Source organism: Amblyomma mixtum, chromosome 1, assembly GCF_055824585.1.
Source record: "Amblyomma mixtum isolate Tamu chromosome 1, ASM5582458v1, whole genome shotgun sequence".
Lineage (NCBI taxonomy): Eukaryota > Metazoa > Arthropoda > Arachnida > Ixodida > Ixodidae > Amblyomma > Amblyomma mixtum.
This window is the reverse complement of record NC_143012.1, coordinates 320,331,490-320,472,927: the sequence shown is the minus strand read 5'-3', so window position 1 is coordinate 320,472,927 and position 141,438 is coordinate 320,331,490. Positions and strand designations below refer to the sequence as shown.

General features: G+C 47.8%; 2 protein-coding genes across 2 annotated transcripts; both read left to right on the top strand.

Moving 5' to 3' along the window:
- Positions 1 to 39,720: 39,720 nt before the first annotated feature.
- On the top strand, positions 39,721 to 106,266 carry LOC149372666 (uncharacterized). Its single transcript, XM_089567222.1, has 4 exons — positions 39,721 to 39,976; positions 82,792 to 82,896; positions 98,780 to 98,932; positions 99,904 to 106,266. The coding sequence occupies exons 2-4, from the start codon at positions 82,830 to 82,832 to the stop codon at positions 100,116 to 100,118; spliced, it is 435 nt and encodes a 144-aa protein (XP_089423348.1). The 5' UTR covers positions 39,721 to 39,976; positions 82,792 to 82,829; the 3' UTR covers positions 100,119 to 106,266.
- Positions 106,267 to 112,802: 6,536 nt separating this feature from the next.
- Positions 112,803 to 135,714, top strand: LOC149372665 (23 kDa integral membrane protein-like). Its single transcript, XM_089567220.1, has 7 exons — positions 112,803 to 113,081; positions 125,558 to 125,752; positions 131,176 to 131,256; positions 133,210 to 133,323; positions 133,762 to 133,872; positions 134,330 to 134,413; positions 135,124 to 135,714. Exons 1-7 carry the CDS (start codon positions 112,899 to 112,901, stop codon positions 135,199 to 135,201), a joined length of 846 nt encoding a protein of 281 aa, XP_089423346.1. The 5' UTR covers positions 112,803 to 112,898; the 3' UTR covers positions 135,202 to 135,714.
- Positions 135,715 to 141,438: the final 5,724 nt, after the last annotated feature.

Here is a 141,438-nt window from a genome sequence, read left to right as displayed (position 1 = left end):
GCTTCTCTCGGCCACACTCACGGCCGAGTTAAATATCGTTCGGTTTCCCCAGATCCCTGGCTGGGGAATAATGGTCGACGAGCACTGTCCAATCGGATGGACCGAAGGGGACGTTCTTGTTACCACCCACGGCTGGGCAGGTGCGAGCTTTTCCCCTCTCCCGCAGCTGGGTCGATGAGAGGAGGAGATGCCGACTCATCCAGCCCTGCGGGAAAGGAATCTCCCGAAGTCTTCCAGCAGGTGAATGAACTTGCTTCCCCGCCGAATGCCCAGAACGCGAGTCGGGGCCACAGAATTCTTCAATTATCCGCCAGCGTGACCGGTGTAGTGCCGGAGCTCCCATTTCGCTGGCTGGCCCCCCTGGAAACAAGCGCTGCGCGCTCGCCGACGCTCAAAGCAGGCCCAGACTTTCTCGGACAAGTCGCGACATGCAGCGTGACTCATCCCGACGCCGCGGCGCCGACACGGACCCTTCCTCCTCTCCTCCTCTCCGTCGGTGCGAACTCCTCCGCCGCTCGCCGGCTCTCGACCATTGGTCTAAATTGAATGGTGGCCAGTGATTGGAGGATTTGAACGGCTGGCTGCCGTAACCGTTTCCAGCGGCTTTAAAAGCGGAGCCGCGCTGAACCCGAGCAGCAGACGGGCAGCAGAAGAGCCATCACGCCGGAGCTACGCTCGCCGCCGGGGCCGCCCTTCTTCTTTGTGCTCGCCCGTGGTGCTCTTGGCCCTTGTATCATGTAAAAGCCCTTGTACATACTGTACATAAAGTTCATTTGACTCACCGTCGCCTCGACCGTTTCCTGGCTCGGACTCCCAGTCCTAATAGTGGTGGCAGCGGTGGGATCGACCGGCGTCAGCTACCTCGGCGCGGTGAGTGCCTGATGTTTTCCCCTCAATTCGCCAGACTGCTCTAGCACACGTGATTGTAGTCTAGAGTAGGGCTGTGTGTGTAGCACTGTAGGAGAGCTTTGCAGTTTCGAGCCAAGTCGGAGCGCTTTGAAACGAAAGCTGGTGCAGAGGGAGTAAACGAGGCGTTTTGGAAAGAATTGCTTGCGCGTGTCATACTAGTAGCGCTATAGTAGTGAACGGCAAGGGAATTCTAAGAAAAGGGCAAACTACAAGAGGCTATTGTGTGCGATGGAGAACTTCAAAGTGAAGGAACTCATCGAAATTTGTGAAGAGTTGGGCATTGATTTGGGCCCCGCAAAACGAAAGCATGCGATTCTTGAGATCATGCGGAAGGAGAATGTAACGGCTGAGGAAGCCAATGAGGCCTGGGAAGAGATCACTGAACGCCGTGATCGCGAAGAAGAGATAAAACGGCGTGCTAGGAAACTGAGGGGCCTTGAGCTTGAAGCGCATGAGATCGAATATGATAGATATAGAACATTGTCCGCTCTGCATGAGACGAACAGTCGGCAGCCGAGAGACAGGCCACGGCCCTTCGTGATCGCCGAGGATATGGCGAAATATCTGGCAGATTTCGAGCGCGTCTGCGAGAGAAAGCGCGTTGAGCGGAATGGTTGGGCACAGAAGCTGGTAGCCCTGCTTTCCAGCGAAGCGTATGACGTTGTCAAGCGCCTGTTGGATGGCGGCTTGGCGGACTACGATGAGCTGAAAAGCTTTTTACTGACAAGATATAACGTGTCACCGCTGGACCTTCGCCAAAGTTACCTGCGAGAGTATAGCACCCCATCATTTTACGATTTTCCCTACCAGTTTAAAGCCGACATTTTAGAGTGGCTCGAAAGTGCTGAAGGTTCGGAAGATCGGGACACAGAGGCAGAGTGCGTCGCTGTGGAGCAGCACTGCCAATGCGGCACAGAGGAACGTAGTCCGTACTTGGCAGATGTAACTGCTGTAACAGTGGAAGTTGCCTCGCATTCGTCACCTGAGGAAACCTCTCTACCATCGGATAAGGTAGTCACAGCATCGGACGATTCACTTACAGAGGTCTCGCCCATTGAAATCGTGGCGGAGTTACCGGAAAGCGAATCTCCTAGCGAGTCACAAGCAGGAGAAGTTGCAGAGCAGGGCAGAGAGGATGTCCGTCTGGACCTTAATGAAAGCGCCAGTGCCAACGCTAGCGAAGTAAACGAGGATGACACACCGCGTTGTGCATCGCATTCAACAGAAATGTAGCCAACAGAGTTTTGTGACATTGAAGTCTGGTGTTTTGACGGGTGACGGAGGGCACTTGCTCGTGTTGGGTGTTGCCTGTTGTCGGTCGGTTCTTCGCAACATGCAGAACGATGAACGATCGATGCTGAGAAGCAAGCTCTTCCGAAGGACCGAGCGAAGCTGATCCAGTCACCTGGGCGACTAAGCTGCGGAGCCGTGATCCTGTCCTGACGAGAGGGACCCGTTCTCGGGAAGGAGCCTGGAGCTACCTGCGGCTGAACACCGGACGAGAACTTGGAGGAGCCTAGCGTACGAGCGCGCCCCGCATCCGAGCCACGCGGAAGTAGCTCGTCTTCGTGGCGCATTGTCTGGCGGCGGTGGTGCTGTAGTGCCGGAGCTCCCATTTCGCTGGCTGGCCCCCCTGGAAACAAGCGCTGCGCGCTCGCCGACGCTCAAAGCAGGCCCAGACTTTCTCGGACAAGTCGCAACATGCAGCGTGACTCATCCCGACGCCGCGGCGCCGACACGGACCCTTCCTCCTCTCCTCCTCTCCGTCGGTGCGAACTCCTCCGCCGCTCGCCGGCTCTCGACCATTGGTCTAAATTGAATGGTGGCCAGTGATTGGAGGATTTGAACGGCTGGCTGCCGTAACCGTTTCCAGCGGCTTTAAAAGCGGAGCCGCGCTGAACCCGAGCAGCAGACGGGCAGCAGAAGAGCCATCACGCCGGAGCTACGCTCGCCGCCGGGGCCGCCCTTCTTCTTTGTGCTCGCCCGTGGTGCTCTTGGCCCTTGTATCATGTAAAAGCCCTTGTACATACTGTACATAAAGTTCATTTGACTCACCGTCGCCTCGACCGTTTCCTGGCTCGGACTCCCAGTCCTAATACCGGCGCCGGCCCGTCGCCTCCTCTGTGGTCGCTCGAACAATACCTCCTGCATTCCTGCTACACTAATCCGCTCAAGGAATTTCGCTTGGGTTACTGCTGACAATGGCCCTTGAAATTCCTGCTACACTAATCCGCTGAGGCTCGGAGGGGCATTCCAAGCATCCCACTTCCCACCGCCGTCGCGGGGTTGTCGGCCTCGATGAATGTTCACGGTAGCTGCATGATCGGGCCCACGTGGTCCGAAGTACAGTCACAACAGTATGAGCAGAGGCCATAGCGCGAGTCACACTGTAAGAAGACATCTTGCAAAATTTTTAGCGCGAAAAACTCGGACAGAAAGAGTAGACGACACGAGCGCTTTAAGAATAGAGCTGGGTATGAGCAGAGGCCATAGCACGGGTCACACTGTAAGAAGACATCTTGCAAAATTTTTAGCGCAAAAAACTCGGACAGAAAGAGTAGACGACACGAGCGCTGTCGAAGCGGTGGCCTTGTGGTAGAGCATCCGCCTCGCATTCGGGAGGTGCTGGGTTCAATCCCCAGTGCCGGTTTCTTTAATGGGTAAAAGATTTCCCCTGGCCTGGTGCTGGGCTCTTCTAGGGTGAGATGCTTGGGAAAAGGGTCGTAGACCGAACAGTTGCCTTGGCGGATGAGAGATAGGTTCCCCCGTCAAGCAACCCTAAATCCGCCTCGTGCGGTAGAAGCCCAACTTGTGGCCCTTTTCTGTAAGGCGCAGCTTTTGCTCAAGTTGGCGCAGTGCCACTGAACTCACGTTAGAGCGAACTCCGTTTAAATTTCATCGAACTCTCGAAACTCCGTTGAACCTGTCAACTCTCAACTGAATCACGAATCACCTTTGCAGGCTGGTGGTGTTCGAAACTGGTTTTGCCTCCGAAAGGGCGCAGCGGGGTTTTCGGAGCCTCCTCCAAGCGCACACCCTTGAGGAAGCCGGGCGCCGGGCCGGGGGTGGCTTGTACCCATTTTTATCTGTGGGTGTCCGGCGGTGGGTTTCGAACCAACCACCTCCCGCAGCCGAGGCGGACGACCAAGCCTCTAGGCCACGACTGCGGTCGTGTCGTCTGCTCTTTCTGTCCGTGTTTTTCGCGCTAAAAATTTTGCAAGATGTATTTCAACCAACTCGCCCAGTATGCAGTACTGTAAGAAGACTAACCTATTTTTCTCCGGAGTGAGGAAGTGGCGACGGTGGCTGTTCACACCGGACAAACTTCATCATCCAGCTGTTGCTGTAAAAGAACAATAAAAAGAATAAGAAAAATCGTTTTCGGAGTGTGCGCAAAAATCCTGTTTTGATCGAAAGATGGACTTCACCACATGTACAACAAATTTGACCAAGCGGGCTTCATGAACACTCGTCTCGTAAAGCGATCGAGGTCGTAAATTCCACACAGCCATTTTACGGCGACAGCTCGTAGTAGAGCGCGCGAGGTTCTGTAGGGTGTCGGACAGTATATGACGGTTGCATCGTCCATTCTGTCGTCGCCCCCACAAGCACCCAGTCACGCTGTAATGGGCACGAGAAATAGTAAAGAGCGTAAGCACCTTTCCGTAGCGTTGTAAGAAGTTTTATCAGCCACAAAGCAGTGATTTCTGCCACGCAGATGACATGTAAGTTAAACCTAATGAGTAGGCGCACACATTACCGTCTTTTAATTCATTTGCTTCCATAGCGGCCGAGGCTCTCAGATATCCAAAACTGCGTCTTGATCGTCATCCTCGTTGGCGAGCAACGTTGGCTGCAGAGCGCTCGCGTCATGACGCGGCCGTTCTCGCTTCCCCGTCCTTTATTTTGCTCCCAGGATTGTTTCGCGATAGTCTCTGCATGCTGCGGCTGTCACACACGTTACACCGTAGTGTAACTTGCTCTTTATTTCTATTTTTTTCTGCAGTTGTTACGGGCCCAGTGTTCTGACAATTCACAGTCAGTGATTGGCTTATCGGCATTTGTTGCGATCGTGGCATCCAAGCGCGTGGAGAGTTGCTGTTGAGTGATATGTCCCTGTGCGGCATACTATAATTCTCCAATACAACCGCCCAAGTATTTTTCGGGAGCACCATCTTCGGCAAACATGAGCGATTCGCTATTGCCCGCAAACTTCAAAACTTTTTAATTTCGGAGATTACGAGATTTTATGCGTTTAAGATTACACACTCACCAGTGCATTGGTTCGAGAATGGAGTTGTTCCATGCATTGGCAAAGGTAATCAGTGTAATTTTAACAGTGAGCTAATTATGTAGGACCTCGTTCACAAGCTGGAGGAAAGAAGGGACGCAATGTTGCCTTTCTCTCCGCAACCGTCTTGCACAATGTCATACCAGAACAGAGGGAGCTGAAGAATCGAAGCCTTTCATCCGCTCCCATTGACAGGCATTTTGTACTCAGTTCCGACCTCGGGAAAGCTGCAGCAGGCAGCGGATGGTCAGATGCCGAATTAACGAGGCTATTTTTTAATTTACAAGTGTCAGTATTGCCGCGAGGCATAGAAGGGAAGTAAAAACTTTTTGTGAACTGCTGAAGTCTGTGCATGCTGACTACGCTAGCCACCCGGTAGTGAATGATAGACTACTCAAAGTAACAGTCAAACAGTATGATAGCTGAAACACCAGCCAATATCCATCTAACCTTCTCCTCATCTTTTTGTAAGAATAAATGGGACCCGATCAGCAGGCGCCAGCTTTAAATCGACAACGAACTACGTTTTCCATCGGATGGGTATACTACGCCTGCCATTTTGTCTGACATATTTCCGAAGTGGTGACGGATACCCCTCTATCACGCCTTCTTTTTCTGTTTTCGTGCGTGTGTGTGTTCGCGCGATTATTGTCCTCCACTGCAGCAAAATGAGCGTGGCTCTTTTTTAAAGCACGTTCTAATTCACTGTTCCCGCGGACATGCTTGCCCGGCGCGGATGTTTGCGGTCACTTGACGACTTCTTTCTCTTACCATTATTATGTACACTCTTCCTCCGGCGCACAAGCAAACACTTTAGGCCATCACGAGCAGTTGCCATGTAACAAGGTTAGAAAAGATGGCGTGCAGGATTACGAAAGCAGCTTCAGACAAACTCAGTGCTCAACGAACAAAACGCACCCTCAGACTTAAGGCTCATTCACACTTGCGAGTCGCAAAGGGCGTGCGACTCGCAGTCGCTTGCGACCAAGTAGCAGCTCGACAACACCGTTGTTCACACTTGCAAGCGCGACCAGCGGGTCGCCTTCTCGTTAGATTCTCGTTTGAAGCGAAAACTCTCGGTGTTCGCGCGCTTTCAAGAGTTTCGCCTGTTTTGGCCGCGCCTCCTGTACTCGCGCTCGATAGTCTACACTGCTATTCGCAATGTAATACAACTACCCGAGCGAAGATTAGGTTGTCGTGACGGTTTTGATGTGCACCGAGGTCGTACAAGCGTCACGAAGACAGAGGCGCGCTTCTCTGTAGGGCCGGCCTACCAGCTTGGAGTATGTCGGCCGCCGCGGCGTCACAAAAATGCGCAAAGATTGCTTGTTCGCGTTTATACCAAGCCCTTGGGTACAGGAATGTAAAAAATGAATCATTTTTGAAGATCGCTGGCCAGTACCGAGTTGCTGGTAGAAGGGATAACAGCGACAAAAGCAAATTTCTTTCCAGAGCCGCTTTGCTGCTGCTGCTCCATGCGGCTCGACTGTTGTCTGCTAGCTCCGCTGCTGAAGGCGTCGCAGAAGTCAAGCATGTCTTGATATTATTATGATACAAGGTCCGCAATAAAGTGGTGACGAAAGCAGCATCTTAATTACTAGCGCTGGCCAGGATCCGAAGCGCCCTCAGTTGCGACATCGATATGAAACCGGCTAGGCTTAGCGACGACTACGGCAGCCCGCTGGGAGCAGCGCAGGTCGTCGCCCGGCGCGCCCGCGAGCGGTGTCGTTGCCGGAAGCTTGGCTCGCTCGCTGATTGGTTCAGAGGTTTGCGACTCGCAGTCGCGAGGCTGAAAAATCGAGCACCGAGCGACTGGCCCGCGACTGTCGCTTTTCGACCAGGGCGACCGTTTGCGACTGTCGCTTTTCGACCAAAACAGTCGCGCGACCTCTGCGACTCGCAAGTGTGAACGGGCCTTTACTCTTGCGCATCCAGGTATGACGCACCAAAAAACATCTCTGTTACAGCCGCATGTTTGCCCAGTTTTGCGCCATAATAAAATTTAGTCGAGCCCAGCAGACATTTCTCTTCTGGCTTCCGGTAGCTATCCATTAAGGTTGCACTAAGGACAACTACGTCCTGTTTCTGTTCTTAGTAAACATCGATTCTTTATCTTTTCCTGGCTATGCTGCAGTTTGTCCGGCAGCAAAATACACATTTATTACTGGGAAGACTACATTCAGAATTTTTCACGCCACTGGATTTAGACCAGTGACGTCTGCTCCGAAATTAACTGAGTGGTCACAGTTTTTAAATTGAATGGCGGTGTACGTATAGTCTGCCCTCCGTGATTCGCGTCCAGAAAACTGTGTCGATGCATGCAGTTTACTTGTGAATGGCGCGCACTTATGTTTTATTTTTTCGCTCTTGTCTATTCTACAAAAGCTCCGTTTTCACACACCGCTGTGGCTCAGTCTCTCTTCATTCGGCTACTGATCCAAAAGTCGTGAGTTCGATCCCAGCTGTAGGCGGGCGTATATCGATGGAGACGAAATACAAAACAGTCCGTAGACTCTGTGATGAACCCCGAATGGTCTCAATTAATCTGGAGCGCTCTACTGCGGCGTCCTTCGTGGCCTATGGGTCGGTTCGGAAACTTAATCCCCGCAATTTAGAAAAGCTCCATTTTCAGAGAAAACAGCGCGTTCGCCGTTAAATTCCATTTGAAGGGAAAATAGGACGGGGTCACTGCCACGCGTGTGCCGAGCAAGTTCTGTCTCGGAGCAGGAAGACGCGAGGCTGGAGCAGAGACAGCCTCAAAATGCCCATCACACTTGCTATGTGAATACAAAGAGACAGTGGCTATAAGACGTCATCCACTTTACGGTCCGCTGCTTCGCTGCAATGTCCGTCGCAGGGCACGCAGAGCGTGCAAAGCGGTCGCACTTCATTGGCGGTCTGCGCGACGAAGGAACGCCTGCGCGTGCATGCACGGCGCGTGTTTTGACGGGCCGAAGACTGCGAGCGTGGCGGGCGGCAGCGACGCAGCGTGTTTGAACGGCACGGCTCGATCCGAGGCGTGACGCGGAGCGGACGGCCCCGGAGGCACGGCGATCGTGACGGCGCTTCAAGGAGCCGCCCTCTGCACCGGAGTTCCTTAACCCGAGCAGTCGTGGAGCTCGGAATCAAAATCCAGTTGGAAGCTTCGACTCGTTAGTGGAGGTTAGCAGATTGTAGCGCTACCTACAAACTGCGTATCAAACTATTTCTGGCCTTGTGGAATATTTCTTATTTCACTGCTGCAATGTTTTCCAGTTCAGCTGAATGCCGCAAGTGGGGCGAAAAACCGTTAACCTCGAAGCTGTGGCCCAGTCAATGCGCCTTATTCTGATACATGGCCCCTATGGGGAACTCGCAAATGGTGCGATCAGATAGCGCTTCTGATCACACTTTGAACGCTTTCCGGCGAGAGTCCCGAGCGGCGTCCAGGTCATCGCCACAACGAAGCCTTTCACTCTTCTTCTGGACATCTTGCGAACTTAATCAAACGAAACTTTTGATTATACGAAAGAAGCTGAGCTGCTCGGAACACAATAAAATTACCATAAATGCCGAGTCTGACCACCAAAGAGGTTATGCATCCTTTTTTTATCACGATGAGGTTAGTGTATCGATTGAAAAAAGTAGTGCCAATGCGACTGAAAAGCATAGGCAGCTCGTGAAACTACCTTGGCGAGGCTATAAGAACTCCAAGGGCTCGAGATGGAGGAAATGCTTCTGTTGTGTTTTCACTCGACACAGTTTCTTGAACGACTGCAACGTTTCAGGCTGCTCTGTGCTTACAGAATCAATATTACTTTGCAACAGACAAGAATGACACACAAGGGCATAAGGCGGGCAGGCGTTAACTGTGTGCCTTACTGGTATTATTCGCTCGTGCCTTTCGAAATATCGGTCGTCTTAGCACATCGTTCAGAAAAAAATGGCCTCGGACTGTTTCGAAGTAAAGAGAAGCAAACAAACCCACTAGTATGGGTGAGCATCTTTTTAATCGTTAGCTTAAGCATGCTGCTTCAGTTTGCTTGAGCATCATACGGCCTCATACATCCTTGGCCGAAAATTGCGATGGATAACGCACGCTCTTTCGCTAAGAAGAGTCGGGGAGCAAGCCTTCCAACAGAAAAGCCGTTCGTTAAAACGAAAGCAGTTGTGTGTGACCTTCGCGTCTTCTTGCACACGACTTTGACTCGGACGACCGTAAATTTTAAAGAGCCGTTCGCTGATATGGCAGAACAAACATTCTATTCCAGAAAGGAGCAGGGCTCTGAAGCGATAAGAAAATAAAGAGGGTAAAAAGAAAAAACCGGCCATATACTGTCTCGCTTCTTGCGACTCCTTTATTCGGACTCAATTCAGGTCTGTTGATTCGCCGCCCACGGCCCAAGCGACACAGCGGCAGCCCCGCTTTTTTTGTTTGTTTTTCAAATTGCTGGAACTGTGCACGCTCGTCCCACGCAACACACACACACACACACACACAAAAAATCCTTCCTTTCTTCATTCCTCTCTCTTTATCTGTCTTTTCCTCGCTTTAACGGCTTTAAAAGGAGACTATTGGTGCCCAAGTGTTGACAGAAACTCAGGTGGTATTGCACCGTTTACCTCTTCTCCGGTCCTTTCATCCTGCTGGTAGTCCTCTGCACAGTCACTCGGATGTTGTTTTTATACAGTTTTTTTTTGCTGATTTGTATTGTATTCCTTCGTAGCGAGAGACAGGCCGAGCTCTTCCGACGTAGACGCTGATTTCACCGGATGCGGACCGCTATATTTAGGAGTCGAAAGCGTCGCGACGCTGTGGATGCAGCCACATCCGTTTAAAGGTCGCCGCCGCAGCCGAGACAGAAGAGTTGCGCGTCGGCGCGGCATTCGCTTGCGTCAAGCACCGTCGGAGAATGTCTCAAGGACCATTCATAACCGCACCGTCCGGCAAACAGGTGCAAAAAGATGCACCGTCGGTATTCTCATTGCTGTCATGCGGAGGGTCAGGTGACTGTTCTGAAAAACGGTAGCGCAAGATAAGACGCCACGTATTTAGAATTCAGCTTGACATAATGACAGACGTAAAATACGATGGCGCTGAGCTTTGAAGCTCATTTCGATGAAAAAAAAAAAAAAGAATGAAAAAGCAACACATCTGTACTTTATCTGAAATCGGTGGGAGCAATTTTTTTCACTTCTGCGAGTGATCGCGGTACAACGCTCATAATAGCTGACCCTCCTTCATGGCGCTCAGAACTTAGGTTTAATAGAAATTCGCGATTACGAAATATGGATTTCGCGATCACCAACACAGCAGACAGCCGAGTTTATATTTCGCAAAACACATTATTCTTCTGAAATGGTCAGAAAAAGCAAATTAAGATCTTAAAATTGCTTTTATATCCGTACTAGAGGAATTAATATTGTTTTTTTTTTTGTGCATTCCTTCAACGCATTCCTTCAAATATCCCAAAGTAACCTCGGACTCGTATGCGTTCGCCAAGCTGGCTTCTGCGTATTGCATTCTCTTTCAGGGCGTGGAATGTTTGTTTCAGATGTACTCCGCATAATTTGTTCCGCATTATTTATCTATCATTTATCATATTGCGTTCAATATTGGTGATCGATATATAACAACGACCTTGATGCAATCCCGCGCATAAAAAAGCAGGCATGAAAAATAATGTCTTCGAAACTGGATATACACAGTAGACCATTGGACAAAGGACCCTCTAGAAATTTTGACCGTCTGTGTCAACTTAAAACAGCTCTCTATGTATACAATGGTGTAAAACATAATCATCTCTTCCGTGTGTCAATATTGCTGTCCTAATTACTTTCAACCTAAAGTTTTGCCGCCGGAAATTTGAACCTGCACCCTTTTCATATAATGTGCGGGAAAAGGCTGTTACAATTTCTAGTGAAGCGCTACGGCACAGGGCCAAAGGGGAGAAAGGGACGAACACAGCGCTGTGTTCGTCCCTTTCTCCCCTTTGGCCCTGTGCCGTAGCGCTGCTTCACTAGATATGTCAGACCAACTCGCCCACCAGTTCATGCTGTTACAATTTGTTCAAGTTAAGACGGAATGAAATACGATTTCAAATAAAAGGAACAGTCCCATCTCCGTTTTCAAATCACCTCAGCTAGACCTAAACCGCAGAGTTGGCGTGTGTGAGTTTGCCTACTTTAATTGTACATTACTGTCTAACGACTTTTGTCATTGATATATTATGCTTGATGTAACAAGTAATTTTTGCAGCCACAATGTACAGTCATTTGTCGTCTTAACCTCATCTTGTACTTACTAGGACCGAATGTTCAATATATATTTTGCGCCTCAACCCAAAGGCTAGCTACTGGCTATTGGGCCCAACAGTGCTATGCGTATGTTTCATAAAGCATATGATGCAATTTCTTCTTCTATGCAAGAGCACTGCCTGGTTGGCTGAAAAAACAATCATCGGCCGGTTGCGGAATCCAATGCGCCCATACCGTCCAGCTAAGAAAGTGGAAAAAAAGAAACGTGCCAACGTATCACAAAAGGCACTTGCGTCAAGAAAGAGTTGTTGACTTCGCCCCAGATTCTTATTAGGAGTTGTTACGTTCAGCCGACATTCTTGCGCCATGGAGAGAGTGATGAACAACAGACGCGCCAAGACTCAGTACAAGGCTTAAAGAAGGAAATGAGAGAATGATGTCAACGCGCTCGATGAATGTCTGTCTGCCACCCTGGCTGTTGCGAGTGTTGGGGGTATAGTAACCCGGCTGACAACGTCTTTTGATGGCAAGGCATTCCTCATCCTCTCCTGGTTCCGTACGCCCCTTCTTCGCTTCTTGGTCCTTCCTTGCTGAAATAAACATCCTCACGCTTCTCTACTTCACAGAAAACAAATAAACATTTGCGCAACGCCCAGACAACCCATCCTTTGTCAGCTGCGTCTTTCTGAAACAAGGGCTAGGCTAGCATTCATCGGAGGTTACCCCAGGGCGTTGGTAGCGAACGGGCACTAAGAACTGAAGGTGTCTTTTTAAATCTTTAGAAGCAGTATGCCCCTTTCGAAGTAAGCGTTCTCAGGGGGAATAAATTTAGGCTCACTTTCTCTATCCGCAAAACACGGCATACGCACAGTATATAAGCACCCCACCCCTTCATTTGAGTCATTGGTGGAAGTGTAGCCATTTTAGTGCACAAGCGCAAGATGCCTCGCTAATGAAAAAGACTTCTGGTCTGCGGGTGAAGCCTGCGGCATCCACCTGCAGCTTTCCCAGGTAGCAAAGTGGAGAGAAGGAAATCTCCTCTCCACTTTCTCAGGCTAGGGAATTGCAAGTAAGAGAGGGTGACATGCGACGGGTAGCGGGCGGCCAAGTGCGGAGATGAATATTTCCCTTTCCTTTTCGTGTGCCAGCCCTAGGTGAATCACGAGCGAAAAAGCTGTTATGTGTCCTGGTGAAGCATGGTGCTGGGCTGGTGAAAAAGGAAAACCGGTTTCGCGGCAGCTGCAGCAACGTGGAAAGGATGAAACTCGTGCACGCCAGCTGCATCATCATCATCATCGTCAGCCTGACTGCACCCACTGTAGGGCAAAGGCCTCTCTTCCATGTCTCTCCAATTAACCCTGTCCTTCGCCAGCTGCGGCCACCGTATCCCTGCGAACTTCTTAATCTCATCCGCCCACCTAACCTTCTGCCGCCTCCTGCTACGCTTGCCTTCTCTTGGAATCCACTCCGTTACTCTTAAGGACCACCGGTTATATTGCCTTCGCATTACATGCTTCGCCCAAGCCCATTTCTTCCTCTTGATTTCGACTAGGATGCCATTAACCCACGTTTGTTCCCTCACCCACCCCGTCCGCTTCCGATCTCTTAACGTTACACCTATTATTTTTCTTTCCATAGCTCGCTGCGTTCTCCTTAGCTTAAGCCGAACCCTCTAGGTTAGCCTCCCGTTTCTGCCCTGTTGGTGAGTACCGGTAAGATACAACTGTTGTATACTTTTCTGTTGAGGGACATTGGTAAACTGCCATTCATGATCTGAGAGAACCTGCCATATGCGCTCCACCCCATTCGTATTCCTCTAAAGTATAATTAAATTCCGCTTAATTAGTTCATTAGCTAAGATTAATTATGCAAATTTGCTATTATTCGCTTTAGTGTCACATGCGTTCTCTTAAGTTGTAGAGAGTGTTAAGAAAGAACCGATCCAGATTTTTTGAGGCAACGTATCGCCTACGTGGTCCTTTTTTTTTCGACGTTTAAAGAAAGCCCGCGAATTATGAAAAAAAGCCACGTGACTGCGCTCACGCGCTACCATATTCCAGCGCTCCCAACCGTGTTTCGAACGAACGAAACGTGCGCGCTGACCGTGCCCAAGTGAGCGGCCACCGCTCAGTTCGACGGGCTGAAAAACGATAAAAAAAAAAAAAAACGGAGGCTACCTTCAATCCCTTATTTTTTTTTTTTTTTGCCTATGCGATGGTTCAATAGATCTAGCTCCGTCTGAATTGGCTGTCGAAGGCCTGCTTATCACTTATCGCGGACCTCGGCGCGCGCTTTCCACGTTCGCGAAGAATCTGCTGACGCACTTTCAAGACAACGCGGAGAGCGGCGTCGGCCGCTGCACTTCGAGACGCACGGTTCGTTCACTCAGGACACGCTTGGCAGCGCTACAATACGGTAGCGCAAGAGCGCAATCACGTGGTTTTTTTTTTTTTTGTATATCGCGGGCTTTCTTTAAATGCTGGAAAAAAGGACCATGTAAAAGATATGTGGCTACAAAAAACTGGAGCGGTTGTTTCGTAACCCCCTCTTGTGCTTAATGAAACGCGCGTGACCTTAAAGCGAACATTAAAAAATTTTCATAACTCTTCTTAGTTAATTCACTAACTAAGCGGAAGTTAAAGAAATACTCTGAGGAGCGCCACATGACGGAAAACAATATGCATTTGGTTTCAACCAGCTCTGGGGCGTCACTATCTTTTTTTTAATCTTTGGTTGAATTTACTTGAAATACTCTGTATATTTTGCTGGTACACCTACGTCGCATTTGGTTTGGCAATGTAGATCGGGAGTTCATTTCTTTCCACTCCGCTTTTCTTTTACTCCTAAAACCATGCAAAATGATGCTTCGAGTCTTAGCCTCATTCGATCAGAAAATTCCTCTGCACTTGGGTATAGGAAATATGCTTAACACATTAGTTGCTTCAAAAAAAAAAAAAAAAAACGCAACTATCATGCATATTCAAAAAAAAAAAAGAAAAACGGCCACGCCTTGCGCGTCAACATGCACGCAGAATAAACTCCCTCCATTGCCTCAGCGAAAAGATAACGCTGTGAAGAAGGGTTTGTACTAAAGAGAGCTTGGCCGTAGAATGCGCGCATTTGTGCGACGTGCTAAATGGGGGGGGGCAATTTTTGAACGATGCCGTAGGAAGTAGGCTTTGCATCTGAGTTGAGGTGAGTTGAGTTGAGTTGTTGTATGCTACAGGTGGGATTAGCCTTGCTTATTCTGCCGGCAATTGCTCCACCATAGCGTCACTTATATGTTAATAATGTCCTAAAATCGGTCATATCTGCCTCGCTATGCACACAGTCGCTTATAATAGAACATAGGCCACTCCCGCAGTCACCATCTATGCACACATTCACTCACAGCAGAACATAATCCACTCCAGAAGTCGCCATCTATTCACACATTCAGTCACAGTAGAACATAGTCCATTGCAGTGCCACCATCCATGCACACATTCACTCACAGAATAACATACACCACTCCAGAAGGCACCATCTACGCACACATTAAATCACAGTACACCATAGACCGTCCCTGCTGCCACCATTTAGAGTCAAGATCAGTGTCCTGCAGGAATGTTAAAAGAAAGCGTGAAGCCTCCCTTCTGCATGTCTGGTTTGCCTCTAACCGTTACTTGTGTACAGCAGCTTCTGCAAAGAAGATGCTGCGCAGTCGGACACCGTAGCGATGCTCCCATGCTTCCTCTCTTTGTTTCCGCCGAGACGGGTAACATATATGCAAACCAGTCTTGGCAGGAGGGCGCCTGCAACCTCAGCGCTTCTTGTTGTGACGGTTAGGAGAGAAGGCCGCGGTTTATTTATAACGGTTAAAAACAAGGCGTACGCGCTTCGCTTGCCACCGACCGTTTTTCTCCGCCAAGGACAGCGTTTGTCATGAACGTATGCGCGGAACTTTTTTTTTTTTTTTGCGCTCATTTACCCGCAGCCGAGTGCAGTTATGCACAGGTTCGTTCGTAATTGAAACCATTTGAAGCAAGCCGCTTTCTAAAAGTGAAGCCAAAAATACGCTGCCTTCAAAAAAAGTCAATAATTTTCCTGTGAACTCGAAGCTTTTCGGCTTACGGCTCCGACTACTACGAAAATATATGCAGTTCGTGGATTTCAACACAGTGTTTAAGTGGGCCTTACAGTTGTTTCGCACGCCCCTTTAGGTATGTCCCGCACAAAGCAGATCACACGCGTCGTGTAAACATGCTACATCAACCTTTTATATTTATTAACTTATTTATTAACTTATTTTTGTGAACCCTGTCCTCCAGTGATACCTCGTTTAGTTGCTCACAGTCTCTCTTGATTAACTTGCAGGAAAGCTGCAGAGTACCACTTTATATATTTCTTGGCCGACTGCAGTGAACTGTGACATTGATGGACATAAATTTAAGTGTGTATGGTCGAGCTCGGGTACATCGCACAGAATATTTCGAATTATTGACTATATCGAAGAAACAGATTACCCCCTTGAAGACCATGTGTATCCTGTATAAAATTATGGGAAAGTTGCGCTGTATATCGAACCCCAATTTCACCGGCTGTCTGGTATATCAAAACGACGCTCCTCGATCGCTGCCTTTGGAACCTGTTGGCAACACAAGCACTGTGAAACTGCGTGATGAGGAGAACGTGGAGTGTGCTTGAGAGTGGCCTTGGGTGTCTACTCATTTTCCAAGCCACATCACTATCATGTAGTGAAGCCAACTTTATGAACTGTAGCCTAACGGTGATTTTCGCATGGCGCGTTTCGCTGCCGCCAGAGGTATTGCGAAAACCGAATGTAGCTATGTTAATGACATTATTCTTTTTAACGTGTACTGCTAACAGAATTAGAAATGTTACTATAGGCAGGGCCCTGTTTCAAAGCACTATCCGCTGCGGCTTCGTAGCGAAGCAGGTTAGGTCCAGCAACGCCTAGCGAACGGTGCGCTGCACTGTGCCAGCGAGCAAGCACGTCGCTGCAAGAAGCGCGTACCTATCACAGGTGCAGTGTATTCTCTTTTATAGGTTACATATGAGCTTATCTATTGCAGCTTTGCATACGAAACTATATGGATACTGCAAAGAACTCTTTGGCGGCCCCTTTAGAGTTCAGTATATCCGGGTTATTTTGTGCATTTCTCTTTGTGTCGTAGTGAATTTGCCAATGCTATAAAACATAACGTTTAATATCAATTTTCGTGCGCTATTTCTTAAGCAGCTAATCAGTCGGCTGTCTTACAGTTTTGGGGCCTATAGTGCTGTACTGCATCGGCATTGTGACTTCGGCAGGTCACATGTTCTCAAGGATGCAACGAGCCAGAGTGAATTTTAAAGGCCTTCCACTGAAGAACCGTTGTAAATTGATTTCTACTATAAGGCTGAATGTACCCTAGACTGATTGGCAATTCTACGTACAGCGCACTGCACCCTGTCAGTGCGAGCATAGTGCAAGCACGAACTTCGCACGAAGTGGACATTACCTTTGAAACGTCATGGCCAGTGCAACGTGTACTTCTTTAGCGCTAAAGTGGGCCAAGAAGTTGAAGATGAGGACACGCGTGAGCAGCTCCTACCCTTCCGATACGCCAGCCGGTGTTCTTGAGTTGAAGTGAGCACTTGAGAATTCAGGTCAACCCTTACAGCTGCAGGTGGGGGCACTTGTACGCGTAGCGTTTGTTGTCGTTTACTGAGACGCTCCCGCGCATCTATCTATCATGTACTCTGCCACAAGATAAACCTCGTTTTACGCTTCAAGCCTTCCGTTGTGACGTTTGGTGGAGGAGCCTTTCTTCTGACCGACCATCGGACATTATTTTTTAATAAAAATTAAGATTGTTTCCGCTCTGCAATGATTAACCTTACATTTTAACTGCGCTCCTTCTTTGCGACGATGCGCAGTTAACACAACAGAAAGAGGTAAATTTACATAACGGCGATCAAATCAAAACCTATACAGATGTTCTTACGCTCAGGGTACGAAAAATACAGTTGTGGGGCTTAATATGCTCGTTTTTTTTATTTTTCTAAAGCTTTGAAGCCATGCTGAAGGAACAATGCATTTTTTCTTAGTGTCACCATGATAAAAAAGAATCTATTAATTCGACAATGCATCCAAACTTTCAAACTGTGACAGCGTGTGCTGCATCTCTGAGAGTTTATGAGGAGGTTTACTGACTGTCTGTTGTTATTTCCATATAGTGGTTATGGTGACTGTGTTGTTTGCTGTCGTATGACTCAGAGTTTTTAAGTAACTTTAGCGTACTCTGCAACCCACGGCTCCAGCCAGTCGGTACCATGTCACATGTACCATGTCACAAGCTATCCTTACAAGATGACACTCAAGCCCCGCCGCGGTGGCTCAGTGGTTACGGCGTTCGGCTGCTGACCCTAAAGACGCGGGTTCAATCCCGGTCGCGCCGGTCGAATTTCGATGGAGGCGAAATTCTAGAGGCCCGTGTACTGTGCGATGTCAGGGCACGTTAAAGAACCCCAGGTGGTCGAAATTTCCGGAGCCCTTCACCACGGCGTCCCTCATAGCCTGAGTCGCTTTGGGACGTTAAACCTCAATAACCCCACATGCTCTCAAACAACATTGTGCCAGATCAAAGACAGATTAGGTTTGATAATACCGCACATGTTATCAATTGTATCCATGCTAGCGCCTTCCGCTAGTCGTTCTAGTATCATGATGCTATGATGCCTACAGTGGGTGCAGTCGGGCAGATGATGATGATGAATGTGTGCATAGGGAGGAGAGCTAGAGGAAGAAGAACGCATGTCTTGAAACGAGTATTCGAGCAAACAAGGTTGAAGCGCCTAATTTATGATGTCGACATAGGAGCTTGTACACAAACGACCCTCTATTCTGCGTAAATGTCCAGGGCTCTCTTTGATTATTAGCTTCCAAACGTTACTCTCGGGGCCACTGGCTCTTACAAAAGGAGTCGGGACAACAAAACCCGCATTTTTTGCAACATATATGCGGACAAAAATTAATACACCAAGATGTAACGGGCTTTACTGGCAAAAGGCGCTTGTCCCGGACGATCAGGCGGAGCAGCAAAATCGCACGTCCAGGCTCGAACAGTCAGCGCTCTCGTCTCGTGCTGGGCGTTGGCGCTCCCACTGCGGGCGCGAATCGTCTTCTTCTTTACACTAGCAACAAGCATTACATGAAGACAAGAATGTGCTAGAATGGATCCGAAATTGTTATGTAAGTTGATTATACGAAATAACAAATCTCCTGTGGTCTTTGGTGAGCATACTTTGCACTCCTTACTTCACTTAGAGCACTACGTTGAATCGTCATTGAAGGCTACGTTGCATCAACTATCACTTGTCCAATCAAGATTGACCTGCGCAAATTCGATGTTTCTTCGACTTGACTTCATCAGTGAACAGCAGTTTCTACACCGAGCTTAAATGTTTAAGACCTTCTCCAGGAAACTGTTGCCTGACTCTGATTGACGTCGAGGGTGACCGATTGCTTAATCCGGTAAGCCATCATAAAATATTCCCTCAGTAACCGACGCCAACTAAGCGTCCCCACAGTAGCGTCTCTGTGGTGCGCAACTCAAAGTTGAGGTGATCGTACTTGTTCTCCTATCTCCTGGCACTCGATAAGCATTCTACAAGCATCACGAAAGCCACTGCTCAAGAATATTGTTCAGGGCTCTGATAATGCTCTAAAATGTGTGGGGACGCTTTCGTCCCCTGCGTTCGCTTTCCCTCAACGCGCTAGTTCCCCGTGGTTAGCTCCTCCGCAAAGCACTCCTCTCGGTTCGGTGACTTTCCACTAACAGGGGAGGGCGCTCGCGTCGCAGCGACACCAGCGCCACGGATGGCGTTTTGCTGCGCGCTCGCGGGGAGCTACGGGGCCTCTTCGCCCTCGGCAACGGGAAGCGAACGGACGTTTCGCTCGCAGCTTCGCTCTTCGTCGACGGGCGCCTCTCGGTCGGAACTTACTCCCGCCGAGCCCGTCCCGCTCGACCTCGGAGTTCCCTTTGCCCTACCGTGGGCGGACGTTCGCTCGTAGCCGTGCTGGTGAGTCGGACATCCTAGATTCCTCAGTGTATTTTGTTGCTAGCTGGCGTTATTGTTGTTATAGCAATAAATGCCTTGTTTGTGTCAGCCAGTGTGTCGTTCCTTTGTTCCCGTAGAGCACGGCCCGCCGTGGTCGGCGTGCGCTCAGTAGCGTACGCGACCACGGGGTTGGGTCCGCGCGGTTTTGAACTGAGTCAGCCGCGCTTAAGCGGGGAGAACGTGTTTATCTCCCCCTTTTTAACCCCACATCTGGCGCCCAACGTGGGGCCTGCTCTTGGAACATTGGACGACTGTCGGTTCGGTTCGAGGAACGCTCTTTGTCCGGACTTGACAAGTGGTAGGCCTAGTGTGAAATTTGATCGCTAGGACCTGCGGCATGCTTTCTTGAGTGCGAGGTGTATTGCGCTGCAGCATGTTTGAACTTTTCGACATGCGCAGCATGTTTTTTTGCGAAGTTTTCTTCCTGGAGTTTCTTCAAGAACCACTTGGTCCGCATCGAGGGAGCGCGAGGCCTAGCGCCCGCGGAGTTGCCGAGCCCGAAGCGAGTGAGTACGGAAGCCGCGTGGGTGGTCCGAGTTTTCTGTATATATTTTCTCGCTGTCTCTTTTTCGACTCTGGGAGTCGCGGCTCCGGGAGCCGGGTGGCCTGAGGCCACGGGTGCCGTTACGAGCTCGCTGGTATTGCAGCTCGGCACCGGGCGTTCCGACACCGTCCGATACGGTGGGGGCCGATCACTCAGCAGCTGCTTCGTGCAGTGAGCGGGGAGGACCACCCCACAACGCTGATGTCTCCTCGCGGCTGCGCGCACGAAACCCGTTTCGGGTCTTTCTTTTGTTGGGGGTCGTCGACCTTCACAGTGGTAGTGAGGCCTAAGGCTATTCATAGCTGCCTGCACCTTGTCAAAAGTGACACGACCACCGGACCGTGGTATTGAGAGGGGGCGCACTTTGCTGGCCCACCCGTTTTTTTTTAACCTCGCATGAACCGAGCATTCTCGTTCAACTCAAGAAAGGGCTTTGTTCACTCGAACTTTGTGTTGCACAGCCGCCCGACACGTTTTGCTAGCGAGTTGAGCATTGAGCCACGTGGCCCTTGTGTACGCCGTTTCCCCTCCCGTGACCTACGTTAAAGGCGTGCGGAGTGTGTTTCGGAAATTTTGCAGATCCAGTGGAGCCACTCCGGCTTGCTGTCCTGTGCACATCGTCTCGCTGCCGCCTGCTGCGACGGAGCGGCCTGTATCCTGTTCGCCGCATCCATCCGGGGCAGCCGTGGCGAGACCAGACAGCAGCCACCTCCGGCTGCTGTTACCCTGGCGACTACTGCGGAATCTTGGCCTGCAGTGGTCAACCGGCCCTCTTCGCGGGCCTGCGGACACATAGTCCGCGGGCCATGCGAGCCGTCCCAGCGGAGACCTTCACGCCGCCTTCGGAATACCGCGGAAGACTGCGTGCACGCTGTCGGCGTGACCTCCGCTGCAAGACCTGCCTCAAGTGCATGAAGACCAGGAGACTCCTCCATAGCATGTAACTTGCAGGCGCGGGGGTCTATATTTAAGGTTGGGGGGATGTGGGGACGCTTTCGTCCCCTGCGTTCGCTTTCCCTCAACGCGCTAGTTCCCTGTGGTTAGCTCCTCCGCAAAGCACTCCTCTCGGTTCGGTGACTTTCCACTAACAGGGGAGGGCGCTCGCGTCGCAGCGACACCAGCGCCACGGATGGCGTTTTGCTGCGCGCTCGCGGGGAGCTACGGGGCCTCTTCTCCCTCGGCAACGGGAAGCGAACGGACGTTTCGCTCGCAGCTTCGCTCTTCGTCGACGGGCGCCTCTCGGTCGGAACTTACTCCCGCCGAGCCCGTCCCGCTCGACCTCGGAGTTCCCTTTGCCCTACCGTGGGCGGACGTTCGCTCGTAGCCGTGCTGGTGAGTCGGACATCCTAGATTCCTCAGTGTATTTTGTTGCTAGCTGGCGTTATTGTTGTTATAGCAATAAATGCCTTGTTTGTGTCAGCCAGTGTGTCGTTCCTTTGTTCCCGTAGAGCACGGCCCGCCGTGGTCGGCGTGCGCTCAGTAGCGTACGCGACCACGGGGTGGGGTCCGCGCGGTTTTGAACTGAGTCAGCCGCGCTTAAGCGGGGAGAACGTGTTTATCTCCCCCTTTTTAACCCCACAAATGAGACCGCACCAAACTCATTTGGTTTTATTTGGCCTTTATATCCTTTTCACTTACTTCGCTTTTTGCTGCAAAAATATTTCATTTATGGGCTCACACGATATCACGTAAGCGCTGCCATACTGCAGATATTATGTTCGCGAGGAGACAGGCTAATTGCAGATTGTCGCTGTGCTTCTAGATGGAACATCATTCGCTGTTCCGAAGAAATAGCGCGACATTACTAAATAATCAGTCTTTTCTTGTTTCCAGCGTACTTCGTATGCACCCTATGATGACGGCAAGCTAGGCCGCGTGAATCTTGCAGCGATACTTGAAAGCTAGGAAGAGCAATCGCAAATTGCAGCCCCTACTTGCCATCCGCGGTGCCTCACTTCCTTCTTGTTCTTTTTTTTTGTCTTTTTCAAACGCAATGTCGACGCCGACTCCAGCAATGCGGAATAGGAGAAGGAACGCGCGTATCAGTTATCGGTGGGCTTTTGTGCCGTTTCGCTGCCCCAGAACAACTCGCGGTGTCTGCTAACCGCTTACTGGCAACGTGTGGAAGAGTAACAAAACAAAAGTCGATACATGACGCGAAAAACCGACAGGCGTGGAGCCCGCCTTGTGCAACATCCTGACCCCTGACACTTGCAATGGTTAACGATGTTCCACAGCGCTACGCCCATTGCGCCACAACGCTACGCCATTGCGCCACAGCGCTACGCCATGCGACGCCGACCGGCTCTTGCCGTCGACGTTGCGGTGGTATTATTAAACATTGGAATCGCATGAACGGAACCTTCCTCGCTGGCTGTTTAGCTCGCGATGCATGCGTTGCAACCACTGTAGTACTCCCCAACTAACCCGGTGCGACAGTGGCGAGGGTTCGGACGCAAGCCACCGTGCGCACGTGTTCGGTGCCGGATTACCGCAGGCTTGCGTGAATTTCCTGCCAGCGAACAAATGGCTGCCGTGCGAGCATCGGGGCAAGTTCCGCAGCAGCGGTCGTCGGCCACAGCGCAAATCGCTGCGTGCAGCAGGAAACGGCGGAGCTCGCAAACCATTTCGACAGGGCATTGTGTTGGCCTAGCAAAGAGACCTTGGGCGGGGACCCCGGCGTCGGGGCGCCAGCAGAGAGCGTGATGTTGTTCTGTAGATCGGAACATGCCCGAACACAAATAATGCATGAAAATTTTGATCGGTCTGTTCATACAAACCATGTGCGGACTAAAATATCGCGTTCTATTGGCTTAATTTGCAAGTTAAGGCTACTAATTCCAATCTGGCTTTTAAAAACAACTTTACTACTCATTAGTTCAATCACATGTTCATTACTGCCTGCTCGTATGGGGAACTACAACCAAAACCAACTTGGACAGCATGCATGTGCTGGAGAAAAGGGCTTTAAGGCTCATAGAGCGAACATCCGGGCTCTGTCATTCAGCACCGCTATTCAGGAAACATGAGCTCCTAACCGTTCGAAATATACTGTATCAAAAACTAGCACTCACAATCTATAGTCAAATGAAGACCAACCCTGCCGCCTTCTCAAAGCAATACCTGGAGAAAAATCACTCTCACAACTTACGAAATAGTACATGCAGAACAACAAAGCTGCGAACAAATTACGGCACCCAAATACTATCTTATCGTATATCAGAGTTCTTAAACAAACATCATTTTATCAGACAAATGCTCGAAGAGAATACTGCAACCACTGCTTTTAGAACACTCTCCTTGATTATTTACTGTCATTGCAAACTTAGACTGATAGCGTTTTTTGAATGATTTAAATTCTGTTGTGCATATTTGCTTGTCTTTTAAGTTCTTAGACTTGTGCTTTATGCCGTTTTAAGAAATATGTTAAAGAAGTTTGCCTCTTTTTTTTTTCAGAATGCCTTTTCACTTGTATAATGTGCTCTTTTAAGTAAGATGTTAAAGTTGTCTTTAAAGCTTTCTCTGTGTGCTGTGCCGGTGCTCGTACTGCATTGTCTGAACAAGTGCCAACTTCTGGGAGTTGGGGGGATGGAGGGATGGCGCTTTGTCAGGCATCTAACTGCCTTTTCGCCATTCTCACAGACACTTGTACCTGTCTAAATAAACTTCTAATCTTCTTATCTAAAATGCTTGCAGTGTAACATTCACGCTATGTGTGCATAACAACGATATTGTGGGTATTGACAAATACTCGTAACACCACCTGGAAACAATACATGCCACGACAGAAAGGCACTGCGAGACGCAAAACAATTCAAGACGCCAAACGGGCTGTCGCGCATACAGCGCTGCGGATAGCCACTCTGTATCGCGGACTAGAAATAAGATGGCGGTTTGACTGGTTCCAGTAAGCGCGCGCATGCGCGGTGGACTTTGGCAGATCGGTCTGTTTTGTTGAAACTTTCTCTTCGAGCAACCGCAGCCATCATCAGTAACGTATTAGTATATTAATATGTTAGTACTAGTAGTAGCGGACTTTTGTTTGTAAAAAAAAAAAGAATGACCACGCACACCGCAGTTGCCTCACGGAATTGTGGGCACCTGACCTATTTCGCGAACAAAAAAAGTATAAGATAGACCGGACACAAGGTGGACGATATAGACCAACTAATCTCGAGTCGGGCTGAATGATCTACGGGTAGGACGGAATCAATGTTGCCAATGTTCCTTAACCGCCCAGCAACAGCTAAGATCTGGAACGAAAGCGAACTCTCCTATAAATTGCCCTCACCGATCCCTTTTCATCCTTTTGGCTTTATCTTGCCAGTATAGGCGTCTAGAGATGTTCCACGTAATGTTGAATTCAGCAGACATTACAGCTGAATTTACAGAAACTACATATAGTATGTATACTCGTCGCAATTCCGTCACCAGAAATGCGAAAGGAAAATGACTGCGTGGAGACAAAAGGGAGGTTCCACATTCAAACGAAAGGACTTGCAACTTGCGAAAGCGCAGAGCAAGTTTCTGAGAGAAAAATGCCTCTTTTGTTAACTGAAACGTTATGCAGCTCTACCGGAAATCGCAAAGTCACGCATTTATTGACAGAGGATTTAAGGGAGGGAGTGACTGAAGAGGAGACGGACGCAGTCGCGAAGGGACCTGTAAAGAAATTCTTTATGAATGCCGTTCAAACAGCTGGGCATGAAGAGCTCAGAGATGGCAGCATAAAATCAGAACCAACCCCCTCAACTTAACGGTTTCTATAAAACAGCTCCGTGTCCCGTTAAGAATGAAGGAACCATTGTCAGAAGGGTTTACATCACATCCGTGCCACCAGCCCACTATAAGGGTCTTTTTAGGCGTTGCTGCAACCGATACCTGCCGTCTACAGCATGGTGACAAAGCTCCACTTCAGCATGGAGACGGCCAATCGCAATGCGCCAAGACATGAACATCCGCGCAAAGCTTGCTCGCTGCCAAGGGGAAAGACGCTGCGCTTGCAGCTGCAGGTTTGGCGATATTCCAGGACACATCGCGGCGCACAAGTTACTCCCAGACAGAAAAAGAACCGGATATAGAAAAGGAAACGTCACCAGATGGTCTACAAAGTGGAACAACAGCGGCTAGCCCCTTTTCCTGTGCGCAGCGGACTTGCCACGACAAAGGGAAGGACACTGATAGTTATTCGAAGGTTACAATTCAAAAAGTCGGGGGGATCCAAACAAGTTCTCGCGCACAAACGGTGGCGACTATTTTAATTGAGTGACGATGCAAGAAGTTGCGTCACTTAGGTGAGCTTGCTGCCCTTTCCCAAAACCAAGAGGTGAAATGGGGCGTGTCCCCTCGGTCTAATTCGGACAAGGTTGCTTAAAATCGGGGACCGGACCGTTACGGTTCCAAAAACTCGTTACAATCCTGTGTGCGCTACAAGATTGCGCACACAGGAACTCCTGCTCATTTCAGCCCCTCTGGGGCGGTTGCATACCTCTCACTGCAAGATGCTTCGTTTCGCAACCGCTTTGAGAAAAAAAAATTGCCTTTGAACATGCCCAGTCAATATGCACATATGTGGCTTTTAATGCTGTACCATCGCCGCCACAGAACAGACAGCCCGTTAATGTCCTCTCCGATTGCGCGCTTAGTGAGTTGCCAGCCAAGTTTGGGCAAAAAATTAAAAATAAAAGGCCGCGCGTGGGAGAGTTCTATACCTGGCCGACGCTGACTAAGCGATCCCGCTGCCGCGCGCTGCGTCAGCTCCAAAACGCCTGCGCTGGCTGGACAGGCGCTACCTCCAAACACACTCCTCCGCCTCGCGTTACGTCAGCAAATGGACAGCCGCTTCGTATGCTCGGGCGAATGAGACACACTTTGCCGACGTCGTCCGCTCGCTGCAGGGCTACAGCTTTCTCTATGGCTACAGAGGGACAGTTTTCGTGGGCGTGAGGACAGCGCACCGGATTTAGCTGAGTCGTTGGAGATGTCTCGTTGTATCTGCACGAGGGTGCACACTCCGTCAGCATTCTCATTAGCCAGCAGGTTTATGCGGGAGGTTTACGGAGGTTTACGCTGCCTGGTGTAACGTAACGTCGTATTGTGTTCTACGATAGACTACGACGTCGACAGCGACCCCTTAAAACGCTGAGTACAAGTACCCTTTTACACACTTTGCTGACAACTTGACAAAGCTGGATGACCTCTTTCAAGGTGTCAACTGTGTGCATGAAAGCCTCGATATACTTCAGGTACCGACGCATGAGGTCGGTCTAAAAAAAAAAAAGAAATAAAGCGGAGGCAGTTATCTAACACAACACCATCGAGAACACCGTAAGCGTTAAAGAGCATCAACCTCCGTTAGACCGCACCCAAGGTGAGTATTCGGCTGTTCTAAAAGACTTGTCGGACCCATTCAACAGTCCAAGAAAGGGAATGCGGCAAAGTTGATCGTGACGCTGCTCAGACTCCTGGAACCGGCTGTACGTTCGTGGAGCAGGCCGTCTGGCCGTTTTTGCAGAGAAAGTGCGAAATGAATGTGACGCGAGCTTATAAACTATGGAAAACGATCTCAAATGGCTCATTTAGCGTCAAGCGCTAGCCCATTCAGACACTTTTTATACCTAATTAGCTAAACTACAGACTCGCAACGTTTTTCTAGAGTGTACTACAGCTGACGCTAATTTCCTTGTTTCGGACGAGCTTAGCTCTCTTCACATTACAACTGAGGTACTCTTTTAATGCTGGCGAACGAAGTAAATAATACTTCTCAAAACAGTGGTGACCTCGGTAAAACGTTAATCGACGTAATAGTGCGGGTAGATTTTGTCAAGTTCCCGTGCTATTATCACCTTTGCTGAATTTGTAACTCCATGTGCGTATTCGAAAGAAAAGTACAGAAAGGGTGTCCAGGCTAACTTTAGCCAAGGGTTAAAAGATACAATATTTAAGGTAGGTCAGGGAAACCACTTACATACACCTACCAACCGGTTTGCGCATCATACGCATTTTTTTGTTTTGCAAATAATTAATTATCAATTAAGGTAATTTTTCTAAACGCGTAAATATTGACTTTAGACAGCAAATGTGAATAGCAAACTTGGACAGCACCTTCAGAAACCCCCATTTTATTTATTTGCGATAAAGAAAGCCTCACGCTTATCGTTTTTCCGAGCTCCAAAGAAAGTCCGCGCATGACGGCACAAGTTGCGCCGCAACCACCGTCGACATATCGGCCTGCCGGAGCAATGAGGTCGTCGCGCCTTGCCAGCAGCTGATTTCGTTCACTCAAGCCAGGATTGAGAGCAGCACAATCGTGGCGCGCGAATGCGCTAGTCGCGTGATTTTTTTGTATTTCGCGGACTTTCTTTGGAGCTCGGAAAAAAGATACACGTTAGGCTTTCTTTAACGCAAATAAATAGAATGGGGGTTTCTCAAGCTGCTCTCCAACTTTGTTATTCACATTTGCTGTCTAAAGTCAGTATTTACGTGTTTAGAAAAAACTCTCTTAATTGCGAATTAATTAACTGCAAAACAAAAAATTGCCTATGATGCGCAAACCGGTTGGTAGGTTGTAAGTGGTTTGCCCGGCCTACCTCAAATGTTTTATCTTCTAACCCTTGGCTAAAGTTAGCCTGGACGCCCTGTATGTGATCCCCTGATCCCCTGACTTCTAATTTTACAAAATTAGTGTTTCTAGGTTAATTTTTCAACCATTTTGACACTTTGTACGCAATTTCGTATATCCAGTAAAAAAAAGATAAACGTTGATTATAGCGTTGTGAACTTGGTTAATTGCTTTTCCTGAGGTCTGCATAGGCTACCTATAGGGAAAAAAAGTTATCTGCAGAGTAATCTGCAGCGGCGCCTGGAGATATAATGCGCTGAATGCAATTTTTATTCGTGGGTCTGTAACGGTTAAATATGACAGTCGACAAAACGAGGGCAGGAGAAGATGAAGAATACACAAGTAAAAAAAAGCCTGGAATGCATGCTGAAAACCACAAGAGTAGGAAACATGCAGATCAAAATCTATCATGCCAGGAATTGAAGCTCTTCTCTGCTGACAGATACCGATGGGGCGCTGATGCACTTGTCCCCCTGAGCTGTCTTCAAAGCCTCGAAGATTTCTCTCTATCTTTTGCCTCTCATGTGCACCATCACTCGCGTTTCGCTATACAGAGGTGCACACGTTGAAGTATTGCATTTTGAAAAAAGCGTAGCAAGATGACCTGTATGACTTGCTTGCCGATCAGATATGCTGGCCAGCAAACAACTATAGGTAGCGCAGGTATAGACCAACTAGGTCTCATACCTACGCTGGTGACTACAGCTTATCAGGTGCTCGTCGAAATTTCGGAACCCTTCACTACACCGTTCTTCATAGCCTTAGTCGCTTTGGGGCGTTAAATCCCAATAAACCAATAAACCAAATCAACTAAAACCCAGTAACGCAAGTAGTGGTTTATTCAATGACAACAAGCATACCAAACTTCGAGGAGGAGAAAGTCGGTCACCACTCCGCGATCTGTGGATCTCTAGACATGAGGGGCCAGGTTCGTTGTTTTAGATCAGCCATATAACGTTTCCCTAAAGTAAGCTATAAAGAACAAAGAAAGATATATTCTTAAAATTAACAGCTCTGTGGATCAGTCTAAGTTTCTCTTTCCACGTTCGGGCCACATTGTAGGTTAACACTGAGTCAAGAATACCAGTTGTAGACTGTGCATACCAGTGAGGAAACACATCACCGCGCCACTGAAAAGCCACTTAAAAACTCTGCACTGTTCGAGCCTTTTTTGACAACCTCAGCACAATCTGCGTGCCGCACTCAGCCCGCAACTCACGCCATTTTTTGATATTATTACTCTTCTCTCGTACTTTGTTCACATTTCCTGTAGTTTCGAAGTCGCGTTTAATTGAATTTCGGCGGCAGCAGTGGCAGGAGACAGCACGTGGTATGCAAACGTTCTGCAGAGCATTTTACCTGCAGATCTAACGCAATTTCTGTGAGCCTTCATCGCAGTTATCCGGACCGTCGAATTTACCGCGCTGCTGTGCTAGCCAACAAGAAAGTTCTCGGACGCCTGTTCAGTGCCGCTCCGAACTTTGAGAATTACCACCTGCAGCCTCCGCTCGGGGGGCGTATCGCTCGACGCGTTTAGCGGCAGCAGCAGCATAATATAAACCGTCACTGGAAACGAACGCTGTACTGTACATTTCAGGTTACTCGTTTTGCTAAGCTTTTACTGCTTGCTGTGTTTATTTGCGGCTGCCGCTGCTGACACATTGTTTGGCGCCTGTGCCAGTTTTTCCAGCTTCCACACTGCAAAGTTCACCATGGCACGTTATTGCGCATATCGGTCTGAGCTCCGTGATGACGAAAATCTCATCGTTTGCAGTGACTGTGAATTTTCTTTGCAATGCACCGAATGTCCTGGTATGACTGAGCCCACGTTTATTTATTTATTTTATTTATTTATTCAAATACCCTAAAGGCCCTTCGGGGAGGGTATTAAAGGAGGGGACACACGAAGAAATTTGATGACAATTTGTTCAAAATCAAAGGTGCAAAAAGAGAGAAAATTGAAATACAGACACCATTTTTGAAGTACAGAAAAAACAAATAAAAAACAAAAAACAACGACAGCACTAGAGCGCAACAAAAGCTAAAAAATGCAAACAGCTGAGATTAAGAATACAAAAACAACGCAGAAAAAAAACAGTTACAGCGCAGATTAAGAGTACAAAAAAAATCTGAAAGAAAGTAGTGGTATACAAGGGAGCAAAAAAGAAGGATTATTAACTCTGTAAAGATACAGTGGTGCACAGGGACGTCACATTCTTATGTGAGTAAGCAGCATTTTGTGACATTTGTCTGGGTGAACCTCGGTAGCAATCTCTGATGGTAGGTTATTCCAGTCACTTATGGTTCTAGGTAAGAATGGTTGCGCATAAAGAGATGACTGACACACTGGGCGATTGACTTTGTACGGATGACCACGGCGAGGAAAAATGAAGCAAGGTGGCTGAAAGAAGTCGTCATGTAAAACGTCGTGGAGATAAAGCTCGTGAAACAGAGATAGGCGAACGTGTTTTCGTCGTAGTGATAGGGTATCTAATTCGGCACGATTATTTAAAGACTTAACACTGGTGTACGGGGAATAGTCTGAAAAAATGAAGCGAACAGCATGGCTTTGCAGGGACTCAATGTTACGTATGATGCAATCCTGGCTCAGGTACCAGATTGCACATGCATATTCAATTTTAGGCCTGATTAAGGTGGTGTATGCGAGGTTTTTTAAGTGTGAGGGTGCTTGCCTTAGTTTGTGTTTCATGATTCCGAGTGAGCGGTTAGCAGTTGCAAGAGTAACGTTGATGTGATGAGGCCATGTTAGATCCGTTTGAAAATTAACCCTTAGGTATTTGTACGTGGTAGTAAGCTTGACAGTATTGTTATCTATAAGGTATGTGGTTAGAATGCGGGAAGTGGACCACATAAATGACATGCACTTAGTTTTGGTATGATTTAGGATCATTTACCAGTCAGAACACCACATATTAATCGCGTTTAGGTCTGATTGCAACGCTTGTTGGTCGGTTTCGGTAGTAATTTTACGGTAAATAACACAGTCATCGGCAAATAGTCTTACTCGGGACGAGATGCAGTTAGGCAAATCATTGATATATATTAAAAAAAGCAATGGACCAAGCACGCTCTATTATGGAACTCCGGTAGCAAGCGGAACTAAAAAAATAGCAGAAGAAATCGTGGAGTCAGAAAATCGTGGAAGTGTGAAGTTTGTAGGTCGGGTGGCTCAAAATCTAACGCTTCGGCAGCGGCACAGAAAGGTGTTGCTGAACTGGAAGCTATAAATGTTGAAATGAACTAGAAGCTGTCTTAACTCCTGCCCCTTAACGATAAAACAGACAGCAAGGCAAAATCGGTGCAGCTGCTTTTCGACCAGTTTGACACTTTCACGTCGAGACTGAAAACCCAGAAAAATGACAGCATAAGAGTCCGAGTAAATAAGCTCGAGGCGGAAAGTACTGCAATCAATATTGAAGAACATAAAGGTGCACTGAGGAGGAATCTGAACCAGTCTTTTTGCCGCGGGAACTCGATCTACACGTTCCGAGCATTCTTGGACCCTTCGACTTATTACCCTGTGCGGCCGATTTCCCCAATTTAAATTAGATTAACGTCCGGCTCCCGCCTTTTTTTTTTTAATTCCCCGCAGACGGTGGGAGGAGTCGACCAACGCATGGAGTGTTTTTCAGGCAGTCGCATGGCGGCTTTGCTTTCGCTTTTATTTCGTTCTTAGGTTTCTGGGAATAAATAGATCTAGTCAGAGACTACATATAGCTGCATATTAGGGCCATGGAAATAAAATACGTGCGGACTCTTTGCTTTTGCCGATCCCTACGTATCACTCCGCCGTTGGCTGAGCGGCAAGCCGCCACGGGACTGGTTGAAAGGTTGGCTGACTCCTCCCACCGTCTGCGGGGAATTAAAAAAAATGGCGGGAGTCGGGACGTTTAATCGGACTTAAATTAGGAAAATCGGCCTCACAGGACAAAAATACGAACTTTCCAAGAACGCTCAGAACGTGTAGATCGAGTTACAGCGGTAAAAATACGAGTTCAGATTCCTCTTCAGTGCACCTTTAAGCTCGACGTGGATAGCCTAGTATGGCGAATTAGGCGCCTGGATATTGAAAGTCATGGCCTGCCTGAGACAAGTGGAGAGGACCCTTTTGGGAAGGTAAATAAGGTGGAAGCAAAACTGGGAGTGAAGAAGCTCGAAAAGTGAGATAAAAAGGCTCCGCATAGGCTGTCTGCAAAAACCAGGAAAAGTACGAGGTGCGATTGTTTGTTTTGCACGCCAAGAGGTACGGGATCCTCGGCTTGTACGCAAAAAGGTCGTGATTGAAAATGGTGACGACTAATGGGTTTGTGAAAACATGACTAAACGTGCAAGGGCTCTGCTGGCCACAGCAAAATCCTGGGCTTAGAAGTCAGGGTATAACTTCGTATGGCATGCGATTGGGAAGGTCCTGATCCGAAGAAAGACAGGCGAATCAGCTATAGTAAACAAAGATAAAGGGGACCTATATAGCTTCTTTGAACGCCTAAATTTGTATTGAGCAGGTAAATGATTTGCTGTTTGAATCATGCCTAACATGTACCTACTCAAGCCCTGATGAATTCACTTCAGTTATACGTGACAAAAAAGCGTTTGATTTAGCTTTCTTTTATTTCACTGTCCGTTCAATGCAGTCGAAAATTTATAATGTTGAAACACTTTAGCATAGCATAAAGTTTTCGTTTAAAGTGGTAAAGCGGTTTTACTGAGACATGCTGCACTCATGATTTAGATTCCTTTGTTTTGCCGTGTTAGCAGCATCTTCCTGTTCACCGAGACGTAAAAAGAGGATGAGGTGTTTCCATGCTGGCCGACGAATGTCTTGACTGTTCTGTAATTTCAGAAATAACTTAACGAAATGAGTTCTTTGAAACGCTTTGTATGCACTATGAATCCTATATATTTGCTGTCCTATATCACCTCCCATCTAGAAATATTGCTATATTCATTTCGGCACTGAAGAAAGTTTTCAGCTATGTCAATAATAATAAGTGTGCGCTTTTTCTGGGAGGTGACATTAACATAGATTAATTAGATGCCTCAAATGTATGTAAACAACTCCTTTCTGTGATTAAACGAATGGTTTTGAATACATTGCAAATGGTCCCACCAGGATACGAGACACGCGTTCCACATTAATTGACTACTTCTTATCTAACTGTTTACCCGACCAGATAGTTCTATCAGTAGCTATCATATGTGACATCACTAACCACTTAGCCGTATTTCTTCTCCCCAGAAAAGGCTTCACATCTTACATACGTAAGCCCAAAACATTTCGCAGGGGTGCTATTAGGTTGCAACAGCTTCAGTCATTTAAACAGTCTATCGGGTATTCTGATTTGCTGGAAGTCTACGAGAGCGGTTCACCTGATGGCGCCTACAGGGTCTTTCTTGAGACCTTCTGCCGCATTTATAACGACCACTTCTCGTATGAATTCAATAGGATAAGAAGAAAGGCAAGAAAAACATGGATTTCCAATGAATTACTGAAAAGGAGGAAGATTAATCGCCATTTGCACAAAAACTTCACCAAATGCAAGGACACGAGCGAATTTAAGCCTTTCAAGACTTAAAGAAATAAACTGAATGTTTCCCTCAAGAAAGCGAAGCATTAGCACTACAATAACCTCGACAGGAGCGCTTTGAGGAGTCATCCGGATACGCTCTGGAAAAAAATACACAAAGTTTTGCGTCCTTCTGAAGAGGAAGATAAACTAAAAAGAGATTACGCTCCGAGATAAATGTTCCATGGTATACGTCACTAGCCAATGCAGTCAATGATTACCTAATTAATGTTGCAAACATGATTTCTATAGTCAGTACGCAAGATCCTATTACCTATAGGTCAAAAGCATGATCCCTCGTTTTCCTTAGCACCAACAAATGAAACCAAAATAATATCAACATTTTCGAAGATGAAAAGCAGTAATGGTGCAAACGTTGATGGTGCGAACATTAAACCAATAAAGTTTGTTATTGAATGCTTAGCCGCGCCACCTGCATTAATTTTAAACTTGCCATTAGCCTCTGGCGTCTTTCCTAGCCTTATGCAGATCGCTAAAGTTGTTTTTATTTAAAGGCGGAGATAAGCACGCGTTGCTAACTACAGAACTATGTTGATATTATCTAACTTTTCAAAGGCCTTGGATAAAATTCTTCACTCCAAGTTATCTTCCTATCTAGAACGTTCTAATCTGCTGACAGACTGCCAACACGGGTTTCGAAAGAAAAGGTCCACAGAGACAGCACTGCTCTCCCAAAAGAAAAATTTTTCACACTAGCTATATACGTTGATTTTTTTAAGGCCTTCGACTTAGTCGATGATGCCATTATTCTGCACAAGTTAGAGTGGTATAGATTACGTGGTTTTCCCCATAATTTAATAAGGACATACCTAGCGAGCCACAAACAAATTTTGAAAATTAATGATTCATCTTCTTGTTTAACATGCACTTAATACCGGGGGGTGTCGAGGTAGTGTATTAGGCCCCTCGTTGTTTTTTTTTTTATTTGTGAACGATTCTCAGCACTGCGTACCTGAACGTCAAGTAGTTGCATATGCTGACGGTACAACTGCTCGCTAAGGCTAGAACACCTAATGAAATTGAGATAGTCTTATGTTACCACAGCGTCACAGGTGGACTATTATTAGCAGACTTGAACAAAACCAAAACTAAGCGTATGTTTTTCTGTGCAAAAAATTTACTCCTTTCAAAAGCTTTAAACATATCTGATGAAGTAATTGAGGTAGTTAATAGCTTTAAAATACTGCGAATAATCTGTGGAGAGAGTCGATCTTGGAATGTGCATGTCGACTATATTCAACGTAAATGCAGGAAGCAGTGGGAACACTTTGTAAACATTGCTCAATCTTCGCTTAACAAGTGCAGCTTACGATACATAATGGCTTAGTTCAATCACACATTCTGTATTGTCATCTTGGGGCACCACCACAGCGCAAAGCCTTTACATGCTTCTTACCTTACAAAAAAGGCCATGAGAGTAATTGCTTGTGTTCCCTATTTTAGCCATACAGACCTCATATTTACACGACTTCACACTCTTTGAGTAACCAACCTTCATACATTTCGCCTTTTGATTTCGTTCCAACCCACCCGAAAAAGTTTTAACAACTGTTTTCTTTTTTTTTCAGGTCGCCGGTTTAGTCAAAAAAACATTTTTTTTAAAAAAAACAGGCTTACCCGAAACATGGCACGCACCTACCCCACGTACCAACTACAGCCTCACATCGATCAAGTGCACATTACCATCATTACATTACCAAATGAGAGCGGAAAGAAAGGCCTCATGTATGACGGATTATCACTTGATGCTGTATTCAACACACTGTCCGTTTTGTGAGCATTCCCTATGCCAATTTTCCCAGAAACCTCCTGCTTTATTGTTTTATTCTTTATTTTTCATAGCTTGCTAATTTGTTCCTGTTGTGCACGTTCTTCAATGTTAAGTTCAAACCAACATTACAAAGACATGTAGCTTTTGTCTTTATGCATGTAACAGTACCCTGTTACGTGACGTGTGTTCACGACAATTCTAATTTTGACTGTTTTATGATAAAGCTTTTATTATTTGTTTGTTTTCTTTCTTGCGCCGTATGTAACACATACTAGTGTACTTGACGCCCCACTGACGACTACCACTTCTGAAGCTAGGGCCTCGTCAAGCCGCTACTCGCGCAGCTTTTTGCGCTAGTCGCCTTATTTCTGGTTAAGAAATTTCGTAAACTGCAAACTTCAACAGCACTCTCGCAGCAGGAAAGAGTTCACTAAAGACCTCTGGCAGACGGCTCAGATCATTCTTTTTTGTGTGTGTGCCATTTATTTGGCAGATTCACTGAGCAACAACGCAGAAAGAAAAAAAAAGCACACGAGAGAGAGAGAGAAAGTCGCCAAGCAGTCTCGTCTCACGTGCAGCGTCTGTTTGCCAAACAGCGGCGAAACAGCTCACTCGGCAGGAAGCATGTCCGTCCCACTGGAGCCGCATATGTATGCATACGTCATCCCCGGGTGACAGAACTGGGGCGAAGGCAGAAGCAAGCAAATGGGATGTCCTAAGGGACCGCGGTCAATTAGCCTTAATAGCGGCCTGCACTTCGTTCGGCCTCCCAACGAGATGCGGGGAAGCTGTCACGAACAAAGCGACACGCACGTTGAACCCCGGAAGAAAGCACTGCTCACTGAAAGGATTGCCAGGCCATATTGTCAAAATAAAACGTGTGCCTGAGTTTTTGTTGGGCCATCTCACAGCGCCAAAATTAGGACACCGTACACGTACGTGAGGCTCATTTAGCGGGAATTAGGTAGAAACGATTGACCTACTTTTCTTAAATGTCCAGCCCAGATTCTGCATCGTGAAGCTTAACGTACTAGCTGGCCGTGCTTTTTTGTGCTTTGTGGGGCTTCTTACTTGCAACACTCCACTTTCTACGTCTACCCATCTGTAACTCTTCTATCGCTCAAAATCGGTAAAAGCACGTGACCAATAGGCTTACATCACCGTCGCGAAGGATGTTTGGAAGCATTGTGAAGACACGCCCCAGACACGTCGCGCTGGTTCAGTGGCTCTGGCATTCGGCTGCTGGGCCCAAGTACGTTTAGAACGTCGCTGAACGCTTATCAGTTCTTTTGTGAGCTGCAGTGGTTAAGTGCAATGGTTCGCCGTGCTGTTCGCCTGCATCATCATTTAGGTTGTAGACTTCATCGTCCTCGTTCGCGGTCTACAGGCGCATTGTTCCCCCTGCTGCATGAAGGTCAATCTCACTTCATTTGTGCAGCTTATTTGCAGCGCCAGGTTGATCCATTCATAAACTCTGAGCGTTCCGCTGTAAGCTATAGCGTCGACAGACGCACTAGTTGAAATCCGCATGCTGAATGCATTTTTCGTTTAGTGTCCCTCATAATGTTATCCATTCACCGCAAGGGTGCTTTCTTCTAGGTTCTTGGTATTCAGTAGACGATATTATAGACTTTACTTTAGCCGTAATACATTAAAATGCATGGCGATAGAATCCTGAGTGCCAAATGAATTCGTTATGGCTGGTCCTGTATGCCTGCCGACAGGCTCTTGCTATATAACCTCTCGCACGCAAGAATTGCCGGCATGCTTAATGCAGCTGGGTCTATTGAAATTCATCATGACAATTCCTGAATCACAAGACTGTATCTGCATATTTGAATTTGCTTTTCATTTCTATGGATCGCTCATGCGAAGCAAGTGCTTGAATAACTAGATCTCCTTTGTGAGTTGGAAAAGTTTTGCCTGCAAGTGAGGAATTTATGTCATTTCGTTCGGTTTCAAACTTCACCTTACTTTTCTCGTTCTTTTCATCCACCCGTTATTCTTTCGTGCTTGAAACTTTTATCCGTCACGTTCTTCCTTTTTTTTCTCTTATTTCCACACGCATTCGCATTAATTTTGCAGCATTTTGTAGTTGGTGTGCCAAAAGAAGAGATTTACCATAACTTTGACGGGGATAAATAAAGCAACGCAAAGATTATGCTGCAAAATGCGTGGAATTCACGGAATGAGGCCCACGTCAAAGAGCAATGACAAGTGGAAACGACAGGAAAGAAGGAACAAAGGCTTAATGCAGTAGTCAGAAAGAGGAAAGAAATGCGCATATTCGATTCTCTTTGTCGGTCTTTTGTTTCCTTATTTTCCTTCCGCCCATTTTTGTTTGTTTCTTCCCACGATTTATTCCCCTCGCTCATGCAGTATTCCCACGAAACGCCCTTGAGACTTGCTTCAAATTTCCCCGTTTTCCGCTTCCCATCGCAGCAGGTTGATTTTTCTCTGAATCGTAAATCAGCCTGACAGCCAGTCGCTCGTTCTCTGCGCCGCAGGAAGATAAAGAACCAAGCATAAAACTACTTTTATCAATACAGCTCCACTAAGCTGCGCTTAGCGCATTTTTAAGCAGCTTTCGCAAGCGAGCGTTTTTTTTTTTTTTTGTCGCTTATCGCTTGCACTGCAGCTGTGGGCCGAGGCGCGTGCTTAGGAAAACGGCTGAGAACAGCCAGGCTGCACAGCGGGTGCGTTGTAGGCAAATTAGGAAACAAGGATGAACTGTAAGTGAAGCTTGCACAAAGTGCTCCAACGAGCGTAGTAACTTTCCCGGTCCTCTCTTCCTTCGTCTACAGCCAAGCTAGACAGAGCGACAGTTAGACAAGCAACTAAAAGGCGTGTAATCTCGGAGCCTGTCAGGTCATATTAGTGCTTTCCTATTAGGAGCGCTAAAGAGTGGAGAAAGAAAAAAAAAATGAAAGAACAGTTGACGTCAGTATGTGGAGCTGTAGGGAAAGCAGAAAACTTTAGAGGTGCCTGCCGTGTGAGATTTGGCGCACGTGTCGTCACCTAGAGGAAAGCGTAAAGCGTAACTGTGAAGGGCGCCGCCGTCTAAACAGAGCCGAGCTGCGTAAAAAGTAAACTAAACGTGGTCCCATGGTGTAAAGGCACTGGAGTAAGGGATATTTGGAATTTGGAAGCGCAGTATGATCAGGCATAAATGTTGCTCTAGAACACTCATACGAAAGGCACACTGAGCCTGCGTAATTCCTCAGGGTCACGTGTAACTGAATTCATGGATTCGTGGAACCTTGTCCGTTCACACCTGGTGGCCCTATACATTGAACTATTCTTTAAGTACCGAGTACATACCTGCAAAGGAAATACTTAGTAACAAGACGCTCAGAGTGGAGCTTAATATAGGAAGTATGCCGACACAACTGACCAGACCTTGTAGGGAAGAATGTATTGCCATATTTTACAACACTCGAACGCGAAAGTTTCGATTCCATGGAAGCCGCAAGAAAACAATATCCTCTCAGGTAACCATGCACCATATATAGGCTGTGTAAAAAAAAAAAAAAAATCTGGCTTGTCTGTGCTATACCAACATGTTCTGATTTTGCTCAAATCAGATTGGTGAGGCGACAGTTTGTACAGTACAGCTGAAGGAGTTAAATGGTTGCCTTCTAGTACAATAGGAGTGGCAGTCCCATCACCAACTCAGAGTTCCGGAGCATAGGTCGTCAAATAACAGACTTATTTTAAATCCTTATGAATTCACCTAATGAAAGGGGCTTGCGCCATCACTTCTTCCTCATCAACCTCATCAGCCCTCTTCTGCCCGGAACGTTACCAGGCTTCCCGCCTCCTGACACCACAGCCTCTCAATACACGAATGTTACAGATCCATGCATCCAAGCACCAACCGCCGCGATGTATAAATAGGGAGGCCACAGATCAGAAGAAACCTAGAATGTCAGCTTTTAGACACAGTCACGTGTTAAATACATCCGGTGATTCTGCAAGACGGTGTTCAATCAATAGCATTTAGCTCATCACGACTAACCAAGTCCATGCGCTACGCAGTAATTAAGCGTACAACGTAAGTACAACGACATGTAAAAAAAAACAACTGCCAAGAGCTGGCGCTGCGGCTTTTAAACACGCTATCGAATTCAACACGCTGCGTGAAGAAACTTCCCTCGATACAACACGCGCCTCGGCGTCTAAGGACGTAAGGAAAATTATCGCTTGGGCTCCATCTCAGTGCTTCGCAGACATGTAGTTCAATTAGACCCAGCCCAACACCATTCCTCCTCGGCAGTGAAGAGGCATCGCAGGCTACGTGCACGGCATGTATGTAGTACAGCACGAGAAACGCTTCTCCGGCGCCAACTGCTCTCCTTAAGTGGAAAGAAAGAGCTCCGAGTCCCGTCCCGAAAACTCGGTCAGCCCCAGGGGCTCCACATCGATGCGTTCTCGGGAGGAGCAGCGTAGAGGGAGAGAGAGACCTACTAACGGAGGAAAGCGGGGTGAAGAGCGAAACGCGAGGGAGAAAGCACGACGCCAGAGAGAAGGGTGGTAGTAGAAAGAGAGAGAGCGAAAAGACAGAGCCTGTTCTCCCATGCTGTGCGGAGGAGGAGGAAAGTGGGGAAGGGGAGGAGAAGACCGCTGGCCGTTGTCGCAGCGGCTGCCGCGGCGGCAGGCAGGCAGTCTTCTCGACAACAGCGCGGGCGCCGTCGGTGGAGGAATCTCTCTCCGTTCCGGAGCTGTCGTGCGCGCGACGCTCGTAGTAGCGTGTGTGACTCGTTCTCCTCCCCTCTGCGTGCTCCTGGCGGGAAAACGCGCTGCTCGTCAGGTACCTTCACTGGTGTGGATTACGACGCAGCAAGGTGGAGACAGCGGCGGCGGGAGTAGCCCAGGAGTAGCCTACGCTCGGGTAAGGAGCACCTGCTCGAGTGCAGTGTTGTTATAATTACCAGTAGTAATTATAACAACAAGGCTGTGCCGTTGAGATTCGGACCACTTCCTTCGCGCGCGCGCGTGACCAGTGTTCATGCGGTATTTTTTCTCGACACTACTGCTTGCCTGGTGAACGTTGCCTGCGAAAGTGATGTGGTGCCATTGGCATGCTGGGGTTAATGTTCGCCCTTCTTGAATGTAAAAAGCCTATGACAGAGCTGTCATGTTAACAGAGAGTTAACGCAATCCGCGATTTTCTGCACTACGAGCATAAAGTGTTAAATTTTACCTCTACTGGGAGTTCGGAGGCTTTCCTTTGCAGCCGCGTATGTACTATCAGCAAGAAATGAAACGCGAACAAGATAATTGAGTTATGGACAGCAAAATAAGACGCTCTTAGCCAGTGCAAGCACAATACTAGTGGAAGGTAATTAGCTTCGAAGGTGCCAGGACTCTTCTTTAGAAGTGGTTTGGTTTGGTTTGGTTTATGGGGTTTAACGTCCCAAAGCGACTCAGGCTATGAGAGACTCGTAGTGAAGGGCTCCGGAAATTTCGACCACCTGAGGTTCTTTAACGTGCACTGACATCGCACAGTACACGGGCCTCTAAAATTTCTCCTCCACAGAAATTCAACCGCCGCGGCCGGGATCGAACCCGCGTCTTTCGGGTCAGCAGCCGAGCACCATAACCACTGAGCCACCGCGGCGGCTCTCTTCTTCAGAAGTGTTAATCAACCTCTCTTGCATATCCTCTGCAGGAGCTAATATGTTCGGACTTTCTTGTTGCCACATCAGTTTTCTTGTTCGCATTTCAATCGTTGCTGATAGTACGACTTCTGAGAATAGCCGGTCGCATGCGAAAATTATTTTGTCGTTAAGAACCCCGTACATCTTGGGGAATTTTTGAACGCACTGACCTGCTGTGCCCTATCGCACAGCAACTTGGTCTGGGAGAACTTGAAAGAGATCTTCCTGCGAATCCCGTTCAACTTTATTTGATCAGATGAATGCTTCTTTAAACTATTCGGCATTCTTGCACGGAACCTTAAAGTGGAGGTCAGCCTAGTAGCTATTCTGCATTCTAATCGGTGAGGCCAACGAAGTGTTTTTCCTTCTACGCTTGAATCACGATACGTTTCTTTCTGAATGATGATACCGTCTAGCTTGCCTAAAAAAGAGACTATGGCACTTCACTGTTGACTCAGTAGCGGTGTGGGCCGTTCGTGTGCGTCACGCAAAACGTTATGAAACCGGCCTCAGTGGGGCGGCTTCCTTCATAACGCTGCCAGGCAGCTGGGCGAAGCGTTCCCTGTGGGAACCTAAATATACACGCGCTGTTACCAGCCGTTGCCAGCAGCGCGTCAACAAAATCCACAGCCTCCCCGGGGATAGCAAGAGGAGCGTCGGATGGGTTTGTTTTCTTGGGCCAGGGCGTCGTAACGGGTCCTCAGTCTGACCTCAGAATAATAAGCACATATCCAGCGTCTTGTTTCAAGATGGACTAGGGGCGGATTTGCGGGTCAGTTGTGAAGGGGGTGGTCCAATTTGAACCATGAATTTCTTAATACAAATGGATTTCAGCTTGATTACTCTGAAAAATTTCCCGCCCGGTTCTCCTCTCCCATCCTCCGTCCACCCCCTTGATCTGCCTAGATTTGTACCCATTGAACCGGACAGGTTTGTTTAACGGACTAGTGGCGATGCAGATGTTACGTGCGTCAGCGGTGTAAATTGTGGAGTGTAAGACATTTCGGAATGGTTTCGAAAAGAAAACGGGAAAAACAACAGTATTTACAGCTGCGCTAAACAAGACATACACAAATGCTCTTCAAACAAGCGGTCATGCGATGTGTATGTGCTCTGTCTTGAGCGATCAATCTTTCTTGTGATTGCTTGACTGGCGCTTTGGCCGTTTATTTCCGACCGTCATTTGGTGCCTAAAACTTAAACGTCGTCGTGAGTGGAAGCACAAAGCGCCAAAGTAACGGTCCTTTTACTGCTACCTCCAGTTGGGGCAGAAAGCCTTTAATGATGTGTGAAGGTCGGACTAGTGTCAAGTGCAGCTGTGACTCGGAGGTACGATACCAGATGCATACAGCAAACAAAAAATCCAGGATGTAGAAGCTATTGCAATCATGCGTTCAACCTCCGGCGCTCGTTATACACTCATTTATTTCTTCTGCGTGTTCCCACTATCTTCTTTGGCGTATCCCAGATTACCTCATTTTGCGCCCTGTCTTCTCTGCACGGGAATTCAAATCCGAGCGGCAATCTCTCCCGCGCGCGTCCCATGTGCGCCCGCCGGACGAGATCACCGGTTTCCCGAACCAATCACCGTTAAACCCTTCATTGCGCCGCTATACTCGCGGATCATGCATATTACAGCAGTCTAATCATGAGGGACCCGAGGTAGCCGGTGATCTCAGGCACAATGCAAGATCCGCCTCAGGTATCAGTTAGGAAGGCCCAATCAACCGGCCCGAGAGCGTAGGGAACGAGAAAATAACACGCACAACAAACCGCGCGCGTACACACATACGCACGCACAGATTTTCGTGCTCCTTTCTCTTTTCTTGTGTGCTTCCGTGCGCGTGGCGTGCGTGCCTCGTTTTGCGCCGCCGGCAGCCCGCTCACGACGTCGCCCCCCCCCCCCCCCCTTTTTTCTTCCCTCCCGCTTGCGGTGGTCTTCGTGGAACAGCCGCTACGCAGAAGTGGTTTTTCAGCTCGGAACGGCAACGGGCACACTTTCTTCGCTTCTGAGGCCACCAGGCCAAGCGGAGGGGCCGGACCCGGCAGCTTTTGCGGGCCACGCAGGTGATGGTCATCCGCCGGGATCGGTTTTGTGAAGCAGAGCCTCTCTATTCTCCGTGCTGCCTGCAGAGAGGGAGAACGCGAAGTGAGGGAAGAGAGCGCGCCTTTTCTTTTCCTTTCTATCTTTCTTCCCCTTCCTCTTTCCTTCTTTCTTTCGGCTTTGACGGCAGTCGCGGCAGGATCTTGGTATGAACCGGTAGATGGCGATTTATGGGAAGGTAGAAGAAGTGAGTGCAAAGAACGAGGCAGGCCATAACATAAAACATGAGGTTCGGTTTTACGACCGTTTTTTTTTTTTGCTTCTTGAGATGTACCTACGTTCAAACAATAGTGGTTCAGACCTAACGCGTTCACGCGTGCCTTCTCTAATTTTTCATTCTATTTACTGTTATTCGCCATGAAAGCACTCGTGCTAGCAGGATTCGGAGTTGGGAAAAAGGTGAATTTGTTAAATTCGTTTAAGTTACTCCGATAACAACGTCCTCCTGCGTTACTATAAATTGCAGCTTTAGTTATATGCGGCCCATTGATGGGCTGCTCGAGGCATCGGGAGAGAGAGAGAAAACTTTTATTTAGAATAGAGTAATTCGCAGGAGCCCATTTTTTTGGGGTAAAAAAAAAGAGCTTGTGGCTGTTTTCGGCTATGCTGATAGCAATAGAGGCACACCACTGAGAAAACTGGATTTCAAAATCGAATATTTCTTCCCGCCACTCAATTCAAACTCCAGAAGTTGGGACCACAAATGACTCTGTGATCGCTTCTTGGAAGTGAATTACTGTATTTTCTAACCTCATTGATGAGCACACGTAAAAGAAAAAAAACTGCCGTGACGTCATTACAGTCTTCTTGCGAGAATGGCCGGCGGTGGCGACACCTGTATTTTATTTTGTTCACCATTTCTACCTTATAAAAGCTACGTGTTCAGCGAGAGCAGCCATTTCGTCAACAGAAAGCTGTAGCCTATAGATACAGCACATCTTCCATTTACCCTCGGTGTTCGCTTGTTAAATGCTACTCCCTCGGCTACAAGACCTGAACTCGCGGGCCAGCCTCCCATGAGAGTTACGTACTTTCCACCTTTGTATGCATGTATCGACTGGTATTGACACACGCAGCTGGCGGCATATAAACGAGTGCGAGCGACAAACGCAGGCACACGTCGGGCGATTCGCTCGAAACGCTGTCGTCGGCAGGTGGTGCCGCACGTGAGGAGACGGCACAATGCATTTTGGGATCGAATTTTCCCGACAGCTTTAGCGTGTTCCTTCGCTCGGCAAATCCGAGTGACTGCTGAGCTCTCGAAGAAAGTTTGTGTGGACAGTATTGACAGAACTGTGCAGTTCACATCTGCGCGCTGAGTACCTTACTTCTACCCGAATCTGCAGTGATGGAAAATGCGGGGGATGTAATGAAACTCGTTTACATCATCACCGAAGCGCGGTCAGAGTGCGGGGAACTTTGTATTCATGAATTCGCAGGTGTCTATGCGTACACATTCGTTCTTTTTTGACATTCACTAAGGTGGCCTTCTGGGCTAGTTGGTGTAATTATCGAGGAGATAGAGAGCTTTCTTTTGAAAGCCAGTTTCCTGTAGTTTCACACTTCTGACCTTCTTTTTTTGTTTGCTTCCATGCTTGCGTTTGTTTGTTTGATTTCTTCAGTCTACCCCTGGCTAAAGATTTTCAACTTTTTCTTCTCCTCTTAAAAAGAATTTACTGTTTGCTCCGCGAATGTATACATTGCTGTCTTCCGGTACACCTTCTCGTCTACCCAATAACTCGCGTCCAAAGCGCTGAAGAGATCGCACAAATACTTCCTGTCTCCGGGGCCGGTTTCTTTCCTCTTTTTTCCTGGCTGATGTTGAGGCACACTGATCGCTGTTTCGACAGACCAAAATGAACAAGTGGCCAGACTGGAAGCCACTCCTCGAGTTGTAAGCTGAAAGGAAAAAGTATGTAGAGTAAAAAGAAATCAATTCGGATGACAGATGACAGGAAACTTCACTTTGTCTTATCTTTTCCTCCTCTTTCCGCCCAAAATGCCGCTAAGTGAAAATCGAACACAACCAGGGCCTTGCAGCGACACCTGCTGCGCTCAGACCTGACGGCACTCGTCGTGTTGCAATCGCCCGTCAGCAGCTTGCCCTGACCAACACCTGCGCGAAAGTGCCTGGTTTTTCGTTTGTTCTCTTGCGATATTTCCCAATCCTTCTTGTGAGTCATTCTTCGTCTGGCTCTAAAAGCCATCTCGCAATGGAGCCCGTCGAGAAGGCCATTGCCCCGTGCCATTGCAAGACGGTCTTTTCCATGTATGTTTTTTTTTATAATTTGTATTCAACATAGTTTCGAAATCTACTTTCACTGATGTTGCATTAGGTGGATGCATCACCATCGAAGCTTGGGCTGGGGTCAGTCGATTCAAAACCTACTTGCTGTGTCATGTATAAATCGTTATGGCGTTCACCTACTGCGAAGAACGAGGTCGCAGGCGCAAGCCCAGCTACATTTTGAGGAAGGCGAAATGTCAAAGACACGTGTATGGACATTTCAAATGTTGTAAAGAATTTCAGGCATGTGGCTGAAAGTCATCTGGAGCCATCCACTACGGCGGTGCTTAACACAGTTGTAGCTTTACTGGGGCGCAAAAACTTACTCCCCCTTTTGTTTTTTTCTGTGTTTTTTTTTCAGTTCCAAGGCCCCTTCGCACGTATTACAATGGTTTATGGTAACGGTAACCTTTCCAGGCCAGTGACCGGTTATCAGCGACGTCAGACAAAATGCTGACCAATCACGAACCGTTTTACGTGCGAACACCTTTCTGCTCTTCATCTGCGAATGCCTGTTCCTGCAACGAGAGGTCTTTCATATGAGGCGAGTAAACGTTACCAGAGCCGGTTTATAAATGACGTGACGGGAAAGCATGGGGATGTACAGGCTGTTTCACGTAACAATTTACACAAATTTTAAAAACACGCTTTTTGAGTTAGAAGAGCGCTTTTCGCCGTAGCATTGTCAGCGGTGTAGTACAGCAGAATGCAGCTAAGACGTGCTAACTAGCAGGATGGACTACTACTGTTAGTCTCCTTAATTATTGACAGGCGTGTCACAACCGATGCCACCAGTTGTCTTTAATTCTACCAACCCTCGTTCGACATCGAGCACCATTAAAACGCAGAAATCGTGTGCGGCAACTTTTACTCGAGTTGATTGTGGTTGTCGTTTTGTTGTTGTTGATTGTTGTCGTTGTTGGCGCCGCTTATGCATCAAGGGCGATCAATTCACCACCGCTTTGCTGAGGCCGCCACGACTACACGACTCCCGTCGGCGCTTCGCGCACCGTCCATCAGCAGACAGGAGCCAAGTACGCGTCCCTATACTTCTGCAATGTCAGGGTCCCCCGCTCTCTCCCCATAGGCCGCCTTCATTCGTATTCCTCTCGAGCCCATCGATCACGCGCCGGTGCGCGACTCGGTCGAAGGCGAAGAGCGCTCGATCGGAGCGGCTGCTGAGTCCCATTTCGAGCGCACTTGCGGCCGGATGGTCTGTACTTCCCGTCGCGTATAGGATATGGCCTTCGCGCTAAGTGCGTATCGATGAATTTCTAATGTGACATGATTCAAAAGTATCCTGGAACTTGAAGAATCTTAAAATTCAGCCATTTTTTTAAGTATTGTTACGAAATGTGTGGTGTAAGTTGCTGTTTGTGGGCTACCGTCACCTGTTCTGGCGTTGTCCAACTTGCAGCCTTTTGCACCGGCTTTCACTTCGTCTGGACAGAACTTAAAAATGAAGTCCCAGAGCAACTGATCGAACCCGCTTTTATAGCTGTAACTGAACCTGAACAGGTGGCTACAATCTGTCTCACTGTACATAGCTGTATAGTGCCGCGGTCGCGCTATAACGGCCGTCGGTTAATCAGGAACCGAATTTGCAGAAATGTTCGCCCTTAGGATCAAGAGCCAGTCTTACGAGGAAAGGGCTTCGAATAAGAATTCATAATGATCAATGATTTCCAAGCGAAAGCGATCCGGAACTGGTGGAACTGACGGCGTATTGCACGTGGACATCCAGGGTAGGCGAAGTACTATAGAAAATAAGAAAATGAAACAATATTGCCCGAGCAAAGGTCTATAGAAGCGCTTCAGGCCTGTCCTTCTGACGGGCCAACAAGTTATAATAATCCGCTAGTGGCTGTAGCTGGCAACTGCGTGATCAATCGGAAAAGCCAACGACGAAGCATCCGTCAGGCAGACCACAACCACGTACTATTGTCATGCACGAACTAATTTCGCGATTCCCTCCAGCTTCAGCTTCTTGAACACAAAAAGTTGAATATGGCAGGCTGTAGCTTTAAGTGAAATCTACGTACAAGCAGTAGGTGCGTTAGGAGGCAAGTGGAATCTAGGAGCACCTACGTACGACGGCTTTCACTGGAGCTTTTTTTTTTCTTTTTTGCCACAGTGTTTCTGCGGAATCAGGTCCCTTGCACGCATATCTGCATACTTGTGGGTTCAAGAGGCGTCTAACCTTTATAAATAAGAGTACAATTTCGGGCCAGTAGGTTACTCGTATTGAAACCACCGACACAACGTAAGAAAAAGGTGCAGACACGACCAGGTCTACAAAGAACTGCAAAGTTTATTTACAAATACACGCCACATAACGCGCTCATAACAATCCCATCTTATAAATAGGCCGTACGCACGCTTCCTCGTTCACCAACAGAAACCGTGTCCCTCCATCCTCTTCGTCAATCTCGCCACTTGCCGGCCGCGTCGGTGGTCTCCGTACGTGGGCGGTCTGGGGCCGTGATATATACTGCGGGCAGCCTCGTCGGCGGACCTTCTCCGATTACGGATGCAGTTCGTAGTCGCCCGCATCCAAATTGCCCTCGCATACTACGCACGGGTACGCGCACGTTAATACGCTCTCCGGGCAGGGCAGTTTTCCCTCGATGAGTGCCGGGCAAAGGAAGAACAGCAGATGCCCTGAGAATGTGGCACGTGCATGGCTCAAGGAGATTCCACGTGCGTGCTTCTTTATCCCGCATTGCCCATTAGCGTCACCAGATGGAGCTAGCGAATGTATATACAGAGTGGCACAAGGCAGACTGGGCTTAGGCGCAAGCAACGTGAGCGCGAGTGGGCGATAATGAAGAGCTCAATTGCCGCTATTAGGGAGCGCATTCGCATGTCGGTTCGTTTTGTTTTTATTTATAGCTGGACGCCTGTCTGTGTTTTAGTGTTCTCCTCCCCGGCGCCCCCCTTAACTCTGCAAGTGAACATTTCATCCGGTGGAACAGCGCGTAGAAGACAACTGGAGTCCCGGCAATTAGGGATACTGCTATAGATAGCTGTCAGAAAGCTCCTGAGGCTGGGACGTCTGGGACAAATTGTGGGCTATAAGTGCTGCTGTTCGCCGTCGACGGCAGCGAGTCTAACCGCCACCTCCAGGTCTTTACAAGAGCGGGGACAGCATCGTTGTCTCCGAACTTTTTTTTTATTACCCGCGTCGGAAATAAGCAAATCACTTGTTTGCTTCTACTCTGTCACAAAACAAGTTCAGGAGCTCTGAAAGTGGTAAGAAAAAAGTGAGGAGACAACCGTTGCAGTGGACAAAAATTGATTGAGTTAATTTGCTTGAAGACAAAGACAGACATATCGCAGCAAAAAAAAACAACAACAATAAGCCATGCCTTTCACGCACAGGTGAATACCAGGTGGATAGTGATGATAAGTCGATGCATTTTCAAATTACAAAAGTTGTAAGCTTGTTCGATAAGCTGGCCAGTAGAGGCCAGAAATTTTTTCTGTGCGTGACAGGTCCTTGCATGAGAAAGGTTCAACCTCTGCTGGCAACCTGCCAAACAACCAATAGAGATCTACAGTCTAACGTTCCTTAGGAGAAGCATACCTAAAAGTGTATTTTGCATATACTTTAATTGCTTTAAATGGTCGCTCTTGTGCAGAAGAGCATTCCGAACGTACTTCCTTTAAAACGGTACTGTCGTCGTGATCGTTATCTGCCATTTTTTCTCTATTCCGCTTCACCCTCCGGCTGCAGTGTGTTGTAAATAAATGCATAAATAAATACGAAATGGCTTATTATGTGGCCTGTATTTGTCACGTTATACGTTCAACATTTCTAGAACTGCTAAATACGCTCGTTAAATTCTCACAACTTTGCCTATTACAACTCACAACGAGCAATAAAGCAATCCAAGAAAGCCATCAACTAAAACCCGTTGTTTACCTTATTATCTTCTTCAGCTGCGGGTCATTTAAAGGAGCAACAGTGACAGATCAATACTAAAATGGAAGAAAATTTCTCTCAAGAGCGGATGAAACAGGAAGTTGCTGCGCATTCCGACTCAAAACTTAGTAAGAGTCAAGTTTCCCCGGCACACGTCTCCGGGGATTGCTTCTCAAAACCGGTGAGCCTCACCGGAAGTGAAGCTAGCGTCCGCGGCGTTTGTCCCGAAACGTCGAGGCAGGGGGCGCAGCATTCGCTTTCAGGCTCGCATTAAAGAGAGAGGGGCGCCAGAGTTGTGCGAAACGGAATCGGCGCACGCAGCGCGCAGACACAAAGACCTTCCGCGCGCGCTCGTTAATTAGGCCAAGGTGTGAGACTGCGCAGATAATTAGAAATGGGTGAAAAAAACAGCGGAAAAACGCATCCGGTATGGCCTCCTGCTGCTTTCGTTGTCAGCTGGCAACGCGTGGACTGCTTAAAAATGCATTGTGCGCGTACTGCGCATGGGGCGGTCGCTTGCGCGGATTAAAAGATGCTGCATTAAAGATGAGAACCCCAGGGGCTCCTATTAGTCCGGTAAAACTTGGTTCAACTTTCCCTCGAGGAGGGTACGTGCGTTGACTAGCAGACAACGCAGGTTGTTAATGACACTACTTTTTTTTTTATTATTTCCTGCATGCGGGGGCTGCACGATAGAAATTGCGCGAACGCCGGCCGGCTGTAAATGAAACCGTTGGAGAGGCAAAAGAAGCCACGGTGGCGCCTCTACGTCTCCTTGTCTAGGGTGCCTGGTTGTCCATCGAGGCACCCTACCCTTGGCGCTAAAAATGAACAGGTATGTTTGAAGCTTTTTGGTATCGAACTGGTTGCAGTACACAACTTCCAGCAGCTTCCGTTAGCCGTGAGATTAATTCCGCTCAGTGAAGGGAATTACGTGTTCGAGTAAAGGTGACTGTGGGCTTGACTGTCCTTCGGTGAAATTTTGGAGGCTGTTTTTTTTTTTTCATCTTTTTGAACATGGTAATAGGGCGGTGTTGCGGCTGACAGCTGCACATTTATCGCATCACGCATAATTGGTTGTGAATTCCGCGTAACTGCACTGCCAGTTACTCAGATCACTAGCTTTAAGTGTTCATTACGTTACTTTCTTATGCGCAAACAGGCGTTGTGAAATGATGGTTTGGTTTATGAGGGTTTAACGTCCCAAAGGGACTGTCGGTGTTAATCGAAAATACATGCGGGGTTGGGCGCCTCACTGTACACCTTAATTTGTGATAAGTGACATCCGAACTTCACCCCACCGCACCAAACAACAGGAACCCTACCTATATACATTGCGTCGCCTTAGAGCGAGCTGCGTTTCGTCCGTGCCAAAAGCGCTTCGCTTGAAGCCAATGAATGCATACCCTGCCTCGGTAAAGAGTGTGTCAACAAGCAGCTCGCTCAGGAGAAATACGGCTCCATCTGTACTGTTTCTGACACTTCTCTTGCTCTCTGACTGTTCCTGCTCACAAATATATTATGCGCTCACGTTCACTGTGTTCTGCAGGGAAGAAGAAGCAAGGAGAACGACGCGTGCTACCTGTGATTTCGGCTGGCGAAAGCCAATACCGAAAAAGTATCGCTTTTCGAGACAAAAAATACCACGCGTTTATTGCGGTGGTCCGGCTTCCCCAGAGAACGGTCATCTCATTTGCCTTGCAGATGCAAAGACGTGATCGCTTCGCGAACGGTGAATGGGCGTGCGGCGCAACGGTCTGTAGCTTCCTCTGCTCGCAAACAACACACGCTTTTTCGCTGGCGCCAGCCCTGAGAGCTGGCTCGCCGTCGAGATTCAGTCGAATTTGACTTTCCGGGGCCATGTTCGTTGTCGCCGACAAGCTCCTGCCTGTGTCAACGCGAGGGGCCTTAATCAGCGCCGAACCTGGAACTAGGGTGACGGTAAAAATGGAAGAAACATCTGGCGCTGTGGCAAAGACGACGAAAGGGACAGATCGTCCATCCGGGTCAGCACGGCTGAGAGAGAGGGAAAGGCGGCAAGCGCGGGTGTAGAAAAGAAGGATGCGCCTGGCAGCGGAGAGTTGAGGTTTGCGCTGTTTCTGGAACAGCGCTGCGCCCTTGAGTCGAGAGGCTGCGATCCCGTGTTTACCTCCCGAGCTGGTGGGCGGAGCCGGGAACTTTGTTGCGGCGCCCTGTTCTCTCCTCCTCTACACCTCGCGCTTCTCCGCCGCCCCTTCCCTGCCCGTGCGTGTATATATGTGTATATATATTGCTGCCTTTGGTGGCGGCGGCTGGACCGCTGCGTCAACAGGCTGTGTGCCCGGTGCAGCCCCGGAGTGTGCTTTGCTGGCGTATGCACTCGAAGTCGTTCGCACACTTAGCGCCGGACAGGGAAGTCACGCTTCTAACGGAATCAGGCCACGAAGAGAAGGTGTAAAAAGATAACAGAGGTTTGGGAAAGAAGATCGACCTAGCTATAGTGTATGCACGGCGACTTCACGCGAAAGCCGGTGCTCCATGTGTAGGGGAAACGAGGGCACTCACTATATCAGCGCGTGCGTGTTCGCTTAAAGGGAAACTGCATAGGTTATAGAAATCAACTAGCTTAATAGGGTCGAATGTGTGAAATCTGCAGATAAAGCATGCGAAGGCTTTTTGGGCTAGCACTTGAAATAGTGAAGTAATTGCCGATTACAATCTGGACGCCCATCAAGCTTCTCTGCAGCGCACAGCGCCAAATGGGGGAGGGGGGGCATGATGACGCCATCGAAGGTATGGGTACATTTGAAGAAAAAAACCAACGCCACCGAAGGCAAACGCTTCCGAGAGTTGTTTGGCAGCGTCTAACGAGCCAGGGCAGGGTGTGGCTGACGACAGCGGTAATTTGAAATCATACCTTCCGTGACGTCACGCTGAATTTCTCTGTACTCCTCTGGTGCATTGAGGAAAAGCGCAACATTCAGTTGTCAATTACGTCACTATTTTGAATGCTAGTGCAAAAACACATGGCATGCTTTACCTACAGTCTATATATATTTGAATACTTTAATATCGCGAAATTCTCAAAAAAGTGCTGCATTTCCTCTTTAAACTTGAGCGTGCTAGCTGCTTTTGCTTTGACGCAGTGTGTGACGAGCGCACAATAGCCTGTCATTTCACTGGTTTGATATAAGGATGGAACTTTTTTCCTCTTACGGATAATGTGGTCACACACACACAAAAAAAAAAAACTGTCCTTCGCATGAGCTGGTACCACGCCATAATTCAAATGAGAGAAGAGAACGAACAGCACTACCTAAAATTACACTAATAAAAACCCTGTTAGTCAGAACACGCGCAGTGAGAGCCAATCCAAAGCAGCATGCTTGTTTCCGAACAACGCAGCTCCACTAACGACGCCACTCCGCACTGACAAAACAAGCGGGAAGACAAGCGACAAATGAGGTGGGGTGAACTGGGGAAAGGAGTGGGGTAATCAGGGTTAGTGATTGCAAGCAAGTGTTGCCGACGTATATCAAAGGCATCGTGAACCCATCGCCATCTACTCTGTGCGGAGAACCACTCAAATAACCAAACTGCCGGCTCTCACGTCGAGCATGGGAAAAATTCCAGGTGGGAGTGAGTGGCACAGCCCGCGCTTGCGCAACCTTCGTTCGAAACATCCGAGCATGTGTGCGAACGAAGAGAGTAACCATGAGCCGAGGCAGCGAAAGTAACGGAAATGTGAAATGCAAGAGAGGCAGCGTTTCGCTGCAGTTGCCGTCCATAATTAACCGCGGCTATAGCGGGAACTGAACAATGTCCGCTGACAACTGGGAAAGAACAAAGAGCCCTGATAACGGATCTGAAGTGGCGTTCCTTGATGCAAAAGTGAATCTGCACTTCGACCGTCTGGTCCCCGCTCTGATTTCCTCTTTTGCTTGTTCCTACTTTTCCCGAACTCTTAACAGGAGTCTCTAATCGACAGCTTCAAGAGGTGCTTAATTACTTGTGTCCTAGTTCTGGAGCTGTGCTCGGTTTTTCTGCTCTTTTATGTAGTTTATACATTGTTTGATACATCCAGTTTTCCCAGAAAAGAGCTAAATTTAGCTGCAAAAATTGTCAGCTGTTTAGGTTGGTTTGGTTGGTTTATGGGGTTTAACGTCCCAAAGCGACTAAGGCTATGAAAGACGCCGTAGTGGAGGGTTCCGGAAATTTCGACCACCTGGGGTTCTTTAACGTGCACTGACATCGCACAGTACACGGGCCTCGAATTTCTCCTCCAAAGAAATTCTGCCGCCGCGGCCGGGATCGAACCCGCGTCTTTCGGGCCAGCAGCCGAGCACCATAGCCACTGAGCCACCGCGGCGGCTAGCTGTTTACGTCTAGTCACACTGAGGAGACACGAATGCAAAGTTTGCAACCAATTAGCGCTTTTACTTTTTTTTTCTTTTTCGCTAGGATGTTTGACAATCAGGTAGCTGTCGCGGTGCTGCCTATTCCATCTTTCCTTTCGGCTCTGGCACTCGAACGCAAAAGTAGTTCTTCGATCCTTGGCTGCATGCGTAGACAGCCTATTACGACGCATTCAAACAGCTTTCGTCCTCCAGATCCAAAGTACTTGTAAACAAGGAGTCTAACAAAAAGCAAATTCTGCACTTCGACGAGATAGCGCCGGAAACCTCGTCGCTAAGCTATCACTCGTTGCTATTTCAAGCTCAACTGCTTTTCATCGAATATGTTTTTTTTTTACGACATTTACAGCTGTATTCCTAGTCTCCTATAACGAATCCCACTCGTCTTTCTTTTCAGTCCGATCTACGACTCCCCTGAGCAGAGCTCCAGCTCGCTTCTCGATGCTAAATTGCAAAGGCTGAGCCCGATGCCGTCGCCGCCGCCTTCCACGCTTCGGCGGCTCGCTGAATGACGGCGCGAAACAGACACTTATTCCTCTCGCCTTCGCCAACGCTCTTTCTTTCGTCGCTCGGCGCGCAATTGCGAAGGTCAGATTTGGGGACGAAATGACAAAGAGCCGGATGCGCTGTTGTTCGCTGTTTTCGCACTACAAGAATGGTACCAGCTTCAATTTAAAAGAGGCACCAAGGACTCCGAGCCAAAGCAAATACTTTTAGTATTCCGTTTTAATCCGGTTCTTTTTTGGGCATAGCGCGGAGTAGGTCGCATATTTTCGCCTCGGCAACTGCGCAAGCTTCAATTCCAAGCGGGCACCGCCACCCCGCTTTCGTTTACGATGCATAGCGGGCGGAGAGACGTAATGAAATGTTCTTCAGCGGAACAGCGAATCTAAGCGGAGCACAAGCAGAGAGACGGCGATTTGGCCGAGACCAAGGCCGTAAAATATCCCCCGCACGCCTGGCCTACAGAACTCCGTAGCCCGCTCTGTGTTCGTAGCACCGGTGTTCCAAGGTCGACTAAGCCTTTAGAATTCTGCACACCATTGCCAGATCGTTTGCTGTCTAGCACGTCTGACACCTCAAAACACCTTAAACCCTGACTTACAATTTCCCGCCTGTGGATACTAGTTAATTGCCTTATTTTTCTTTTCGCTCCCAGAGAAGCACGGCTTTAGAGAGAGATGACCTCCTACAGGAAACTCTCTCAATCTGATCTGTCTAAAGCCCTAATCTATGCGAAAAAACAACGTGATTCTCTTGCGCCGCGCTAACAGTTAGCTTGTTGAAGGAAAGCACCGACTTTTACCACTAGAAAGCAACTTGAAACTCATTTGTTTCTGAGCCTTTAATCCTTCTAACCTCGGGTGCATAATCCTTAGTGTAAGTGCCTGCGCCTTGGCAGACAGGGGATTTAGGCGTGAAGTTCTAAGATCCTCGGTGCTTTCGAGGGGTTGGTACTTAATCTTTCAGACTATCAACACCCACTTGACGTCATCCCGTTATTCCCCCACTCTCATTCTCTGAATGGCGATAGTGGGACATACTAAGCGAGGCATTGATGGCTACACTGCTATAAATTAAGTCCAGGCGTAAATGATGCTAATGAGCTAAGTCTCACGTAAAATGTCTGGTAGAAAAAAAAAACTGTTATTTACGCGATAATCTTACGCGGAGTACAGCAGTACGGTTTTATATTCCTAAGATTAAAAACAATACCTGACTTGAATGACCAGTTAAGCCGTGAAGACTATGGCGTCGTAGCTGAATTTTCACTGAAATCTAAGTGGATCGACATTAAATTTGGGCATTTTTGAGTGTTGCACATATGGGTGTTGAAGTTTTGAGTAATCAGAAAATCGTGTCATCACCACTTACAGCAAACGGAAGTAATCGGCTCTAGATTTGGATGTCAGCATCTCCTTAATAAAAATAGATAGGTAGAAATCTGTTACAGCTAACTAATTAAAAAAACAAATCTAACTAATTAAAAAAACAAATCCAGTTATTTTTGAGAAAGATGTATAAAAATACTACCAAGAGTAATTCTCAACAGAAATAACGCAGCCTTACCCGTATGTGTCCACCCTTTTCCGGGGACGGAAAAAAAATAAAGTGTCCAATGTAACCTATACTTGTTTTCTCTACAACGTGTGTTCTATTTTATTCTTTTTTTTTGTGCTCGCACGTACACTATTGGCCCACTAATGATAGCAGCTAGTGTCTTGCTTACCTCATTTTATTTTGTGCTACTGAAAAGTTATTTAGACATCGATCCCTATGTGTCGTCGACGTTTTACCCACAGACCCGCAAAATATGACATCACTTATTATCGACTATGCTTGCTTATGCAGGATTCTTTTTGTTTTTAAATCACTCTCATTCATTTCGGTTTATGATATGCTGCGAACGCTTCGTTCCAAGCTTTACTTTTTTAATCTAAGCTTACTTCCATCTCTTCATCTCGATATTCTGGCTGTTTCTTTTTATCTCCTCATAAAGAAACGTATGCTATTCTTTACCTTGAAGATATGCGCAAAATTCTCGCACATACCGTTGCAAAAATCGGCGTTTTCACTTCAGTGATTATCTCGTTCCTGCAGTGAATCTCTCTCTAAGTCCGTCTCTCTATTACTTCGGCCATCACTTCCACTCAGCAAACGCATTTATTAATCCATATTATTCATCCCATCACCACAGCTAAAAACTTTATCCGTCAAGTTGTGTCAAGACTCAAGGAGAAAGCTTTCTTGGATAGTAAATAAATTGGGCTTTATTTTATGTTAAGGTAATTGACTTGATGTAGTTTCAATGTTTATTTCGTATGTCGTACAACGCATTGCGTCAGTAGCTCAAGCAACGCTGTTGTAGCTTTAACTAGCCGAAAGCCAGTCCAATATACAGCACAAATCGCAATCCATGTCTGCCCCTAATTAACGGCGCTTCCTCATTGGCTCGTTTTTCTCGTATCCCTCTCTTTGTATTGTTGGCTAACGTCATTGTCGAGCGCATGATTTCCTCTCAGGCATGAACCTTCGTTACGTGGGAATTAGCTTTGCGGATCCTCTCTCTGATTAGCCGGTAACTTTCGCAGCATTGCGCCGTTTCAGCACTACGCAGCGTAGACTACGCTTCGAAAGTTGCGTCATGCGACGCATGCAGTGAAAAGCTCTTTAGTGCGCATTACACGTGGGCCCGCGCACTTTCCGCCACTGCGCACACCGCGCACGCACACACACGTGCTCGCACACCCGCCGCTGCACTCGTATCGATTTCGGGAAAGGACACTTCACCGCAGCGCTTGGTCGCATTGCACGGGAGCCCACGCGCATCGGCACAGGAGCAGCAACAGCAGCTCATGCAGAGCGGGTTGGGGTAAGAGGGAGGGGTGCGGAGGGTAAGGGGTGACAGTGGCTAACGGACCGTATCTTTCTGCCGCACTTGTTACGCGGACGCAGCGCTACGTGACCGCAGTGGCTTCCGTGGCAGTGGGTGCGCTGTCACAGATCGGTTGCGATGAGGCACCGACACGACGGCGATGCCACGCCTGCTGCTGTCGGTGCAAAGGCGTCGTCGCTTGTAGGCTGGCTGAGGCTGCTGCGAGGTGGTGCCGATTTTCTTCTACTGGGTGACTGCCTATTAAGATATAGACAAAAAAAAAATATGCGCCTGCGTTGAAACGGTGCTTTTCTTAAGGAACGTGAGGTGTTTTATGCAATGAAGTGTGGGTTTTTTTCGTTTCTCCCCTGCTGTGGCTGAACGCGTTTCAACTCAAGAAAGGAGTGTGACATATAAATATCGTTGTAATATACGTTACAATATTTCAAGAGTTTCGTAATGGTTGCTAAGGTGAGCATGAAGTGCTGCTATTCATTTTCGGTGGGATGAGTTAATGGATTTAAGAAAGGGATACGAGTAAAGCCGAAAGTATGGCAAGTTGGATAACGTTCATGATGTAACAAAAGCGCAAAAGGAACACGAGGTACGGAAAGGAAACGACGCAGACAAGACGAGTGTAACGAAGAAATACTGTTAATATGGCGTTGGAACGCATTGCTTGCAACGCTTTAATGACAAATGTCGAAACAATATATTTTTCCTGAGCGCTCTTCCCCGAGTTGCGTCTATTAATTGCTTATATTTGAAAAACAAATAATAATACAGCAGTCGCCGAGTTGTAAAGCACCTTACTTATGGAATGAAGGTGCTAGGTTCGAACCCTCCGGTTCAATGGGAACTCACTGGATTTTCTCGTGCGTACAAAAGCTTCTCAGCATTTTATTCCGCTTTCCCGCAAAGCGTACGGGTTGTCGAGTTTTAAGGATTTTTACCTTCCAGGCGAACTCTTTTTCCAACACTGATTCGGAACCTGTTCAGAGTGGTTCTGCGTAGTATTCGACAAAAAAATACTAAAACCGTACCGCACACAGCGACCTGTTGCACCGTTTTCTTTCTCTCTTTTAAAGAAAAAAAAAACATTACATCTACAGGTTCCTTCAAAAATATCTGGGATATAGTTTTGCATTATTTCTGAGGTAACTAAATATGAGATGGTGGTAAAAAGAAAACTCACAGGAGTAGAAACACAGCTTGTTTCTGTGCAGTTGAGCGTGCATGGGACGAGTTATGCCCGGTTGGCATGCTATGGACTCTGATGTATGCATCCCCTGCACGCCACAGAATGTAGCTCGCAACTTGATCCACTGGACAGTATGCCGTGACAAGACGTACGCTGGCAAGAACCTGCGTTTATGGGCTCTAAACACGCGCACATAAATTATCGTTGTGAAATAAAGGATAGAAAGAAATTCAAGAAAAAGTTGTACGGGAACAGAAGGTATTACGCATGTTTGTGCTCTGTGCCGCCATTGTCGAGAAGTCGGCCACAACCCGCTTCTCAAGTTCCCACTCTCTGGAGCAGTGTCATTAATCCGCCCCAGATGTGCAATGTCTCCACAGTACAAATACCCGAATTGATCATGTAAGTTGGGCCGGTTGGTATAATTGCGTAATTAATGGACTATCGCAAAAGACGGGGACGACACATAGTGCGCGTTTTGTGTTCTTGAATGTCATCCGCTTATGTTGCGTGGCTCCATTAATTGCGAATCCCCGCCATGTTGTGGAAGTGAAAACTGTCGGCAGCCAATGGGAGACGGAATTCACAAAGGTGATGGCACGTAAGAACGGTACACAGTTGACCGCTGCCTCAGTTGCGACTGGTCAGAAAGAAGTTCCTTCGAACCTGTTGCTCATTGGTTAAAATTAACCACCGCTTCCAAGAAAGACAGTGTGCACAGTCTGGAGCTGCGGCTCGTGCGATGTAAACGGAAGATGTGTTAAATCGGCAGACGAGTGATTTGGATACTCTACATCGAGCCCACCTTTGTCACTGGAGTCTCTCTGTTGTCAAAGGCGCCCAGATGATGTTGAAAAAAAAAAAAAAAAAGAAGTGGACAACGTGAGCTCGCGTTGTAAGCTATTTCATCATGAAGTGAACAACGCAGTCTGAGATACACACACAGTGGGGCGAAGAATGAGAACGCGCTGTTTTGGTTTTCATTCTTCGTCCCACTGTGTATGTGCCTCGGATTGCGCTGTTCACTTCATGATGCTTCATAACTAACCAGCCCGCCAAAATATATCTAGGGCCGCCGCGGTGGCTCAGCGGTTGTGGTGCTCGGCTGCTGACCCAAAAGACGCGGGTTCGATCCCGGTCGCGGCGGCTAAAATTTCTTTGGAGGAGAAATTCTAGAGGCCCGTGTACTGTGCGATGTCAGTGCACGTTAAAGAACCCCAGGTGGTCGAAATTTCCGGAGCCCTTCACTACGGCGTCTCTCATAGCCTCAGTCGCTTTGGGACGTTAAACCCCATAAAACAAACCAAACCAAAATATATCTAGGGATTTTTAGGCTATTATTTTCGACGGGTGGCATACTGGTTGTTTTCCGCGAATTACTAAGTTATGCCTCTGTGACCAAAAGTCATGCACAGTTTATCTTGGCTTTTCTTTAGCATGAGTCATCGATTTTCGCCTAATTAATGTAGAAATAGTCTTATTTACTGCTGTGTTGCTAGAACAAAAACATTGTCGTCTTGAGAAAAGGTAAAATTGTGGAAATTAAATCATCGAACCATCACGCAATAAAACGAATGTAAGTTTAGTGTTTAAAGGTTGGTTGTCATGCTCTCGTTATGCTCCGGATTGAGAAAAGTATAGAAAGAGGGCAGCGGATCACGTGGTCGGCGTGCTGACGACAGCAATGGAACTATGACTGAGCCGTCATGGTGGCCAGAACATAACACATTTGCGTCACGCTTATACATGATTTCGCTTGAATGTCTTTACAGTCCTTACGCCAGTCCTTGCTTCAATGTCCTACAGTGTCCCCCTATACGCCTGCTTAAAGGAGCATAGACATCAAACTTCGGTTGCGCGTATTTTTTTTTTTTTTCAGAAATGTTGTGTCAGACATCATTATATGCATCGATCATCACGTCGTATTCGCCTGCGACCTGCAAATAATTTGTTTTATTGAATTTTTGTCTATCATGCCGTTTCGGTTTCAGTTTCAAAAGTCCAGTAATGGCTTTATTGTCAAAGTTTCAAGTAGGTCTCGGGAGGTATGAGAAAACTGCAGCATAAACGCAGCTTCTTCCGTCATGGCTTTTCTGACTCTTGAGACAGGCTACCTTTAAGCGTTGCAGTAGATGTGAAAGACGAATCAGTGATTGTATCGTCATTTTTTATGCCTCGCGTGACCTATACTAAACTCTGACGTCACAGTTTTCGCTGGAATGTTGAAGGCGAAACCGAGTCTGCGTAAAAGATTCAGTAGGCGAATACAATGTGTTGGTCCATGTATACTAATGTCTTACGCATCATTACAAAGAAGAAAACACTCAACAAAAAATTTGCTGTCCATAACTCTTTAACCTAGTAGCGACCCTATGCGGAAGATGAAATTGACCAAAAGTGCTACGCAGAAGAACACGCACTTGGCAAGGATGTGGAGTTCCCCGGTTTACAGAAGCGTGTGTCTGAGGCAATAGAGCAATGCCTGAAGATGCACAACTGCGGTACTAATTAAAGTACAACTTAATCCAGCGATCCAATTGTCTCTTCCTTCTTTAAGCTCTTGATGAATTGTTCGTTAGCACTCAGTATGACTGATACTCCATCTCTAGAACCTATAAACATATTTTTTAAATTCAATTCAGCGTGTTTTTTGTGTCTTTGTCGGCTTTTTTCCAGCTAAAATCGAAAAATATGACCCCTACCCGTATCGCGCTTTGAATCGCAAGTGCCCCATAGGGATCCCCTTATGGCAGCACTACTGCACGGAACGAGTCCGACAGGACCCTGGGGCGCCCCCCCCCCCCCACCCCCTCCCTTTCCCTTTTGCATTCTCCCATACGCACGCACACACAGCCGCGTCCTGCCCAGGTGCGCGCGAGCCAATTTGCCTCTCGTCGCCCGCCAGTCTCGTGCGGCGCAGCATGCGAGAAAGCCCTCGTAACACGGCAAAGCCTTTACGTAAGCGCCCAGGAATCCCGCCGGTCGGCGGTATTTTCGTGGCAAGTAAAGAGAGAAAGGCCGGAAAGGGGAAAAAAATGAAAAGAAGAAAGACTCAGCGGGTGCTAATATACCGCCGGCGCTGAGCTGCTTTTGCCCGTGGACCGGCACAACTTAGCTCGCCGGCAGGCAGCTGCAGGCGCACGCATGTTTCTGTCCGCGCGTTCTGCTGGTCGTTCATAAAACTAGCTGCGATAGAGGGAGAAAGAAAAACGTCTCGAGGGGATGAGGTGGAGGAAGCGTGTATGAGCTATGGAGCTACGACAGCCAGAAGCAAAACGGCTGCCGCTCGCGTGCCACCATTTCTGGAGTTACGAGGAGACGGAGCCTCTGCCCCTCGCGCAGCACCAACGGTGGCAGCAGCAAAGGCAAGGGCGAAGCGTCCCTCCCTTCTCCTCGCTGAGCTGCTGGGGGACCTAAAATTAGCACCCTTTCCCCGTCATGGCAGCCCGACGACCATCGACTACGGCGACGGGGAAGTCGAGCGCTTGCAAACAGCGCTGCTGGCGTCATCCCTTTCCTTTTGCCCTCCTCTCAATACTCCTTACCCCTCTTTCTTTTATCGTTTATTGCTTTTCGTTCTCGGTATATTTGTGGCTTATTTCTGCATTCATCTCTCTCTCCTCGGCGCACACACACAGTCGGTCGTTTTTAAATCGACGCGTCGATTCATCTTTTTCTCCTTTAGTTTTCTTTTCGTCTTATGTTCGACTATTCTCGTTTTTTCTTCTATCTTTCATTCGTTTCTATATTTCCCTGCTGTCCCTGACGCCTTCGATGTCCCAGTCGCTCACTCTTGACGTCCCCTATGTGTTGGCTGCAATTGCACCGCGGCAGGCGTCAGTCGTCACCGAAGTCGCTTCGCTCGGCCGCAGTACCTCCTCAGGTTACCCCCGTGGGTGCCGTCGGGGTCGCGTGCGACTCCTCAGTTCGCGGGAGCGGGAGCGAGGTCATCGGAAAACGTGCCGCCGCTCACCCACATCTCTGGTGGCGCGCTGTTTCCCGAAAAAGCTCCCCAGGGCCCGCTTTCTCTCTCACGACAAACGCGTTCGCTTTCGGATACGTGGAGAAGTCAACTTTCTGACTACCGCTAGCGGTCTCGCGACAGTCAGTTGCAATTTATTTATTTATTCACTGTCACCGGATGAGGCGAGATTTGTGCCTGCAATTGACGCAGTAAGATCTCTGTCTTTCTGATAACACGAAGACGTTATCCAATTGCGATAAGAGAAGCTTATGACCAGGCACAAGGCTACTACACTTTTTCTCATCTTGCCCTCCTTAGTGTTTCAGAAATTTTCGTGAACAAGGCATGATTTCCCCGGCACAGGCATCCGCGTTGCGATGACAAACAAAAAAGAATAGACAGTGTAAGCCGGAAGACTCGATCTCTAATCGCACGCGCCGATCAGATCATGACGTTCCGTGCCCTTGCTCAGTCTCCGCTCACGCGCCATTGCCATTTTCCGTTTGCGTAAGGCATGAAGGTCAAAGAAGGTGCAGTATACGCTTAGATCGAATTGTGATTGCCCGAAGGCTCGAGCTTGCGGGTGAACCACTCTGCAGCTATGCATTTCTTCCGCCCAGCAGCGGTGCACTCACGGTCAAGTGCGGCAATTAGCTGATAGCATCGGTCGCTGGGAGTAATTAGTGTACGCCACACTGTGACCGATGTAACAACGATTGCTCCTTCGTCCTGCGCTTATCGTTTCATCGTTCGTTATTCAGATTTGTGACGTCCTACTTGCGTCGTAGCCTTCATTCAGCACTTCCTTTTCTCCGAATGGTTGTTTGTTATATTATTAATTTGTTTGTTTTTCCCCAAAGAAACACGCGGGTAGTGGGTCCGTCAAGGTGGATTGTCTTCTCTCAAGTTGCAAAGAACAGCGTGTTAATGGTTTGTAAGACATAGGCAGCATTTATTTATTACACAGCAGAAAGGATTGAAAGTTAAACTGAGGACAGCCCAGCTAGTTGTGGGAAGAAAAATGATAGAGGTAACTTTATGGGACAGAAAGACATCAGAGTTGTTTAGGGAACAAACGCGAGTTAATAACATCCTAGCTGAGATCGCGAATAGGAAATGTTCATGAACAGGATAACGTAATGCGAAGGAAAGATAACCGTTGGTCGCTTACTGAATGCGTCAGAGGGCCAGGTGACCTAATGAGTGATTAGGAAGCTTACCGAGATAAGGTATCCTCAGCTGGCACAGGGCAGAGTTGATTGGAGGTACGTAGGAGAAGCCTTCGTCCTTCAGTAGACGCAATTAGCCTGATGATAAGGTGTTTACATACCAAAGCTTCTTTGTGAGCTAAGAGGGACACTGTACTTTGTTCAGGTTGGTTCCAGACTCCTGGTGTCCTTGAACGTTATCTGCAACCTTCGTAGGCAGATATTTCTTTGTTGTTCTTCCGCAGATCGCAGGCGATGCACACACTGCGTCAGAACATGCTATTACATTCACTGGGATGTTTGCTTATTTTTCTCCCAGTCTTCGCCTTAATCCCGTGTGCTGGTGAAACGGGCCACGCCTCCAAATGCACAAAACGCGCCATCAGCGGGTTTCAGCAGAGGAACAGCTAACATAGTGGATTTCTTTTTCCTTTACTATAGGCCGACGCATGAGCAGTGGTCACACAAAGCAGCTAAGCGTGAGCGGCTGCAATGAAAGAAAGAATACCCGCCCATAGTCGAGCAGACTATTGAGTTACAATTGGTGCGGCTGTCGCGTCACCTTTTCATTTTTTTCGACTCACTGCACCAATTAAGCGCGTAGTACTTACCATAAACATTCTACTGAAGCATCGCATTCAACATACTAGTACAAATATTTATCTTTACACAGACCAACGGAGTTAGTATCGCTCTTTGCTCGTCTTTGCCGTCTTCGCAAACTCTTTAAGCTTTGACATCTTTACTATTCAGTGCCTTTCTGTGACTGTAATCGTACATGCGAAGTAACGCACACCTGAAGTGTATACATGAGCATACATAGAAGCTTCTGTGTTAGCAAAGTTGCTGGTATATTTGGTCGGATTAGAGGCCGGTAAAGGCAATGCTATATTTTGTTGCGTGTGCATAACCGCCTTTCTTTTTGCTCAGTTCAACCACCTGTGAGCCGGGACGACAAGGCTCGCAGGGAAAACTTAGAAGCCGCTTAATTAGTGGAAAGGGGCAATGTGTGCAAAGTCCGTCAAAAGCACGTAGGCTATTTTGTCAGTAACCGTGACGGTCACTAGGGTCAATCTAGCACGATCCTGCGTCGCTGCTTCCGCCTCTAGCCAGGAGGGCGGTTCCCCTCACTATCGGACGCTTTCAAGCGCAAGCGGAGTTTTCCCCGCCATGAAGGAAAGCTCCATAGCGCCGCGCACTTGAGAATGAAAAGAGGTAAAAAGAGTAAAAATAAATCCCTTCGGGGCTCCGTTAATGTCTTCAGCGCTTTTCGACGTTTGCTTTGGGCCATTAGGGCATAATCTAATTGCAAATTATTTCGTGAACCAGGGTCTCTTAATTGGTTCCTCAGCGGAAGCAATTGAGTGGTTCCGGTCGTCGAGGCGCTTCAAGATTCTCAGTGCCTTCTACCTCCTCCCTTGCTGTTCCCCTTCTCACTAAGAAGAGAAGAAAAAAGTATAAGCAAGCAAGAGTATAGATGTACGCGCGTCTTTTCTTGCAGAAGTAATGTTCAGACTCAAAAGAAAGACACAGCGAGATGAGAAAAATGAAAGGTGTAAAAACGAAACACGCTCTAATGACGCCTTTCACTGGTACATGCCTCTCGGAAAGCGAGGTCCCTTCTTGGAGCTCGGGGGCTCTTTAAAACGCACGGGAAGGACCGCTCAGTCGGGCGCCCCAAGGCGCCTCTGCGACGCCATGTTTTCTTGTCTTTGAAGGAGCAAGCGAAGAGAGTGAGACCGAGGAAGGAGGAGCTATTCCGAACGCTGTCGTCACGAGCAGCGTTTGACAAAGTACTGGGGCTCCCCGTGACCATGCCCCATTAGGCAAGATGTACGCGCTTGAAGTATATAAATTGATTCTGTTTCTTTTTTTGGTAATTAAAACACCGTGCTCATAAAACGTCGCCTAGACTAATTCGCGAAATTACACGTTGATAATTGCAAAACGTCGTTCCTTTGCCATCTTTTTATTTCTGTTTTGTTTTTAATGGCTTTCTGTGCATTTCCTGCAAACAGCAACGCACGCTTCGACGATGAGGTGGTACTTTGATTTTATGAAGCGATTATAATTCGTCGCCCTGCAGTCTTTCTGTCGGGCTCTGTTTTGCGGGGGTCGAATTTCGACGGAGGCGAAATTCTAGAGGCCCATGTGCTGCGCGATTTCAGTGCACGTTAAAGAACCCCAGGTGGTCGAAATTACCGGAGCGCTTCACTACGGCGTCTCTCATAGTCTCAGTCGCTTTGGGACGTTACATAGCCGTAAACCGTAAACCAAACCTCTTTCTTTTGGAAACATGCTTGGTGAGCTTGCAGGCAGTTTCTTCGAAATGCTGTGTCTGAGCCACGGTGTAATTTTGTGCAGTCATTTTCTACGTGCGTTCACTTTTGTTTCTAAATCGAACTAACGATGAAGAAAGCATGCAGTTACTCTCTACAGCTGTCGGTCGCATTCCTGTGCGATGGAGTGCGGTGTTTCACATTCATTTGTGGTTTGCATTATTTGAAAACTTATCGTCTTGCCGTTACCACTGCTGGCACGCAGGGCTGTATACGTCGGGGTGCAAACAGCCCACGCGAGTACTGCTACTAAAGTTCGCTAAGCTGCTACAAACTTTGGGTGGTAGGGCCACAGCGCGAACGTTTTCCTAAAGCTCGCTATTCCTTCGTATTTTTTTTTTTAATTGGTGAGCAATGCATACCTTCAATGCGCACGTGCCGCTTTGTCAGAACAACCTATGATTACGGCCTATTGTTGAAAAACATAACGCTTTCCTGCTTTATATATAGCATTGCTTGGTCTGTCGAAGTCTGTAGCCTGTGAAATAGGTAACGCACATCGTGGCTGATTCTTGTCGTGGTGTCCCGTGTACTTACAGGACCATTCAAAGTCCTCAAGTGTACAAACGCAGTAGAAAAAAGTTCGTCCCTGCTTGCTAATCCAAGCTTAGCGGAAGTTAGTGAAACGACAAGGGATGATCACCTCGAAAAATTGAGAAGCGCGGCCGCAAAGCTCCAGGGTCTGATTAGCGGAAATCTCCGCCCTTAACCCTCACAACAACGGGGTGCTCAGAACTGCCTATTCGGTTTCCACAGGGCGGTCCCTGTAAAGAAAAAAGACGAAAGAAATGAGGAAAAACCGCTAAAGAAAGGTATATAACGTTTCGTTGAAGGAATTCCACAGCTTTTCAGGATATTGCATTCATGCGTATCTCACCACTGCCAGCAAAATGTCGTCGGTGATAACTTTAAAAGTGGTTGTGCGGTTAATTTTCTTTGCGTGCTCGAACGAGGTGGTGTAGAGCGCACGCCACATCTATGAGAACCGACGTGTAGTTTTATCGAACTGGACCAGAAGTATAGTGCTGGTAACACGTTTAAACACCACTATAGGCACACTGTCGAACGTACCGAGAGGGAATTCCCGGGCTAGTTTTAACGAGAGGCACATCAACATTCCGCTCATTTGCGCCTTTGCTTCCCACTCGCCATGGCTATAAACAAATGGGCTTTAATGACCTACTTCCTTGCGTACGACTGCGCTCTGGGCGCTTATTTAAGACGAGTGGTATCTTCCTTTGGGCCTAACCAACCTCTAGCTTCCTTTTGACCTCTGCCACGCCCACTGACAGTTCGACCCCCTGCGGTGTGGAGTGTGCATACGCGCTCGCCATCCGCTCTTTCGAAGGCGCACACACTCCAGTTGTCGTCGGGTCCAGGCTCAATTAGGTGGAGGAAGAGGAGGCTGTCTACGAAGAGACCGCTCCTTCCACCAGATGAGAAGCCACTTCTTGTTATCCGCCCACGGCTCCAACTTCGGCGGCCGAGTGCCAAAACAATAATTTCGGCGTCTGTCGTGGGACGTTCGACACTCGGGATGTCGACGAAGAACACGTTACGCCTTAAGTGGGGCGGAATGATGAAGCGATGCGAGCGTGACCAAAGATGGAGCCGTCGCTACCGCGCGTGTTGTGCAAACGGCTTTAATGAGTGTTTTTAACTCTCTCATTGGTCCCGCAAGTTGCTGTTTATAAGCCGCCTCTCGCGCCGTATCTTGCGATAGCGTCGAACGTGTCTCCGATTATGTTTGCTTTTGTCGGGATGTACTAGAACAGGGAAATGAAAGTCGACACATAACAAACATTATAACACAGAAAAAGGAAAGGGTTGAATCAAAAGAAAGTAAAAAGCAGGGGGATTGCTAGTCGCTTTTTGTGCGCAATTGCTGACTATTATGATTGTCGGCACTGTTATAAGCTAACCTTTTTCATTTCAAAGCGTTCTCATTTATATTGCTCTGTTTGCATTTTGTGTGCCCTGAATAATATATTCTTCTGTGAAGGGGTAGCGCAAGCCACGCTATTTACTTCGTGAGGAATTTTGCTTGAGAAACGACCGTCCATTCTCTGCTCCACAGCAGATTTCCAAGAAAACCGGTTAAAAAATCATTGAGAAGCGTCTTAGAAAACTCTTGGTTTTCAGCTTCTTTTGTAACGCGGCAGGTCTGTTTCATAAGTTTCTCATAAGTAACCGTTTGCGCCGCAGTCCTGAGCACTGATGGAGTTACGCATACCCCTAGAAAAGACTGCGCGCTTGCCTAAACGCAGAAGCTTTAAAAGACGCTGTGGAGCTTCACGAAGAGCAGCCGCCCGTGTTCAGGAATAGATTTACCGGGCCATGCGGGTACAGTCGGTAGGCAGTCATTTACCACCAGACTTGAAACGAGCCCCAGATAGTCCGAGTCGAAATTCAACGTCCTTTTGCGTTCATTTGTTATACCAGAACTCTGTGAACTGAGCTGCGGTAACTGGCTGTCTATTCTCAACTTACGCCGAATGAAGATGCTGGAGCAAAAACAAACAGCTTTAACGACTACGGAAAACCTCTCTGGCTAATGTTTCTTGAAAAGAACTCGGCTTGCTAGGGGCGCTGTCAAGGTCACGCCTACCAAATCGTGCTGCGTAGTCCTGTTATAGTATACAGGATGTCTGAGCCCAGCATGCAGTTCTTTGCCCATCAGTGCTTAGCCGCCACGATTAATTTATCCGGCTTGATGTTGGCAGCATGCTCAAACGGTATGCTATCATCTGTAGCGTGAATAATCAGCAAGCAGAAACTCAAGGCATATTCAACGCACCAAACTCATTAGGCATGCCAAAATGCTGGTCACTTGGAAAATGGCGCTGAAAACGCAAAAGGTGAGAGGGCGTGGGGAAGAACTAAATGTAAGAAGAAAACACTGAGGCTCTTGGCTCTCAGCCACGCTGAAGAAGTACCAACAATACATGCCCCCGCTCCCCAGCCCCCCTCACTATTTACTATGCCGATGCAGTTCCTAACAGATCTATCACTATATCGTGATCATCATCACTGTAGTCAACCAGACGACAACCTCTGCAGGACTAAGGCCTCTTCTAATGCGCTAGCTATCGCTTTGTCGGTAACCGTGTTTGCATGAATGCGACAAAAGTCGACTCCGGTGAACTTTTTGAGAGAAAGAGCAGGTTTTGAGAAGGAAAAGCGTGAGTCGTCCTCTGCTGTCTTCCTCGAAGTTTCTGCACATTCCTTCAAAAAGTGGACTGGAGTCGACTTCCGTCACATTCATGTAAACGCGGCAATGGCTACGAATGTAAATGTGCACGAAATCTCCACGAAAAGAAAGCCGTCCGAGATCGAGACACCTTTGGGGTGCGAAGTTGCGCAACTTATCCCCAATTCAGTGCTCCAAGCATTACCGAGCGCCCGGTCCGGTAACCCCGAAAACGAGGAGCGGGAAAAAAGGAACGGAAACGAGAAGGCGTCGACGGGAGCGATGCATGCCCTTTCGCACCCCTGCATCCTCCGCCCAGTAGGGACGAATGTCCGGGCCAAGGCTGTCCTGGTAGAGGGTGACCCCTTCCCCACCTACACTGTAGCGCATTCCTCCTCTCCGACGGCGCCACATCGATCGGATGCCAGCATCGATCGCATGACGGCTTCCCTGCACCGGTGTCAAGGACGAATTCTTGCGTCTGTGCACCGCACCGCCACCTGCTCGGAATCGCTCTCGCGTCGGGCTCAGCTGCTTCTGCTGCAAGGGAACGGCTCCCCAGAGTGTACTGGGATTTATCGACTGTTCGCGAGGCCTGCGAGAACGCCCAGAACAGCGTTAAGGCTCGACTCGGTGAAATATAGTAGTATTCGTCGGTACCGACATGCCGCTGTGTTCAGGGAACCGTAAGGCGATCGAAGTGTTTTTCCCCTAGCACAACTGTTGGTGTATTTCCAGCAACCCCGAGTCCTGAGCAGGGCGTTACAGGGTGAAGTGCATAACAAAGCAAACAAAACAGGAACATATTCATCACAAAAATATGAAAGGACCTTGTAATCCACAGTTGCAAAAAATAATGTCATGCACTTGGATTGGAGATCTGTATGATATCAAGATGAATAGCTAACTATGCATTTACCTGTACATGAGGACTAAAAGGATAATAAGATCGCTATGAATGTTACGAAGGCAAAAAAAGTTTAACAGGTTGCCAAGTTTCAGCAATGCAGCTGAAAGCCTACTCAGTTAAGCTGAAAAGTTATTAATCAAGGTACTTACAAATAAATATCTGTGCCTTAGAGACAATGCACACGGGAAGATGGTTCTAATCAGAATTGTGTGGCTGAAAATAGCTTAAAAATTTATTTTTACGCGAGAAGCTACGAAGTTACCCTGTTTCTTTTTGTCGCTGAGCTGAGACTGAGTACAGAGAGATATAACTAGAAGAACGGAAAGACAGGGACGCTATCTAGCTAGTGTCCCGCTGGCTACCCTCTATACTGGTGTCTCAAAACTGTTCTCAGAAGGCCGAACATTAGTTCCATCTCCCAACACACCCATTCATTTACCGGGATATTGGCGCTGTATGTTAACACAATGGCAGCGAGGCAAGAGAGGGCCAAGACGAGGCCGAAGGCAAATCCCACTCTCACCACACCATGTGTGTCCCGTTGGTCTTTTTCGGCCGCACTCTTGAGCATTGAATACAAATGGGTCTAAGAATCCGCAGCATCCCATCCTGCACTGATCTGTCGACGGAAATGTCGTTAGAAGGTGCCGTGCGGAGAGACACCGTCCCACTCACTTGGCCAGAGCATTTGGTGCTGTTGACAACGTGTGCGCAGCGCCACATGCGTTTGCACTGCTGTAAATAAAAAAGATTCCATTCGGAAGCAGGCATTATTTGTTCACGAAGTTACGACGTTTCTTTTCTTTCGATCGATTCTGTTAGATGAACATTACTCGCAGTACAGGGTGGCCAACACAGGCACTAAATGGGACGTGGTGGCGTATTCAGCCACTCTAGGAGTCAAAGCAACCGCTCTCGAATAATATTGGAACAGAATCGCGTAATTGGAACAGACATGGTTCAGAATGCTGAATCGTATCTCTAGCTAGTGCTGGCAGTCTATCAAGTGCATCCTCGAACACTCTACTTCTGGCAGTCACTCAGTGTAACCTCTGGGTTTCGCACGGTCATCCGAAGACACATGGGAGCTCACTTGCGGGTGAGTGATGACTTCTTGGCACGGACTGTAAACCTTCAACGTCCAGAGTTTAAATTTTTCACGTAAATGAAAACAATGCTGCCTCCCTCCCCCCATATACAGGGGACCTTATGCATGTGACGACAACTGTCCGTGTGCCTATGCAGGCAACCATCCTGTTGCTGTGCGGTAAATACGATAAGAACCCCCGTCCCAATGCGTTGCAGAGAAGACTTGTCAGCGCTTAGAGAAGCGTTGTGAACCACCCCTTCTCCGCCTCCCTTCGTGCAGCGTCTTTTGGGCGGCGATTAGCCCTTCGAGCTTTTAGTTTCAACCTGTCAACAGCATGGCGGCTGGCGGGGTACTGGGCTGCTACGCAGGAGCCTCCTACCACCCGCCAGATGTTAGAGTGAATAAGGTATACAAGCAGAACAATGTCACGGTAACTTTTCTGATTAAGCGTTCTCGAAGCGTCTTGAAGTAAAAAAATGATCCGCAAATATCCGACCATGGATGAGCCGGTCTCGGAATACAAACTTTAGTTTTGCGAGTTCCGAAAGACAAACATGCGAGAGGATATAAAAAAGAGAAGAATACTGTTTGGCACCCAACGGTGCTCAATTAGCGAAGGCAAACAAAGGACCCTCGCTTTCTGCTTACTTTTACCCTTCGTGCAAGAGAGGTGCGGCGAGCAACGTCCTCCACGTGCCCTGAAATAACAGGGGTGGCAGTTGCTACCGCGGAGGAACGGAACAAGGACGCAATAAGAACAGGAGAGAGACAAAGTGCAAATGAGAACAAAAAAAAAACTATAGTACGTGCAGCCACATAAGCAAGTGTTCCGGTTGCGTGCAGCTCAATGAACCGATGGCTCCGTTTGATTTACAACGTGCTGCGACCTCACTTCGTTAATTAGCTTTCGTCGCGGCAGTACCAAAGCGGCGGTTTTCTTGGACCTTAGTGTTAGCATTCGAAACATCGCGTATGTTCTCGTTGTTATCAATGAGTGTTTAGTTTATCCACGATTGAACTTCAAAAACCTTCCAGTACTTTTCTAGCTTTCATGAGATAGCATAGAACCCTCACCGGAGGAAAACCCGGTGCCGTCCCGCGTCGCCCGGAAAAATCGTGATTGGCCAGTGAGCAGTGACGCATCAGCGACGTCAACAGAGCGCAAAAATCTCATTGGCTGGCGGAACGTGACGTCACTAGAACGGCAGTGATGTCACCAGACGGGAGAATGCCCATAGGCTGATAGGAGGTGACATCACCAGATCAGGTTCGTCTACGTGAAGCCTCCACCTGACAACCATGGCAGTTGGCAGGTGGTGAACGGGAAGAGCAACGTGGGTCTCACAAGCCCCACCAGTCACTTCCGGCAAAGGCATCAACAGCTTCGAATGCTTATCGTTTTGCCAACATATTGCGCAATTAGGTGTCACTGTGCTTTTTTAACATTCGACGTCTCCCTAGTTCTCTTCCGTTGTCACGTGCCTCATCGCTGACCGGTGTACTGCTCTGCAGCATAGACGAGGGAGGAACGTATTTCACCTTCATGGCCTTTCCGCCTTTCCCGTGTTCAATTTCCTAGGCCCAGCTTACGACACGCCCCGAACCGCGGCGTGGGCTTGGTGCCCAGATTGATACAGATGGCGGTCGCCTCATTCCGCTGCGCGGATGACCCGCGACCTGGATTAGCCCCGCGAAATCTCCGCGAGCCCACGGCGGTGGGCGTACCGCTATCCTAGGATCACGGATCCATTTCGGCTAGCGCGTCCATGAAGGTATGCGCTACGGGATGCCGAAGAACGTCGCTGCCTTGGTCGCTGATTTCGTCGTACTTCCGCACCTGTGTGATTATTATCCTGCATGAGCGAAAACCTAATACGACAACAAGCATGCGAACACCTGTCGGACCATAAATGTCAGGAAGAATGCTTTGAAGCGCGTTCTTTTTGTAGCCTATATTTCATTTCCATTAAACCCACACCAGCTGTGCACACTGCAGGCTCTGAGAGTAACGAATAAACGTCGTTAAAGTGATCCAGAATTCCTGTCTGAAGCTCAAAAACCGTTTTCCTTGTTATTTTAGGAGAATAAGTGCAGCACAATAAGTGGAGCTAGCAGAATCTGTGATTGATCGTAAAATGCGCTACTGCGGTCCTGTACAGTACTGTAGTTTTTTTTAGTCGTCTTTAGTCACGCAATGAGAAAAAGTACTAAAAGTGACAAACTTGAAGGATTGGCCAAGCTGGCTGCAACTGCCAAAATGTGTCAGGCAGAAGACGCGGGCTACTTCGCTCTCACATTAAAGCAGTAATTAATGAGAGGAGAGGCAATGAATACAAAGGAAACTGAAACAGCTTTTACAATTATGCTTTCTCATTGATGCGTTTGATAAGCGCCGCTATTCATACTTTTGCGATACGTGATTAACTGAAAAAGCTACACCAACACCTGTGAGAAGCGCGCTTGGACGAATCAGACGTGACGTCATTTGCTGCGGGACGGTGATGTCAATGCACGCAATAAGTTACTCCAGCGCTCGAAGCAGACGACGACGCCGACGCCACTCATACCACCACCAGAAGCCGGTAACAGCTTCGCCATAAAAAAAAAAAGAAAACAGAATGTGCCAGAGAAAGAAGTTAGACGACGACCATGGATATCTATTCTCTCAAGGGTATCAGTTGAACATATCTTTTGATTTTATATTGGCAGCGTGAAGTTGAACATCTGAAAAGCAACTGGTGAGAGAAGTGAACTGGGATGAAGGGTAGAAGACCTATAGGCGCTCAAATGTCGCGTCCCGTCAGCGTCGCTCCCCTTGACTGAGAAACGAAAATCAAAATCACAGAGCGCTGCTGTGCAGCGGGAATGAGGGTGCTGCGGAGTGATATCGGCGCCAAAATACCGATCAGGCGAGATCCGATTCGCAAGCGACGCGTTCGATTCCTCGGCGAGGTTTTTCACACGGGAGAGAGAAGCGGCACCCGACGCGTCCTACGCTCTGAGGTGTCGACTTCTCCCGGCCCATGCATGATGGCAGCCGGGGGTGTCGATGTCGTCGCGAGGCGTGCCTTGGGAATGCGTCGCCCGAAGCATTCTCGCGCTCATGTCAGCCGCTTCTGTCGGGCGATGACCGATGCGGCGAACTAGAGCCACGCACACAGAATGCGAGGAGACAAACAAAAAAAAAAAAGAAATCGCGCAGGAGAATTTCAGCAGAGAGAAATAGGAGGGCATTGTGACGTGATGGGCTATCAATGTAGAGGTATGGTGAACGAACTTTTGCGAATGCATAGCTGTGGAAGAGCATACAGGCTGTCACTGTGAGTCAGTAGAATGGCAAGCAAAAAAGTCAGCCTTCTGTTAGTTCATTATCGCTGTGCAATAATAGGAGCATCGAGGGCAATTCGGAAAGATCACTTGTGGACTGCTTTGATTTACATGAACACGTTAAGCTCGAGCAGTCGTGTGCGGGTTTTCCATAAGAGCCTCGCTGCTTAATTCTTTTTTTTTCCCCCGTGCAGCCCAGTGACACTAGGGTGGTTATGCCATTCAGTCAATATTAGAAAGGTGAATAGGCTGCAGAAACGTTGCTGAAGTTCTCGGTCTGTACACTAAAAAAGACAACGGTGCCACTATTTCCAGTAAAAGTACCTCATACAAGTACCACTGTGAAATCCCACTCCGTTGAAATGCGGTGATGTCGTCTTATTCGGGCGCGCTTTCTTGGGGGAAGCGATATACATCATCGATCTGCGAACAAAAACAGCTGGTGTGCCTCACGTATCTTCCTTTCTTGTATCCTCCCCCCTAACTGCGCCGTACGTTCTCAACATCCAAGTGTTACGAATTTCATACATAAACAATAATCACAAACCATGTGAGATTATACACCTTACGTGTGGCGCGCATTCAAAGACCACGCTCTGGATTTACTACCTGAAGGAAAGACAAGAACAAATACACAGGAATAACAGAAGACCTGCGTAAGACATCGATCCGGACAACGCATGCGTTTAAAGCGCGAAAGATACGAAATACATGCAGTGGTAGAGGTAAGTTTTGCATTTCACGCATGCCCTCCACTCTGCATCGCCGTTTCCCTCTTTCTATCCCTTCTCTTTCGCCACACTGGCAGACACAGAGCAACATCCGGACAAATCCCGCGACGCAAAGCATCAAATCTTGGTTGAATTTTCATTAGGCTCAACCATTTCTTCTTTCCGTGCTCCTGTGCTTTTCTTGGATGATGTTCTACAAAATGTACAGAAAGCAATATCCGTGCGCGCAAAAGTAAAACAAATAGAAAGCTAAGTTCCCGAGCACTCTTTCTTTATGAGAACACGATTGATGTACCGGCTCAGAAATTCTTCCAATTTCTCCCTCTCGTTGTCTCTTTTTTCCGTGATCTGAAAACGCCAAAACACTTAAACTCCCATCCATCTTTCTCCAGGACAGGAGACGTGACGGGAGCAAGACAGACATTAGAACGTTCAAAAAGCGATCACCCTTGAGTGCCTTTTTTTGTTTGTTCTCGTGGGAAGCAGTGCAGAACAAGACGGCTGCGTCCGTTTTCGTGCCAGACACCGAAAAACTACGTTTCGTACACGCCCAAACTCTCGGCACGATGCCAGAGGCACTCTTGGTAACGACCAATAACGATCGGCAGTGAGAAAAAGTGCGGCGACGGGAGGAGGAGCAGGAAGCCCAATCCGTAATGGACCGCCCGCAAAGAAGCGATCGTAGGCGACCCTTTATACAAACGGCAAAGAACACCCGTGAGACCGTTTGTTTTCGAAGGTCTGACCTCAGTCTTAGCTTGATCGTAAACCTGCAGAATGCTCTTTATATGTTTCTTAATTTTGGTCGTAAAACAGAATTGGCTGCCATTGATATGATTGCTGCACCAATTTCGCCAAACTGCCCAAAAGTTGAGGCCTGCCGCATGCTGCTTCATTTTGACAAAATACGAATAATCTGCACCAAGCCTGCGCCAAAAGTCCACATTTCCTAACAAAATTCTCGGGCGCCGCGTGTAATCTTATACATCAGCGTTAGGCGGCCCTAAAAGAAAACATATATTTCCGAGAATCATTGCATCAGTCCTTCCTTCATTCCATCAGTCAGCCCGCGTCATGAAAGCAGAGGTGCAAAATAGGAGGGCACGACAGGAATGCGCATGACACAACCACTCGCAAACGGCGCCGTTGTTGGCTTTAGCGGTGTAAGCGGTGTAAGCGGTGTAAGCGGTGTAAGCGGTGTTAGCGGTGTTAGCCCACTTCTAAGTGGGCGTCGGTTTTAACAACTTCCCGTTGAATAAAATGCACTTGTCCAGAATTTCTGGGTGTGCGATAAACTCGAAAGGCAAAAGTAAAAGCCCATGTTCCGTGCGATGTTCGTGCTTATTAACCTGGATGAGGACGTGATCATGTAGTCACGTGAACCAGGGAGTGAGTGGCCTCCACATGGTGACCACGTCGGTCACGTGAATAACATGACCGTCCGTAACATGCTCTCGCGAGCGTCCAACTGACCGGCCGAAAGTGGCCCAAATTCACATGCATATCGATTAGGATTGCGAACTCGACTGGTTGTAAAGGTTTCACGCTCTAATAAACAAGCGCGAAAAACATGGACTAAGAGAGAAGAGGACAAACCCGGCGCTGTCTCGCAGCTGAACAGTTTATTAAAAGAGAGTAGCACATTTATAATCTAGAGGTATACACATGTGGGAAGGGGGCGTAAACCAAAAAAACCACAATCAGACGAGCGTTCACCGATAATGTCATGCCAAAAATGCAGATTCCCTTTCATACAGCTGAACGGAGGGACAGCTGACGTATTCTATCCAATCTCTTCATATATGAAAGGTTTCAGGACTATATGAAAATCTGAATTTATGGCTTGGTATTATCGATGCACGCACGTCTGGCTGGGGTTTTTCTGGTTTACGCCCCCTTTACCGCATACGCATACGTCGAGATTATAAACTTGTTACTGTTGTTTAATAATTTTTTGAGTTGCGAGGCAGCACCGTGTCTGTCCTCTTCTCTATTAGTCCGTGTTTTTCGCGTTGGCTTATTTGAGTGTGAATTCACCTGCATAGCAGTCTTTATTGCACAGTAGATTGCGCGAGAGTTTCAGTTACGACATTGGACTCCGACGTTTTCAGCACCGGAAAAAGCAGTCCGTGCAGCTATTGATGTCATACCGGACAACTACCAGGCATGAAACAAGATAGATGAGGTCCGCGTCAGCGGCCTCCATACGCAGCGCTCCCGTTTAACTGTCAATGCAGTGACAGGAAACGAGTGTTTAGAGTTCACTATTTCAAAAACACGAAACGAAAACAGCGGCGGGCTCTGCGGAAACCACGTCGTTACAAGCTGACATCCATAACTCACTCATGATCAACTACTGTGACGGCGCTCGCGGGCGCTTGAAAGGTCAGCTGCTGTGTGCTTGGAAAAGCGTGTATTTGTCAGGGCATCTGCCATTCAACTGCTAGTAAAAAACGGGTTCGTCTTTGAGAGGAGGCTGTCTGTAACAACGCGTGTGTTCGACATTTTCTGGTGGGTTATTTTCGCTGTTCTTTCAGTTGCAACGAAAATAATCGCGTTATGTTATGTCACCACCTTTTTCAAAAATTTTTTTAATTTTGAGTATTAAATTTTTATTTCACATTTACGTTATAAAGCACCGTTTTATATGATATTCAAAAGGAAGAAAGAGTGAAAAAAGCCATGCTGGTATTAATAATTCACAAAAAAATGCCCAAACTTGGTTGTTATGCAAACATTCATAGCTAGCGAATGGAGAGCAGGAATTTTAAACTTTTTGGCGCAGACTTAGCCAACTAACCATACTGTGCAACCAACTAGGATCTTTACCATCTGATAATTGGGAAAAAAGTTATAGCAAAAATGCCAAAGAAAACAAAAAAATGTGTCATTTTTGCCTGCATTCCTTGACATAAAAGATGATTATATCAAAACTCACCATTCGATTTAATTTATCCTAGTTCATTGCACAGGCTAATAACAAAGGAAAGAGCGTGCAAAGTTTCATTGAAAAATATTTATTTATTTCGAAGTTATGACTGTTTGCGCAACACGAAAGTGCAAGAAATAAAGTTTTGAGAAAAACAAGATTAAAGTTTTTCAATCCTTGTAGAAAGAAGATCATCATGCCCTAGGAAGTTAAAATCCTTCTGGTTCATAGCTAGGGCCCTCCTTAGCTGATGTGAGCTCTCTTTTGGCATTTGTTGCTGCCCGTCCTTTTTTTGCGGAGATGTTTTGCCTCACCCGTTGATTGACATTGGGCCTTCATCACATGGTAATGGTCACTGGTGCAACATGGTAGGAGAGTGTGGCGGCCAGATTCGATGCCTGCTTCCCTCAAAATATCTGCTGTACTTCTGTTGCCATCACTGAAGGACGAATTCGGTAGCATTCAAAGCGATAGCGCGAAGCAAACAACTCAGACCCTTGTAGCCTCATGCATCCCCCTTGCGGAAATTTAAAGCAATGTTTAAAAAACAAAATAAGCCTTAAAAATTGCCTTTGAGTAATCTTTTTCATATCAGACTAAAACAAAACAAAAAATTTTCAATATACGCCGCTGATTATTGCCGAGTTATCATTTTCTGTTACCAAACCACATTAGTTTCGGTTTCAGAACTGTTCACCACCTGTTCGAAAGTTGGCTATAACTTTTTAACAAAATAAGATACGAACATTATTCTTGCTGCAAAACATTTTTGAATGTTTTGGGATTCCCAAAATATAAAAAAGATAAAATGTCATTTTTCCAAAAAAAGCGCTTTTTCAAAGGTGGTGACATACCTTATGTCAACAGCGCGTCGATTTTCAAATCCCTGCTGCATTTGTGCCTAGCGCTATCCTTGAATTTTATTTAGCGCTGTAATTACCTATAGACCTGAATTGGTTCGGTCATCTCGACTCCAATGAATTGCATCGAAAATGAGCGCAAGCTGGAGAGTGCAGTCATATCAAATCAAGATCGATGTGCGCTCTATGCGACTGTTTAAGCATTATCATATTCCAGGCTGGAGTTCAAACCCAGATTAAGCTTTCTAGATTTCCAAGAGAAAATTTTAGAGTCAGCAAGGAGCAGCACAATTGTAGCCAAACCCAACAATGATTCCCGACGTTTCCGAACCGAAATTTGCGTCTTCCTCAAGATTTATTTGTAGAGTCTTAGCAACGGCACCTTTACAGTTGGTGGTTCAGTGCTTGAGGGGCCGTGATCCAATGTCCGTCGCGTCTGCTGCTCGTGATCATATGATGGAGTCTATTGTCGCATATGCGCGTTGACAAATTGCCTACAGCATGTTAGGATAGCGCTCCACAGGGCCCAGGGGTCTACTAATTTTTAGTAGATTCCTTTAAAAAATAATAATAACCTCTGTATCAGGTAGAACCTTCTGTTACCAACGCTCCCGTTAACAATATCAGGCCAGTATTAACGGTCTGGGATGTCCCAGGTACTCAGCATCATAGCGAAAACTTATCTTCCACGCATCACCACGCGATGAAATACTCCACCCCGTAGTTGGAGCACTGTCGTACGGTTATGGAAAAAAAAGAAAGAGCAAGAAAGAAAGATAGGTCGAGAAAAAGGGGTATGATGATGGCGTTCCTGAACAAAGGGCTCGAGTCATTGACGACCGGGGTGCACGATGCCAAATTGCTTGCTTGGTGCACATTAGCGCCGTCGGCAGTCGCACACACACACATTGTGCAAGACGAAGAAGAGAGAAGGAAACCGAAAAGAATAAAAAAAAGAGAGAGAGAGAGACAGAAATGGCTGGAGTTGCCGTGATTAGCCGTAGATTTTTGCCTGCCGCTTGGGCGAACAAAGGTGCTCTCTCAGCGGCGCCATAGAGATCCTCATGCGCGATATTACTATATTGCTATGCACGGTGCAGCCGACCCTTCCCCCTCCTCCTCTTTCTCTCGAAGTTAGCGCCCACTCTCCCGCCCCCTCCATTTTCTGGTGTGGCCCGCACAGGGCAGTACGGTGGGCACTTTCTTATCGATCTGGACCCGGCCACTGACCCCCTTCCCTTACGGTCCGTCGACGAACGACGCCAAGGGGTTGGAGACAGGGGGCGTTCTTCTGCCAAGATACAGTCGCCTCCGCACTTCCGGGTTCCGGCCTCCCCCACTAAGGTCTGCGTACGTTTTTTACAACGTGCGATGCTCCTCCGAGTAGCGGGGTTGCGTAGGAAGATTGACTTGTCCAGGGCTATGTGCATGCTTCCGGAGTCGTATGAAGCGGCACTTGCGGTCGCCCTGAGATTATGAACACCGGTTTTCCACAGGCCAAAGCGGTCTCTCTAAGAACTGTAAGAACTCTTGCAGACGACGCTTTCGTGCCTTCTTTAGGCGAAGCATTTAAGGCAAGACATTTGTCCTCACCGAGCTACCCTGAAAGAATGCAGGGATTATTAGATTTTGAAAGGCTCCCTTTAGAGAATAGAATCATTGTGCTCCTTGCCTGAGATTCGTCGAAAGGCACCATTGCAGGGATAATTTAGAGAGTTTCCTTAAGGACAGTCGCACTTCGAGTAGTGTGGCGTTTTATGGCCATTGGGTTTTATTTACGGGGCATCGGTATTCTATAACCATATTGTATACAAGAACTTGGAACTATCCTCTTCGTAAATTAGAAAGAAAGAAACCACAACCGTCTCCTGGCGCTTGTGACTAGTGACGAGTGCATTCAACATAACAATTGCATACAAGCACGGCGCTGCTCGACTCTTCGACTTCGGCCGGAATAGACATGAGACGCGTTTGGTTTTTTCTTGTGTGGCCAAAAAGCTAAACTATAAATTCGGCCTGTGCCTTAAGTGGGAGAAAAGCGCTTTGTAAAATGGCTGTTGTCTTAGCTCGGAAAGTTTTTTGTGCTTGCACACTGTAGTGAAATTTCAGGTTGAAATGCAAGAAATAGAGAGTGACCATATCTACCGCACACACACTACGTCAGGTACGCCCGATGCCGAACGGAAACAACGTCTTTAGCACTGCACGAAGATGCAATGCAGAAGATGGATGCTTAAACACAAGAGCGCGATGATTAAAGAAGATATTCATAGACCAGTGAGCACGTCTTATTCGGCCAAAAACTTATGCATGTTTTTGTACGTAGCATTTAAAACGGTTACGTTCAAAGACCTAAATCACCGCCACGGCACGAAACTGAGCTTTCCGTGCTCCATACAGTCATCAGTTCTTATTTTACCTACGAAAACCGCACTGGTTCTCTCCATTGCTGTTTTTTTTTTTAACGCCATTCCTTTTTCGTGTTTGTTGCATGTACTTCAATCACTGACAAAATTCTGTTTTCATCTCTGCTGTTGATTTTCATGGTCAGGATGTATTTAGAAAAGAAAATAGCAAACAGTTTTAATCGGCGTGCTATTTCATGCAGCCAGTGCCTAAGTTCTGTTCTTTTCTGCAGTCATTTAAACATTTCCAAAGCATTCCACCGCGCCAGCCAGAGACAGAAGCCTACGATGAGATTCCGGACACAAAGGGACGCGCGTTCGCCTACCCGCTCCTCGAATCACATCGAGAAATCCCCGTTGCCATGCTCCGCTGTGGACGTGAAAGCACTCCCGTGATTGCGATTCGCGGTATGTATGTGTAGGAGTTCCCCGGGGGGCAGCAGGGTCAATCTTCTGCATTTTTTTATTTCTTTTCATGGCCAAGAGAGCTAGAGTAGCTGGGAGCAGGAGCAGGCCTCTTGCGATGGGCAGCCCCGAATGAGAAGCCACATACAAGCTACACAGCTTGACCCATATTGACCGCGCGCCGTCTCCGTCCGTCTGTACCCAAGCACACAAAGGAACCCGGTCCCATAGTGGGCCTGCCGGTTTTGTTCTGATGATAAGCCTTATGTGGTGAAGACGTCCTCTTTCGAGCTGCGTGGCTCAAGAAATATGACGTTCCCTCTGTTGTTGAAAGGTGCTTGTGGAAAGTTCGTGCATGACTTCCCGCGGCACTTTCGGGCATGCCGTTCCCGATTTGGCTTGTATTGCGATTTTTCTTTTACCGAACTTGTTGCCTCTCTCTACTATAGCTAGCCACTGCGTGGGATGTCTACCTGGGCTCGGGGTTTTTGCAATAAGCGATGTCAGACGCCGGCTGCAATATCAAAGGCAGAACAGACGGAGTGAACCGAATCGAAAGAACGAATCAGAAAATTCGTCATAAAACGTGAGCCCTTGTTTCGATCACAATCTTGTTTTTCGACCGTAAATCGCTACAGGGATGACGCGTTGGAAACTCCAGTTGTATCGAAATCGAATGCATGCTGCATTTATGGAATAGTTTTGGGACGCGCTCACAAGGCTGGCAAATCCTTGGCAGGAAATAGTCTGTAGAGAGCTGCGCTCTCTACAGACTATTTGTCAAACGTGCACCAACTTGCCTGCCAAAATGTTCTAGTACGATATTACAGTAAATCTTTCCTCTCTCATCTCCATCATGGAATTCTTAGTTATCTTCTTCTCTCCCTATCCTTATCGTTTGATTCATTTAAATGGCATATTTAAAGGTATGCATGCTCCTTTAACTCACAACTGGAGAAAATGCATTGAAGTGTTGATCAGCGTGATGTGTTTCCACTTGTGCAGACCACTTTGTGTGGCAAGAGGTCCTAAAAGTGACTTTCGATTGTTCCTCATAAAGGCTTCTTACAGGGTGCCTCGGAGCTTTTGCGAGTCTTATACGCTGAATAAAGTAAATGCCTTACCATTTCGAGTCGTAATATTTCAAGCTCACCGCAAGCTCCGAAGACTTCCACTTGCCGCCGGTTTCACGAAATATCTCGTATCAGCATAAAGGAAACCGTACTTACGGCATCTAGCTGAGAATAAGTAACACCTTACAGCGGTACCTTGTACATTAACGCTGCTTCATGACAGAGCGCCTTAAATTTCAAAATAAATACAGGTGAATGCCACGCACGTCATTCTACCGAAAACCACACTGACGTTCCTTTCTTGCTGTTCTTCTATGCCTATTTACAGACTTTTCCTGAGCATACGGAACATCTTCCAGCCTCAGGATGACCCAGACTACAGCGCTGGCCGTGACATTCTCTCTCTTGGCGTTCGCCCTGTTGTTCACGACAGGTGAGTTTACCTGAGCGGTGGATTTGTGCGCTCTACTCGGACTGCTGCTGCTTGCGTTTGCCACTGAATTATAGAAGGTTGCGCATATATTGTCAAGGCTATTGTGTGCGAAGTGAACAACGACAGACGTACTTTTCACATGAGTGCGCAGTCGCCCTGCTTTTTCACTTGTCGATGGTTTCGTGACAGACATGATTTTTGGACTTCATTCCACGATCGAGATTACTGTGACGTATAGTGACAATGCGCAGCATGTAATATTGACTGTTATTTCAATAATACCCCAAAAATTGTTGTAGCTTTTTGGCATGAACACCGTTGAAACAAACGCAACTTGTAAAAAAGTAAAACCACAAGACGGAAAACAGGAGGACAGCTCTGTGCTCGCATCTTTATTTCATCATCATCATGAGCCTGACTACGCCCACTGCTGGGTAAAGGCCTCTCTCGAATCTCTCCGATTAACCCTGTCCTATGCCCGCTGCGGCCACCCTATCCCCGCAAACTTCTTTATCCCATCAGCCCATATAATTTTCGGCCATTCCCAGCTACGCTTGCCTTCTCCTGGGACCCAGTACGTTACCCTTAGCAAGCATACTGTTGGATGAAGAGAAACAAATATGTGGAAGTTGAGAAAGATTTCCTTTACGCAGTACTCCTTATTCACCCGAGTCCCGATCCGCCTAAGTGTACAATTTGAGAAACAGAAGCGAGAGTTTCTGAACATTGAGAAGGTGAGTGGTTCGTTGTGTACAGTGGTGAGCAGCCTTGTCTAGAGTGCTTGCGCAGTGCGCACTTGGTAACAAAAACCGAAATTAGAGAGCAGCCCCTCATTACAGGGCAAAGTTTTCGTGCCTGCTTTGTTTACGAGGCTATCTGGCGCTACTTCCGTGCAAGCGTTGCAGCTGGACCCTAGAGGCTGCCACAAAATCTGGATTTGTTTGCAAGGAAGTGCACCGCCCGAGCGCTCTAGACAAGGCTGCTCACCACTGTACTTCATCTCGCATGCAGCTAGTCTCACGTCTCGTGCCAAGTCGCTTCAAGGCTAATGCCATGTTCAAGTGCAAAAAGCAGGGCTGACGCTAAAAAGAAATTTCGGAAGCTCACCAAAGATTCCGTGAAAGGATCTCCAACAGCCTACAGTTCATGATCTCAACCCCCCAGAAAATATTACCCGGCGGGAAATTTATGGCATTGTCATATGAGCACGTCCATACCGGAGTGAACCCTTCACGAGTTCTTTGTGTTGCGTCACCCTCGTCTTTGAAGTCAGGAGATCAGTTTCAGCTTCCTTCGTTTCTTCTGAGCGCCTAAAATCCATCGCGGAGTTCATAATGTAGAGCGTCGCATCGGGAACCATTTATTTCAATCTCCCCGCCCACAAGGAACCAAGCTCGAACAAGAAAAAATACTGTGAAACCCGGCGGGGGTCGCTGACGCATACAAGAGCCCTCACATGTGAAATTTTTACGAGCCCGAAGAAGAGAATGCTTGCACTCTTTTTCGCTATTTCTGTGCAGTACTACGTATGCTGGATACATGGTTCATCTAGTGTCGAGGAACGAATCAAACGAGGCACTTTTTTTCTGTTTCTGCTTCACGGCTTGCTCGGTGCATCACAGCGATGCACATCTATCGAAGAGAACCCGAGTGTCTATAATGCAATAAAATATGTGCATAAATACCAGTGTTCTCAGATGAGCACAGATCTAAGATTTAGAGCGTCGTCAAAATGGAAGTGAATGGAAAGCTTTACCTAAATAGAATCGTTGCGATTGGTGCTCGAGAGGGTTATTTTGGGATCAATGTTAGTTGCCTTTATCCTGCTATTCACGTAGCTTGCCTGGTTACGATGATGTTAAATTCAGGCACAAAAAGGCTGCGTTCACGGGCTTTGTGTGTCGTACGTGGTGTCTGCTGTGCGAGAATTCTTCCACGTCCCGTGCCTACGTAAATCTATGCCAAGTTTAGCTTAGGTCGGGGCTTCCAGATTAAGGCCGTGGCTGACAAGTAGGTGACGTGTAATGAACTGAGCGCAAACATTGCCTGAACAAGTTTACGAGCTTATAGTTGAAGATCGCACGCTCTTTGGAATTTTGGCATAGGTATTTGTGCATTAGGCAACCGCCTGTAAGTTATTAGCCGAGCGGAACTTGTGGAAAGCGGTGTTTGTTTAGCATGTACAGACGAAGGATGAAATTAAATCCGTAAAGCCAAGTAACTTACGCTAACATTAATACAAAAACTACTACTACCAAACAAACAACGTTTACTGCATATGAGCCCCTAAAAGAGTGCAGTTAAAGGCAGCTTAGGGTCTCGCAGAAATAAAACAGCTGCGAAAACTGCGAGTGTCCTTTCTGCTTCAAGTTAATTTCTGTCTTCATGTTCATACCTCTTCTGTATAAATTTTGGTGGCATTTACATGCCTCGATTTTCAGCAACATCTTTTCCGCTTGTAAGCACAACTGAGTTCCTTTTTCTGCCCTTTTAGGTTCCGCGAAATCTGAGCTCTATAGTAAGCCTCACTAGACTGAGCAGATCGCAAGGCTAGCTTGCTGCGTGCTCGGCCGTGGCCCACCATCAATTGCATGTACTACTTGCACGCTTTCAAGCATCCTTAATGCTGCACAGAATTCGGCACTGTGATCGTTTGAGGGGGGGAGGGCACGTAACCGGTGTCTCTCGTTATAAATACGAAGGGCCTATGCACGGGGTACTTTAGGCTCTCAGCGGGAGAGATGGCTCGGGAAGGGGAGGGCCCTTTCAAAGCGACCACTCCGTGGCACATATATACCCGAAGGACAGCCTCTCGGTGTCAGCGGGCGACAAAAGAGCCCGCTCCGACCCGCTTGGTGAAGGCTTTCGTTTAGGGAAATAGGGAAGGAAGCGGTGACGGTGGCGTCTGTCTGCGGGAGGCCGCAGGGGGCACCTATGGGGAAAGGCAGCTCCTAGACGCCAGTTGGGGTTATTGATGGCGACATTGCTCTTTTATGAAGACGACGGTGCATGCAGGGAGAGTTTGGAACAGCAGAGAAACGTAACGTGTAAAAACACTTTTGTTTGCATTTTTTTTTAACGACCGGATCGATACAAAACCGTAAAGAGGCTACCAGTATTTCAATAAACCCGGAAGGTCTCCGGATCTTTCGGAGAGGAGAACGAATAATTGCAACGAAAATGCAAAGATTGCTTGGTCGTTAGTAAGGGGCCTTTTGCTGTTCTTGAGAAAAATCGCATGATAAATTCTTGGGCTTTCAGACATCGGCGCCTCGTTCGGATAGTGAGTAGTGGTAGCTCTTCTAATTTTCGTCCTAGGCATTGAATTGAAATATACCATACACGCACAAGTGCAGGCGCGCACATGATACTGTGGCTTGAAAAAAATATCACTTGGAACAGAAATACTGCCACCTTCATGATTCTTTTACAGCGCCATGTTGAAGATTCCCTTATCATTCATTCTACGTTAAAATTGTGTGACCGACATAAACGGAGGAGTAAGACACTTCCACCATGTTTCGCCGTCACTGTAGTTTCCGCACAGCGTCCCAGAGCTGATGCCACAAATGCAGCGGAGCGGCAACAGCATTAGCTAAGCTAAAACGGGCCTAGGAATTAGCGGCAGTGTTGTTGCAGCTGCGAGCTCAAGAATGAATCGATCCAGCTTAGCGCATACGCCATAATTTAAAGGGCAAATTATCACACGATTCGCCATAACTGAGATAATTACCTGAAGTAATTAGCCTGCGCTGGCACAACTCGCGTCCTTGCGTAAACAAACGTCTTTCCTCGAGGGCTTGTTTCTTTCAAAGTCCTTGAACTGCTGCTTGCGTAGCGGATTTGCAAAAGCATATACCAAAACTCATCTCTGCTTTGTTGACACGAGGCGCTGTAATGAAAAACTCCAAGACTTTAATCTAGTTTGAGCTGCTCGTTCTCCAAATCGCTTCGGGCTCCTAGAGAAGCTCCAAAATGAAAACCACTAGCTATCCAATAGCGAAGCTGTCGCGATGAAAAGATGAAAACCACTAGCGAATTTATCGCGCACCCCGAAGTTTTGCAGCATCATTTTCCTGTAAAATTCCTCTCGTTATTGCCGCTGTTGCCTTCACTTCCAGTCCATCTATCGAGCACACTGTAGGCGACGCCGAATACTGCACCACAGCGCGTGTCTGCGCGATAAAAAACTAAACAGACATTGCGCACGTGCTCTCTGTAAACAGACATCATTCTAGGGTTGAGCGGAAGCGACGCGCTGGAACGTATTCTGGCGCGACGATGCACTGCTTCTTGGAGACGAAAACGCCGAGCAACGAAAAAGACGTAATGAACAAGAGCGCGTCGGGAAAGGAATGCGCGCTCTTCGAAGGAGCGGCACGAGTGTTCCTGCAGCGCGCCTTGCTGCTCCACGTTTGGAATAGAGCTCTGGGGCCGAAGCGTCGCGTCAGCCGCAGCAACGAGTGGCGCAGGCGCCTAGAGACAGGGCGCGAGCGCGCGAAGGTGAAACTGAAATAAAGACAAAGAAGCTCGATGGGGCGCTTTCCTTTAAATTGCCCGAGAGTGGAAGAGGCGTCTGTTTTAGAGCAGCGAGATCAAACAGGCTTTGAGGGGACCAGCCGCCACCACTTAAAACAAAATGGAAGCAGGGAGAATGAAAACGTCGCCCAGGTCTGGGCCCCCGTGTCTGCGGAGCAGCACGCTGAGGCGAAGCGTGCGCACAAAGCCGCGAGGAGTGAGCGGGATACTAGACAGACGTAGCGAGAGAGAGAAAGTGTCGAAAGTGAAAGATAGAACAGAAAGAAGAGGAAGTGGAATACAGCTCGGGGCAAAAGGGCCAGCGGTGTGTGTAGTAGCAGCGTCGGCGGCGATCTGTCACTGCGACGCGTCCGCGACGCTGGAGCCCCGAAAGAGCCCCGGGGTTTCTCTGCCCTCCGCCGCCCTCCTCCGCCCACACTACCCTGCGCCCTCACCACCAACACGGCCACGAGCCTTGCTCGACTGTCGCGGGCTACGGCGTCGTTTATCGCGCGCCTAGCGTTGGCTGTCGCCAGAACAGCGCGGCGTTTTACACGCCCTCTTGAGCTCTTCCTGGGGCCGTTCGATCGCCCCGCAAAGGGAGGTTGACCGATGGGATTTTCGTTGGTTCACGGCTCAGGGCGCTTCTAGCCGGCGGCCGAGACTGCTCCCTATACTGCGATTCTGTACGGAAGTAATGTGATAGAAAGGAAAAAGCGAACCTGAAAGCATGGTATTTGCGTAGGCCGTTAAAGAAACAGCTGTCAATAAAATGCCTTTTGAAGTTTGAAGGATGCACTTTCGTGGCGGCTTTAGTCTAAAATGGCCGAGCCAACAGCGTGGAGAAACAAAGGACGCCGACTTGAATCTAAAAATAGCGTTTGCCTTTAGCTCTGCGCGGTCATCGGGAAAAACAAGGGAATAAAGAAACTTCTAAGTGTGCTGTTTACTATGATGTCAACGCTGCTGTTCCAGAAATGGAAAGAGCAGCCAACGACAGTTATAGGTCCACATCATCACAGGTCCCTGTAGCGTAATCTTGAAGGCAAACGAATTCACTAGTCGAACAAACAGGCGGCAAAATGTTCGTGTCGAGCCTGCGCATAACAGAATATTTACAGCCCCATCGTACGGGCAGGGGAAACGATCGTGTGAGGCGAGGTGCCCTCTTATCCCCGCGCCGGTTTTTAGAGGACGAGGAAGACAGCGCATACATGGGTTTGTTCTCTTCTTGACGCATTTAATATTCTAAAAATGCAAATAAAGACTCTGTGTTGCAGTCTACGTGTCTACTTCGTTACTCCAAGGGGTGTGCCCTAGTTCGAACGTAGATTGCCTCCAGGAAATAAAGCGCACAAGGCTGTTGGAGGGGGAGGGGGGGTGCAGTTCCTAATGTTGGATCGCATATATCCCTACTAATATAAAAAATGCCGTGGTGGTGGTGAAAAACATTTATTGTGCAACAAATTTTACAGAGAGGTGATTGGGGTAGGCCCTATTGGCCCTTTCCCCTAAAAATACTAGGTGGAGCCCCTATTCCGGGGCCCCATTGGCAAGCAACGCCGCCCGCGTCCGGTGAACCAAGGCCTTTTGGGTCTTTAGGTCTTGACAGCCGAGCAGGGCCGCCCCCCAGTCCTCTCTGGTGGGGTTGGGGGGGATAGATTGGTTTGGTTGACACGCCCAAACCACGTGGAAGGTGTCAGCCACCTCCCCACAGAACTGGCACGTGCCATCAAAGGATGTGTTGAAATGTTTAAGTACCGCCGGGCACAGTACAGTGCAATCAACAGGGCTGAGGAAACACACAGTATCCTAGACGTTGCAAGGCATCTGCGGTGCACACGGCCTGATGCAATGAAATTAGAGATTATTGATGAGCTTCTTCGAACGATTTCGATAGTGTTGTGGCAGAAGAAGCGGAGTAAATATGGTTGATTTGAAGAGGATGTCAGCTATGCAACGAGTCCAGACGCAAAAGTCAGAACTTCTCGCTGATTTTAGCGCGGTGTGAGCGTGGTCATAGCCAAATACACGCCTCAATACACTGACTGCAACCCAGGACGGGTGTAAATCTGGCTCATTTTCAGCGGCAGTCAATTGCATTTCCTCTGTTTTTTTCTCACTAAAGCCTTGCAGCACTATTAAAGCTGAAGCGTGCCGTCGGCCAGTAAGGATTATCGAACCTAGGAACATGTTTACTCGTCAAGCTGCCACGATGACTCAGTGGCTATGGCATTCGTCTGCTGAGCCCAAGGTCGTGGGATCGAATCCTGGCCCCGGCGGCCGCATTTTGACGGAGGTAAAATGTAACCAGGCCCGCGTGCTGTGCAATGCAACTGCATATTAACTAAAGGTGATCGCAGTCAATCCGGAGTCCGCCACTATGCCTGTCATAGCAAACGTGCCCCTTTAAGGTATTAAACCCAGCATGTCATCATATTTTATTATGTAGCATCTGAACTAACTCCAGAATGCGTATTACGATAAAAGACATTAAAATAAGCATAAGGTATTCTGGCAAACTGATAAAACTGAAACAGTGAACTCATTTCAAACATGTGAAACCGTAAGATTGAAAATACAGTTTAATAATCAGCAGGCTCTAATATGTGAGAAAAAAAAAAAACGTGTTTATTGCCAGTGCACATTAGACGCTTGGAGTCGTACAGCGTCGACTTAAGCGGCAACGTGAAAAAAAGCAAGAAGTTAACATTGAATAAGGCAACGGGTAGGGAAGGTCTTGAATGAAACAAAATGCTTGACATGTTACGCGTTTTACACTGGGCGGGTGACCACAGCGCAGTGATATCAGTGCCGACGAGTGAAAGAAAAAGATCCGTCGTGAAGGGACGCCTCGCGGTAATCCTCAAAATTCATTCTGCGCAAGAAACTTTCGACGTCGTCCGCACGGCACCTGCAGGAAGGTGTCTTCATTACTCAATAATGCACGGAACGGGGACACCGTTTAAGCTCGCCCCAGGCTCGCAGGGCCCGCTTTGCGACCGGGCAACGCCGGAACGGGCGTCGGCTAGCTTCAACGCGCGACCCCGCCCACGGCGATGGGTCCCCAGCACGCGGCCGGCGGGCGCCGTCAACTCGCGTGACGGAAAACAGGTGCCTTCGATGACGCAACGCGCGCCGCCGGTGTGGCCTTGAATGGCCCCTTCCACCTCCCGTTACCAGCGCGCCGTGTTCCCGGCCACAAAAGGCCCGAAAGAATTAAGAGCGGCTGCAACCGAGATCGCGAAAATGACGTCACGAGAGACGACGGGTGATAGATTGCTGTACGCGTTAGGAGCCGTCTACTAAAGGACGACAGGACAGCTTTCATTTTTGCCTTGCGGCGACAGTGAGGCGTCAGTTCAAGGCGAGACGAAAGTGTGAAGGTTATCCGAGGATATTTCGAATAGCTTGGGCTCTGCACGAGACCGGCAAACCTATTATTATTCTGAAGCAATGTTTAAAGGACCAGCCGAAAGATTTGTATTACTCCTGAGTTGGCCCTTCTTTTTATGGTACTGTCTCGGGTTAGATACCCACACCATGACTGATGAGTCACCTACGAGAAAGACTTGAGAACCCCGCTGATTTTCTTTTGCACCAGCGTGGCATAGCTCAGGGGAAAGCTGAAACCGAAGGGCTCCCTTCAAGGCGAGTGCAAGGTACTGTAAAAATAAACAAAAATATGTTCGCTGTTGGTCCATCCTTTTTGTTTTTTTTGAGCGAGAAAAGAATACGATAGTCTATGTTGAGAAGAAACAGCGGAGCGTTAATGTGGCCTAAATTAAAATCACTGAAGTACGGAGTGAGTGAACCGCGCCGAAGAGCCGTCAATTATTCACGCTCCCCGTCCCGCCTCTGCTCCGCCCCAGATTCTGTCGAGGGATTTCAATTCACTTTGGTGTACACCTAGAATTAAATTAGCAAGTGTATATATATATATATATATATATATATATATATATATATATATATATATATATATATATATATATATACATATATATATATATATATATATATATATATATATATTGCTACGGACGCTGGGAGGACGACGAAGTGGTTTTGTTAAGAAGACGACGCTGAGGTGCGAGCTTGTGTGCTGTGTGACTACTCCAAGCCGTCGGTCCCTTGCGTAGCAGATTACCTCTGCTGTTTCTATTACTGCTTCTAGCCGCCACGTATCATTTGGTGGAGGTTGCTAAATTCGATCCCCGACCTCAAGCTGGCTCTCCGCCGTGGCCGCCGTCTCGCCACCATGTCTAACGAGTCCGAGCCATCTCCCTCTCCGTCAACACCGCCAGCGGTCGTCGTCGCCCACCACCGCGAACCGGGCACGTTCTGCGGTACCGACGACGTTGATGTGGACGACTGGCTGGCCCTTTACGAACGCGTCAGCACGCACAACAGGTGGGATCCAACGCTGATGCTCGCTAATGTCATATTTTATCTGACCGGCACCGCGAGAGTGTGGTTCGAAACCCACGAAGAGGACTTGACCTCATGGGACATCTGTAAACAGAAGCTCCGCGACCTCTTCGGAAAACCCATCGGCCGCCAACTCGCCGCCAAGAAGGCCCTCGCGTCACGCGCCCAAACTTCCTCCGAGCCATACATAGCGTACATACAAGACGTCCTCGCCTTGTGCCGTAAAGTGGATAAAGACATGTCCGAGGCAGATCGAGTTGGCCACATACTGAAAGGCATTGCCGACGATGCCTTTAACCTGCTTCTATGCAAAGACTGTTCCACGGTCGCCTCTGTTCTTGAGGTGTGCCGGCGTTTCGAGCAAGCCAAACACCGGCGCATTTCTCACCGTTTTGACCGGCTGCCGAACACTGCTGCTAGCTCCTCGTGTGAAGATCTGCCAACATTGCGGCAGCCTTCCGACCCTGCTAACTTAACCCGTATCGTGCGCCGCGAACTGGAGGCGATGACGCCCGCTGTTTCTTCCTTGCCACTCCCGGACAACACCTTGGCCCTCATCCAAGCCGTCGTTCGACAGGAGGTTGCGAACATGGCCGTCCCTTCTCGCGTCGTGGACAACGCTCATGCCAGCCCGGACCCTCCAGTGATCGCAGCTGCCACTTACAGTCGCAGCTTCTCGCCTCGGTACCGCTATCGCAATCCAGCCGAATGGCGTACCTCTGATGACAGGCCGATCTGTTTTACCTGCTCTCGCGTCGGACACATCTCCCGTCACTGCCGCAGCCGTTGGTCCCCGCCACCTCGCCCCTACTCCTTCGTCGATCGCCGCAACGACTACGGCCCGCGCCGCTTCACCCCACGTCCCGATCCGCTCCGTGACGAGCCCGCTCCGCAAGCTCGTGGGTCCAGCCGCTCACCTTCCCCATTAGGCCGCCGCTCCCGTTCTCCTACCACACGCCGCAGCCCTTCTCCTTCGACCTCCCGCCACTTCTCGGAAAACTAGCCGATGCAGCCCCCGGAGGTGACGCTGCATCATTGACCCGGCCTGAAAATCCTCTCTTGACCCCCGCTGCCCAACGTAATCTCTTGAATGTTCTCGTGGATGGTGTCCCGGTCCTTGCCCTCATTGATACTGGCGCCCAAGTGTCTGTCCTGAGCTCTTCTTTGCGCCGCCGTCTGAAGAAAGTTTTAACGCCTGCCGCCATGTCCACGGTTCGCGTCGCCGATGGCAGCCCCGCTGCCGTGATTGGAATGTGCACTGCGAGAGTCAGCATTGCCGGACGTCATATACCCGTTCTGTTCACCGTCCTGACCAGGTGCCCTCAGGACATAATCCTTGGCCTTGACTTTTTAACCGCCCATTCAGCTCTTATTGACTGTTCCTCAGGCCTTCTCCGATTGGATCTGCCCCTGTGCAATGACGACTCCACCAGCTCACCTCGCCTTCAATCCACCGAGTTTGCTCGTCTCCCGCCACAAGCTGCTGTCTACATCCCTATGTCGCCTTCTCCTCCCGTCCCTGATGGAGACTACGTCGCCTGCCCTATCACCGCTGTGATTCTGAATCGTAACGTCCTCTTTCCCCACACCATTGTCCACATCTCCAACAACTGCACCTGCCTCCCTGTCCTCAACTTCAGCCTGTCCCCTCAGGTACTTCCGACCGGCATTTCACTTGCTGATCTGTCCCCATTGACCGATTGCACAGTCTCTGTCCTGGCTCCTGACCCAACGACTGCCGTATCCAATGTCCCTACATCGCAGCCCTCCAGTGAGGATTCTATTTCCCGGATGATAGCGGCCGATCTACCCTCTGCTGATTCTTCAGCTCTTCACAGCCTCTTGTCCTCCTACAGTGATATTTTTGATTTTGGGGACCGTCCCTTGGGTCAAACCTCTGTTGTCGCCCACCACATTGACACCGGCGAGGCCCGCCCTATTCACAGACGGCCCTATAGGGTCTCCCTCGCAGAGCGCCGTGTTATTCAGGCAGAAGTGGACAAGATGCTGGCCCGCAACATCATCGAGCCTTCGACTAGTCCTTGGGCGTCCCCTGTCGTGCTTGTTAAAAAGAAAGATCAAACTTGGCGATTCTGCGTCGATTACCGCCATCTGAATGCCGTCACAAAGAAAGACGTCTACCCTTTGCCCCGAATTGACGACGCTCTCGACTGCTTGCACGGCGCCAGTTACTTTTCCTCCATCGATCTTCGCTCAGGTTACTGGCAGATCGCTGTCGATGAAGGGGATCGGGAGAAAACCGCCTTTGTCACCCCGGACGGCCTGTACCAGTTTAAAGTCATGCCTTTTGGCCTGTGCAATGCCCCTGCCACCTTCGAGCGCATGATGGACTCCCTCCTGCGCGGTTTTAAGTGGACGACATGCCTCTGCTACTTAGATGACGTGATTGTTTTTTCGTCCACATTCCAAAGCCATCTGCATCGCCTTTCAGCCATCCTTGCCGTCTTCCGCCGCGCTGGTCTTCAGCTGAACTCGAAGAAATGTACCTTCGGCCGCCGACAGCTCAAGGTCCTTGGCCACTTGGTCGATTCTGCTGGGATCCAACCCGACCCCGACAAGGTCCGCGCCGTGCGTTCATTTCCCACTCCGCGCTCCTCCGGTGATGTGCGCAGCTTTCTCGGCCTATGTTCCTATTTCCGCCGGTTCATCCAGAACTTTGCGGAAATAGCCCGACCTCTTACCACGCTCCTCAAGAAGGACATGCCGTTCTCTTGGGGACCCCCCCAAGCTGACGCCTTCAGAGCCCTTATCAATGCCCTCACTGCTCCGCCTGTGTTGGCTCACTTTGATCCTTCAGCCCCTACGGAACTTCGGACCGATGCGAGCGGCCATGGCATTGGTGCCCTACTTGCTCAGCGGCAACGCAACAAGCTTCGCGTTATTGCGTACGCCAGCCGTCTCCTTTCTGTGTCAGAGCGCAATTATTCTATCACCGAGCGGGAATGCCTCGCCCTGGTTTGGGCTATTGCAAAATTCCGCCCTTACTTGTTTGGGCACCCTTTCTCTGTTATCACGGATCACCACGCCTTATGCTGGCTTTCTTCGCTCAAAGACCCTACAGGCCGGCTGGGGCGCTGGGCTCTTCGCCTTCAAGAGTACACATTTTGTGTCGTCCACAAGTCCGGCCGCTTGCACCAGAACGCGGATTGTTTGTCCCGTTACCCTGTCGATGCGCCTACCTCCAACGAATGCGAGGCTGACGCCTGCGTCTTATCCATCTCAGCCTTCCGCAACATTGCGCAAGAACAGCGCTTGGATTCTTCGCTATGTTCCCTCATCGACCGCCTCACTGCCAAACGCTGTGATGCGTCCCTTGCCCCGTTTGTGCTCCATGAGAACGTCCTCTACCGGCGCAATATGCGGCCTGACGGCGCTGACCTCTTGCTCGTGGTCCCGCAACACCTGCGTCGCAGCGTCCTTGAGCAGCTTCATGACGTTCCCACGGCCGGTCATCTTGGAGTCTCCCGCACCTACGACAGCGTGCGCCGCCGCTTCTTTTGGCCCGGTCTATACCGTTCTGTCCGCCGTTATGTGGCCGCTTGCGAGCTGTGCCAACGACGGAAGACGCCCTCGGTTCTCCCTCCCGGACACCTTCAGCCGATTCCCATCCCCGAAGACCCGTTTTCCCGTGTCGGCCTCGACCTGCTCGGCCCTTTTCCGGTGTCTGCTATGGGAAACAAATGGATCGCGGTCGCGACGGACTACTCCACGCGCTACGCTATTACCCGAGCGATCCCAACCAGCTGCGCAACTGATGTCGCTGACTTTCTCCTGCACGACGTCATACTCCACCACGGTGCTCCCCGTCACCTGCTCACCGATCGCGGCCGCTGCTTTCTTTCCAAAGTGGTCGCCGAACTGCTCCGCTTCTGCTCCGTCCGTCATCAATTCGCCACGGCCTACCATCCGCAGACGAACGGGCTCACTGAACGTCTGAACCGTACCCTCACCAACATGATTTCCATGTACGTCTCCGACCATCACCGCGACTGGGATATTAGCCTCCCATTTGTTACATTCGCCTACAATTCTACGCGTCACGATACAGCCGGTTTCTCCCCTTTTTATCTGCTCTTTGGCCGCGATCCTTTGCTGCCCTTCGACAGTGTGCTGCCCGCCACCGCCTCCACGAGTCCTTACGCTCGGGACGCCATCGCTCGCGCCGACGCTGCCCGTCTTGTCGCCCGCCAGCGGCTGTCAGCCTCCCAAGTCAATCAGAAACGACGTCATGACTGTCGCCGTCGTGAAGTCACCTACTCTCCTGGCTCTCTTGTTTTACTCTGGGTCCCTTCCCGCCGTGTGGGCCTTTGTGAAAAACTGCTTCCCCGATATACAGGCCCTTATCGGGTCGTACGTCCGGTGACCGCGGTGACGTACGAGATCACCCCGCTACATCCGCCGTCCTCGGCCGCTGCTCCCCGCACCGACATCGTCCATGTGTCCCGCCTCAAACCTTACAACTCGCCGTCTAGCTGGCCTGTGTAGTGCGCACCGGGTGCTTTTGCCGCGAGGGGGGTCATGCTACGGACGCTGGGAGGACGACGAAGTGGTTTTGTTAAGAAGACGACGCTGAGGTGCGAGCTTGTGTGCTGTGTGACTACTCCAAGCCGTCGGTCCCTTGCGTAGCAGATTACCTCTGCTGTTTCTATTACTGCTTCTAGCCGCCACGTATCAATATATATATATATATATATATATATATATATATATATATATATATATATATATATATATATATATATATATATATATATATATATATATATATATATATATATATATATATATATATATATATATATATATATATATATATATATATATATGTGTGTGTGTGTGTGTGTGTGTGTGTGTGTGTGTGTGTGTGTGTGTGTGTGTGTGTGTGTGTGCGTGCGCGCGCGTGCGTGCGTGCGTGCGTGCGTGCGTGCGTGTGTGTGTGTGTGTGCGCGCGTGTGCGAGCAAGAAAATAATTACATTAAATTACGCCTGACATCTGCGGGTAGTGTTCATGTTATAAATGCGGTACGGGCGAAGGACGTTAGTGACAACGTCCGATACTGGCGCCTTGCTTTTCCACCCCACAATAGCGCTCAACGCTCTCACCATCGCGCCAGTCTTAGCAATCTTCAATATGCCATCGTCACACAGAAATTCACCTTTAGAAAAACACCGCGAGCTCAGTTTTCCGGAGCGAAGACATTGTGAGTCACGGGAAGGGCCGGGTGGAGCGCTTGAGGTGACCTGTGCTGACTCCGGGCACAAAACGCCACCAGCGGCTGTGTGCGGCATTAGAAGAAGCGCACATGGGATGAGTGCTGGCTGTGCCGGGCGTTGCAAGTGGCGCACATTCGCGTTAATTAGAGAGCTACGTATACGACGGATATTCGCTAATGCATCAAAATTATTTCTCGCACACAAACCTTCAACGACGTTCAGTTAACGGCCACGAATTATGCCTGCCTGCAGGAAGTAAGATGGGCTTCTTGTGCATGTGAAGGCTTTCTTCAGTGTTTCTAAAGAAAGAACTTGCACAGACTGAATTTGTGTGCATGCATTTCTTAGACGAATTTGGAAATCTCCGCAACAATTGGCGCCTGCCTCTGCAAAACATTGCTTTCCGAGATGTTTCTGTGGGAGTTAAATCATCTAAAATGAAGCAATTAAAACAGTCAAGCACTGCTTCACCACAGGGACAGAAAGCACGGAATTTTTATGAGGGGAATCGTTCAGTTGAACTGATCACCCTTTACAAAAACAATTATGACCAAATAAAACCAAATAAAACAGCGCGAAAAACACGGACTGAGAGAGGAAAGGACAAGCACGGCACTGTCTCGCAACTGAAAAGGTTATTAAACGACAGTAGCACATTAATAATCTCGAATTATGCGCATGCGTGAAGGGGGGCGTAAACCAGAAAATCATAACTCCACGGGTATTCACCGATAATGCCAAGCCAAAAATGCAGATACCCTATCTCACGGCTGAACGGAGGGACGGCTGACGCATTCGACTCCACCTCTCCTGATATGAAAGCCTTCGGACAAAAACAAAAGATGCTCATTTTGTCTTTGAGTGACCCAGCAAGCTTGCGTCAGTCAGCACATTGTGCCAAATGTGGACAGATAAAAAGACATAAGAGTAAAAAGAAAAAGAATCCAGTGTGTAAGTCTGTGTTCCACGATGCTTATATTTTTATCTTGTCATCGTGATGAATTAGCACGGGAGGTTTCTGAAGCGTTTCATATGAGTGTGAGTGCTTTACAAAAACTAAGCCAGTGTTTTAAAAACCAAAACAAGAAATATATAAAAGCAAAGCGACAGAATGCAACTGATGTGAACTCATTACGCATTCATATTCAAATAAAATACCACTGTCGTTTTGTTTGAACCTCTCGAATTGGCTCTCTGCGTTTGTTCCGCCCTCGACAGTTGCCCTCATCTTTACGCTGTACGAAACTTATTCGCAGCTTCGTAAATTAGAGCATGGGGAACTTGCGTAGAAGATACACCCAGGAACGTGAAGTTACTTCCGAAGGCACATGGCACTTCGATTGTGACTTCGTTCTAACTTAGCAGCTCTTGTCTACGACGGCCCAAGCAGCATAGTGTTCCCATGGCAGTAAACACTGGCCAAGCCATCATCCGAATACTCAGTGTTCCAACAAAAGGCGCACTCGCAGGCGATGCCAGCGAGTGTGCGCGATTTTAATTCAAAATATAGGCTATTAGATAACTGCTTGGCCAAAGCATTTTTTCATTCCCTGGTGACAGAACAGTTGTTTTGGCTAGCAAATGTCGACCTCGAAACACTGCATTGCGGCAGTTTCTGGGGGCGACTGGTACACTCGACATGTTGTGCTCCCAGTGCGATTTGTCTTCTAAAAATCCCCCTCTCTTTTCCACGATGCAGGGGAGGCTGTGCAGTGCTACATATGCAGCTGGTCGCCGAGGAACCAGGCTAACCGAACAGATTACTGCACGCACGCCAACTTCAATCCAGAGAAGAACTTCGCCCACGAGTGCGCCCACGGATGCGAGTTCTTCTCACAGAACGACCTCAACGGTGAGAGAGCCGAGCAGAATGCGGAGCATGGCATGTGAGGGGCAGAATAAGTGGCTTGGTTAAGTCCGATCATATTAGGGATGCCTGCGCGGTGCCGCAAAAGGCCCGTTACCAGCACAACACTCCTGTTCTACTCTGTGCTTCTGTAGCAGGCTTCTGAAAGACGACGACTTGTACCAGGAAGGTAGAAGACCAATTCGCAGCAACAAAGCTATGTACACTGGTTTTTAACAGTGATTTCCTCTGTTTTCACGTGGTTTATATAAGGAAGCTAGAAGACCAATTCGCCGCAAGAAAGCTGTGCACACTGGTTTTTTAAGTGATTTTCAGTGTTTTCGCTCCATGTGACTCTTGTATGCTTTACGCTTCTGTATACATATGCATTATTATTATTATTGTTGTAGCATGATACTAAATCTCATTAAATAGCGGATGTGTAAATGGCGGCAGCATTCGGGCATTCTGGTACCAAAATCGATGATTTGCCTTGTTTTCCTTCAAAACCTATGCGTCGGTCCCACAAAAGAAAACACAGGACCGGAAGGAAAAAACTGACAACACTCAAACGCGCATTGCAACGTGTTTGCGCACTGATTTTTTTTTTTTCAAGATACCCCATGGAGTAGGCGCACTACACTTCTAACGCTACTAAAGTATCGCAACAGTCTCCTCGCATCACGCAGTCTTTACTGCAGTCTTAGCCATGCTGTGTGCAAGTACCCGACGCAGTGTCTTAGTGGCAATAGCGTTCTTGTACTGAGCTCAAGCTCGCCAGTTAAATTCCCGTCCCCAGCGACTGCATTTTGATGAAGGCCGAATGAAAGAACGTCCTTGTACTGAGATTTCAGAGCACGTTTAGGAACCCCTGTGTTGTTGAAATTAGTCCCATTTTCCGTACTATACGGAATGTCTCGTGAGCCATGGAGTTCCATCAGAACGTAAAATAAGGATTCAACAAATCGTGCCCGCAGGTGACTTCGAACACGTCAGGCGCAACTGCGCTCCCCAAAACCCTACGCACAAGGGTTGCCTGACGGAGTCTAGCCGGGCCTGGAGCACGGTGCGATGTATCTGCAACGCGGACTACTGCAACGCTGCTCCGGCCACGCGGACGACGGCTGGGACGGCAGCGCTCGTCTTGCTCCCCCTCTGGTTCGGGCTGGCAGCCGCCAGGATGCCCACCTGAGCGTCTCGGCCTGACAGATCTTTCCCGGCTGAAGAGGGCGCCCGTGTGACCGAGGACGAAGGTGGAAGGGCAGGCGCCTGTCCTGTTGTAGTCAGCCATTGGGCACCGAGAAGACGCGAGACTGTGTACCCTGTGTTCGATAGAAGTGTGAATCGACTAACCGATAATTGTTCAGTTGATGTAAATAGACGCAGTCTCACCACTTCCGACACTTTATTTGAGCCAGAGTTGAACTAAAGGCAAAGTAAATAACCTGAATTGCTGAGCTAGTTGGTAAATTATTAATGATAAACTCCAACAGAGAAGAAATAACACCAACGAAGGAACACACAGACGAGGACGGAACTGCTTCGTCTTCGCCTGTGTGTTCCTTGGTTGTCGTTGTTTCTTCACTGCTGCATTTTATCATTAATAAAGACAAAGTTGTGAACTAGCGTCGGTTCTGGCCGGTGTCCTCGGTAAAGACATTCTCGTGCTCTGCAGGACAGTTCACGATGCCGGATTCCCATGACGCTTTTGACCTTTGCCTTCAGGTCAACCTGAATGCTGGAATACACCGTTAAGTTAAAAGAATCTACGCATTATTTTAGTATTTGTGTCTTCGTTTATTGGCGTGTCGTGGAGGGCATTGTCCTTACCTTTCTCTGTGACGTTTTGTCTGTGCCTACCAAGAGCGCAAGATTTGTGAACTTGATGTCTTTCAGAGTGTGACTAGCTGCCCCATCGCACAGTACCCCACACCACGGCTGCAAAGTACTGTCCATGGCGGATAGCTACGCTGCCTCTTATTTTTGTTTTGTTTTTTATTTTATTTCGTGAGGCCATGCGTACACATCTGTCAGTCAAATTCCGCTCATAATTGGCCTTTGTGGCTTCAGAACATTTACGCGCCTTGTTGAATTCTGAGCCGCATTTTCTTTTGTGGTAGCTCTGTGAGCTCTAGAATGCTTGTGTTTGGTCGGACAATCAAAGTGGTTGTTTACGTTATATAATATTTAACATATGATGAAGCAATTAATGGAGAACATGAGCTCGATGCGAGCCCGTGAGGGAATCCTTACATGCGCAGTCCTAAGCAAACATGTGTTAGTTTAAACGCTAAGGTGTACGTCACAAATCACTGCACCTAAAATACTATAGCATTTAAATTAGCGAAAAAAGCTTGTCATTTTCTGAATAACGGATTTCAAACGCATTATTTATTATCAGACATAAGCAGCTGCAGTTTATATTCATCGAAATTGGTCAACAAAATCAGAGGGACAGAGCCTCCGCTTCTCATCAGAGCCTGTGCACTGCAACATTTTATACCCAAAGTTTCGAAATCAAGCCTTCATGGTCAAACATAATACCCAGTGCTACTCAGAACACGTGATACCTAAGGCAAGGGTACATGCCATGTACTATGCCATGCCACGCCATGTAACTGCCGCATTTTGGCGAGCTAAAGCACGAAACATTATACCAGCCAAGCGACATGCCTGCTGATAATAAAGGTCACGCATTGGCTGTCTCGATCCCGGATGCGGCCTGTAGATGGCGTTGCAACGCAGTTTTCCGTTGCTCCGGCTCCCGCCGCGTGAAGTATACAACTTTTGTCCCCGATAGTACATCCACACAATTTTTTCACATTGTTGTGGCAGAGTGTGCTCCAAATTCTTCCGCACGGGATAACTTCCAGCGTCAACACATCCGTGGAGCCAGGTGCTTGCATTAGGCTGCCTCTGCCGTGAAGGCATATGCCCCAAGGTTGCAGTGCACTCTCGGCTTCGGCTTTAACCGCTTTAAGCGGACCGCTTTAACTGCAGCCTAAAACTCTCCGCGTTTGCTTGCTGGTGCTTGAGAATCTTATACAGGTGAACCGAGAAGTGTGTGCTCCTCTGAATGCCCCACATGTCATGCGGTCACGAACTCATGCGAACCCATGCCACGTGCTCAGGTGGACAAACGTCACTGAGCACATGTCAGGTATAGCTATCATTATCACTTATTCGCCTTAGTAGAGAGAAGGATTCGAGAGTGGGGGGGGAGAGTCTTTGCTTGCATCGTCTGTCTTTTTCCTTGTCTATTTTTTATTGTTTTAATGCCCTTTACTGCCAAAGCATGTTGTGAGTGCTGCCGCGCGCCGCAAGTGCTAGCACTGCACTGCCTGAATACAAGCGTTCTTTCATCCTTAGGCCACGCCGTGCAACTAAGCTTATTGTGACCCCGAAAGTCAAGCACTGTCAGTCTCTTGGACTGTTCAGTGCTATCATTGTCACAAGGTGTCATGTCCTTATTGCGATTTCCCCAGGTCGATCTTAATAGGGACGACGCTTTGTTTCACTGGACGTTTTGATGCAGCTACCTTCTCTGTGCGGTCGGATTTCACCGGAACTTTCGGAGTCGACTAGCCATGTTTGCCTGTTTCCAGCGCTTTGTTTCAAACGTGTCGTGATAAACCTATGAGGTTTTTTTAAAGTTGCTTATATTCTGGCCTTCGAGGGTGTCGTAAATTCGCCGCTAAATATTCAAAAGACGACCTTGGGGCTTTGGGACAACCCTGTGCATGCCCTACGATACAAGTTGAAGGAATGTGTCCTGAACACTGAAACAAATGACTGATAATCACTGGCTACATGGATGTTACAACGCTCCGCTATTACGACGATGTAGTATGTGTACATACGCGAGTATGTATACATTCCAGGAGCAAGGTCTTTGCCGTGGCCCAAATGCTCCGTATCATAATGAAACGCTGGTGAAAACGAGAATTCAGGCTGTCGATACCGGATTCAACTTTCGCACACAGATGTGTCTGGTAACAGCATCAGCCGGGCTCCCATCTTGAGCATGTTTCTTTTTCGCTGGTCGATCAGGACTGCGTCGGTGTATGTCGCATCCTGTATACCCTTGTGTGTACTCTATACACCGCTCCAATTTGACCTATGGGATTCGCCATTAATGCGGCGACGTTTCGTGCAAAACCCACTGCGTCAGTGCGGGTAAAACTAAAATGATATTAACGAGCCCAGGCGGCTTCCACAATGTGTAAGGTCACAGATGCCTCACTGCTTGAGACTTGAGTTTAGTATTCCAAATGCTTCCAGGAGTCAGCGAGGTTTTAAAAAAGTGAAAGCGATTGGCCGGAAATTCTTCTGACACTGCATGTTGCCCCCCGCCCACCGAATTACGTTTCTACTTAGAAAACTAGCCTGACCAAAAAACCCTTATGAACGTATCTAAGCCAAATGACGGATGTCGTCATCTCACTCGTGATCCAGCATGCCAGCGGATCAGCGGATCTCAGAGCCAACTGCTATGTGAGCCAAACGCACCTTTAGCCAAATCTTCTCATGGTAAGAGCGTTTTCGTTTTTTCTACCTCTACTGGGGCTATTGTCAGTGTACGACTTCCGCGATATTCTTTCCTCTAGGGAAAGCGCCACAGAACACGAATTTTCTGATGATAAACAACCTTTTAGAGAAAGGGCTTTCAGAATTCATTACATTTTAATCACCATGAATAGAGCTCTAAAGATTTTTGCGGAGAAATCCCTTTGAAATCCCTTAAGCGCTTACCGTCGTGTCCCACCAATTTTTCACGAGCCTTCAAAGCAATCATAGAGATCTTCCGAGTAATGTTAGCGCATATTTTTCACCACCAATAGCGCAGTGTTTTTTAACGTAGATGCTTGTCAAAGGCTTCCCGCTGCTGCCAAATATTATATATAACCCCACAGAGAGACAGGGTATGAATTTAGTACTAGCCCACTTCAAGGTTCTACTATCAAGTTACCGTTTGCTGGTCATTAGTAGTAACTCGTCATTGTTGCAACATATAGCTTCTAATTATCGAAAACCTTTGTTCATCAGAATATCAGCTGCTTTATTGTTTGGTTTTTGCAACAAATTTCCGCGGCCTTTGCAGAAGAGTATTCAATTCCTGGAACTGCGCACTTTCATTACAAAAATGGGACACACATGTACTTAGTCTGAAACCACACTTCGTCCCATCATACCCTTTACTAAATGCTGGAGAAAACTGATCGCCGTTTTATTCCGCAATGTACGGTACTTTCGTTTAACTCTGCCAGTATAGTCTGCGTGATAGCACAATGTCGATCGAAAGTGCACCAATGTTGTACACAAACATTACAAGAGTCTTGTTTCGAACCTGAGTTTTTATTGTAACCATGAAGTTTTTTTTTAATAGTCACTTTTTAAGTCGTAGCATGGTCTGCAAGGGCTTGTAACGTCGAATTGTTATGTGGCATATTTGAAAACTAGCATGACCATCCACAATTATTATCGACAGATCCACTCCTCAAAAAATATTATTTGATAAAAGCTAAACAACTGTACTGTTATAGGCTCTTGCAACATGTCCATAACAATCAACTCTACAACATAGCAAACTTCTCTGCAGAATATTGCTTCCGTACATATTAGAAGAAAGATCCTTATGGTTAGAACAAATTACGGAAGGCAACACATACAGTTTTAAACACCATCTCTGAAAAAACTACTGGATTGCAAATAGCCAACTCCCAAAAAGTTATTCAAGAATATATAATTGGAAGAAAATATTAAGTTTATTTAATTTATTTTTTCCAGTACTTTGTTCTCTACACGTCGTTTCATTATTGCGCCTTTTACCTCTTTTGTTCAGGAAACAAAAATTTTGTCGCCTCTATATTAATTTCACTGCGTCACTGTGTACGCGTTAGAGTGCTGATATTACAATGGTGCTGCCAACGGAAATTTGTTTTCTGTCGTGCAATTCGCATGTTTCGTTTTTCTGAAACGTTCTCTCGAAATGCGTTCTTTTGGTTTTTCCCTGGGTCTTTTAGAGCAAAGACACAAAGGCCGTTTCTAATCTACAGAATTGGCATTTAACGTTGCGTAAATGCAAGTGATTTGTGTTTGCAATTGTGTTTTCACATATCAGTAATGCCTGTGTGCCAAACTGCACATGGGACAGACGCCTTTGCTAGGCTCCTCGCCTTTTTCCGTTGCTCCAGTTTCTATAGCCAGAATTAAACAAATAAAGTGAAAGTGAAATAGATTTCACAAACAAGCGCACCCTATTTTTTTTATTTACGGCATAAAGATAACAGATATAGCTAGCCTTTATAACTTGAGTTCACTTTTGAGTTCACTTCTTACCGCAGCATGATGAAGTTTAAGGCATGCATTACCATCTAATATCAATGAATTCATTTCACCTCGGTGCGTTTTTCCTACGACACTGCAAGCCTTACGTTTTAACTGTTACAGAGCCTACGCTAATTGCGTGTTGCTTTACAACGCAAGCGCAAGAACATACACGAAGGCGCTACCGGGCAGCAATATCGAAATGCACCTCTCCACGATAATCTCATCCTTGCTCAAGTACTTCGGCCGCCGATTCTTTCGGTGTGTTTGTGGCTAACAAAATATTAATTACGTTAACAGCCACAGAAACGTACGACTACATCTTAACAAGACATTCTTGAACCTCGCATAAATAGAGTAGCCTGCTAACTGCGTGCACGTGACTGCAGTTCTTCCAGTTTGCATGACGTCACTGACAGGTGAACGGGATTTTGTCGACGATTTGGTAGCACTGTTAATGTGTGCTTTCTTGCCGTACTGAGTACGCACTCTCGTGGGAATAATATATTGTTAAGAAAGATAAGAAAAGGTGCGCTGACGGTTGCTGATTTCGCTATTGTTTTCGAAAACAGTACGTTGTGACTCTTGGCATTTGTCTATCATGAGAACCCGATGTTTCATCATTTCCATCAAGTTATGCGAAGCTTCATTAATTATGTCGTGTTGTGAAACGTGTTTGTATATTGTTGAATGTATTGCCGTTCAAGTACTTGAAGTTTGTCAAATCTGCTTGGCTGTATGAATGTATTCCTTGTCGCGCGGATATTTACATAGCCAGAGGAGTTTTACCAAATGCTTGCGTAAACATCGTACGGGTCACACGCGCTATTTATGTCTGTATTGTGTTTCCCTCGCAGCCTCCACAGCATCAGAGAATATGTCAGTAAGTTCAGGTACGATTACAACTACTGTGAACGCTTTGTGATGATTGCCCACCTGTACTTTGTGCTTTTAGCGTAAAAGCTGTCTCTAATCTTTTTAATTCGTTTTATGCAATAAAGCCTGAAACAGAGCATGATTAAAAGTGTGTCTGAACTCAACGATCGCATTTAAAGAGGAGTTGTGTTCGTTGATTCGGTTGCCTCCATAAATGCAAATGATACCAGATGTGTATAGGCGCGGCTGGGTTGATGTGCCAGAGCATCACGGCCCGCATGAGCCTCCTGCCGGTAAGACAATCAGCAGCCGAGGGTGGTCATATCAAGTCTCATGATAACAAGTTAGATAAAAAGTAAACGAAAAACATTTGTGACGTCAAACTACACAGCGTGTGACATTGTGGAGTTAGGCATGTGCTGTGCCTGCATGTGAGCATCTCAGTGCCACGCTTAGGACCGCAGCGTACCACGCCGCAGAATTTTATATACCGCGGACGCGAATGTCAAGGGGGCGTGTGCCCATTCAGTATGAACAGCGTACCCGAAGTCGTACCATTGGGAACGTCACTGTTGTCGGGGATATCAGACTCCCTCCCTGCCGAGCTCCCTGTGGATTTATTTATTTTATTTATTTATGTACATACTGCAGACCATGGTTAGGTCCAAGCAGGAAGGGCAGGTTCACAAAAAGCAAAATTATAGCAACAAAAATACAACAATACAGCAACGATAATGTAGTAAAACAACAATACAGCAATGCAAGACAAAGCAGAAAAAATACATAATACGCAATATCAAAGATGGCTGAGGAACGCGTCTGATTTTCAGGGTTGATTAGGTTCGGTTAATGAGTTCCAGTCGTATATGGTGCGTGGGAAAAAGGAAAACTTGAACGAGTTAGTCCGGGCAAAATGTGGTTTTAAAAGAGCTTTGTGATAGTGTCGTGTATTCCATGCTCACTTATACCATTTCGCTAACGGAAAGCATACCCTGAAACTATCTCTGGAGTGCCAAAACTCTTCAGAGCGCGAAGCCACGAAAATGGGTGTCCCCTAGGAAGTTTATTTTCGTCCGAAAATTGTAACTCATGCATTGGCGTTACGTCATGGGTGTGGTCATGGACCCTTGCTACTTACCAGAAGAAGCTTAACACGGTAAGGAGCTTTTTATTATTTTGTTGTGGTAGTAAGCAATACCGCCGCAAAACCACTTTCGCGAAGCACTAAGCAGAGGTGCTTGTACACACACACTGAAAATTCACCCACCGATCTGCGTCCTATGGTATGTCGTCTACCTACAGAGCGGACTTTCAAGTGCGGTCCCCCCGTGCTCCTCAATGCGAAGGCGCCAGGCCCCCGTTGCTATAACACAAACTCACCTCACTGACCTCAAAAGCCATAACTTAACACTCCACAAAAACGTACTTTTCCTACGACTTTACTGCACTACGCTTTCCTATACAATTTATTATCAAGCTCTGGACGGGTGAGCACGACAGTTCTCACCCTTCAGCGATGTGGAGTGTTGGTGGCGCTACACAACACATGTTGCCCGCCCCACCTGCAGATTTAGTAAACTGAAAACAGCGAATCAAGACCGCGCATTTCAAGATCAGAAGTAAACTGTAGTTGAACAAGCAAAAACAAGACTCCTGTCCAGCTTACGCGGCGATAAGGATACATGAACGCACAGTTTCCTTTCGCAGACGATTTATCCGCCATCTGGTCAATTCACTTCTGACCAGGAGTGAGATCTCACAACCAAAGTGGACAGCTTAAGAATGATGGTTGTTCGCACAGAACGATAAAAATGACCTGCAGCGCAAAGAAGAGAAAAGACGAGAGAAATGACGGAATGAGCGGCATGCCCACTTTGGCCATCATCACGCTTCTCATTTTTCATTCTTTCATCAGCTTAGCAACGCCGTTTCCTTTCGCACATCCTGAGAACCATTGTTGCGGCCGGTGAAACGTGTCACATGTCTTCTTCTTGCGTCTCGATTCGTCTTACTCAGCTGACTTGAAGCCGTCTTGCCTCCTTTCAAGCTATCCTCTATGCTTTATGTGTAGACTGCATTTAAGTCAAAATAAATGCCAGGCGGTGATCAAAGGCACATTCAATTTCCAGCACCGGTCGGGCGCCTCAACTGGCCTCAGTGTTACGCTGTTGATGATCTAGGCGGCAAAACGTAAAGCTCTGGAACAGTCATTGAGTACGCCTCAGACCAAATGCGTAAAGCCGGACGTGTTAGCGCTGAAATGATGCGCAAACGTTCAATGCCACCATCGCGGTTCGCCTCTCTCGAGTCTGAATTAAACTAAACGGAGGTATTCGGAAAGAAGTACAAGGTCCTTCTAATGACACGGTGTGCCCTGAACCGAACATAGGAACCAAATTGATTAACTCTGAATTGACACCAGAACGCTGAACAGCGCCAAGAATATTCGCTTGCCATATCAATTAGCCGGTAAGCCTCATTCTAACTTGTCGGTTTCACCCGTTCACGTATCAGACTCGTTTTGTCGGCGACCGTTTCCGGCCTGCTTCATGGGCACGTACCTCAGGGTCTTCCCTCCGTCGAAGCATACGCTCGCCGCCACGGGCGCGTTCACAGCGAAGTTCTCGAAGTTTTTGATTGAATTGTTAGAGGCGGGCTCTCAAAAGTCATTCAACTCTATTCGCCGGCGCAGCTTCAGCCGTTGTCACCTCAGCTGAGGCTTCTCAAATGGCAGTCTATTTGATAACGATGACAGAAACAAGAAATCATGACCACCTTCATCATCATGTATTCGTCGTATCTGCGTTCGTCTTTGTAGCCCTACTTCCGCATCTTCGAGTGCAGCAGGTTGGTGGTCACGTGACCGCGTACGGGAAGTGCGGAAAACACTACGTGGCAGCGCCGTAGCATTCTTTGCCGCAGCACCCCCAGACAACAGCAGTGAGCGAGGAGAGTACGCGTGACATGCTCACCACCGGGCAGGCGCTTACAAGTGCGTCTTCGTGGGCTCCTCAGCCGCGCGGTTTGGGTATGGCGCGCATGCAGGGCTGAAATTCCGTTTTCTGAAGCTCCGACAATGATCACACTTTCGAAATTTTAAAGACTGATAAGACTGGTGCTAATGGTGCGCTACGGGTCCCTAAAAACATCGAGGCGCTTAACTGTAGTAAAAAGTTGACTATTACATTTTTATTAACAAACTTGCTAGTTAACACGTCTTAGCTTGTCGCTGATGTCCACCATCGGTGGCAATACGATATTGAACAAAATGCCTTTTTAAGTAAAATAAAAGATCACATTTTTAACAGAGCTAACATTACTGGGCGAAACGCCTTGTACTGGAACCTAGAGAGGGTCGTAGTCTTATACTACTCAATTTTGTAGAATTCTCGCTGCGTGCTCGGGTTTAGAGATATTTTCCTGCGAATTTCTTACTCGATTCGCGTAATTGCGCTTGCAAGACAGTGACGATCGTCGAGAAACATGCCCACCTTTCCTGGACATTACCAACTAGTTCCATCTGCCGGCCGCCAGCAGCGAATACTATGGCAACCTATTGGGAATATTTTTTTTTTTTCTTTTTAACGAGAAAAAATGAAAGAATGCCGTCAGATGGTACGCGAAGATGGTGCTACGAGGTGTGTAACCCGGTTTAAAAAATTGTTCCTGCGCTCTGATCGACTAGTTGTGACGGCCATAGGAAAGGTTGGTTGGTTTATGGGGTTTAACGTCCCAAAGCGACTAAGGCTATGAGAGACGCCGTAGTGGAGGGATCCGGAAATTTCGACCACCTGGGGTTCTTTAACGTGCACTGACATCGCACAGTACACGGCCCTCTAGAATTTCTCCTCCAAAGAAATTCAACCACCGCGGCCGGAATCGAACCCGCGTCTTTCGGGTCAGCAGCCGAGCACCATAACCACTGAGCCACCGCAGCGGCTCAGTGGTTATGATGCTCATAGGAAAGGGGTCATAGGAAAGGGGTGCACAAAGCATGCGGAATTTGCACGATAAATTTTTTATATTCAGCGCCACGCCAAACCTGGTGGTGGTAGCCCCGCAAACTATAGAAGTGTTTTTAAACATTTTATGGGCTTGCTCCACATTGTTGTGACGCCGCTGTAATAGAGAGAGCAGTGAAAAGCCTTCCAGTAACACCTTTCGCCTTCAAATCATCTACGCTGAAAGCAACTTCTGTGCATCTGGGCAACTACAACGAAAGCAGCTAAACAACAGCTGCAACCAGCAACCGGAAACAAAAGTATACTAAAAGCGCTCTGACCTCGAAGTTGGATACAAACTGGCTATGTTTGGGCTGCTGGTGCTAGCGGCAGAAAGAAGTTGCGTAGATGGCAAAAAAAGTATCAAATAAAAAAAGAGGTTATAACGTGATCGCAACATCCCAAGGCTAAGCAAAATCGCGAGCCGTCCCATTTGTTGTAGTAACCTCGTTTCCCGCAAAAGCGAACGGCAGAAAAAAAAGAAAGCCAGGACTGCCTTTTCAGCGAAAATCGTCTTTCGTGCCAGGCGCCGTTTATTTGATTTACGGCGCTGCGTTCCTCTTTCATCACGCTCAAAGCTCCACTGGGTGGCGAGCAGCGCACGAACGTTGCACCGACCGCTCTCTTCACTTCTTGCAACGTGACGTCACGCCTTCGCTCTCTCCCATCTAACCGTTACCCCCGAAGTTTGTTACTTTCGCGCATACAAAGCATTCCGTTCGTGCACGGTTGCCGCCACATCAAGCGAAGAAAGAACTAATGTGCCCGACAAGGACCAGCCGACGACAGCGCCAGCTGAACTGAAGCGGTAGCCGCGGCAATTAAACGCATTTATTTCGTTAAAATCAAATGTGGAACGTTATAAAAGTGGCAGATGCAGAAATAGAGAACTACTTGTCCTCACGGGAGCATCTGCTGATTTTGGCAGGGCTTTTGTCGAGACGTTTTGGAACGATAGCTTTATAAGGTGTTCGAAATTAAGCAACGCACAAAAGTTGTTTTTACGCGATAGTTTTGTGACCCTGCGGAGCCAAAATGAGAGGAGTATTTTCGTCGTCAAATTTAATTAAATTCAATAAAGTTAGGAATCGCAGCACTTCACATGCATATTTGCACCGGGGCCATAGAGGCTGTCTGTCTTGGTGCTGAATAGCGAAGGCCACAGCTAAGACTTTAGCTTTGTCTGCCGTAATGGAGGCTGTTACTAATGGGTTGCATACGTGGTCTACCGCAGCGATCGCGAATACGCCCGCATCTGGATACGCCGCAACATCTAAAAATATTGGAAAGCTGAATTAGCTCTGAGAGTCGTTTTCCAAATGAAACCGGCTAAGAATACGAGCGCTTCCACGTTCGCAATATAAGCATGCACTCTAACTGCAACGCCCAAAAAGCAAAGCCAATGTTATGAGTAATTCGAAGAATAATTAAAGACGGCAGTTATGCCCGCGCTTTCTGTCCTCTTTGGCATATATCTTACGCCCAGAAAGTGCTTTTGTATGCCGCTCATGGTTTATTTTTGTTTTGTTCGTGCTCGGTACGTCGGCGCCTCGGATACCGTGCCTGCGGGCGCCGTGGTTAAGCAGAGAAAAGATACAACCCAATCGAAGAGCAACTTATACGAACTCAGTGCAGGGGAGACATGAACCCTAAAGGTACATGAAAGCATGCCGGAGTCTTTATGTATGTTCAAGGGGGCGCATACAGGCAGGTATCAAAGTCAGGCATCAAAACTAACAAACGCACAGAGCGTACTTTGTTTAGATTTTAAATTATGCACGACCAAGCTTCACTGACTGTCATAACCTATCGCGATTCGCGACTGCCTTAAGAATGACGCTTCAAGTGGGGCAAACAAATACGCCTTTTCCGGCTTGCGCACGCGTGACTGGCGTGTGAGGCAAATCAATCTCTGCGTAATACAGCGTAGTGAAGCGCGGACAGCGCGTGCTCAGGCACGCGTGGAGGGAAGGCAGCGTAGTCGATATTCCCCAGTTACGTGGTACAAAGACCCGACGGACAGAGATGAAACCGAAACTACCGTGCAGAAGTACCTGAGGGGTACCGGCGAATAATTCATAGTGCTCCAGGATTACGAACTCAGTACGTAGTTTGTGCAGAGAAAGAAATACGGACCACAAATATGATGTCTTAAGTCTCTTAGTAGACTCAAACAAGCATTTGGCTCGAGCCACCGCCAGAATACTGCAGCTACTCTGACGGTCCTGCGATCCCGGTCTCTTCAGATAAATCAGTCTACTGTAGTTCCTACTACGGGTCATCTTTTTTTTTTCTTCACTTTTCATTGACAAGGCAGAACCGCTATCAGGAGGATCGGCCAATGGAGTGGCGTGCAGAAACATGATGCACGGTTCAGAACTAAATAAATAAATAAATAAAAGAAACACACGGTTATATTCATGATCAAGCCGTGCTTACAGCCCAGCAAGGAGCATGGGATTGGAAGATATGTTAGCTGAGAAGCATAAATTAAAAATATACAACGGCCGGCCTACCAGGAAGACGAACGCGAAGAGGCGAACAATAATGCTGACAGCAGCAGAGGGCGTTCAGGAACGCGCGCACGCGCTGTAAAGACCAAAGTTCTCGGGCCAACCATCTCGGCGTCGGCGGTGATAAGCGCTACGCGCGCGCTGCCCCTCCCCGCGATAAGGCTGGACAACTAACTGTTCGCCGAGAGAGGTGCAGGAGAAACAACGCAGCGCGGGGCTCTGCCGTAAGGGGAATAAGGAGCTCGCGGCGGAAACATGGCCGACAGAGGTGTTGCCGGAGGCGAAGGATCCGTCGCGATGGGTCCGCCACCGCCCCAGGGGGCCAAGCAGCCCCCTCGTAGCCGTCCCATAAACAACAAGAGCAAGAATGGCGGCGGAAACTCGTGCGGATTGACCTGCGTCAAGTACTGCCTCTTTATCGTCAACCTCGCCGTTTGGGTGCGTATATCCCGCTCCACTGTACGCCTCCGATCACGCCCCATTCGAGGGCGCAGTTGGACAACGCTACTCTTTCATCTCGTTGTTGTTGTTGTTGTCTCAAAAACTATGGCACATACCTACGGTGGGGTATTGGCCAGGGTTTGGTTCAGGTCCAAACAGGAAAAAACTCATGCAGGTTTATCTCAAGCGGCTCTTAAATATAAATAGAGGAATCTGTTGCTGTAGACAGCTTCATTTCTTCATCCTTTGTTTTTGAACGCTGCCTCCACACAAACCTTTTTCGCAGATCGATCCCTGAGCGCCATTTTCTACTGGTTAACCGGGAGGCTTATTTTGTGTGCCACGAATGGACGCCTTTAATGGATGGATAGTCATTGTTCTTGTCGAGCTGTCGAGCACCTGAGAGACTGCCTGCCCTGAAGATAGCAGTTCGTGTCGAGTGATATGGAGCTAGTGTACGCATGAAAGGAGTGATACGAACCAATACTAAGCGCCGTGGTACTTGTGGTGTCTGTGGACGTGCTTTCAAGGTGTGCATATGAATCAACTCTACCTGCAAGCCCGATTTCTCGCCCCGTGCACTCGTAAAGAGCTGCATGCTACGCACAGTGTTTGCGACATTCGTGGTGGCCGTCACAGGAAAGTTCGGCGCATATTCCGTTCGTCGACATAGTTGGTCAAAGCGTCGAAAGACAGGCCGTCTAGCAAATCGGTCTAAATAAGCCTGCCGAATGTCGCAGATCTGCGGATGGAACCTCTAGCTATCATCGGCAAATGTGTATTGGATCACTTGTGCGGTAGGAGATAAAGTGAGATCGCTATGAAAAGCTACCTGAGAATAGAATACTTGATGACATTGTAAATTGCAAATTAGGGGCTTCAACGTCCCGAAGCGTCACGTGTGCGGTGAGAGACGTCATAGTGGAGGGCTTCGAATTAATTTACACCACCTGGAGTTCTTTAACGTGCGCTGACAACTACCCGCATAGCTTCAAAACACTGTAGCGCAACCAAAGACGAGAACAAAAATGAACAGAAAGAACACACGAGCGCTAACTTCCAACAAACTTTATTGTTATCGAGCAACACATTTATACGCCAGAAGAACACGTAGTCAGTTTTGCACAACATTATCGCGTTTGCAAAAAAAGCAAGTTCTTTATCACTGAGAAAGATGGAAGGCGTGCTATCACATGTGTGACCTGACCTGTTTATCTTCTCAGCTTCAATGATTTCTCGTGTTAACCTATCTCTGCTTTTTGCTATGACAACACAGTTATCCAGAAAAGCTTTGCTTTTTTTTTTTATCTGGCACGAAATAATATGTTCAACGAGCTTCCCTCCTTTCCTGTTCTTGATATTGCGAGCATGATCCATTAGGCGCTCATTGTTACCGCAAGATAAGGGAATCTGATATACGACTCCTTCATCGCACACTACGTACGTTGTCTGGTGCATTACTGTGCATCCACGTGGCTTGCTGTTAGTTTTAGAGCGCAGCTCTTTGGCGTCCGTTCCTGGGTTTCGCGTCGTCGTCGGCGTCGGCCTCGTAACCAGCTCCGCCCCCCTTTCATCCCCCCAGCGCTATCGGCGTCAGCGGCATCAGTCAGTCGCTGCTATCTCTTCCCTCCTCCCTTTATCGTGTTGTCCGCTTGCTGCGCGCGCTTCTGCCCCCATCGTTTGCCGCTGGGTGTACACGCCGCCCCCCTCCCCCCTCTTCCTGCGAGTCTCCGGTTGTCAAAGCGCCGGCTCTAACTTAATTCCTTTCTTCGCTCCTCCTCCAATGCAACCCCTGTGCGGTGGCAATCAGAGAGCCAGATCGGTGGCGGCGGATCTGTATATGTGCACCGCCCGAGCCGAAATTGCGAATACGTGTGAAAAATAAAAAAAAATTCTGTGATAGCGCATACATGTGTTGCTCGATTTCTTTGCCTCAATCTATCGAAAAGGTGAAACAGCTTATTTGCTGCGCTCAAATTTCGCATTAGGAAGTAACGTAATCGTCGGTAATTTTTTCCTAGTTTGCACAAGGTATCAATTTTTTTAGAGGCCGATGTCAAGCACCAGAAACCGTACGTAGTGCGCTGAAGGAGTCGTGTATCAGATTCCCTTATCTTGTGGTAACAAATATATAGGACAGACATAAAGGTGCCTCAATGAGCGCCTAATGGATCATGCTCGCAATATCAAGAACAGGAAAGGAGGGAAGCTCGTTGAACATATTATTTCGTGCCAGACAAAAATATGCAAAGCTTTTCTGGATAAATGTGTTGTCATAGCAGAAAGCGGAGATATGTTAACACGAGAAATTATTGAAGCTGAGAAGATAAATGGTTCAGGTCACGCACGTCTTAGCACGCCTTTCATCTTTCTCAGTGATAAAGAGCTCGCTTTTTTGCGAACGCAATAACGTTGTGCAAAACTGACTACGTGTTTGTCTGGCGTATAAATGTGCTGCTCGAGAACAAAAAAAGTTTGTTGGAAGTTAGAGCTCGTAGTGTTCTTTCTGTTCATTTTAGTCCCCGTCTTTGGCTGCGCTACAGTGTTTTGAAGCTGTATACCACCAACAAGCCCAAAAAGCCACCCACTAAACTACTAAGAAAACGCGAACTTTTTCCTGTCTCTATGTGCCAGCATTGACGTTTCGATTTGCAAAGTAGTCTGTACTCTCAAAGCTTCGACAAACCCACCGTATTTCCGTATGAATCACGACCCTCGGAAGCTCTGCAGCGCATTCGCAGACAGCGACATTTAACGCCCGGTGAGCCGAGATAGAGGGGCGCGGTTTCTGCCGTGTTTACGCCGGACTGCAATTGAAAGAACTGCGCGCTAGGACTTCCGATCCTTCCTGCATACGATAAACGACTAGAAAGCGAAAACAGTCGCAAAAGTCGCGACGAGCGGCGGTGTTGTATAGTTCTTCGGTTACTGCCACGTCACCGTTGCACCGTCGGTCGAAAGAAAAAAGCAAAATCAGCAAAATCAATCACCTTCGCTCTTTCCTATGAGCTCGCACATAAACAAGCGGGCAAGAGAGCAAGCAAGCGAAGCAAAAGCGCACGTACACATATCTACTCCAGCTCACATCCGGCTATATTTGGGTAACGCTATTAGCGGACGCATTAGCGGCTGCGTACACCGCGTGCGGGCAACTGTACGCTGAAAGTGTGCGGCGCTGGAGGCGTAGTGGATATCACGACGCCGCTAAAGCGAACAGCTCTTTTAGGTTGTTTGTTCTTTTCCTCTCCTTTTGCTCCCGTTATTTACGTAAGCGGCAACCGCTTGCCAGAAGCTATAAATTATTTTTCGTGCTATTTGCTGCAAGGACAAACCAGAGCACGCCGACCTGTTCGCGAATGAAGTTGCGAAAGCGAACGATTAGTTGGCGGGCGCCCTTGTCTGGAGCATGAATCTGCCCGTTGCACTACTCGCTGATTCTGGTAAATACGGGAAGCGCCCCCTCTTGTTTGTTAAGTTTCGTTCGATAAACAAGACGTCCCCACAGTGACCGGATGGCGACAACTCATCTCGTTGGGGTGTTTCAGCAACATTAGCGCGGCAGACGTAAAACATGCCTCAAGCACTGGTAAGGGCACCAAGCGCGCGCTGGTCCAAACTTCGCGTGTAGTATACCCACATCACCGTATCACTTCTTTTGCGTTTAAACACGCTTTCCCCTGATCATTGCGCATACGTTAAAGGAGAAAATAAGAAACGCCATTACTGGTGCTCCGTAAGCACCATGGCGTCCAAAAAACGCGCTGGCAAACTTCCGTCGCGAACACTCGCGTAACCACACACGCACGCACGCACGCACACCGAAGATGCAAACATCTTGGTCGGCCTTTACCGCAGGAAACAAATAGGTTTTCCCTGTTTGCGTCGTCACAAGAAGTAAACAACGCACATGTTTTCGCCTTAGCATCCACGTTGTTAGCTTATATATTCGCCTTCAGATACATGCATGCCTGGACTTCGCGCTTAAAACTAGGGTCGGGGCTTGTTTTAGCAAGCTTTTGCGTCGCGTATGTATGCAGTGGCCGAACGCGTTCTTTAATTTATTGATATATTTAATTGGTTAGTTTTCCTAATTTTGATTATTTTCATTCTCAACAATTAACTTATGGTTCAGTGGAATGGCTGGCATGTGCGCTCTATACTTCAGTAATTAACTGCCAGCAAAAGCATTCGACACGGCCGCACTTACCGTCCGAGGGAAACTGTAAAACAAAAATAAACAATCTTCGAAGAATGTGGTTTCGTTGCTGAAATTTACGATGAAAAAAATTTACGATGAAAAGCTCGCGATAATAACAGTGATAAACACTCCTCCGCTTAATTAGAGCGGCCCTTATACTTTTTCCTGATCTCGATGATGCTACATTTTCGTTGATTTGTGTAAACTCCTCCCTAGCTGATTCTCGTTTAATTTCTCCATAAGAGGAAGATAACTATTTGATACACCTTGAGGCTCTAAAGTATAATCAGCTCAGAAAAGCATATATCGGTGATACATATACGTCAACATTGCCGATATGGCCAATTAACTCCACTTCTTTGCTTCCTCAGAAACCTAATAAATGAAGCAGTGGTTTTAATCAGTATATAACTGGTTTAAAACTTCGTTTGATTAAAATGGAAGTGTTTTCGGAGGAAAATGCAAGGACTGCATAATGAATGACTAAACTTTCCAGTGGGAAGAAATAAAGAGACGTAATTTTGCAACAGTATTTCTTTATTTTTTGCAACAAAGGATTTTATAAAAATTCAGCCAGCCACTAAAGGCTGTGATCCAGTTTTCAGCGGATTGTGTAAAGAACAAAAAAAAAGCGTTAAACGATGAGGACAAGCAGCTGCGTATTAAAGGATTATTTCTCTAATCAACTATATCCGGACTAATGAAGAGCAAACTGCACTTCGTGCAAAAAAAAAGAAGAGTCACTAGAATACGATTCAGCAAAGAAACGAAGAAATCTCTCTCAACTCACCCAGAAGGCAGGTAGGGGTGGAGGAGGGGAAAGGGATGAGAATGTTAGCCAGGCAGCCGGGTACAGAGATCAGACAACGAGAATTGGAGCGCCGTGAGCGGCATAAAAATAGCCCGAAGCGTAGCTCATGAAGATAAAAGCGCAGCGCAGTCATAGTTTCTCTCGATTTAAAGAAATTATAAACATAGCTGGAATAGGCAGACAGGCAGGCAGGATTTAATTTCGCGCCGACGGAAGCCGGTGCTGAGGAAACCACTTTTTTTTTCATCATTCCTTCTTTTAATCCTCTTCATCAGAGGAGAACGGAGGCAGTCGAGCTCGTGTCATCACCGGAGCAAAAATTTCTAGAGCGCCTTCACATAATTGAGAGCGGCGCAGTTTTCGTCGACGACTGCTGCTATGCGGAGATGTCTTTGTCTGCTCGTATAGTGCCCTGTGCTCACTCGTCCGACAACTGCATTCCACCCCTCTAACCCAAACCCGGCGTGCTTCTTCACAGTCCAAAATGAGGGTGAATTTGGAAGTCCGCGCAAGACGGACTCAAGAAAAAAGAGGCATTATACAACGCGAAAATGGAAGGAGCGTCTTACACATAAACCACTTTTCATTTTTTGCTTTCTTTCCTTTAACACTGAAATTTTCTTTGATCCAGCGTTAAGGGATCTTTTGAGACGCCGAAGCGCGGGAAAGATGACGAGGGTGGCCCATTTCTTGAGCTCTCAGCGATCACGTTTTTTTTTTTTTCGACATTACAGGCCATAAACGGTTTCTGCGTTTATTTCCAACAAAGCTGCGCTGCAGGCCGTAGATTTTCAACCTCTTACACCCGCAGTAAACGAAAGGGATTTTGCGTGAAGCTCATTATTCTGTTTTCCCCCAAACACTTGTCCTCTGTGTGGGTGTCTTAATTATGCCTGAATTCCTCTTTTCTCATGACGAAGCTATGAAGATCGCGTTGCTTATGTAAATTTCGGCCTTATGCACGTAATTAAGCTGTCTTCGCAAGTTAGGGCTTTAATGGCATCGCATTATACGGCGCTTTTCAAAATCACTGTTTAGACGCGTTGCAGTGACTGGAAAAGAGGATTTTATTTGTGCTCGTCCTCTAGACAATCGCTTTGTGTGACATGTTCGTCTGTTCAAACCAAGTGCTTCTTTGCACAGACCATCTAGCATAATATATTTTACTAAAAACCGACCTCCTACATCTATAGCGCACACTTGTACTGTGCTGAACGGCTATTCTCCAGCCATGATCTCATTTGCAAAAGCCGTCGCGTCTTATCTCTGCCAGAGCTCTCCAGCAGAAGGTTACAATCAGAACGAATAGAATGTAGAGCTGTGCGCCTCATCCGCTTTATATCTATTCTCTGTTCGTTGTTTGTCAATAAGCCACTTTAAGCCTAAAATTTACTATACTGATCCATAAAAAGCTATTTCTTCCTTCTTAAACTCGATTCGTCACAAGAGAAAGCATCCCTGCATCATTTATTCAGACACGGTATTCCGGATAGCACAGCGTGACAAAACTGGTTTCCGATTACCGCGACAGCGTGGCTGAACGGGTATTTTAATAACATTCGTAGTTAAGGCCCCCGGCTCTGAACTATCTACGCTAGCCGTGTAGGTGATAAAGTGACTATATGCACGTTTCCAATCCGAGATAAGAATGCAAATATCTGAAGGGATTTACTCTTGAACAACAAATGTCACTGAATCCTCCCAGCAGTGACGACATATTCTCTCTTCCTTCTACTACTGACACATCGCAAACCGCCATTGAAGATTGTTATGAAAATGATTTACTCTGGGCTTAGTTTACGTCATGGGTCACCCGCTAACGCCGTGTAAGAGCAGTGCACAATCTTGACAGAAAGGGCGTTTCAACAAATGAAATGTCATGCTGTTATCCTGCTGTGTGGAGAACATGGTGCACACATGAAATGAAAATGAAGCTAGTAAAGTAGACGTTAGATAAGCGATCTTGCGAATAATTATTACAGCTTCAGAGTGTGATCAGGGATCATGGTTCGTGGTAGTCATGGGAGTTGTGTTTGCACAAGTATACCCTGAAAATGGGCGTCGTGGTCTATGTGCTCGTGTAAATCGCACTCTAAAAAGAGGAAACAAAAAAACTGAAGACTCAGAGAAGCTGGATCGACGATAATTTTCGAGCGCCTTCTGCAACCTTCCTCCTTTACTCGCATCAGCAAAGTCCAGGGGCCCCCTTTTGAGCCAGCACAGCTTGGATGCTTTGTGCGATAGATACCAGCAACGATGCAGCTACCTTGAGCTGAAGAATCAATGCGCTTATTTTTTTTTCCTTTTGTGGCGAAGCTCTCTTCTTTTTTGTTTTGTTCTTTATTACTCAGTAATTTCTTGTTGTTTTCCATACCGTTGTGCTGCGAGGCATTTTTTTAAACATATAGACGACGTACAAATGATGTTCTGGTCCTCTTATACTGATTGAACAAGAAACTGTACGAAAGGTACAGCAATTTAACTTTGCTTTTGAAACTTTTTAAAAGCCCTTCGCCTTTTAAAAGCATCAAGTAGTTGCCCAGATGTTTCGTCTAGGAAAATAAGAGTGCATAAAAGTTAAAATTACGCAAATTGTATGCAATATTAAAGCCTGCATACAAGTCGCCAATATTGATGCCAGTCAACAGTTACTCGCACAATCTCATCTAAAATGTCCTTATGGCTGAAGTACGAAATAGCCACTCTTGCAAAGCCTATCAGAGGCCAGTGTTGAGGCAGTGCAGGCAGGATATCTGCTACGAGCGGCGTCAGATGAGCACGGCCACACTCGTAAGAAAGATCAAAAGCAAGCCGCCTTGTCCCTTTCAAAACGCACGTGAGAACCCACTTAGAGTAGTGTGCATTGTATCTGAAGGACGGGTGCTTGAAGACTGCGTGCGTGTGTGTGCGTGTACACCGGCAACACGAAAATGCGCATAGCAAATAGCTCAAGCTCACTGCGTCATAGTTTAAAACGAGGTGCTGATGCACGTCAAATGGCATTGCAGTGATGGAGTGGTTAATTAAGAACATCATTCTTGTTAACCTTCCAAGGCCACCACAGGCGTGGCATAATGCTCGTTACAGAAAAAAAGTAAGCGGGGGTTGGAAAGGGGGGGGGGGGAGGGGGAGGGAAACCTTAGCAATATGCTGTCATAACTGTGATTAAAACAGTGCTCGAGAAACCGACGCTATACTAAAACTGCAAATCATAACTACGATGCAAAAGAGCAGCAACGGTCAAGATTTGTAGATGGCTGTTATGATCAAGCAGGTCAATGCCGATTTTTCATTGAACCACGCTCATCTGCCGTACACTTGGCAGCTCATTCCATTGGTCTGCAGGCTACAACAGAGGCCAAAATGCATGTATTAAAGACATTCATCTCATTACTCAGTTCACGTACAGGCGCCTTGCAGTGATTTTTACACTGATCAGACAGCGCTCTGGAAGTGGCGCAGGTACTACGTATTGCTCTCACGAAACTGTGTCATTCCTTTGCTCCGAAGGCAACAGCAGGTTGTCTGTACATGGATCCATGTACAAGTATAAAGCATTCCAATGTGTAGCAACTAAAGCTGTCAGACTAGTAAACACTGGCTTTTTTTATGTTACGACATGTTCTGCTATTTTTTCATTTATTTTTCATTTATTTTACCCTCAGGGCTTTCGCATTACAGAGGGGGTGGGACAGTGAAGAAAACAATACATAGATCAAAAACAGGGCTATATATACGAACAATATTGAAAGATCCTAGAGACAGATGAATGCCTAGCTCTAACTCAGCAAAGCTCTGAATTTTTTACTCTAAGCGAGTGGCGAAGGCCGGCAGTAGGAGTCGCCGCGTAATATCTTTGGCAGCGCTCCCGGTTGATCATACCTCTATGCATAAAACAGCCTCGCACCTCTCCAGTTGTCATGCATACATGTACGCTGGCCGCGCGATGTCCACGAATTCTTTGTTTTTGATTTGGCGCTTAAAGATAGCAGGGCATGGCTTTCCTACCAATGAATTTCGCAACACGGATAGTGGTTTTATGACGGATGTATCCCCCGTCGCGCTATCGCTGGCCGTAAAGCTTCCGGATGGCAGTGATATGGTTGTACCGTGGCGTGGTGCGGGCCAACGTCCGCCACGAGCCCGCTCTGAATGATTCCTAAACGTGCTAATGCTGCTGCTTCGCAGAGTCTGCCGCCGCGTTAGGCGTAATATTTTCACTACTTCACGTGCACATAGTCATGCACACAACTGTGCGGTCGGTGGTGGGATGCCGCTTCCGGTCGAGCATGCGTATACATCAATGTCGTAAATATGTTGCTGCGAAGATGAGAGCACGAGGAAGTACTTTGCTGCTCCCAACGTGTCCCTTAATGGTACGTTGTGTTCCATGCAGACAGGACATGGGAAAATGGGGGAACTTAAAGCACGAGCTGGATATTACACAGGTGGTAAGAGAAATTTAGTACATTGGCTTCTTCCGTTTGACTATATAAAAGCACGGATGTTGGACCCGACGTCTAAAAAAGGGAAAGGCGCAAGTTGCTTTTCGCTGTTCATGAGCAAGGCGAAGCGAAAAATTGAGTACAGCTGCATGGGCTCTTGTACCTCTTTTTGCCTCGAGCCCGTCATGGACATCGGGGTTTAACGGTTTTGCCGCCGCGTTAGACCTAATATTTTCTCTACTTCGCATGTACATAGTCATGCACACAACTGTGCGGTCGGTGGTGGGATGCCGCTTCCGGTCGAGCATGCGTATACATCAATGTCGTAAATATGTTGCTGCGAAGATGAGAGCACGAGGAAGTACTTTGCTGCTCCCAACGTGTCTCTTAATGGTACGTTGTGTTCCATGCAGACAGGACATGGGAAAATGGGGGAACTTAAAGCACGAGCTGAATATTACACAGGTGGTATGAGAAATTTAGTACATTGGCTTCTTCCGCTTGACTATATAAAAGCACGGATGTTGGACCCGACGTCTAAAAAAGGGAAAGACGCAAGTTGCTTGTCGCTGTTCACGAGCAAGGCGAAGCGAGAAATTGAGTGCAGCTGCATGGGCTCTTGTACCTCTTTTTGCCTCGAGCCCGTCACGGACATCGGGGTTTAACGGCTTCGCTCAAACTGCGCTCAGATAATTTCTTCGAAAAATTTCGCGTAAAGTCTACTGAGCAAATATTGGACGGAGATTAAATTCGAGATATCCATACTAATAGAAGTTTTTGTGTTAAACAAGTGCTTTTCTTTTTTTACGGTGCACAAAAACAAGCTCCCGAAGAAATGTACGATAGTGTAGCCCCCTTTTAACCCTACATCACTTGAACCTTCGCAGTTGTTCTGAATTGCATTTAGCCTCCTATTGAAGCTGTTGACCTTTTTTTATTTGTTATGTGGTTCAGTTTCGTTTTAGGCGAACTCTGTCAGAAGTCACTGTCATATAAAAATGCTCTTGTCGTTTATTTTCTAGGCTGCCCATTGCTTTACGCGGTGACAACAGGGGTCATGGCATTTGGCTCTTCAGTCCATGGGCATGCGATCGAATTCTGGCCGCAGGTGCCGCATTCAGTACAGGCTAAATGAAACAACGCCCCTACGCTGTGTGATGTTAGTGCAAATTAAGAACAAAAGCTAATTGAAATTAATCTTCAACCCCCCCCCCCCCCCCCTCTATAGCGTCTATCGTAGCCCATGTGCATCTTTGAGACATTAAAGCCCACGTACCGTGCCATTACACATGACTTTCGGTACTTAAGTGAAATTCAAGAAGTAAGAAATGCTTCTAGTTTGGGGTCTGGTTTACATTAAGCGTTGAAGCACTGAATAAAACTTGCGAAATGAGGACAAATGAGTTTATTTTACATGTTAGTACACCAAGCAATGGAACCGAATACCTCTCCCAAATGCCGAATGTCTCAACAATGCCGATATTGCGCTTTGTGCACTTCATATACTGAAGGGCTGGAATCATTTCTGACTCACGTCACACTCGTCGGAATATGTACAGGTGCAGCCATCTGCTGTAGTCGATTAAACTTAACAGCAACAAAGAAACGCGTTTTCTCGAAATTATTTGTCTTAACGACTTTCGTCTTGTCGCTCCATCGCATCAATTATGCCTACAACTGAAATCTGAGATGAGAACGGTGGACTCAGTGTTACGAATGAGTGGCCACAACGACTTGAATGGCAATATTACGAAAGCGGTGGGGCACTGAGTTGTACGATCTCAAACGTGAAATTATAATCCATGACGGTTGTAGCAGCCGCGATGACTTAGTGGTTATGGCGCTCGACTGCTGACCCGAAAGACGCGGGTTCGATCCCGGCCGCGGCGGTCGCATTTCGATGGAGGCGAAATGCTAGAAGCCCGTGTACTGTGCGTTGTAAGTGCGCGTTAAGAACCCGATGTGGACGAAATTTCTGGAGCCCTTCACTACGGCGTCCCTCATAGCCTGAGCCGCTTTGAGACATTAAACCCTAAACCTAAACCTAAAGGCCGGTTGAACGTGTCCTGAGCAGGATCTCCTCCGTTCCTTTTGGTTGAAGCAGTGAGGCATGAATTGTCCGTTCAGAGCGTATAGAGCATCCTGTCATCGCTCAGCTCAGGCTCTTGTTACCCAGCCGGCTGGCGTCTGATGGATTCACGACGAGCGATAGGGCATTCTTTCGGTCTACAATTCTGCCTCAGTGTGTCTGCCGCGCTTCGAATTCCTTTGCTTGAGAAGCAAAGTAATTCGAGAACAAGAACACGTTCGAACATGAAAAATTCAGTGCGAGAAGAAAACAAGCAGTGCATCATATTGTTAACGAATCTTGCAAGCCTTGACCTTGAAGCGTGGAAGCTCGGTGAGGTGGACCGAGCCTTAAAAGGCTGGGTCCAGTTTACTGGGGATGCATTGATTTTCCTTGTAATCTCTTCCAGTTTATTTTGTTACCACAATACATCCGTGACCTTGATGTTCACCGAGTACTTCGGATTCCTCGGTTATTATTCTATCTTCTTGTTACGAAGCATTACAGAGCTTTAAAGAAACTAAGTGACCGTACGCCAACTGTCTAACGTTGGTGATCCTCTAGTGGGAGGGGCTACGCGGGGGCATGCACTTATCACTGAAAATTTACAGTTAGCACTCAGCTGACGCAGTATGCGTATTCCCTGCGCTAAAACTCTCCGATAGACACACACGTTAGGAGGTTTAGAGAAGAGACGAGGTTTTAGCACCACCACGCGTTATAACTCCTGACCAGTGGACAGGTGGGGGCGCGCACCTGCCACTGCGCATGCGCGGCCGGCACACGACTGTTTATGCGCCTGCACTTTTACGTCTCCGTCATATGCTAAAAGTATCAAGTTAAGAATGTAAAAAGGTAAGAGCTTTCTGGATTCACAAACTGGGCGCCACGTAAAGCGGAAGCCTTCCGCCCGGAGGCCGTAAACGAAAGCATCCGCCTTTCCTTTTGCAGCTGCTGGGCCTGGCCGTAATCGTGGTGTCGGCGGTAGCGCTGGCGGGAGCCCCGACGGACGAGGCCTCGCTGGCCGGCCTGCAGAGCGTGCGAAGCGCGGCCGCCACGGGGCTCTTCATCGGATGCCTGCTCTTCCTGGTCGGCTTCCTGGGCTGCTGCGGATCCATGCGCGAGTCGCCCGCCATGCTCACCGGCGTGAGTGCGCAACGGATCATCACGAACGGGGGACAACCGTCACCATCGCCCCCCTCACACTTATAAAAAGGGCCCACCACGCTGGCCCCAAAACCGCGGGCCTTAATCACGTGACCTCATTGTCAATGGCCATCCGATGAACGCGGCAGTGCTGTGTTCTCGCTAGTCAGGAGATAAGCACGTAATCCCGGAGTGGTGACGTCGTTGAATTTTCTGTTGCGACAGTAATGAACTTGGACACGACACGCTCTACGGAGAAGAGATAACCTATGGTCTGTGGGAGCAACGGAGTGGAAAGTAAGAGAAACGTCACCAGGGGCAGTAGTCAGGTGGGAAGATGGGATTATGAGCTTTACTGGGTTCGAACGGGTGCGTCTGACGTAGAATAGGGCTAATTAGAGAACAATGGAAGAAGATAGGAGACACCTTCATCCTACGATGGGCAGATCCAGGCATTATAATAATAGCGATTGCGGGTACAGTGCGCACGAAGAGAAAGAAATCGCCACAGATGAACGACGGCCGCAGCGGGGGAAGCCGAGATACGCGGAGCTACGATATCACGAAAATCACCGAGGCCGAGGCTGGCTGGGGTGTTCCCATTTTTTTTCTTTTCTTTATGGGAACGGGATGGGGGTGACGGACAGATATATTGTGTAAAAATGCGTTGAGAAGCGGCCCGCGGCACACGGTGTCAGGTGACGTGTCAGATAGCGCGTTACTGGTGTTGCAGTGAGCAGGCGTTCGCGGAGATGTAAGCGCATTGGCGTTCTTATGCCACCTTAGACAAATTCTACCTCGTATCAGCCTTACCGGTTCAGCGCCCTATGAATTGTCAGTGACGGTCAGGCACTGATTCAGAGAGTAAATACCGCTGCTTCCGACAAGCAGACAAGATGTGAACATGTGTGCACGGTCAACCAGTGTAGAGCAGCTACGATACAATGATGCACGCTAGCGAGCGGCTGTTTTCTACCAACCTGCCCAGTGCCATAACAATGGGAACGGCTCTGGTTTGTTTGGATGACAGGAGTGTCTCATATCGCCCTTTTTCCGCATACGACGGGAGCGTCGCTTGCGGCAATTTCTTTTCGAGTGCAATTATTGTCGTCAAGTCTTATCTGTACTGGATGTTGTGCTGAGAAAAACACAAGACTGTTTGAGCTTTTTCGTTCACGGTGTGTTTTCAACATCTACATGCACGCTTCGAAGTGCCCTCAATCACAAGCTCCAGGTGACCGAAATGGCCAATGTTCCTCGTTCGACGTGAATGTCCGCTATACTGAAGAGTGCCGAATAACTGCATATATAGAGTCGCAAATAAAGCTACAAATTACCTATTCTTTCCTTTGAGATGCTCATCCGGAAGGGGTAAGTGTAAAAAGGACCAGTCGAAAGCGATGCAAAGCATTGGTAAGCAACGTGGTCTTTTCTGCGCAGATAAGTGTTTCAGGCGTATTAGGTAAAGTTAAATTACGTGGCATATGGCCGCATCACGCAGGTCTTGTTGGAAAAACAGCTTTGGTGCTTACTGATCAAAAATTCACCGCTCAAGACGCAGAGAAAGTGATGGTATAAAATGACGCACACACTGTAAATTAGAAAGTAACTAAATAAATATATGCTCTAAGTTTCGAGAATGGCAGCATAGTGCTTGCTGTAAAAAAACAGACGAGATATTTGATATGAAGATGAAATCAAATGAAAATAAGGTGTGGGTTCGTTTTCAACGCGTTGTCTAGAAATATTAAAAGAAAAAGTCGTAATAAGTCGTAAACAGTCCCTTTAGAGAGGTGAGGCCCACAAAAATCTTTGTCAGTGTAACCTCTCCCCAAGGAAGAGTCGCCTCGCTGTCCGACATCACCTTTGTGCACTCTTTCAGTTCAAACCATTTTACAGTAAACGAACTGAAGACTGTTTGGCAAAAATCAGCAATACAATGGGCCAGAAACCCGTTCCTGGCTTCTTGCCCACTGCCGTTCATCACGCGTGGGGGAGTCGATAGGTAACTCCCGATGCGAGTCGGTCGTGAAGTTCACTGCCTCCGTGTCCACTGCGGGCAGCTGATAGGTGACATCTCTTGAATGACAAGCCCTTCAGTGGCGGTTGTCTCTGCTTCTACCGCGAAGTAGACCGCGCCTTGCCGCAACTGCTTCTCCATACTCCTCTTGTTAGTCAGTGCTGCTGAGCGAATAAAGGTTGCTCACGTCTGGAACAAACAGCCCTTAAATGATTTCGTCCATCTAAAGCAGGCAAGCGCGTGCTCAGTGCACAGCCAGCTGAAGATGCATATGCAATATTAGCATCCCTTCATGGGAAGCCTTGGGAGGTTTTGTCAGCATCGCGAACGAAATCCAGAGCCAGTACAAGCAGTCGTAGAATATCTTCCCAATTTAGATCCCTATCGCTTGTCTCCCATATTGACAGCACGTCAGGAGCCAATCAACCATGCATCGAAAAGGAAATCCGTACATCGCCTGAGATGAAGCCGCGCCATTTCCTCAGACAATGCGGGTTGCCTTTAAGTTTTCATGAAAAAAAAGTTAATTCGTTCTAAAGGTATACGATACTAGCGCAGGTTACTATGCCTAACATAACCAGAGAAAGCATGGCGCGCCCGTCCAAGACACACGTCTCGTTTTGCTAGATTTGCAAGCTCATCGGCAGAATATGCGTTGTCGGGGCACAGCTTACGGAAAGCGTACAGCCGGTGACGCATTACTGAGAAAACAGAGAGCTGCTCCCGCGCCTATCTGGCTCTCAAGTGCAGATAACTCCGAAGAGAGGAAAGCAGAGACAATAGGGAGTCCTCTCCTGTCCTTTTGCAATGTTTGCTTGCCGTTCGAGGCTGGCCATTGCAAACGATTCGCGACAAAACCGGCAAGAGATCAGAGTTAAGTATATTAAAAGTGCAACAACCATGACGCGATCCGTCGGAGTGAGTCAGATGCCAGAAGGTTTTTACCGAAGGGCGCCGCCTTCGTGCCTGCTGCTGGTGCAGTTCACTTTGGCGTCACCCAGATATCGCAAGCATTTCTCGCCGCGACGCTGTTCCTCTTCTGTTTCGAGCGTATCGAGGTGGAGATAAGGGCAGGAGCGGGACGTGCAATAACGGTTCTTCCCTTCGCCCCCTCCATCGGTTGCCTAGCGACCACGACGGCGCGCTATCGTGCTGCGGCCGCGCCTAGCGTCGCGGGAGTGCACGGAGGGTGCCAGCGTGCAGGAAAGCGCCTGCTGCCGCGTGTCTTGACACAAGAGCTGCCCGAAATAACCGGAAAGCGCGTCAGACGCTGTGCAGGTTATTCCCTGCGCACCCAGCGTCGTTAATTCCATGCACTACTTTGGAATGCGTGTGAAAATAGGCATAGAAAAGTCTCCATGGAGGGCGCGTGAGTGGTGATCGAAGACAACTACTCGATTTTTACAGAACTTGTGGAGGCGAAGACTGGACTCGAGAGCTCTATCTCAAATTAACTGCAGCGGTCAAATGAACTGTAGCTCTTCGCAGATATGAACCTATGCACGCAGTCCGCTTTTCGCGCGTCTTGGAGGCCCTTTGTCTTCAATAGTACGTCGGCAGCCAATACGCATCGAGTCAGCTTGGCAGCCAGGCAGCAACTAGTCGCGGAGAGAGATAAGCCACTCAGACGCCGGCCACCGTGGGATCCGATATTAATTCCAGTCTTGAAGCAGACCATACCGGTTGATAAACAAGCGGGGGGGGGGGGGGGGGGGGGGGGGCTGAGAAAGAACGGAGGTGGGTCGAGAAGTTGGTCTGCTTATTCTGCAACATAGGTCTCGTCATAGGATTAGGATCCAAAAGGTAGCTTCCCGTCTTCCTCCTAACGCAATCAGGAGGGGAAAACAAGTTGGCGCTAGAAGCAGGCCAGCCGCTTCATGTTTTCGCCACCATCCGGCAATTTTCACAGATATCGTTCCGTGGTTTGCGAAGCGATCGGGGCACCTCCTGGCGTAAGGATGACCTTGCAATGACCAAAGTTACGAATGCTAAGGGAAGCGAGGAGTCATGCGCGAATGCGTATTTTCTCTTTCAGAAAAGCAAGGGCCTGCCTAGTTGTACAGTGAAATGCTACTGCTTCATGGAGTTTCCGGATGGGCGGTCAACATTCATTTCCCCAGAAAACTGATTCTTTGTTAAAGCTGGCCGAAATAGTTGCTCATTACCGCGTAAGAGTTAGCTAACGTGCCTTCATGACGCCCGCAGTTTCTGTAACGCTGCTCAGAACTACACAGCAACGGAGTCCAACTTCTCACCTGCTGTGTTTTCGCAGCCAAAGGCTTAGCGGAAGCTTCGAAAGCACGCGAAGAAGAATAAAAGGACATATTTTGCCACGAACACCTCTGACTCCTTTCGCAGCATTTCTGTCTTGCGGTAGAGGCATTTTTTAAAAGAGATAGTTATCATGCCTCCACACTGTCCCTAGAGATGGAAAAGGAATAGAGTACAAGATTTTAGCGAGCGTTCTTGTCTTTTAAAGTAAGATACTGCTTGAATCTTCTAATCTAATCATTGATCCATAAGATGTACACAACGTCCGTCTTGCTGTACAAACCAGCTCAACATACCGCACCGATGTTTCTCAGTTTTTTTAACTAAAAATCTGTAAAGGTTAAACGGAAGCACTCCGCATGTTCACGCGCAATCACACGCTCAACTTTCTCAACTTTTAAAATGAGCCCTGGGCTCTTTGGCAGCTTATAACTTCAGCGCATACCGCGTCCATTACAAGCTTCGGCTTCGCTGAGACATTTTTCCAGGACGCATTACTCGTTGCCGTGTCTAAATGTTGAGTAGCATTCGTTGCGCTATGAAATGGCAGCGGTGAGCCGTCACTTGTGACGAATTCAAAGATCGCGCTTGACACTTAAGCCCATTCTCTAGGGCTACTGAAACCGGTCCAAACAATAGCCATCGTTGACATTTGAAAAATGTGTAAAGCACGCGTCAACTTCAAGCGCGACTATAAGGCTACACTTGTTCTAAACAACTTAAATGTTCAGTTGCACGAATCCTACACCTCTAATAGACGTCAGGTATTCGACAACAACAACAAAAAAAAATTAACAGCACTGCCGAAATGCGCAACAGCACAACAGTACGCTGCTACTTTTATTGTTGTTATTATTACAGAAACGCCGCTCAAAACTGCTTTACTAAGCCTTTCAAAAACCGCTCGTCGTTTTGGGAGCTCGAGTTGTATGCGTTTTGTAGCCATGGTGTTAACGAGTCAGGAGCCATAAATTTCGTGAAATAGTCCGCTGATTAGATGCGGCAAGCTTTCAATCTTCCGCAGCGCTGCGGGGGATTGCGTTATGCCGTAGTGCTGCACGTTATTCAGAGCCGTTGAGGGGCTTCCAGAGTGCACTCTGAGTAAGTTCAGCAACCATTCCGCCTCTTGCAGTACTTCGTCATTCTGCTGGTCATCGCGATATTCCTGATTGCAGTCATGGCCCTGGCCTTCTCCTACGTCAACAGCTCAACGGTAAGCAGGTTCGAACAGACTTGATATGATTTAAATGCTCGCAAAGTCTCTTAGGGTTTTATCATTTGGACTCAGTGCATTCAAGAAGATATGACATACAGATCATTTTTTTCTCGCTTCACATGTTTCCTTCACAGTTGTTTAAATATACACGGAGCACAACTGCACCAAATTATTGTTCTTAGTAAAAACCTATTATACGCGTGTCTCTCTTCTTGGGTACGTTGATGTTAGTCCAGCTGCGAAAGACGCACTTACTGCTGAGTAAGTTGCAGTTGAAAGTTTTCCCGCCCCTCGAATCAAACCTGTGACGTGTACACGGAAACGGACTCCGTGATCACCGTTTTCAAGTGAATTGTGGTGTAGCCTAGCCTTTGGGATCTGCACCCGGGAAACAGTGTCTACACACGACACATTACTTGCGAAATCGGCCGGTTGGTGACAACCGTATTTTATTACTTTTTTTTTTGCCGTTTTCTTGCTTACGAAAGCTCCGTTTGCAGTTTGCTTTCACTGTCCCTTTAATCAAGCACTACTCCAGTAGGCGCCTCCGCGGTGCTGTGAATGAAACAAGTTTAAAACTGCGAACGAGTGACGGAAAGGATTTAAGAAGGTAAACAACAGCAAGCCGATTCATCCTCACTTTGAGCAACTCCCACTCCAAGAGGTCTTATTCAGACCTGCAGACAAAATAACAAAAGAACCTCTCAGTTGATTTAGCCGAGGATCTGGAATAAACAACGTTAGGTCAAGAACATTTACACTAATCGTCTGCCATGTGTGGCCTCAACCCTGTACCTTCCCTAAAGCATATAGGCTAAGCAGCTTTATTGAAAGACTCGTATCCTTATTTTTTTGTTCATTTCCCGAATAGTGGCGGCAAATAGCAGCCGTAGACAGGTCATGAAATAATCTCTTGCCTCGCATATATACCAAAGGTCGCCCAAGTGACGCACGGTGAATGGCACACGCTGCGCGACCTTTATCAAAGCGTGCAAGCTGCAATACCTAAGCGAAACTGCTATCTTTTAGTCGTTACAACACGGCGCGTAGTCCATGGTTAGTACTAGGCATCAAAGTATTTTTTGTTGTTTTTGCATTGAACTTGGACGAAAAGAGGGAGGGCTGCATACGTTTGAGGTGGTTTTAATGCCGTACAGCGCCCCATCTAAAAGGCCTAGGGTGCTGAAATAAATTAATATTCATGGTAACAACGGAGTATCCAGTGTAAAGAGGCAGATGTAGCCATTTTTATTTCATACAACGAAAATAACCAGGAGAGGTACCCTATGAACACCAATACCAGTGTCCTTTGGTTTGCACGCACTTTCTTTTTGCTTTTTTTTTCTGGCATTTTCTTTTCCATCTGTTGAATTGTGCACGTTCGCAGATGTGTTTGTTAAGGATAAAATGTACGGAGGAGTTGTGGTGGCTGAGGCGCTCTAACTCCCGCTTCCAAAAACGCTTCCTCTCCTAATTTATTACTGGCCATACTCCGAGACAGAAGGTGTGGCCGTAGCGCTATTATTTCGAAACTTGCGCATTGAGTAGTCGAGAAAGCTGCGCACGAAATCCGGCTTCAAGCTGGCCAGAACTGTTCAGGCGTTTTTCATTCAAGACTAAGGATCAACTCGAGCGTACGAGGGTAGTGTGTCTGTGTCAGTATGGCCCTCAACAGCTATTTCTTCTAGCCCGTCTCTTCACTCTCCACTCCCTCTTTTCCCAACTCGCTGTTGCAGCCTTTTCAGGAGTAACAAGTCCTGCAACATGTGCAGCTAATGTCTTCTGCACCGCTGCAGCTTTTTCCTTTCTCACACTCTCTTCCTACCTCAGCATTTCAGACACATGCGCTCACGGTGCTGCATGGAACTGCGGTCTTGAGCTTCTCCTCTTGTTTTATGATTGCTCGAGTTGAGAGGATTGACCTGACGCATGCGATTGTCCGCCCCGCAGATGGAGAACGCCCTAAACGAACATTTCAAGGACGTCATCACGGGAGGACGCAGGGACAAGGACCCCAAGGCGCAAGAAGAAGACATGGACACGATCCTTTTCGTGCAGGCCGAAGTGAGCACGGATGCCTTGTTGTATTTAATGAAGGAACGTGACAGCCGGGCCGTTCCAAATTCATGCAGCACCGCAGTTTCAGTACAAAGTTAGCCCTGAAAAAAGCTGCAAAAACTTAATGCCATCAGGCTGGTGCCTGAGTACATGTGTCCATCTTCAAACATGCATCTCTACGGCACCACCGCCGAGTCATCAGCTTTTTTCTATCCTTGCGACAAATAGCTTCCAATAAGTGCCCCGGGGTTCCTGCGCAATGGGAAATGTTATCATTGCAATAAATAGCTTCCCCGGGGTTCCTGCGCAATGGGAAATGTCTGCAAAGCATTGTTTAATCGCCAAGATAATATCGTAGACTCGCAGCGAACGCTGTTTCACTACTTGACACGACACAAAGCGTCGGCTACTGTGGGCAGAGGTGGTAACCGAAATGTTGCGCAGTTCCGTTGCTGCGGAGGCCGTGGACCCCAAGACTACACGGAAGCCAGCGCGGCCATCCCTCCCAGCTGCTACGATTCCCGTGACGTCCAAAGGCCTTACCTCTTCCAGACGGTATGCAGCCTTCGACAAAAGACACTGTGGGCGTTGAAAATGTATCTGTATCTGGTGACACACTGTAAACACGAATTGCCCTATTGTTTTACGGGGGCTACTGTAAACATGAATTGCCCTATGAGGGAGTAAAAAGGGAATAAGCTGTCCTCTAGCGCATTCGTTTTAGAAGCAGGGTGTGCTACTCAAGTTCCGGGGGTAGATTTGTATCATTAATTGTACTCTCGGCAACGGAGGCGTATTCGAATACGTCTGACTGGACAAAAGTGTCAATTCGAATGAGACGGAAGTTCGAATTAAGCTAGTTCGAAAGGTTGAAATTTCACTATCTTACACGGCCCCTTACAACTTCCGTCGCCCTCTCCCTCCTTGCTTCCTTTCCTGGCTTAAAGGTGCCATTGTATTTTCGAAGAGCTGTACGCATGTAGTTTTCAAACCTTGACTTTGTTTCGTGCAGGGCTGCTCTAAGGCGATCCAGAAGTACATTCTGCGCAACGGACTCGGCCTTGGACTCATCAGCTTGTTTACCCTCCTAGCGCTGGTACGTGTGAGCTGCTCAATAGAATGTAGTGTTATACTTGGCCCTCAGAGTTCCCTAACGCCGCGCTCACTGGTGACGCCGTCGGCATGCGTTCATCGTGTTCGACGGAAAAAATTTCGCCTGTTGTCGACGCACATTTAAAGTTAAGTGGTCTTTCGACCTAACTATAGATCTGTATGCTTCTGATGAAAGTGAAACATTCTTAGGTAAGTCCTGCCTCACGCTTCATTTCCTCCTGTGCAATGTGCTTGTAGTGTAACTGAGTAACTAAGTGATCCAAATTAAGAGGTGCGTTCCGGCCACGTATTATTCGTATTGCTATGCTCTTTTTATTTATCGGTGATAGCGAAGGGTGGGCGAGAGTGAGTGAGACAGTGAGTGAGTGAGTGAGACAGTGAGTGGGTGGGTGAGTGAGTGGGTGGGTGGGTGAGTGGGTGGGTGGGTGAGTGAGTGAGACAGTGAGTGAGACAGTGAGTGAGTGAGTGGGTGGGTGAGTGGGTGGGTGAGTGAGTGAGTGGGTGGGTGAGTGAGTGGGTGAGTTGGTGGGTGGGTGAGTGGGTGAGTTGGTGGGTGGGTGAGTGAGCGTGAGTGAGTGAGTGGGTGGGTGGGTGAGTGGGTGGGTGGGTGAGTGAGTGGGTGAGTGGGTGAGTGAGTGAGTGGTTCACAGCATCACGCTCCTGCCTAAGCAGCTGCTATTGTCGCCATTTCAGATCATCGCCATGGTCTGCTCCTGCCTTCTTATTCAAGGCATCAAGAAGGGCCGCCAGTTACACACCTCCGTGGCCTAAAGCCATACTTTGCTGTTCTACACCATCACTGCCATTCGTCATGGATATTGTCTGCTCTCGGATTTCACTATATTTTATTCCACAAGCAACGAGAGTGAAAACGAAAGCAGCCATGTTTTCCCATCAGTTGCCCGGAGTTACATCATAGTCATCAACATAGCAGTACACTTCTTTACTAGGAATGATGTAAGGGCAAATGTCTTTTCGTACTTGGAGCATTACAGACACGTAGTCTATTTCTCAATATACTGAAGAAATGTACATGAATCATAAAACATTTTTTTTACTATGCAAGGATATTCAGGTCGTAGAAGCTTCATTTACAAACAAATATTTAATGCGACCAAAGTACCCTCACCACAAGAGAGTTAAAATGAAATTCAGCCGCTGATCAACATGAATCAGCATTTTTTCAAGACTAGTGCGTCTGTGTTGCATGATCAAATGTAGAGCACAGTACGCGCTGAACGCTGTACATGATTTGCATGAAACAATAAAATTATTTTTATCGAACATTTATAGTTACAGATTCTGTAGCACGAATAATATTGTCATTGCTCTCCTTAAGTACGATTTTTGTCCCTAGAAAACATACTTCCGGTGCTTAAGTAAAATACGTTAAAGTTCATTCCAGTTATTCATACTCTATGTTGTGGAATGAATCTGTTAAAATACGGTTCATAATGCAATAGTCCGGCGCAAGTGAATTCAACAAAGCAGTCGCGGTTGCAACCATTTCGGTTCTCACACGAAAGCATTCTTTTTTAACATACAATCAGTACCTAACGTTTCCGAGTAGTTATTACTATACTGTGTTAGGAACCTAAACACACATTTTTTTTAATGAGAAAGCATTACTAGCCCCATTAGACGAAATTCCTTCGGTGACCGTCGTTGTTGTTGAGGCCGAGAGATGGTCCCGAAATGGCCGAGAGATGGTGCCGCCGTGGTGGCTCAGTGGTTGTGGTGCTCGGCTGCTGACCCGAAAGACGCGGGTTCGATCCCGGCCGCGGCGGTTGAATTTCTTTGGAGGAGAAATTCGAGGCCCGTGTACTGTGCGATGTCAGTGCACGTTAAAGAACCCCAGGTGGTCGAAATTTCCGGAGCCCTCCACTACGGCGCCTCTCATAGCCTTAGTCGCTTTGGGACGTTAAACCCCATAAACCAACCCAACCAACCAAAAGATGACGTCATCACGCTGTCTCCGAGCGAGGCGCGCGCGTTGCATCAAGGCCAAGCGCGCTACAGGAGGAGCCAGATCAGTGGGAGGAGCAGATGGCGTCGCGTCTGGGAAGAGCTGCGGTAACGATCCTTCAAGGCCAAGCGCACTGCAGCGCGCTGCATAGATGAGAGGCCGCGGTGAGTGGGCGAGTGTCGCCGCCAATGCAGTGTGCAGCTCGAAGTTCAATCCTGTGAACCAGTGACGCTCGAAAGAAAGAAAAGGCGTACTATGAAACGCCTCGTACCACTCGAGCACCGGTGCCATTCGCCGCTTTACTTTGGGCAGTTTCCTATTGTTGTTGTTTTTTTTTTTCCGCGTGCCATCTTGACAGCTTCTCCGACCCAGACTTCAATGGACATGCAATCTTCACAAGCAGGAACGACAAACCATCGTTGGCTAAAGTGAATTAGGCCCTACAGGGCATTTGCGCACCAAGAGTTGCGAAAAAAAGCCGGATTGAGAGCTCATGTAGTGGCGTACCTCAGGATTATATATTCTGCGTACAATGTCGTTATCACTGCTAAATCAGCGTGTAAATTTAAAGCCCATGTGAGGGTAAGTACAACAGCCGAGAGACGCAAGCAAATGCGGGCTCATGTTAGATGAAAGGCCGCTATTCCGTTGTCTTTTGTACCTCAATCATCATCCGAACTACATCCACTGCAGGCGAAGCCTACATCATTTCGATTATCTCTGTCCTGTGTAAGCTGGGGCAACCTTACCCCCGCAAACTTCCTTATCTCATCCGCCCACCTGACTTTCTGCCGCCTCATACTACGCTTGCCTTCTCTTGGAATCCATTCCGTTATCCTATAAGGGACCATCGGTTATTTTGCCTTTGCATTACTCGTACATGCACTGTACCAGCCCATTTCCCCTCTTGATTTTAACTGTAGGATATCACTAACGCGCGCTTGTTCACCTCACCCACTCTGCTCTCTGATCCCTCGAGCCCCCCGCAGTCGACGCCTATGTCTCGGACATCCGGTCCTCGTCACGCGGGGTGTTACTGAAGTGCCGCATTTCACACCCCTCTCCAAACCAAAGGGGACCGCGCGTCGGATCTGCCTTGCAGGAAGAATTAGGCGACTTTCAAAAACCTTCATTTTTTTTTTTTTGCATTCGGCTAACTTTGTTTCTGCTTTTGTTTTCAAACGAGCTCCTTAAACGGCGCCGGAGTGCTGGCTTCGAGAACGGCTGCACGGCCAGCCCTAACAAAACACATAAACGATACACTGAGTCAACGGCGCCCGGGTGTGGGCTGCTTTAGAACCCTCGGCACAAGGGTCCGCCAATTTGACTTCTGGAACCTCCCGTTCTGCAGAGGCGTGTAAAGTTGCGGATCATACTTCAAAGATCACAATTAATCCAACGGTACCCCGTGTCCCCGTGACCCTGTATTCCGTAATTACGTTAATTACGTTACGTTATCGTTTTTTTTCCCCGGTTTAGTACAAATAGTACAAACCGTAGATACACTGTACAGCACACGTATCTTTTGTCTGCGTACCCGCAACACATCAGACGCCCGTAAGCAATGTGACTTGCTTTACGATATTGCCGGCTTTTCCTCAAGTTCTTAAGTGTGGCCAATAAAGCGGATTGCGGAATATCTGGCCTTAAGTGATAAATTCGCCCGCGGTCGCGAATGTAAGCCACCCGCTCCAAAAAAATGAGAAAGGGAAGTCAATTAGCGCCACCTCGTGAAAGAAAAGTGAAGGGCTTCTAAAGAACCGCGAGATAATGTAAACATTGCATGCGCGCACGCATTCTTTCACTTTGTTGCGGGGAAGCTTTGACTGCCCTTCAAAGCGTTACGAACAGCTGCCGATGCTACCTTTTCTTTTCGCTAGAATTAACTAAGCTAGAGTACTGCTTTCCTTGATAATTTTACGTTGCGCTCGCTATCGCGAATATCTTCTTGTACCACCAGCAAAAGTCGCCGATCGCATCATCCGTGCCGCGCCACTGATCGCCGGCAACAAGCGATGCCCTACAAAGACGAGCCCCCGTCACAGTAGGCAGGAGAAGTCGGCCGCTCTCCCGATTGCCAGTGCGAGGGCGGAAAGGGGAGAGCGAGCGCGCGGAGCGGCAAGGCGAACGCTCGCTGAGGTCACGTAATGGCTCGGCGCTCCGCGCGACGACGACAGCTGCACGAGCCGCGTCTGAGAGTCGCCGCAGAAGGCATGCGGGAACACCGCAACACGGCTTCCTGATTGTCTGAGCGCAGGAGCACCAGCAGCAGCTCGCAACAGGCGAGCTCCACAGTTTCTCACTTCCAGTCGCGCCGTGCGGTTAGGCAGGCGCTCGCGCACGGCCGCAGTGAACTACCGAAGCGTAGCGTACAGGGTCGTCCACTCTTGGGGTGATCACCGCTCCCCGTGGCTGCTCTCCGCGGAGCGCCAGTGCGTCCGGCGCGGCCGCGCATCGAAGCAAAGCTGCGCATGCGCGGGGGGAACTAGGGGAGGTGCTTCGCGTCGTCTGCTACAGCGCTGGAGCGCGCCGCTCTTGCTTTGCTGTGAAGCGCACTTCACTGAGCTCCAGCGACTGAGGGACCGAGACGGCATCGCGGGAAAGAGCACTTTAATCGCGGCAGCGTATTGGTTTCGCCTAGAGCATGTGAACAGCCTGTTTCTTCACCGTCAGAAAGTCAATTCAATGCAGAAACTGAAACAAGCATCTCCGCAGATAAACGACTTAAGCATTGCCCCCCCCCCCCCCCCCCCCCGATTGATGAGGATAAAATGACTAAAGCGCTATTCTTTTGCGCGCTGTGCTGGTGCTATTTTTTGTTGTTGCCGCAACTGTTAGTGCCGTGTGTCTGGAGATCCTATCAGGCGCGCTTTTCTTGGTTTAGGGCGATGACGTGATGAGCATAGCGCGCAGTTTCGTGCATCGCTTGATGCTATATCGAATTTGATTAATGGGGCTAATAAAACGGCCAACACCCGTCGCTCTGCAGATGGAATCCCACACATCCGGCACGCACGAAGGCTGATCAAACTATTTGGTCACCGCTGAGGCCTCTGGTTAATATAAACCGCTCGGGGTTTATTAACGTGCGTTTCCATAGCAGAGCCACGGGCGTTATTGCATTATGTCATTAAAATTACCGAGGTCACTTAACACTGCTTGCGTGCTGTGAATGCGAAATCATTTATGGGTCATCATGAATTCTGCTGCGTGTTCTATTAAAGGTTTCCCCCACCTTTACCATAAAGGCCTTTGTCCAGAAGGTCTTTGGCCTATAATCATTTACCACAAAAAGCGTTCGACCCGAAGGCATTTAACAATCTCATAATGACTATCAGCATTTATTATGCCCTTTACCTAAAGGCCTTTTAGCTAAAGGTATTTGTCCTAAATGCCTTTGACCTAAAGGTCTTTGCCATAAAACTTTTTTCTGAAGGCCTTTATTGTTTATCATTAGTGCCTTTCACCATTAATAATAATGTCCTTTACCTAAAGGTCTCTATTGCAAAGGCCTTTCACCTTAAGGACTTTGTCCTAAAGACCTTTCACTATTATCACTACTAACTATTAATACTGCTAACTATTATCCCGTACACACATCTCTGATGTCTAGGCTATATTTCAATTATGATGTCTGGCTTTCCTTGATTACGTCATCTGAGTTTTTGGACCACTTTTGCAAACAGCAACATCCGGGTTTCGTTGCCGATAAGCCATATAATGTCGCTATAAAGGTGAAATGTTATAGGGCAAAAGAAGGACGAACACAGATAGTCCATGGACAGGACAGCCGCTGCCCGCTCCTGGCCACAGGACAGCGCCTGTCCTGTCCATTGACTATCTGTGTGTTCGACCTTCTTTTTGAGTTGCAAAAGTTGACATTTCTTCAGAATGAACCAAGCAGCCGTGGAACACGTTTTATTCTATATTGTCTCCATCGAAGTACTGCCTCCGCGGCTGCGGTTGAACCCGCAACGTTTGGATCAGGGGCAAGAGCGAAAGTCACTGAGTCACGGCAGCGGGTTTCTCAATGATACGAAGCCGCACAGCACCAGCGCGAGTTCAGCTTGAATCATGTCCGAGATGTATAGGATGGCGGTCTGTGGTAGCCGAGTCATGCTACCCGCTCTTATCAGCTTACGATGCTGATACGTGGCTGCTCATGACTGCTCAACGAAGGGGCTGGCCACTCTCAAGCGAATGATTCTCGGATTGTTCGTAAAAGCGAAGGCCAGCGGACGTTTTTACTCTGACCGCAGTTCTGTCGGCTTGCATGATCATCGTGCGATCAGCTTTGGAATATGGATTGCTTTTATCTTTTGCTGCTTCCCATGCCCCTTCGGCGACAAAAACTCTTTGACAGCGCAGGCCCATTTCATTTCCCGGTGCACTTTCGAAAAGGTAGCCATGTCGCGGGTGCCAGAAAATGAAAGACGGCGCATTGTAGATCTCTGCCTTCAAAACTATTCCCAAAGAGTTATATCAGAGATTACTAATCGGCCATTTAAAACTGTGAATCGAATCATCCAGGCGTACAAAAAGGAAGGAAGAATTGCTGATGCTCCCCGTAAAGCCCGGCCCAAAGTGACCACGGAAGAGGACGACATGGCCATTGTTGCGGCGGTGGCTGACAACCCCACTTCAACTGTTCGCGAAATTAAGAATAACCTCGGGCTGGATGGCGTCTCAGACACGACTATCAAGCGTCGCCTCTACGCGGCAGGTCTGAAAAGCAGAACGGCGGCGCAAAAGCCAATAGTGAGCGCGGCCAACAAAGTAAAGCGCGTAAATTTCGCCCTTCAGCATGAGCAGTGGACCGAAAACGAATGGAGAAAAGTCGTCTTCACAGATGAGTCCACCTTTACAACAAGATGGGACCAGAGGCAGCGAGTTTGGCGCCCCGAGAACTGCCGGTAAGCATAATTAGCGTGAGCTCTCATGTCTTGCAAGTGCGCAGGAACTTTGCACAGATATGGAAACGAAGATGTTGATAGCTTGTTACTCTATTCAAAAAATTTCAATGATAGCATGTGTTCAAATTA

What these genes read in the sequence shown, in the direction of transcription:
- LOC149372666 (XM_089567222.1), top strand. Translation starts at nt 82,830, where the DNA reads ATGACCCAGACTACAGCGCTGGCCGTGACATTCTCTCTCTTGGCGTTC. An exon ending in CGCCCTGTTGTTCACGACAG is followed by an intron (nt 82,897 to 98,779) that starts GTGAGTTTACCT and finishes TCCACGATGCAG; the next exon opens with GGGAGGCTGTGCAGTGCTAC. An exon ending in CTCACAGAACGACCTCAACG is followed by an intron (nt 98,933 to 99,903) that starts GTGAGAGAGCCG and finishes TCGTGCCCGCAG; the next exon opens with GTGACTTCGAACACGTCAGG.
- LOC149372665 (XM_089567220.1), top strand. Translation starts at nt 112,899, where the DNA reads ATGGCCGACAGAGGTGTTGCCGGAGGCGAAGGATCCGTCGCGATGGGT. An exon ending in TCGTCAACCTCGCCGTTTGG is followed by an intron (nt 113,082 to 125,557) that starts GTGCGTATATCC and finishes TTCCTTTTGCAG; the next exon opens with CTGCTGGGCCTGGCCGTAAT. An exon ending in CCTACGTCAACAGCTCAACG is followed by an intron (nt 131,257 to 133,209) that starts GTAAGCAGGTTC and finishes TCCGCCCCGCAG; the next exon opens with ATGGAGAACGCCCTAAACGA.